The sequence below is a fragment of the Culex pipiens genome, chromosome 3, assembly GCF_016801865.2.
Source record: "Culex pipiens pallens isolate TS chromosome 3, TS_CPP_V2, whole genome shotgun sequence".
Classification (NCBI taxonomy): Eukaryota; Metazoa; Arthropoda; class Insecta; order Diptera; family Culicidae; genus Culex; species Culex pipiens.
This window is the reverse complement of record NC_068939.1, coordinates 157,461,308-157,605,486: the sequence shown is the minus strand read 5'-3', so window position 1 is coordinate 157,605,486 and position 144,179 is coordinate 157,461,308. Positions and strand designations below refer to the sequence as shown.

General features: G+C 35.0%; 3 protein-coding genes across 3 annotated transcripts; 2 read left to right on the top strand and 1 right to left on the bottom strand.

Annotated features, from left to right (window-relative positions):
- The first annotated feature begins 315 nt into the window (after positions 1-315).
- On the top strand, positions 316-7,754 carry LOC128093406 (uncharacterized). The gene is made up of 3 exons (XM_052710007.1): positions 316-622; positions 1,169-1,959; positions 7,695-7,754. Exons 1-3 carry the CDS (start codon positions 316-318, stop codon positions 7,752-7,754), a joined length of 1,158 nt encoding a protein of 385 aa, XP_052565967.1.
- Positions 7,755-26,750: 18,996 nt separating this feature from the next.
- LOC120413610 (uncharacterized) lies at positions 26,751-95,434 on the top strand. The gene is made up of 8 exons (XM_039574517.2): positions 26,751-27,026; positions 42,881-43,088; positions 43,738-43,919; positions 69,959-70,075; positions 70,207-70,653; positions 76,095-76,182; positions 88,289-88,377; positions 94,780-95,434. Exons 1-8 carry the CDS (start codon positions 27,015-27,017, stop codon positions 95,263-95,265), a joined length of 1,629 nt encoding a protein of 542 aa, XP_039430451.1. The 5' UTR covers positions 26,751-27,014; the 3' UTR covers positions 95,266-95,434.
- Positions 95,435-106,749: 11,315 nt separating this feature from the next.
- Positions 106,750-108,617, bottom strand: LOC120414877 (zinc finger protein DPF3). The gene is made up of 2 exons (XM_039576203.2): positions 107,172-108,617; positions 106,750-107,106 (listed from the first exon to the last, which is right to left on the bottom strand). Exon 1 carries the CDS (start codon positions 108,547-108,549, stop codon positions 107,197-107,199), a length of 1,353 nt encoding a protein of 450 aa, XP_039432137.1. The 5' UTR covers positions 108,550-108,617; the 3' UTR covers positions 106,750-107,106; positions 107,172-107,196.
- Positions 108,618-144,179: the final 35,562 nt, after the last annotated feature.

Here is a 144,179-nt window from a genome sequence, read left to right as displayed (position 1 = left end):
ACCGTCTGCCGGGGATGTTACGAGAATTATTGACTGACACGAGGATCTTGAAACTGTAACGGAATACCTTTAGAAAAAGTCATTTACATTATTTTATTTTTTTTCAAAAGCTAGAGCTGTTTTAATGTACTTTTCCCTTCATTACATTCCAACATTCTGACATCACCAGCTATGTTGATCTTATCCGATTCCAGCTCAAATCCGATTCCCTAGCTTCGTCAAATTTGATGGGCCCGATAATTTCATTTTTTTCAATTTTTTCGGAAATTAAAAGCAACACTCACGTGATTGCTTGCATTCACTTACCTCTCGACTATGGCGTTGTTCGGACCTACGCTTCTACTCGTGGCCATAGCTGGCTGTCTGGCAAGCGAACGCTACCTGGCAGAGCTGACCAGCTACACCATCGCGGTGATTCAACATCTTTCCCTTGGACAGCCGGGTGGGACATTCGAGTGTGTCGTTGTGGACCTGCAGCGAAGAAACCCCTTCGATACCGTGCTCGGTGATGTTCTACGCTCGCCCAAGCTTGATCACGTGGTGAAGTTTGTGATTGGAAGTAATTTTGAGGGAGATCCCGAGGAGTACCCGAGGGATCCGTCGCTGGTTTTGGTGCACGCAGGTGCTAGCTACGTCAATGTCAGACAGATACCGAACAATTTGGCGCACACTTTTTTTCAGTTTAGTGCCAAGACAAAAATGCTGGTTTTTGTAAATCTGGATTATCGTGGAACGCATTTCCACTGCATTAATGAATTGGTAGCAGGATTTCGGTTCAGCAAGGTAGCATTTTTGGGAACGAATCAAAAACTGATAGTTCGGACTTCAAATCAAGGCCAGATTCAGTATGTGTGGCAACACTTTCCAAGTTTCGAAAATCTTTTAAGAAGTAATGTGCAAAACATGCATGGATCGGCTATTAAATACACAACACTTGATCCTACGTTCAACACTGAACATATAGCTGAATTAATTGTCCATTTTCAATGGATTTCAGAAATGGCAAAACATTTGAATGCTACATTACGACGCATTTTGAATCCGTGCAAAGAAGATAAATTAGTAAATTTATGTTTCAAAAAGTTCATGTCTCATAATGACATTGACATTACGTTAGATAGACTTTTTGTAGCAGCAAACAACACTATGGATTTGATATACTTGAAAGATCCCGAGACCAATGTAATTCTGGTGCCAAGAGGTAGAACGCTGAATGTTTTTGAGCTGTTCAAAGCACCGTTTACAACCGAAGCATGGATTTTGCTACTGTTGATCATCATATCGCTAGAAGTGCTCAGTTTCATACTGCCTTCCCAGTTCAAGAATGATCCCGCGCTCTTTTTGATCTGTGGACTGGAACGCTACGATTTGCACAAGGCCAAGCGCTGGGAAAAAATGATTTTTTTTGCATTTATAATCTTCTTCTTTCTAATGACAAACGCGTACGAAACTAAAATCATTTCCATGATGGCCAGCAAGCCAACGCATAGATCCATCAAGACAATTGAGGAGCTGGTTAAAGCTGAAATTCCGACAAAAGCAAACTTCAATCATGTTATCAAATTAGATTTGGGTCAATTAAACAAAACCCTTCAGAATGCAACGGAAGATCTGTCCTCAATGGATGGAGTAAGCGCCTATCTAGCAACCAGAACCAAGTCGGAAATATTCCTTCCCATTTACCACTTTGACTACAGTCTGCAACGGACATCGTACCTGATCATGGCAGAAACGCTCGGACTGCTAATCGGAGCTCTGCAGACCAGTGATCGTAACCCATTGCAGGGCGTTCTGGAGGCCTCGCACGCAACTTTTGTCGAAGGTGGACTGTTGGACCATTACACCGAACGGATGAAAATGAAATATTTCTACCATCGTCGCAGAACCCAACCGCAGGCGGAAAATGGAAGGACATTGCTCGGAATTGATGATCTCGCGCCAGCGTGGATCGCATTAGGGGTTGGTTTTGTGGCAAGTGTTTTGCTGTTTTGCTGCGAGTTACCAGTTGGATTTTATAAGCAAAAACGGGCCGCAGTGAAGCGAATCGTACATGTTAACCCAGTTGGTAAAATAAATAAATAAATTGTCACAGATTCACTATAGGGGGTCCAATTTCTTTGGGTAACAAAAATCTCGGGAACGGGAACAATCGGGAATTCCTGAAAAAAATGATATTTCGTCTGCTGTGTGCTATCTTGTGACATAGACTATTTTGGTCGAAAATGAGTAAATGATGACGTTTTGCTATACTTAACAAAACACTAAAAGATGCTTTAACCCGATTTTGGGAACACGCTTCCGTTTCCCGGATATCACAATACATACTTGTGACATAGACCAATTTATCATCAAAATGATCGCGCACACTTGTGACACGTCATACATGTTGTTGGAAAATGTGGAAAATGTTACATATTTTTCACAAATTTGTGTTGATACTTTTTTATTAAGAGCAATTCCGCCTTTTGATTTTCAAAATTTACTGATTAAGTGGATTAAACCATTGATTTGAGCTTATTTTAGTTTGTATGGGAATTCTGTGCACACTTGTGACACGTAGTACAATTTTACTTTCAAAACACACTTGTGACACGTGCTTTTCAGATTTTTGATTACATAATTTACTGTATCTTTTAAAACCAAATTAGTTAAAACTTGGAGCGTTTGTTAAGCGATAGTATACAAACCGATTGCTTCAAAAAGTTTGGCTCTATAATTCATGGTTTTGGAAATATTTATCATCAAGCTTTAGAAATCGATTTTCTAGAAAAGTACTAAATTGTCGTTGTCACAAGATAGCACACAACAGACGATTTCTTGAAAATTATTCTGATCTTGGTTTAAATTTTAAAATTTGTTTTGTAATCTTGTGAGCTGTACTTTGTAAATCAAAATTGAAATAACAACCCGTAGTATTAACATTTGCATGAAAAATGTGTTTTGAAATGCATCTTACACCTGCCCAGTTGTTTTGCAATCATTAGTTTTCAAAATATCAAAGCATTGACAAAATTTTTATTTCGTCGAAAAAAAAAAGTTTGCGGTACTGTACATTGGAATTTCACAAACATTCAAAGTAGTTTTAATCGATCCCAGACATACTAAATATGATTTTAAACGAAGGGAAATGCATTTCAGATTGTTTTCAGTTGATGAGATTTTCATTAAAATTTTGGAGTTTCTTGAAAAAAAATGTCGCTCCTGATTTTTCGGACCGATTGAATTCTTAAAAAAAATATTTTGAATTCTGAGGTGACTTTAATAGCCATAGTTTTCTTGTTAAAATATGAGGTACAGATGTACCATTACTTGGATTGCTGCTATGAAATAAATCATTGTATTTTTTAAATTAATTAAGTTTGTAAGATTTCAAACAAAATACATATAAATTTAAGGTAAAATTGTTAAAACAAAGACAAATCCTTCAAACCAAGTTTTGTTTACGAAAATATAGATTCATATTGCATTTTTTTTTCGAAACAACTGTTCAACTGAAAATTTAGAGATTTTTTTTTAATGTGTTTCAAAAACAAATTAAATTTAATGTTTACAAACTAATGTTATCTTCTCCTAGTGGAAAATTGTCTGAAAAATCTTAAAAAACATTCCATTTTCCGATTGAAATTCATATTCGTTGAGAAAATCATGTGTTCCGCCCGTGTGGATCAAACGAACCGCGCACTGGACTCATAATCCAGAGGTCGCCGGTTCGAATCCCGCGGAGGGCGCCATACTTAGGACATACACTTAGGAGCCCAGGGCGGCAAAGCCCTTGTAGATAAAAGGAAGACACTAGTGGTTGGTACTAGCAATGGTGGCCGACAGCTATAAAGTCAACTTCGTTGAGAAAATCATGAAATTTTTTCATGACAGAATATTAAAATAATCCTATTCATCATATTTTTTAATAAATGTAAAGGGGTTACGTGCATGTCGAAAATCAAATAAAATCATAGTGTCGGGAATTTATTAAATCCTCTAAAAAATGATTTTTTTATCACTCCTGAAAGTTTTATGAAGATTTTTCATGATTAAACTGAGTAAAAGACGATTTAAGCTCAAAAGCTTTGCTATGCGTAAAGCAACCTGTCAAACTTTCTGTTCGTTTTTTCCTCTAAACACCGAGTTGATTTACGGGTGCCACGATAACTCGAGACGGGATGGACCAAATTGGCTGAAATGTGAGGTGAAGACTCTCAAGACACATCCCGTATGCAAGATGAAGCCTGATTTTGAAATTCTGCTTTTTTTTTAAAAAAATACCAAAATCAAAAACTAAGGTTTTTTTTAAATATGAAAAACATTAAAAATATTTTTATCTTTTTTAAAAATAAACTTTTGAAAATTGGCCTCGTCATGCACACAGAATTGGTTTAACGCAGTGGTGCCAAACCTTTTGGCCCTGGGGGCCAGATCTGATTTTTCTGAAGCAGTGGCGGGCCGGAACTAATATTTGATAAAAGTTGAAAAAGTAAACACATTTTTTTCATTTTTTTTAGTAAAAACATAAAAGAACTAGTGTTGCAAATATGATTCATATATCTTGATTTTAAGAATGAAAAACAAAGATAACACTCAAAAATGTGTTTATTTGACTTTTTTAATTTTTGTTTGTTTAAAATTGTATAGATATTGTTTTTGACGATTGCAATTAAATACCTTGATATATTTTTTAAATACTATTTCAATGATCGTTGCAATTTTTTGAAGTTATTGGTACATTTTTTTATATTTTTAAAATATTTGCAGCGATCTATTTTCAGTATGAGTTATTTGATTTTTTAAGCTTTTTTTTTAAACTTTATTACTAAAAAGTTGTTCTGGAAAAATACATAAGTTTTACTTACTTATTTATTTAAAAAAAGAAAATAGTAAAAAACTTCAATTTGAAGTAAACGCAGTTAAAACTGAAAGAAATAACATTTAGTCTCTTTTTTCTAAATTTTAAGACAACAATCCAAGTTTTTTCATAAATTTCACAATTTTACGAAATTGATAGTTTTGTTTTCCTGCACAATTTTTCAGTTAAAAAATATCAATATAAAAATTATAAGAATTAAATTCAAACATGAAGATTGTTTTTATAATATGTTGAAATTTGATCTCAAGCTTATTTTTTTAATTCAGACAATAAATTAATTTATTTAATACTTCATGAACTGCCTTAAGGGCCGGTCATAGAACTATTTTGAAAAGCCGTCGCGGGCCGGATAAAATGGCTTCACAAGCTGGATCCGGCCCGCGGGCCGGACGTTGGGCAGGCCTGGTTTAACGGGTTCACCAAAATTTTTAGCCGATTTGTTCGAAGAAATATTGAGATATTTTCTTTATTGGATTAGATATTGTGGCACCCGATTTTTTAAACTGCTAACATAAACACCTATATCTTGACAACGTTACAACCAAATGTCTTGAAATTTGTTCTGTTAATAGATGAAAATGTATATTATAATGTCCTGAAAACAGGTTTCAAAAAAGTTCAAGTGTGTGCTCATATCAACCCCTGACATTTTTGCTGATTTACATGTATGAAACCCCTTAACATTCCAACGCCCAAGGCTCCAAAAAAAGTTGGAACGGTAACTTCAACTCGCTGATTCTCGGGCATAACTCACCCAATCAAGACAATTCTTTTTTCCAGTGATTTGTTAGGATGTCTAGATGATCCTAGAACTTTGCAGAACTCAATTTGATCAAATCTGTTATTTCTGCGATCAAAAACATCGTTCCAACTTTTTTTTTCGCGTGTAAAAAAAACACCCAAAATTCCGCGGAGGCTGTTGTTTTTAAAAATAGGTGGAACGATGTTTTCAGTCGCAGAAATTGCAAATTTGTTCAAATCAAGTTCTGCAAAATTTTAGGATCATCTAGACATTCTTACAAATCCCTGGAAACAAGAATCGTCCCGATTGGTTGAGTTATGCCCGAGAACCAGCGAGTTGAAGTTACCGTTCCAACTTTTTTGGGAGGCTTAGGCGTCCGTGTTAGTTGGACATGCGTTGGGCGTTCCAGTGATAACTGATTTTTTAACCTTTTCAAAATTTTATGAAAACTTATTCTTAAAGTACTTTGAACACTTCTCACGGTCAGTATAATCCCAAACCATTAAGTACGTGTTTAATTTGTACTCTTTATTTGACGGAATAATCTTAAACCTTTTAAAGTCACCCCGGCTATCAATTCCCCCGAGGAGGGGTAAATAACACAGGAAAATCAAATTTTGGTATTACTTGGGCAAATAACAGAGTCCAAAATGTGCCCTTGGTTGCCTAGGTATAGATGTTAAAATACCCTGAAATCATACCAAAATGTAGTAGGTGGAAAAAAAATTCTTTATGTAAATGCCGAGGAAATTGAATTAAGTTAGGATTTTCTTTTTGTAGATTTCCAATTTCTATGTTTAAAATTCTGAAAGAATTGTAAGAGAAAGAGAGAGAGAGAGAGAGACAGAGAGAGAGAGAGAGAGAGAGAGAGAGATAGAGATAGTAACAAAACAAAATCTAGACTAACCCAGTTAAAACAAACAAATCAAAAAAACAACATTTGTGTGGTTTTGTCTAGAAAGACGCTACAATCTACAAAAAATCACGTTGTTTATGAACTGTCCTTTCAAGTAGGGGAAATATACCCTTTCTAATCAAACACCTATCTTCGTCATATGGAGAGTTTGATGTTCGATTAAAGCTCCAAAAATACTATTTAGGCTATAAACTTACCAGCAACAGCACCGCCTCGAGTAAGCACGCAAATTTATGCCATTTACTGGCCAAAAAGATCAAATTTAATGCACTTTTGATCATAATTTCTATTTTGCGAGACCATTTCTCATCATTTTGGAGGCACACACATCCACACGCAAGATCAGAGGTTAACTGCTTAACGAAAGTCGCCATCAATATCTTTTTACTTGCGCTAACGATTTCATAGCGCTTAAGATATAAAATTGCTTCCAACTACCGGCAACATGTTCTTTTGACCATTTCTTAGTCACCCACTTGAAAAATAATCCCGAAAAATGTAAATAAATGTAAGTAAGCAGCGCCATCAAAAAAACAAACGCGCTAAGTCATCTGACGTTTGAATTTTGACTACCCATTCCAATCGAAGGTTGAAGAAAACCGAGCGAGAAGCGAAGGCAAATAAAGAACAAAGGGTGGCCACCAACACCACCAGCAGCGCTCGTGGTGTTGCCAGGAAACTTTCTCCATAAATGCTATTTTTCGTGAGTGTTCGTTCAAAATTCAATCAATTTTGGCAGCACGAAGCAGACCCAAACGAGCGTTGGAAGAAAAAAAGAACTAAGCTGAAAATACAAAAATGGGCGTGGCCCAATGCACACGACTGATTAGAATGCGTTTTTGAAATATTTTTTTGAAGTGCTTGTAAAAGGAATAGCATAACTTTTAATAAAATTGAAAATAAACAGAAATGTTCACAAAAAGTTGCTCTACTCGTTGGTGTACTTGGTTTTACTGAATTTCAAGGAACACTCCAGATTATCCAGCATCATTCAAACAAGACCGCTTACTAGGCTTAAAATGGGTTTATTTCCCCTATATTGCTGTATCTGATTTTTTTCACTCCAATTAAATTAATTGTTTCATCAGCGATATTGCTTGATTTCATGATAAGAAATCATTTGTAATTTCTTGACGTAAATCTTTTCCATTACTAACTAAACATTTATTCGTTAGCATGACGTGCTCCAGGTCAGCGGTATTCCTCTTAGTGACAGCAGCTTTCACCCTGGCTAGTGGAAACTACTTCGCAGAGCTGACGAGCTACACAATTTCGGTGATTCAATATTTAACGCGTCGCCAAGTTGGAACATTCGAGTGTATTTTCTTCGACTTGCACCAGCGACCCGTGCTTAACAGTGCGTTCGATGAAGTGCTACGATCACCTCGCCTTGACCACGTGGTGAAACACGTGGTCGATGGAAATTTCCAAGGGGATCCTCACGCGTATCCGAAAAATCCCTCGCTGTTGATTATTCACGCTGGAAGTGTATTTTCCGATGCTAGAAAATTTTCTAAGAAATTTATGAATTTGATAATGGATTGTAGGGCGCATACGAAAATTTTGATTTTTGTAGACATGATTGATGGAAGATACTTTTACTTTATGAATGATATGATAGCGGCATTTCGATTCAGTAAGGTTGCATTTTTGGGTACTAATCGAAAGTTGGTAATAAAACCAACAAAGGAAGGCCAAATTCGGCAAATGTGGCAGTACTTTCCGCCTCCCAAAGATCTTTTAACGAGTAATTTTCGTGACTTGCGCGGATTTGCTATCACCTATACGACAATAGATCCCAGCTATAATCATATGCCAATGTTGGAACTAACAGTTAATCGTCGTTGGATTCAGGAAGTGGCAAAGCATTTGAACACAACTTCGCGAAGGGTTTTGAATCCGTGCATAAAATATCCACTGCTCAGTGAATGCTTCCTACTGTTCATGTCTAATAGCTTTATTGACGTGACGGTGGATGTACTGTTCCCGACCATAAAAAATTCAATGGATTTGATTTATTTGAAAATACCAGACACCCACGTTGTTCTGGTACCCAGAGGCCGCACCTTGACCGTATTTGAGCTGTTTGTGGCTCCATTCACAACAGAAGCATGGGCTGCACTTCTGGTGATTATCATCTCGCTGGAATTGGTCAGTTTCACGATGCCTTCCTTCTTCAGAAATGATCCCGCGCTGTTGTTGATCTGTGGACTGGAACGTTACGATTTGCACAAGGCCAATCGCTGGGAGAAGATGATTCTGCTGGCGTTCATCATCTTCTTCTTTCTGATTACAAACGCTTACGAAACGAAGATCATCTCGATGATGACCAGCAAGCCAACGCTCAGGACCGTCAAAACTATTGAGGAGCTGGTGGCGTCTGGCATGCCAACCAAAGCACCTTTCAAAAACCTTGGTAATTTAGATTTGAGCTTGTTAAAGGGTACCCTCATGAACAGCTCCGATACCCTGTTCGAAATGGACCACACCAGCGCATATCTTGCTACGAGAATCAAGTCGGAGTTGTACCTTCCCATATTTTACAGTGATGATCATTCGCAACAAGGCTCGTACGTTATTATGGATGAAACGTTGGGATTACTTGTTGGGGCGATGGCAACATCTGACCATAACCCGTTGCAGGAGTTTCTAGAGTGGTCAGAGAGTGCGTTTTTCGAGGCAGGGTTCTTTGACTATTTCAAAGAGTGTCACGTGGTGGAAAGTTTTTACCGTCGCTTACGATTCAAACCTATGACCGTTATAAAGACCATGCTTGCAATTGAAGATCTATCGCCGGCTTGGCTAGCACTGGGTATTGGTTCTGCCAGCAGTTGTTTGCTCTTGGTTGTAGAGCTCCTGATTGGATGTTATAAAAAGAAACGGGTCGGTTTCAAACGGGTTGTCCGTGTTAAACCGATTGAAAAATAATGTGGCTATGAGAGGCAGATTGAAGACGAATTCACTAAAAATTGGACGAAAAGACATCTCTAAGCACATAAATAATGGACGGTTTGTTTAATTCAGAGTCAATTATAAAATTATTTAAATATATTTACAGTAAAATCATTTCTCAACAGTTGTCAACAGTTAGCACTTGCCGTACGTCGTTTTTTGACGTTTCGAGAACACCACGTGTTCGGCCAGGGGCCGACTCCGCGGGGGCCAGAACCACCAACTCACCGATTCCTTCCAGCAGCAGACGAAGCGGACGACCAGTGGACCAGAGTTCGGGCGGTATAAATAAAACACCGGATTCAAGTGCTCCGAGAGGCGACTTGCCTGCTCGGATGCTTAAGCGTAAAGAGAACGATTTATTCACTTAAACTTAACTCGAAACATTTGTCCTAAAAGCTAATTACAAGTTCTTCAATCACAGATCGTAAATAAACAAATGTCAAATCTACCCTACGTTGTGTTTGTGTATCAGTGTGGTGACATTTAGTAATTCACCACATTGCTTTGGCGAGGGGTACTTCTTTACACAGTACTAAGGAGGAGTTAGGGTGGAGTGGCCAATGGTTGGCTGCAACACCACGTTTTAATGTTTGACCTTGAGTAAACAAAAATAGAGTACGCAATGTAAACAATAACAAACAAGTTTTATTTGATTGACAATTCTGTGCATTGTCTCAAAGTTTGGTTGAATTTGGTTGTCAGAGTCCTGAGTTATAACTAGAAACGTTTACGGTAGTCGGGCATGTACGTGTGCCAAATGCGTTCTGACCTTTGGGGTAATTCTCTACGAACTCACACGAAATCGGGAAAATTTGCCCCGACCCCTTTTCAATTTGCGTAAAACTTTGTCCTAAGGGGTAACATTTGTCCCTGATCACGAATCCGAGGCCCGTTTTTTGATATCTCGTGACGGAGGGACGGTACGACCCCTTCCATTTTTGAACATGCGAAAAAAGAGGTGTTTTTCAATAATTTGCAGCCTGAGACGGTGATGAGATAGAAATTTAGTGTTTTTTTTTTTTCGATGAAAAATACGTTTTTTAGGAATTCTGAGTAAGCCATCAAATTGAGCGTACAATTTTACACAAAAGTCCTTTTGACACCAGATTTCTATCTCATCACCGTTTCAGGCTGCAAATTATTGAAACCTCTTTTTTCGCATGTTCAAAAATGGAAGGGATCGTACCGTCCCTCCGTCACGCGATATAAAAAAACGGACCTCGGATTCGTGATCAGGGACAAAAGTTACCCCTTAGGGCAAAGTTTCACGCAAATCGAAGTGGGGTTGGGGCAACTGCTGTGTGAGTTGACGGAGAATTACCATTTGGCCAGTTGTCAAACTTACATTTTCGAGATGTGTCAAGACAGCACGACAAGATTGCTACTTCTTTCATATGAAAAGTGTCAAAAATTCACGGACTTTTTTCGGTTTTTATTGAAAATCTCAGGATTGAAATCGAATTTTGGGGATCTTTGATGGTCGAAAGGTGAGGCATCGAAAGCTGCACAAAATAGCGTTTTTCACTCAATTTGGACCAAATGCACGTGCCACAATTTGATGCATTCTTTGTCAATCATTAAAAAATAACTCATCTGAATTCGATTAAAAAAAAGTTATGCAAAACCCCTTTCATTTCACGCATCACAGTGGCGCATCAAAAAAAGAAGCATCTAATTTATTCCACTGCTTTAATCGTCTCTCTCGCGGTCGATACCTTTGACGGACGAGTTGGTCAGCTAATCCGGCGGCATTGGACAGGCCACCGCCCGTCCATATCCGCGTCGAAGCATCGCGCCGTCGGTTGCCATTATCATTTAATTAGATTTTTGCTCCCATCGCGATGAATCGCCCCGCTGCGCCAATTCCTTTCTCCGTTCCGTTTCCCATTATGGTGATTGCTGCTAACTAAAAAGTCGGGGGAATCCGTCCTTACCGAGGTTTTGTGTGCACTTCCGGCCGTGAACGTGAACGATCATCATCGGCTCGGTCGCGTCTATTGAATTTGCTGGGTTTTTTTTCGCCGTTATGAAAAACGGTTCTTCGCTGTATAGAATAGATAGACTGCTCTGGGTGCCACTGTTATTTTATGCTAAATGGGGAAGCAGGCCGAGGGGTCCAACAATGCATTAGAAAAAATGTAAGGAACACGATGGAGAGGGCAATTTTTTTGGATTTTTTTTTGTTTGTTAAAATATGCACTTAATTAGAAAAAAAAATAAGCAACAAGTTTTCATTTGCGCAACTACCATTGAAAAAATGCAAAAAAAAATAAAAACTATGAAAATAAAAATTAAAAACCTAGGTTTTAACATTTGGATGAGAAAAGAGTTAAAAAATGCATTTTACACGCCTCCAGTTGCTTTCCAATATCGTTGTATTGAAGGATTTTTTTTTCACGAAAAATACAAATTACAAATTACAAATTATAAATTACTAATTACAAATTTACAAATTACAAATTACAAATTACAAATTACAAATTACAAATTACAAATTACAAATTACAAATTACAAATTACAAATTACAAATTACAAATTACAAATTACAAATTACAAATTACAAATTACAAATTACAAATTACAAATTACAAATTACAAATTACAAATTACAAATTACAAATTACAAATTACAAATTACAAATTACAAATTACAAATTACAAATTACAAATTACAAATTACAAATTACAAATTACAAATTACAAATTACAAATTACAAATTACAAATTACAAATTACAAATTACAAATTACAAATTACAAATTACAAATTACAAATTACAAATTACAAATTACAAATTACAAATTACAAATTACAAATTACAAATTACAAATTACAAATTACAAATTACAAATTACAAATTACAAATTACAAATTACAAATTACAAATTACAAATTACAAATTACAAATTACAAATTACAAATTACAAATTACAAATTACAAATTACAAATTACAAATTACAAATTACAAATTACAAATTACAAATTACAAATTACAAATTACAAATTACAAATTACAAATTACAAATTACAAATTGCAAAATACAAATTACAAATTACAAATTACAAATTACAAATTACAAATTACAAATTACAAATTACAAATTACAAATTACAAATTACAAATTACAAATTACAAATTACAAATTACAAATTACAAATTACAAATTACAAATTACAAATTACAAATTGCAAATTACAAATAACAAATTACAAATTACAAATTACAAATTACAAATTATAAATTACAAATTGCAAATTACAAATTACAAATTACAAATTACAAATTACAAATTACAAATTACAAAATACAAATTACAAATTACAAATTACAAATTACAAATTACAAATTACAAATTACAAATTACAAATTACAAATTACAAATTACAAATTACAAATTACAAATTACAAATTACAAATTACAAATTACAAATTACAAATTACAAATTACAAATTACAAATTACAAATTACAAATTACAAATTACAAATTACAAATTACAAATTACAAATTACAAATTACAAATTACAAATTACAAATTACAAATTACAAATTACAAATTACAAATTACAAATTACAAATTACAAATTACAAATTACAAATTACAAATTACAAATTACAAATTACAAATTACAAATTACAAATTACAAATTACAAATTACAAATTACAAATTACAAATTACAAATTACAAATTACAAATTACAAATTACAAATTTCAAATTACAAATTACAAATTACAAATTACAAATTACAAATTACAAATTGCAAAATACAAATTACAAATTACAAATTACAAATTACAAATTACAAATTACAAATTACAAATTACAAATTACAAATTACAAATTACAAATTACAAATTACAAATTACAAATTACAAATTGCAAATTACAAATAACAAATTACAAATTACAAATTACAAATTACAAATTATAAATTACAAATTACAAATTACAAATTACAAATTACAAATTACAAATTACAAATTACAAATTACAAATTACAAATTACAAATTACAAATTACAAATTACAAATTACAAATTACAAATTACAAATTACAAATTACAAATTACAAATTACAAATTACAAATTACAAATTACAAATTACAAATTACAAATTACAAATTACATATTACAAATTACAAATTACAAATTACAAATTACAAATTACAAATTACAAATTACAAATTACAAATTACAAATTACAAATTACAAATTACAAATTACAAATTACAAATTACAAATTACAAATTACAAATTACAAATTACAAATTACAAATTACAAATTACAAATGTTCGCTTACATAAGTGCTGCACACTGAAAACAATAAAATACACCATTTGAACATCCTTTTAATTTTTTTGAATCAGAAATACATTTAGAAATAATCACAACGAATTCAACGTAATGAATAAACTAAGGAAATAATTTTATAAGTTCAGTTCAGATAAGATATTGTCTTTATATGAAAAGGTTTTTACAAAATATTAATGAAAATGCATCATTGAGAAATTAAATTTTTTTAATTGTAAAATTTACGTTTTCCTGATTTTTTCATGCAACTTGAATTCAGTCTTTTTATTTTTGAAACATTTCCTTTTTGGATTTTTTAACTGTCAATGTTTTCATATGCCGAGACTTAAGAGCAGTTCTCTACGGAATCGGTCTTTTTTCTTTAATTTTAATTTTTATATTTTTTAATCCGGCTGAAACTTTTTTGGTGCCTTTGGTATGCTCAAAGAAGCCATTTTGCATCATTAGTTCGTTCATATAATTTTCCATACAAAGTTTGCAGCTGTCCATACAAAAATGATATGTGAAAATTCAAAAATCTGTATCTTTTGAAAGATTTTTTTGATCGATTTGGTGCTTCGGCAAAGTTGTTTGTGATTTTTAATTTCACTTTTTGTCACTAAAACTTGGTTTGCAAAAAAACACTACTTTTATTTTTTTTTATTTTCTGATATGTTTTAGAGGACATCAAATGCCAATTTTTCTTTGACCGAGTTATGATTTTTTGAATCAATACAGATTTTTTCAAAAAATTTAAATATTTGTCGCTAAAATTTTTCAACTTCATTTTTCGATGTAAAATCGAATTTGCAATCAAAAAGTACATTAGTGAAATTTTGATAAAGTGCACCGTTTCATGTTATAGCCATTTTTAGGTAACTATTTTCAAAATAGTCGCTGTTATTCATTTTTTCAAATAAGTGCCCATGTCTGCAACTTTTGAAAAAAATATTTTTGATAAGCTGAAAAAAATCTCTATATTTTGCTTTTTGAACTTTGTTGATACGACCCTTAGTTGCTGAGATGTTGCCATGCAAAGGTTTAAAAACAGGAAAATTGATAATTTTTGATTCTCACCCAACCCACAATATTCTAATGTCGATATCTCAGCAATTTATGGTCCGATTTTCAATGTTAAAATATGAAACATTCGTGAAATTTTCCGATCTTTTCGAAAAAATATTTTCAAAAATTTAAAATCTAGACTAACATTTCAAAAGGGCGTAAGATTGAATGTTGGGCCATTTGAAATGTTAGTTTTTCATGTTTTTGACAAAATATTTAGGATATTTACTAGTTTACACGTTTTGTTACCAAGTTTTTTGCAAAAACAAACTACTGAATACTAATTTTGACTTAAAAGTACAGTGTTACATTAATACAGCCAAAGTTGTCATTAAAAAAACATTTTTTTATTTCTTGCAAAGTAAAACAAAACAAGACTAAAAACTAATTCCAGAAATTTCTTAAAATTCGAGATTTATTCACAATGCGTTTGTAGATTTATAATAAGTAGAAAAATGAAAATTTTGTGAATTCAAAAATTGAACCCGTTTAAAGGTTTTCTGAAGTCCAAAATAAAACGAACAAATTAATTTAAGAAAAACCTGGAAGTTAAAAATTGGGCAAACATTTTTAACCGCAATTGACTTACCCCTCGACATGCAACAACACCATTTCACACCCTGTTCTCATCATCTCGCTCAAATCGCGCGATGAGCTCTTCTCTCGTCTCTCGTCTATCAATTATCTGCCGGCATTGAAGCCAGTATCGGAAAATTGCCTCGCGAGAGAGATAAGTGCAGGCTGCGGTTGCACTCTGTTGCATCTCCGGTGTTCTGGACCCCGCATCGTACTCAATTTGTTCTGACTTTTTTTTTTGGTATACAGTACAATGTTGCACGAAACGGGGCAAGGTTGATGAGGTTGCAAAAAAAGAGTGCAGGATGCTACACTGCTTGTCGACGGGGGAGTCAATGGAAAACTGTTTTTTATTCTGTTTTCATTCCAGTGGTGAATTTGCATAGTAAAGCTCTCGATTGAGTTAGTTAAGTTCTCCGTTGAGCGTTTGAGAGTTATTCAATTTAGAGTTTGATGAAGCTGATTGCGTCATTGAAATTGAATTTGGTTTTTAAGGAATTTAGGCTTTTGCATTCAAAAATAATTAAATTATGTGTTACAAGTTTTGGACCTATGCAGATCTCTTTGGACACTTGTGAAAAAAACTTGGAGCTATTTTTCCCCAGAAATTACAACTCGTTCAAAGTTTCATGAAAGATAAATCAAACAGCAATATTTAAGCTGTAAAATAAGTTCATAAATTTTGCCACAATAGTTACCAAGAGTGCAAAAGTTACTTTTATCGAAGTTAGTCAGCTTTGGCTTAATTTATACCCTTTCCACAAAGGTACCCAAACAATTACCAAACATGACTGCTTCGCGTGTCGGCTCAGTCAGCTAGCAAATCGACGGAACTTTACGCCAAAGCAGGCAGGCAGGCAAGGGTTTTGAATCATAAATCACCGGAAACTTGCGCTGGCTCGCCCAACCGACCAAGTTAATTTAGCAATTTTTGCCACTTGATTTATGTGAGAAATGAATGAACGGACTCCCTTTCCAACCCCATCAATTTCAAAGGTAGCGGGAAAAACGATGAGCAATACCCACCCCGCAAACGGTCAAACTTTCCGTCGTCATTTTGGAAGGAAGACAGGGAGGCTTTGGGTGGGAGAATGTTTGACGAAGGGTTTTCCGAAAAAGTTTTGAATTGCTTTCTGATAATTATATTTATGCAAATTAAATTAGGCAAACCGGGCGGGGCTCACTTACCGAAACTTTCGAATCACGAACATAATTTGTGTCAGTTTGGAGTGAGCTGGCGTGACTCTGTTTGGCTTCTTTAAATTGATTTTTCCTGGAAAGGTTGTACCATCAGTTACTCTTCTAAAAGATTGACAAGAATGAAAAAAAGAAAAACAGCTGAGCAACTCTCCCAAGAATCCATTTGGTAAATATTTGTTTTTGTCTCTATTTGACCATTAGTTCGTCCAAACGCAACTTAATGTAGTTTTGGCGGACGTCCAACAAATTTGCCGTCAGAATTTAATAAAATATATCTTTAAAACTGTTTAATGGATCGATTCAGTCTATAATCTTCGATAAAGTTGTAAGTGTTGATAAGAGGAACTATTTAAAGTTGCCCTAGCACTTTAAATTAATGTTTTTTTTTATATAAAACATAATATTTACAACATCTTAGTTTAAGTGATCTTTCAAACGGTTGTCGATTCATGCATTGAGAATATCCATAACCTGAATTAAACATAATCAGCTCACTGAATTTTAGAAAGAATTTTCAAATTTATTGAGTGCAAATTGAATTTAATGTTTCAAATTGATTTCCTTCAATATTATCTTTTTCAACATTAAAAAAAGTATGAAAATCACTTCAAACTAAACTCAAAAATTACGGTCAAGAAATATTTTTTTTTGAAAATTTCCTATTTGTTTTTATAAGGATGAAAATTTATGTGTACTTTTTCTATGACCAAAGCAGTCATTTTGCATCGTTGGTTCGTCCATACAAGTCTCTATACAATTTTGGCATCCGTCCATATACAAAGACTATTAAATTATTCATAAATCTGGTTCTTGAGAACGGATTTTGTTATCGATTTGTTGTCTTCGGCTAAGTAGTAGATATTGCGCAAAACTTTTCAGGAAAATAACTACACTCTCAAATATATTTAACAAAATATTGAAAATTATCATTTTTGGATAAACTAATCTTCAAAAAAATTGGCAACACTGCAAAATAAATTTTGACTAACTTGAGCCACAGACCAAAAAATGCAATTTTTGTCATCTTGTACGTAACCTAAAATTAGAATTCCCAGAATTGTTTATTTTGTGCACATAATTTTTTTATGTCTAGTAAGCTTTCTATCCTATCGACACAACACAGCTGAAAAGAAATCCAAAACACTGTTTTGTACACTAATTTAACTTATTGAAACATGCTCATTCAAAAATGAAAACAGAATTTAATTGAATTTGATTTGTTAAGGGGAATAGTTCAATAAAAAAATTCAAAATTTAATCGTTGTTCGAAGTCTTAGAGAATTGCGCTTTGATATTTTGTATTATTTTGTAAAAGCATTTTAGATGTTGATTAATTACCATTTTTGAGCTCCGTCATTGATAGCAATTGCTCCAAGAGGTTATAACACCGTCTTAAAAAAAATGAAAACAAAAAAAAATAACAAAAAACCACACTTTTAACTTAAAATAATCGTACAGAAACTTAGATTTAGAGCAAAGCTTTCAAGTTTCATTTTTCATAGTAACTTTTAAGAAAAACATGTAATTTTTTCAATAATGTGCATAAGCATGATCCGTTCAAAAAAAAAATCACGAATCGTTCGTTTCTTTATGCAAATAATAGGTCGATGACCAAACTTTTTGCCAAATCTATGCAAAGTAACCTATGCTCCTAGGGGTTTTAAATTTTAGTTACTCTGCATGGATTTGGCTCAAATTCGGCCACCGTTTTATTATTTTCCTTTAGAATTGATCACCAAATATTGAGATCAATCAGTGAAACTATTCTCAAACCAAAAAAAAAAACGCCGAAAAATCACACTTTTTTGTGTATCCGGGACAAAACCTTAAACAAAATTTAAGTATCCTTTTGAATGAATTTCAGAATCTATTCCAAAAGCTCAAATTTCGTTGGATTTGTAAGTTTTGTAAAACTTTTTAGACAATTTATTGTGAGAGTATGTTTTTCGATAAAATCAAGTCATGTTTTTATGAAGTCTTTCAAAAGATTCTATGAAATTCTTGTAATATTGTCTAACATCGAAAAATTACGTTCAACATTTCATTCAGTTAAAAACATTCCCCTTAAAAAATATAGAGCCATCCAAAAAACTAAATCTCTATCTTTGTTTAGATTGATATTTTTCGGCGAATAATAACACAATTTTTAAACGTGCAGTCCGGGTAACCCAGCAGCAGGAGTAGCAGCTGGAAGAAGGGTTTTAAGATTCTGATGATGGCCGAAAGGAGAAAAGTAGGCCGAAACGTAAGAAAAAACGATTAAAATTTGTGTTATTATTCGCCGAAAAATATCAATCTAAACAAAGAAATTAAAAATACTCGGCGATCAAAAATAGAAAAATAAAAAAACTAAATCGGAGCGTTTGTTACGATATTTCCACGCATCTTTAAATACCTATAGATTCTAAGAAATTTGATCCGCACACAGATTCCTCTCTGTGGTAAACAGCACTCAGTAAGGCTGGCCACTTTTTTATAAAGACTGTTTCTGTGTTAGATAAGATTGGATTACATTAGATAAGATTTAGTTACATTAGATCAGATTAGATAATATCAGATAAGATTCGATAAAATTGGATTAGATTAGATTAGAATAGAATAGATGAGATTAAATAAAATAATACGCTGGTGGATAATCGACTTTGTTTTTCTTTTTCATTTGGCTCAGATTCAGCAAATTTTTAAACAATGCCAATGATTATTTTCATTAAAGATAAATTGTTTTTGGAATTTCATCTGACTAGTAGTAGAAGTAGTGTAACATTGAATTGGGAAAAAATGTATCATCAATTATTTTCAACATGTTTTGCATTAATTGAACCCTGTTCAAATTTAATCAGAGCTAAATATCCACTCATAACAACCCAAGTGATTTATGTTTCATTAACTCGCAAATTTTCCCAGGAAAAATGCACCCAGTTTATTACCTCGCACACAAATTAACCTCCTCGTTAGGCATACCCACATAGACATATCGGGTGGGGTGAAATGGGCCAGTAATTAGATTGGCACAGCACCACATCGCCTAACCCAGCCCCAACCTGTTCACCTCATTATGCAACACACATGCGTGCATTTCTCCATTGCACTAATTTGCCACCCAACATTCCAAACCCCTCCCCGTGCCATGATGCAATGATGTCATCTGGCTTTAGCTTACTTTTATTATGAAATAATTATCCTTGCGATAACATCGAGCTGGCCTAATTGCCGTGTTGTCGCCATTGCAAATTGGGTGCACCTGAGGCAGCAAAAAATAAAAAAATAAGCAGCATTTTTCCGCTTCCATGAATTCCATCCGATGTAACTTAATCTTCAGGGGAGACAAGACAGCTCAGAGAGATTGGGAGAGCAAATTTCTTAATAAATGCACTGCCAAGATGAATGAAAAGTTGCAAAAGTGAGAGTGATGAGAGGAAAATGTGTTTTTTTAAAGAGAGGGAGAGTAACATTCAATAATTTTAAATTATTTATGCATTTACTTATCTACTTTTCACTTTGTCAAAAGTAAGATATCTTAATAAATGTTTAGTTTTTTATAAACATACTGTGATTATAAAAATATTGAAGAAATTGGAATTAAAAAAAAACATCATCCTTTTTCAAAATTTTTCTAAACAAATGTATAATAATAAAAATTTCTTGATTTTTATAAATTTTATTAAAATACCTTATCAGAAAAGGAAAACTAAAGCTCAAAGTTAAAGCTCCTACCATCCTAGCCTGCAACCCGTTGCTTCTACAGTCTGTTGCAAGTGCAAGGTACTATTTTTGTTGCGTGCAACCGGTAGCAGCTGTCGAAGGAAGACGTGGGTTTGCCTCGTGGTCTTGCGATTATAGGCGTCGACGTCGTCGTCGCGGTGTACCGCAATCAAAATATCTCCCAGGCAGTCTTAAGCTTGCAATGCACGACACGGTGCTGCACACTTGATGCTATTTTAAGGCTCAATGCGGTTTTTGAGATTCAGTACCAGATGCTGAGGTGGAATCAATTTATTTGGTAACTTAGTTGTATTGATTGTAATCTGTAACTTTCTGAGTAATTAATACAGACTAATATTTAAATATTATTGTTCAATCAGTAGTTCATATCCAATTCCGCAAAACAAAAAACAAAAAAAAAAAACAAAAAACAAAAAACAAAAAACAAAAAACAAAAAACAAAAAACAAAAAACAAAAAACAAAAAACAAAAAACAAAAAACAAAAAACAAAAAACAAAAAACAAAAAACAAAAAACAAAAAACAAAAAACAAAAAACAAAAAACAAAAAACAAAAAACAAAAAACAAAAAACAAAAAACAAAAAACAAAAAACAAAAAACAAAAAACAAAAAACAAAAAACAAAAAACAAAAAACAAAAAACAAAAAACAAAAAACAAAAAACAAAAAACAAAAAACAAAAAACAAAAAACAAAAAACAAAAAACAAAAAACAAAAAACAAAAAACAAAAAACAAAAAACAAAAAACAAAAAACAAAAAACAAAAAACAAAAAACAAAAAACAAAAAACAAAAAACAAAAAACAAAAAACAAAAAACAAAAAACAAAAAACAAAAAACAAAAAACAAAAAACAAAAAACAAAAAACAAAAAACAAAAAACAAAAAACAAAAAACAAAAAACAAAAAACAAAAAACAAAAAACAAAAAACAAAAAACAAAAAACAAAAAACAAAAAACAAAAAACAAAAAACAAAAAACAAAAAACAAAAAACAAAAAACAAAAAACAAAAAACAAAAAACAAAAAACAAAAAACAAAAAACAAAAAAAAACAAAAAACAAAAAACAAAAAACAAAAAACAAAAAACAAAAAACAAAAAACAAAAAACAAAAAACAAAAAACAAAAAACAAAAAACAAAAAACAAAAAACAAAAAACAAAAAACAAAAAACAAAAAACAAAAAACAAAAAACAAAAAACAAAAAACAAAAAACAAAAAACAAAAAACAAAAAAAAACAAAAAACAAAAAACAAAAAACAAAAAACAAAAAACAAAAAACAAAAAACAAAAAACAGAATTTTCCGATCTTTTCGAAAACAATTTAAAAAAAATAATCAAAACTAACATTTCAAAAGGGCCATGCATTCAATATTATGCCCTTGTAAAATGTTTGTCCTGGTTTAAAAATTGAGCATGAGCATGAGAGACCACCCATGGTTGTCCTTCTCCGTTGCTGAACAGAACCGTAATATCCTTTCAGTACTACTAATCATAGGCTTCGACTATCAAGTGGTATATCCCTTATCAACAGCATGTATGAATGCGCTGAAAAGATAAAACACCATGATTTCCAAAACAAGATCAGTTGCGAATAGGTAACAGTCATTGGGCACCAACGGCGCCCGCCATGTCAGTTTGTAGATCTCGATTTTAAGGGACGGGAATGTTAGTTAGCGCAGGTTGCTACTAGGGCAGCTGATTTACTCTGTGCTTACACCCCACAAGCGCCAGGAACCTGAAAACTTGTTAGTAAGATAGGGTGTTTGGTCAGGATTCATCATAGAAGATGATGATGCGACCCAAAATCATAGTATTTGTTGAAAGGTTTTATATATTATTCTCAAGGCAAACAATCGGATGCTGCGGATGAGACATTTCCCGTTTAACTGTTGATAAATTTTAAATGAAATGGTTTAATCTTAGACAGCCGGCTGTGGAAAGATAAAACCAAATAATATTTATGTATAAAATGAGGTGTTAAACGCAATGCTGCAATGATAGCGTAGTCTGATTTTTAATTATATAATCATTTAGTTCATAAATTTGTTACGGAATAGACGCGACGAACTCAACCATCAAGTGCCTTCCGATCTTCTCTATGTTAGCTAGATAAGGTCTTGATTTTCGTTGCCTCTCGAGCTAAGATGCTATGGAGAGGGCTTAACACACAAACAACCGACGTCGAGCCCTCCGAGCTACGGGGCTATGGGAAGGTCTTTTCAACACAAAAAAGACTCGCGCACCACACGACGTTCTTGATGAATCAAAATAATTTTGTTACGCGATAAACCTATCGAACTCAATCGTCAACTTGCCATCCAATCAGCGATGATGAAGAAAGGGCTTAAAACACACAATAACTCACCGATTAATATGAATAATATTCAAGATCGATCTTGTTTTATAACTACAGCGCGACTCACTCCTGATTTTCACGATCCCGAATACAGCACAAAACGAACACCGCCAAAATCCATCTCACAATCCTGATTTGTTTTTTTCTTTTTTTTTTGCTTTTTCACTTTGCACACAAACACAACCATAATTGAATAATTTCCCCCAAGCAAAGCGTCCCTTCATTCACCATTCTTGCAGGCACAATCCTGATTTTTTTCTTCACTTTGCTCACAAACACAACCATCCGCTTGCACTGGTGGAACATAATCTGAACACAAACAGCGACACAAAAGAGACGAAAATTATCGCGAAAAAACTGGACTGCGCGTCCACAGAAGCATTGCACTTATCTCCGTTCTTCGCTGGGGGAAAATGGTGAACAAACCGCGCGCGTGTTTACGCTGGTGGCCACACACACACTTTTTCCGTCCTCTTTTCTGTTTGTCCTGGTTTAAAAATGTTGAAAATATTTTTTTCGAAATGATCGGAAAATTTCACGAGTGTTTCATATTTTAACATTGTAAATCGGACCATCAGTTGCTGAGATATCGACACTAGAAAACTGTGGGTTGTTTGAGTGAGACTAAGAAAACATCAATTTTCCTGTTTTTAAACACTTACATGGCAATATCGCAGCAACTAAGGGTCGTATCAACAAAGTTCAAAAAAGCAAAATTTAGAGAATTTTCTCAGCTCTTCAAAACTATATTTTTTCAAAAGTGAGAAAACATGTGCACTAATCTAATCTAATCTAATCTAATCTAACCCTAGCGCAGCCAGTCTTTCGAGGGCATCCTGGAAAATGCCTTAGGTTGATTAACGCCTAGCATCCTCTTGTCATTATTAACATTTGCAGTGCCCCAATGCAATAAATTGCTTTGAAACATCACAAAACGATAAAGCGGCCAGGCCAACTGCGTAAAGTTAACCGCAAAGATGATTCGTTGAACTGGATTGAGTTTGAACACGAATATTCAAACAGCAATACAGTTCTGAATCTACAGGGGAGGAAGAAACGTGGGGATCCCCCGCTCACGTTCCTGTTTTTTGGGCAATAAATTGTTGGAAGCCACCATGCTAAGAAATTTTGGTGCTTCGGGACCCTCGGGGATGGGACAATGTATTTCCACAAATGCCCTGGACACTATTTGCCGTGGTTATAGCGCCACAACTCGCTCACTGTTGGTGACTGAAAAAAGATAATTATAATTCTTATAAATACAACATTTTGATTAATGGGCTAACGAAATTCTTTATGACTATGACAACGACGGATTTGCTATTAATAATGGAAGCACGAGTAGCTCAAATGTCCGAAACGGGACTAATTTCTGACAAATATCTGGAAAGGAAATGCAAATATTTCATAAAGTCATAAGATAGTATGAAGAACAAATTCAAAGGATGTCGATTTGTCAAAAGCAATTTATCTTAGGCAGCCGGCTGCGGAAAGTTAACATGAGTCTAAATGGTATTTAATAACTCTTGACAAAAAGGTCTCATTAAGAAAATTGTCTAAACGAGAACATAATCATTGAGAAATTTCCAGAAGAATATTCCAAAACATTCAGTATTTTAGAAGTGTTGAAAATTTGACGTTACCTTGCCCTGGGAATTTGGTAAATATTGCCAAAATGTGGCAACGTAAAACTAAAATGCTATCACGAAAAAAATATTTGACTTACCTAAGCAATCATCTGAAAAAAATAAATAGAAACGCATTCACTCATCCTTTCACACTCCCTTTTTTATCATTACTAGTATGCAGTTGAATTTAAAATAATGGAATCATTAAAAAGTCTGTAGCAAATGTGAAAAGTCTGAAACCAATCATTTGATTTGGCAAACTGGCAATCTTGTCTTTACTCATTCACAGATACACGCTCATTCATACAAAGAAAACAAACCCTGGGCATTTTCAGCCCGCGTTCAGTTTTCACGGCTGCGACCTTCATCCACGTCCACTTTCGCATGCATTGGAATACACCAACACACTCTAAGCGCTTTGCAGCAGGAACGCCTCGCCAATGGCTGTTGACGACACACGACGAGCAGCAGCATAATTAGAGAGCAAAAAGCGCGACAGCTCGAGATCAACACACTGATCACAGCGCGGTCGACACCACCTCGTTGGCACTGCATATGTGTGCGTGAGCTCGTCAGATGTTTGGTGGCTCTCCTGTTCTGCTGAAGATTTCCTCCGGCTGCCCGATGCCAGAGTTTCTTACATGGGAAACCATGAAGCTCCTCACACTGAACATTTCACAAAACCACAAAAAGCACAAAACAATCTATATTGCTCGGTCACCGACACCGTGGCACCACCCCAGGCGACCGCGAACACCTCACCAATACTATTACACTCGTCCCTATCATCACGAGGCACGCATTGAAAAAGTGGTCAAGCGACCGAAATTAAATTTAAAGATTTTCTATCAAATTCGCCTGAAAAAGCCAATCCTTCACTATTCACCAACGGGAAACCAATATTTCCTTTCCATGTACACTTTTTCTTCTCGAAACTACCGATTTCAGGCGTAAAAACGTATTTTATTTAAGACCGCGACGTTTCAGCTTCCGCACCCGATGGCCGTGCTGCCAACCCTCCAAAGTGAGAAAACATGTGCACTAATTAAAAAAAATTAAAAACTGCGACTATTTTCAAAAAAGTCACCTAAAATGGATTTAACTTGAAAACGGTGTACTTTATCAAAATTTCACTAAAGCACTTTTTGATTGCAAATTTGATTTTACATCGAAAATTGAAGTTGAAAAATTTTTGCGGCCAATATTTCGTTTTTTTGAAAAATTAAGTATTGATTCAAAAAAAACTAATGATGCAAAATGGCTTCTTTGGGCATACCGAAGGCACCAAAAAAGATTCAGTCGCATTTAAAGATGCAAAAATTAAAATTCTAAAAAGAATGACCGATTTCGTAGAGTATTGCTCTTTATTTTTAATCTCGCTTTTTCTTGGAAACTATAGGTCGAAAAATTTTCTAAAAAGAATAAATGACTAAAAATTTTCCACACACATGATTAAATCAAATAAAGCCGTTCACAGAAAAAAAAAAATGAATTTTGGAAGGTTGAAAATTTGGTAGGTTGAATATTACCTCCTTTTTGAGTAATTTTACACAAAAAAATAGTAAACATTTGAACCTGATGAAAATTCACCAAAATCTGATGAAATATTCAGAAATATTCAGATATTTTTTTGACACAAAATCTGTCATCATTCCTTGATGTGTTTATGATTGCTTTTTATTGCATCTAGATTTTTGAATATTCACATTTCCATTTTGTATGACCAGCCAGCAAAATTTAATGAATCTTTTCAAAGAATCCTTCAAAAAAAGAAATTACATAATCCAATTTTCAGTCAGCTTTTTTGTTTAATAATCATGTTACAATTTGATAATTTTGCTCCTAATTGAGTTTTTTTTAGTAGGAAGGCGAAAAAGTCATGAATTTTCTCTAATATAAATTACATAATATAAAATTGTAGAAAAAAGTTGTGATATTTTAAAGAAATATTCCAAATAAAAAATAAATTCCACAAAGGAAACAGTTACCACTGTTTCCACCAAGCTTATCATTTCAGATTTTCACAAACAAACACAAACTTACTTAAACCATTCACTAACAGTTGAGCACACACACACATGCGTGCACGAGTCTTATCAAAGTTCGTCTCTTAAGCAGCTTGCTGCAGCCTCACCCTAAGTCGTGTTTCTCTTATCATTATGCAGCAACTCTGCTAACCACTGCTAAGAAAAACACACTACACTAGAGCGCAAATATTAATTTGCAACCCCTCGGCACTCACCCACCCTCCCAGGGGGGGTTGTTCCGCAGGTGGGGTGCACCAACTGAGAGTGAGAGTGTTCCAACTCCCCCCTGTGCTTCAGCAGCTGCACTCTCCACCGCAGCCACATTGCAAAATTGTTATTAAAATATATATAAAACTCAAACGCTTGGCGAAATTCAATTTTAGTCTCGAGCCAGTCCAAGCCGCTGCCGTCGCCGGAGTGAAGCGAAACAAAGTTTGTTGCACGTGGCACACGTGTGCACGAGGAAAAGCGCGCGAGCGGGAAAATTCCTTCTTTTTCCTAAAAAAATCGTGGAAAATTGAACTTCCGGTGGTGCGAGTTCGAGTGGGTGCGTGAAATTGGCTCAATAGTGGTGATTTGGGGGTGGAAAATCAAATATTTGGAAAATTCGGAAAATTTTACCCGGTGGAAAATCCAACCAGTGACCAGTGGCGGAAAATCGTATCATCAAAATGAAGCTTTTGGTATGTGTCAGCAGCAGCGTTAGTGAGAATCGGGTTTTGGAAAATCAAATCATCCCCAATCGGATGGAAATCAGTGTCGGAAATCACACCCACACACAAAAACCCACATGAAGAAGGAATTTTGCGGAGCGGGGGATGTGGAAAATGAAGTCGTGATTGGAATTGGAACTCGCTGGAGAAAAGTTGCTCCTTAGCTTTGCAGAAGGAGTCATTTGCGGGGAAGCGTCCCCTGCGAACAGTCGAGCCAAGTTGTCACCTTTGGAGAAAACGGACCGGGAAAATTGTGCTCTAAATTGTGTGCTGACGGGGTGGGATTTTGTGCGGGTGATCTAAAGGAATGAAGTGTCTCAATTAACATGTGTCAACAAGTCAAGTGTGTTGGTATAATGAGTGGGTTCTTGTTTGGCTGAGAGTGAGTAAGGACGTCGACTGCAGCAGCAGTAATCGTTGAACAGTTTTTGGCGAGAATTTTTTTTATTTTGTTGACAAAAAAAACTGTTGCTGTTTACTAACTCCAACATAGACAGTGGATAACAGTTTTATAGATTTATCAATATAGGCTTTAGTTCGCCCGCCCGTGTGGATCAATCGGATCGCGCACTGGACTCACAATCCAGAGGTCGCTGGTTTGAATCCCGTGGCGGGCGCTCTAAAATTCTTTGTGTAAATATGGGTATTCGGCGCTGTAGCTCCGTGCCATACTTTCATACACTTAGGAGCCCAGGGCAGCGAAGTCCTTGTAGAAAAAAAAGGAAAACACTAGTAATTGGTACTAGCAATGGTGGCCGACAGCTATAAAGTCAACTTCGCTCGTTTTAGTTACCAATAAAACATTGGAACATATTAAACAAATCATCCGTTGAAATAATGCTTAATTTCCAGAAAATCTGTTTAAATGTTTAGTTGTTAACATATTTAGCAATTTGATTTAAATTTTGTCATTTCCAATTTCTTAAATGATTTGATTTCTCCCTTTAACATTCTCTTAAAAAAAATTAAACTGAGTAGGGGGAGAGGGGGTAATATGCACCCCCTAAGGGAAAACTATGATTTCTCAACCATAACAGCATTTTTGTGGAATCGTTTTGTTAGTTGTTCTAAAACAACTATTATTCTTCAAAAAATCATGCGGTGCAATATGCACCACAACAAAGGGGCAAAAGACACCGGGTAAAAGCAGTTTTCACCAGTCACCGCTAGATGCCACCGCTGTTTTTACAGAGTCAAATAAAAATACATTTTTTAATGTTTTTGGACTCATCTATCTATAGAATAATGATGATTATGGCAAAAACTATGTAAATCAAGACTTACAATATCAATAAATGTGTTTTATATTGTCCAAAAATCATATTGAAAGTTCAATAAAAAGTAGATCAAAACACAACATTTTAAAGTTTTGCAAATAACTTTAGCTGAGAAATTCTCTGAGAGTCATTCGATTTTTTTTTGTATTTTTTAATCAGGCTGAAACTTTTTTGGTGCCTTTGGTATGCCCAAAGAAGCCATTTTGCATCATTAGTTCATTCGTTCAAGTTTGGCAGCTGTCCATACAAAAATCTGTATCTTTTGAAGGAATTTTTTGATCGATTTGGTGTCTTCGGCAAAGTTGTAGTTATAGATATGGACTACACTGAAAAAAAATGCAAATGGTAAAAAATTTGGTTATTTTTAATTTCACTTTTACTCTCTAAAATTTGCAAAAAAAAACACTATTTTTTTATATGTTTTAGAGGACATCAAATGCCAACTTTTCAGAAATTTCCAGAATGGGCAGAAAATCTTTGACCGAGTTATGATTTTTTGAATCAATACAGATTTAAAAAAAAAACGAAATATGGTCGCAACAATTTTTTAACTTCATTTTTAGATGTTAAATCGAATTTGAAATCAAAAAGTATTTTAGTGAATTTTTGAAAAAGTGCACCGTTTTCAAGTTATAGCCCTTTTTAGGTAACTTTTTTGAAAATAGTCGTAGTTTTTCATTTTTTTAAATAAGTGCCCATGTTTGCCCACCCTTGAAAAAAATATTTTTGAAAAGCTGAGAAAATTCTCTATATTTTGCTTTTTGAACTTTGTTTATACGACCCTTAGTTGCTGAGATATTGCAATGCAAAGGTTAAAAAACAGGAAAATTGATGTTTTCCAAGTCTCACCCAAACAACCCACCATTTTCTAATGTCGATATCTCAGCAACTAATTGTCCGATTTACAATGTTAAAATATGAAACATTCGTGAAATTTTCCGATATTTTCGAAAACAACAAAACATTTCAAAAGGGCGTAATATTGAATTTTTGGCCCGTTTGAAACATTAGTTCAAATTAAAGAAAAAAGACCGATTCCGTAGAGAACTGCTCAGCTGTATTTATCCTACGATGCTCAATTTTTTCCAGTAAACCATAGTGCCTTCCTCACAGTCATAAAGTGAATTTTCTACACTTGAGGCTGCGTGTAAATGTATAAATAATACTTAATTTTATCAAAATATCTGAAACCCGGCCTCAAAAAAGTGTCTTAAAAACATTAAAGTACAAATAACATTTGAAAGGGTTGTCAGATTTTCAATCTTTTGAACTCTTTGGAAAAATCTTTTGATTACCCATCCAACGATAGGTCGTATGATAGATCCGGACAACGTTTTCATCAAAATATCTGAGATCCGGCCCCTATAAAGTGTATAAATAACACCTAAGTGGTAATAACATTTGATAGGGTTGCCAGATCTCCAAGGTTTTGGGCTCGTTAGAAAGGTCTTTTGAATACCTTTCTAAAAATGTATAGCATGACGGGTTTTCATACAGAAACCACTCTTTTTACAATCTTCCGAAGTTTAGCAGAAACCGTTTTTAAGCATAACTTTTGAAGTACTCTTCTAAACTGCTTAATATTAACAAGGGTCTTGTGGGACCCCAAGACGGATCGAATGAGATCAAAATGGTCCAAATAGGTCCGGAGATAATCGTGTGCACATTTTTCGGCGCAAGGACTTAAAGACTTACACACGCACAGACATTTGCTCAGAATTTGATTCTGAGTCGATATGTATACGTGATGGTGGGTCTACAAGGTCAAATTACAAAGTTCAATTTTCGAGTGATTTTATATGCTTATATTGCTGTTTTACAGAGATTTATTCTTTTGTTCACTTCAACACTAAAGGTATTCTTTTCTAGTACAAAACAACTGTTCAACAAGCAAAGTTTATGCCAGACAAAATGTATAGAAACTGTTTGCTAATCCACCAACAAGCTAAATTTTCATTTCTGTTGGTACCTCTAGGAAGCTGGATTAAAAATGAACTCCATGCCATTCAGGAGAGTACAATTGTTCCAGGATTTGCAGCTTCTGGTAAGTGCCCATTTGAATGGCTTATCTGATGAGCTTGTAGTTCCGGAAGAGGTTTTTTTTTTTCAAGCCAACACCTTTTATTGAAGGGATTTCTGCAAAGTGGAGGATGAAATCTTGTATGCTAAGCTTTTAACATAGCTCCTAGATTTTGTTCAGGTTCCATTAAAACGAAAAATGTTTTCCCCCATGTCCTGTGTCAATTAAGATCGAAGAACCAACAAGTTCGTATGAAAACGGAGTATACGGCGAGTAATCAGACCGAGTGCAGTTCCATGCTTTTGCCAATAAATCTTCGTTTGAAGCTTTTACGGGCAACCAATGGAACGGATTAAAATGGAAAATGGATTCAAATTCCGACGGTAAACAGGTGCCTTGCCTCGGGGTGGTACATGATGATGGTTCTGTGTTCCTCCCTGCAAGTATGTAGCAATGAAAGTGCTGGCATTCTCTTTGTAAGAAATATTCTTCGATGATGGAATGATCCACCTTAAAACACGAATTTTGCATTCTTAAATAACTGAAGAATAATCGTATTCAAGTATGTCAAACGAAAAATTTTAATCAGAAATCCATTCCACATCAAATCTCTTGTAATTTGTCGTCATTTTCCGTGGATTCAATCACATATTTTCCATTGAAAATCAAACCTCACAAAACTGAGACACACACAACCCCTCCACCCCCCATCAATGGGAATGGGGAAAATGTTTGTTTTTGTTAGATGTCTCGGAGATTGTGTCATGTTTGCATGGAAAATGTTATTCCTTTGGCAAGGATTGGGTCTGGAAGACGTCTGCTTCTGTGCCGATATGAATGTAATGGACTTTGCTGTTTGTTCAAGGGGTCAGGCGAAGGCACTTAATTCGGTAGGAAAAGAAGGACTGCTTTCAGTGACGAGTTTACTTTAAGGTAAGGTAACAATGCTCTAGAAGGTTGATGTTTTTTTCATGAAAGTATTTTTGTTGGTAAGGTTTGCATCGTCGATGTTGGCAAATTTTAAATTCTCTGTTAGTTGTAAGCTAATAGCACTTTTACTTTTGAAAAGTGTTAAGAGCTTTTGAACGTTAGGTATGAACATAAATTTCTATCGAAATTAAAACCATTTATCTAATCATTTTTGACAAATTTTAACTTTAAACGAAAACAGATTTTTAAATAAATAAAAATCTGTACACACATTTATTTCTGATATCTTCAAATTTAGTATAATCAACTGAAAACATTGTTTGAAGACTTTTTCAATGAACAAATCAGTTTTCGCCAAATTTAGATTAAGGAAAAACTGTAAAAAAAACATTTCTTGGAGATTTTTCTATATTTTTTAAAAACATAATCAAATTAAAGTCAAATCAATCAAAAAATCCAAATAAATGTGTTTAATAAAATACAGGCAAGCAAGATGATTTTTTAACGATATTTTTATTGAAGAAAAACTTATAAGATATAACTTACAGAACAAAAGGACTTAATAAACTCTGTTGCTGACCGCAGAGATAATTGCGATAAATTCATTGAAATAAACTTAAAAAAAAAATTAAGCTTCCTGATGTTAAAAATGTAAAGTTCAATAGTTATGCAAACAAACAATTTTAATGCATGAAAAAAGCTGATTTTCTGAAAAAAAAATCAATGATTTTTTATTGAAACTATAAGTTAATGCTGTCCCAAAATGCTTATGCTGATTTTCAGTTACTTCCTTCAGGAAGGTTCAATTAGACATTCAATAAGAGGTACCGTAAACCGGGGTGACTTTGATAGGATTTCAATTTGTTTTTAGAATATTTTCCAACAGGAAAGGTTTTTCTCAAGATTATTATTTTTAATATATGTACTGGGGTAGGCCACACAAAGTCCATGCACTATTTTGGAAAAAAAGATTTTCAATAGCGTTTAGAAAAATAGTTACATTAAAAATTCTTAGTTTAAATTCCGGGGTGACTTTGATAGTCATAGTTTTTTTTTGCTAAAATCATATTTAAGAAGTTCAAACTTTATATGTACGTTAAATGTACCATCACTAAAGTAGCTGAAATAGTTTTTAAGAAAAAAAAAATCAATGTTTATATTTAGTTAACTAAGTGTATAAGCTTTTAAGCAAAATACATATAAATTTTAGGTAAAATTGTTAAAAAGTCGGAATTTTGCCTGAAATTTGTTAAACCTAGTTTTGTTTATAAAATTATCGATTTATATTGCATTTTATACTAAATTTGAAGCACGAATCACAAGTTTTCACATTTTACATGAAATTTGTTCAACTGAAATTGCCTATAAATTTAGAGTTTTTATAATTGTGTTTAAAAAACACATACTATTTATTTTTTACAAACTTTTTTAACCTTCTCCTAGTGGAAAATTGTCCAAAGAATCCGAAAATTCATTCCGTTTTCCGATTAAAAATCATTTTCATTGAGAAAATCATGACACTTTGAGAAGTTTAAAATAATGACTTTCATCAACATTTTTTTAACTATAGTTAACTAACTTTTTAACTTTGTCAACATTTTATGAAAAGTTCTTCTTGAGGTACTTTGAACACTTCTCTACCACGGTCAGTATGTTTCTAAACCATTCCTTACGTATTTTAATTGTACTCTTCATTTTGCGGAAAAATCGCAAACCTATCAAAGTCACCCCGGCTATCAAAGTCACCCCGTTTTACGGTATTGATTACAACATGTTCTCCCGTTTTTAAATAAGGCTTAAAGTTTCTCCTATTATTGTAGTTGTCTATAATCAATATTGAATCACTAACAAAATATTTGTTAAGCATTTACTGCTAGCTACTTCAAGCTCTATTTAAAAAAATTTGTACCTTCATGAAGTAAAAACAACCAGTGATACGGCGCTGTTTAAAAAAACTAGTTAAAAAAAACAAATTTGTAAATAAAATCTGCGATTTTAAAAGAATGGAAAAAAATTAAGCTAGCCTAAATTAGATTTTCATTGGCTCTATTTTTTTTTCGGCGAGAGTGAAATGCTAAAGAGTTATTTTCTATGATTCTCAAACCTTTCGAGATTTTTATTTGTATTTTTTTAAAAGAACTTACAAAATTGCTTGTAAATATTCGATAATCTGTATCTAGAGAAGGGATGTTCTGACCGATTTTTGTCCTCATTAAGCTAGGATAAGGATGATTAGGACTTTTCAGAAAAAAGATAAACGTGAAAAAATTCTAGATTTTTTCGTTTGAATTTGCGGTATTTTTTATATGTTTTAGTGGCCATTTTATGTGCAGGAGTTTAAGATGATATACAATCGGAGGCATGATTAAAAATAAAGCGGATTTTTATAAAACAGCCCTGCAAAAATACGTTCGAAAAGCTTTGAATATTTACTGATATTTTTTTATCAGCCCTAATTTATCAACTCGTGATATCTCGTAAACTATTGTTACGAATATCAATAAAAAAATCAAAGAAATTTTCTGCTCTATTCAGTACAATTATTTTTAAAATCAAAACCAAGCCTAACATTTTAAACTGTCCAATACGCCCTTTTTAAAGATTACAAGTGTCTAAATTGTAATTACAGAATAGAGCACAAAAATTCTGTAAAATTTCTTTGCTTAAATCAACCAATTGTTTCCGAGGTATTCTGAGTAGAAAATAGGGGCTTATTTTGGGCTTATATGAAGACATTTAGAAAAACTCGTTTTTCGCTAAATATATTTATTACACCAGATTTTGCATCATCCTCAACTCTAGCGCAAAAACGTTTCTACACCCAAAGTTAGAGAACGAGGGGATAGTCCTAACGAAAATAAACGTGAGGAAAGTGCTATTTTGCGAGAGTATAGTCCTCTCGCGTGTTCATTCGTTCATTGGAACAGTTCATCCTCCCGAGCAGGGGTAAATAACACGGGAATACCAAATTTTGGTATTACTTGGGCAAATAACAGCGACCAAAATGTGCCCTTGGTTGCCAAGTAATAGATGGTAAAATACCATGAAATCATACCAAAGCCTTGTATGTGGAAGGGCACAACAATACCAAACCGTGTTATTCCAAGGGTAAAATAATACCTCAAAATAAAACCATTTCAATACCAAGTTGAGGTCTTCTGGATTTTTGAACATTGCTTGAATACCAAAACTTGGTATTGCCATGGTTTAATTTTAGGTATTCCCGCGCCCTTGGAAAATCATATTTTGGTATTCCTGTGGTCTTCCACATACATGATTTTGGTATGATTTCATGGTATTTTACCATCTATTACTGGGCAACCAAGAGCACATTTTGGTCGTTGATATTTGCACAAGTAATACCAAAATTTGGTATTTTCATACCATTTTTAGTGCAGCAGTTGCAGTTAGTGAAAAAACGAAAATGATCCATATGCAATCGCCAAATCTACTCACCTCATGATTCCATGTTGTTCTTAGTGATATTCTTCACCACATCGAATGCATTTGTCATTGACGGCCTGTGCTTGAAGTTCTTGAAGATTCTGAAAAATAACAAGATTGAAAAATAAGTGTTATTAAAATGAAACTGGATTGAAATTCACCAAATTTCAATATTTTTTGTTTTTCAAAGTATTTGGTTATCCCGACTTAGAGAAATTTCAACGTTTTAAAAAAAATTAAAATCAGCTTTAACATTTTTGGGTTTCAAGTCATTTTAGCGCAAAATTAATTATCTCGTCAAAATTTATAAAAAAATTCCCATAGTTTCAGAGGAATTTGATGAAACCTTTCAATACCAAAATAATACCAAAATGTGCCATCCTGACTTAGAAAATTTTCCACAATTTCAAGTCATTTCTTTAGGGGGTATATCAAAAATGTTTAAAATCAAGTTTGAAATTTCCGGTTTTTAATGAAAGCATTCGCTTTGAGACATCATTTTAGCGCAAAATTAATTATTTTGTCATAATTGGTCAAAATTTTCCCATATTTTCAGAGGAATTTGATAAAACACTTTAATACCAAAATAATACCAAAATGTGCCATCCTGACTTACAAAATTTTCCACAATTTCAAGTCATTTCTGTAGGGGGTATATCAAAAATGTTTAAAATCAAGTTTGAAATTTCCGGTTTTTAATGAAAGCATTCGCTTTGAGACATCATTTTAGCGCAAAATTAATTATTTTATCAAAATTGGTCAAAATTTTCCCATAGTTTCAGAGGAATTTGATAAAACACTTTAATACCAAAATAATACCAAAATGTGCCATCCTGACTTACAACATTTTCCACAATTTCAAGTCATTTCTCTAGGGGGTATATCAAAAATGTTTAAAATCAAGTTTGAAATTTCCGGTTTTTAATGAAAGCATTCGCTTTGAGACATCATGTTAGCGCAAAATTAATTATTCTGTCAAAATTGGTCAAAATTTTCCCATAGTTTCAGAGGAATTTGAATACCAAAAGAATACCAATATGTGGTGTTCGACCATTGACAAATTCTGCAATTTTGCAATATCAAAACAATACCTTAAATTGGTATGATACCACATTTTGCTCTTGCATAATCCTTAAGACAAATTTTAAAGGGTCCAGGAATACCAAAATTTGGTATTGATACCAGAGAAAGGTATTATTACGCATTTCCCTTGTTATTTACCCATGCTCGGGCTATTGAGTGCCTTATATGGCCAAATGAACGCCACTTAGTTACCGAACCATGGTGGCCCAAACGGCAAAGGCACGGTTCAATATGCCGAAGGTCTTGGGTTCGAGTCTCGGTACCGGTACTTTTTTTTTTGATAGATGAACTTTTGTGAAGATGAACCATGAGTAAAGTACTCTCGGTAATTTCGGGATTTATCCTCTCCGTCCGCACACAGTACCATTTTACTACCGAATCGTGCTCTTTCTCCTCTCGTATGGCGATGCCCAGTTCTGGGTGTGTCGACACACAAAGCGAGCAAATAACACTGTAAAATATGATTTCAAAAAGCGATTTACTATCGTCTCCGGGGTAGTGCCACAAACATTCCCAGAACCGTGATGATCCCCCCCAACAAACAAACAGTGCTGCTGGCAGCTTAGCAGATCCGCTCCGTCTGCCAGTCTGTTGGACAGTGATATCGGAATAAAACGGGATTATGTTTTGATTGCAACTAATGGCTGATTTTGGACACAGTAAATCCGTTCCAAAGGAAATGGCCGGTCGTGAACGGAATTGATTAGCCGAGTCCGCCACCTCCACCTCGCGTGGACTTCCAGAACAGGCCATGATTGTCTTTTTTTTTGTTGCTATTTCCATCTCTATCGGGGGGCTGGCAACCATTCATTTCCCTGCTGATGCAGAAAAACTGCCCCGCGGGGCTTGGCAAACTAGAAATCCAATTAAACAAAGTTTTCTTCGGTTTCTTTTCGAACCTTGGGGAAAAGTGAAACGAGTGCAATTTGGGATTTTACACGGACTGTGCTGGTGGACGAGTGGGCTGGCCGGCAACACCCGGATGTGGGTGCCCGTCACCGGGAAATCCTTATTAGACACGTTTCGGGGGATGGAAATTAAAAGTGTAGCCCGGGGCCGGTGACCGGCGAAAAGTTCTTGAAATTTCTTCGAGTCAGCAAGTCAGAGATACGAAGTCTACTGTTGGAACCGGGTGAAGCATTTGGTGTCGTTTTTTGGTTTCGTCTCGTGGATGTTCCAGATAAACAGAATAATATTTTCAAAAATATCGATGGAATAAAATAGAGAAAAATAGATCTGTGAATGCGACATCGAAATTCCATTCTAGCAACTGGGCAACATAACTCTTCATCAGAATAAATATGAAAACACAACTATCTATCAGTAACAAAACATGACAGATCAACAGAAAGATTATTTCCGACCTCCAAACCTCCGAATATCCCTGTCACTTGACTCGAACTCTGAACGGTGTGCCACCGTTGACCGGACCACACCGTTCCCACTATTGTTCAGTATGGAAATCGAATTTTCTCCCCCTTTTCAGCACCAGGTGCAAGCAATTTCCACCCTTCTCTCACTTTCGGTTGTCGTGTTGTCCTTTCGCATCGCCACTTCACCGGCAGATGGTGCTGTTTTCCGGTGAGGAGAGGGAAAAAAGCTGCTTCTGCAAAAATTCTGTTGGTTTTTGTCCCACTAGCATTCGTACTGAAGTTCTGGTGGGGGGGTTTCCGGATCAGAATCTGTACAAAGGGAGCAAGTGTTCAATCGAACTACCACGTGTCACGAGTTCACCAGGGAAACCAAAGTCTCCATTGAATTTTTTTATCAATATCTGAGGAAACGGGTAGTTGGTGACGATTGTTGCACTTTTGTGTCATTTGAACTGGGCAGGGGGTTTCAAGCTGACGATGTGCTAACAGTCCTTTTTCAAGATCAATTTGATTTTTTCGACTTTTTTACGGTAACGAAGTTGCTGGGATTGCCTGTAAACATATTTAGTTAGGAATTAATTTTTTTGACTGAATTTTTAAGTGAATTGAATTGCAATCGAAATTTTCTTCAGGCCAAATTTCCCCAAATGCCCCAAAGTCCCACGACAAGGTAGCGACCCCGTTTTTGCATATTGCACAGTCATACGGAATCATGTAGTACCAGCAGGATCCAATCAAATAGCGTGACAAAGACAAAAAAAAGTCTCCACAGATGTCTGCCTAGCAGCAAAAGTGACCATGTAAATGAACCCGGTGAACCTTCTGGCAGACTTCGACTCGAAGGACTCGAACCACTAGACTGAACCAACTGAAGGACATGCACAATACTGGTGGACACGCCAGATTGACCGCTGGGAGGATTATTTTTTTTGTGGCCTCATACCTATGGTAGAGGGAAATTCGAAGAATCTCCATTGACTGGATTCAGATCGGACGTTGCTTAGAGGCCGAATTTTTGAACAATGACCAGTCTACTTGAACTTTGGCAATCTTTTAGGGTGGATTTGGTATACGTATTTCTCTATGTCAATATGTCTCAAAGGTCTAGGAACTTACAATTGCCATGATAATTATCAGTAAAGGGCAAAAAGTTGTCAGTTTAGAATATTTTTTGTTAGACTCTAACATAAATTAATTGATTAGCAGTTCTCTTAAATTTAGGCAAAAATTCTGATTTTGATCCTGAATTTTGAATTAAATATACTGTATTGAATCTTTCTTGTAGTAATTATATTTGACTTACACAACGTGTTTTTCCTCTCGTTCCATGATGTCCGTCCGCAACCTGAAAAGACCAAAACAAAAATTGTTATTGGTTTAAGGTATATCAATTATAGAAATATTTTTCACTTTATTAAAGTATTTTTGTGAATTACTGAAAAAATTACATAATACCGTATTTCTTCGAAAGTACTCAAAAAGGTCCTATTAACATATAAAACACAAAAGCTTATAGGACTTTTTCAAAAATAATCTCTAGATTTGCATTGTGGGCATCAAACAAATTGAAACTTTATATGCTTTTTCACATTGATACAGTTTTTTTAAATACAAAAAAAATCACAAAAACAGTATTTTATCGAAAATACTAAAATTTTATAAATTTGCAATATGGGTATCAAACGAAGCGCCATTTTACATACATAAAAAACGAAGTTGACTTTATAGCTGTCGGCCACCATTACTACACAGCTAAAAAAGTAGTAATCCAGCTGCGTGTAAAAGGCCTGGATGTAAAATAAATATTGCATTATTTTATGCAATTTCATGTGATTTTACACCCTGAAATATGTTGCCCACCAGTATGGGAAACCTACTTGACCGACATGTCAAGCTCATATATGCGTTTATCCTTACAGCTCTTCATTGGTCTGATGGAAGAGTTGGCTAAGGCGCCAGCCCTTACTGTTGGTACTGGGTTTGAATCCCGTCGATTGCAACTTTTTTTTGTGCTTGCAAAAATTGTACATGCGGTGTGTAATATTAAGTGTTTATTTTGACGAAGGTGATGTGCATGCTTTTGCATGCGATTTTACCATCGGATTTTTTGCTGTGTAGTACCAACCACGAGTGTCTCCCTTTTAAACTACAAATAGTTCGCCGCCCTGGGCTCCTAAGTGTTTATGTGCGGCACGGAGCGACGGCGCTGGATACCCATATTTACACAAAGAATTTTAGAGCGCCCGCCGTGGGATTCGAACCGGCGACCTCTGGATTGTGAGTCCAGTGCGCGGTCCGATTGATCCACACCAGCGGGCATTCAAATTGTGTTTTCGAAAAAATACGGTAATTTGTGAAAATTTTAGTATTTTCAAAAAAAAACTCTAATAAGGCCGTTGCAAATATTTTTCAAAGTTTATGTCGCCCCCCCTTCAAAATCAGTCCGAAAAATCAGGGGGCAAAAAAATATTTTTTTCAAAAAACTTCAAATTTTTACAGGAAATAGAAGTCTAACAAACTGAAAACAATTAGAAATGCACTTTCCTGCACTTAAAATCATATTTAGCATGTCTAGGATCGATCAAAAATATTTTTATTTTTTGTAAAAATTCTATGTACAGCACCGCAAAATGTTGAGACCTTGGCTTGTAATTTAAATTTTTATATTTTTTTATTTCCTTGCACCCCCCCCCCCCCTCGACCCGGACCAGATTCGAGGGACATAAACTTCAAAAAATATTTGCAACGGCCTAAATTAAAAAAAAAGATACGAATTTTCAATTCGTTTGATACCCATATTGCTTAATTTGAAAATTTGAATATTTGGTCAAAATACGGTATTTCGTGAAATTTTTAGTAATTTACAAAAAAAAAAGTGAAAAAATATACAAAATTTTGCTTTGTTTGATACCCATTTTGCAAATTATGAAAATTTGTGTGTTTTTAAAAAATAAGGTATTTTGTGACCAATTTTGAGCACATATTTATACTTGTAAACTTACTACATTTTCAAAAAATATATTCTTGGTGAAAGCATTGAAAATTTAACATGATATGGTTGAATAAATCGATCTTGGAAAGATTTAAAAAATGAGAACAATCGTTATCATTATCGAGCCTCGATAATTTTATCGTTAACAACCTTGGAAAAATGCTATTCTCTGCTACGTCGAAGCTGGCTGACGATTTGACGTTTAACATTTCTGACAAATGTGTAGCTGCTGATGTGCGTGAAATTGGGTTTTTTATTTGATATAAAATTACATCAAATTTGATGCTCCAGTTATGTGCAACATATATAACGTAAAATCAGGTTATTTGAGATGCAATTTTAGGTTACCCACGATGTTGATAAAAACAAAGAATTTTATCGATTTTCGCCAAAATAAACCTAACTTTACATCAAAAATACGCCTACAAGTTATCATCTTTGGTTTAATGAACGATTCCGTCTAATGAAAAATTCATATTTTTTTAGTGTGTTTATAATATGTAGTAAGCTTCTAACTTGCTTTTCGTGATTTTAACGCTGTTAATTTTTTAAACCATAAATGTATATGATTGAATAGTTTTGTAACAATTGTGCAAAGAAAAGAAATCCTGATTTTAATTCATGTTCCTAATCAAAATGTACCTTGTTTTGTAAAATTTCTGTAAAGTGCACCGTAATTTAACTTGAAAATTTTATTTCCTTATTGATTTTTTTTTTGCAAATTTTGTTCATCTGTTCAGGATATACCTCAGCAACCTAAGGTCGGCTCAACAATGTCCAGAAAAGCAAATTGTAGAGATATTTCTCAGCCTTTCGAATATATTTTTTTCAAGGATGGACAAGAATGTACAATAATTTAAAAAAAATTAAAGAGAATACTTTAACTTAAACTCAAAAACGGTGCAAATTATAAAAAAATACGAAATACTCTTCTTTTTAGAGCCAAATCTAACATTTTTAAATGATATTTGATTGCATTTGATTTAAAAAAAAAATTTACTCAAAAAATTACTTGGCCAAAACAATACTCTGTAGCTCAAAAGTTGGCAATTTTTGTCTATCAAACTTGAAAAAAAAACACAGGTAGTTAATTTGACAAAATCGTGTTTTTTTGCCTTTCTTACAAAAAAGAGGTTTAAGGTTTGCTTTTGGAAAAACGCTTTACTCAGAAATCTTTAAAAAAAATCGTGCACGGGTTGGGATTTGTCCCAGAAAAAAATCCTATTGCTAATTTGAAAGTTTTGATTCGCTGTTTCGATTGAATTATGGCCCCAAACCTGGAAATCAAAGCCTGATTTTTGAGAGCTCTTTAGTTGAAATACTTGTGCAATGTCCGTATCCGCTGTAAAAATGTTGTACCTTTGTTAATAATTGGAAAACCAATAGTAAAACCCACAATTTGTATATTTTCGATTTGTAGCCGTGGGGTCGGACACGAGAATTCTTGTTTCGATTCACAATTAAGGACCGGCAAAAGTGGTCAAAACTAGATTTTAGAGGTACACAGAAAAAAAAAATGTGAATTAACTCGACACGTAAAAAATTAATCACATATAAACTCAGTTGATGTAAACTTGAGAATCAACGTAAACGGTTGAATCACATGTAAAATCATATTTTTACGTATAAATTGCAGCAAATTTACATCAAACTGCATTTAAATTTAAATGTTTAATGACGTGCAAAAATGTTACTTCATAAGTGATGTAACATTCGTAAATATTTTTTTGTGCATTTTTTGGACTATTTTACAGATAACACTTTCAAGTCAAATTATATAATTTGAACGCCATAAACTGCTTGTGCCCAAAATTTAAACCATTTCCAAAATTTATTTCCAGAGATATTGCCATATTAGTGTTTACTTCTTAATATTTTTTCTTATTTTTACCCTATTTTCTCTTATTAAATTTTTGGTTTTAAACAGAATCATATACTGAACATCAATTTCAAGTTCCCAGCCTATTCTCGTTCGGAAGATCGACAAGTCGTCAAGTCGAAGCTACGCCAGCGCATTTATGCTTGCGCGTTTACCTCATAGTAATATTACATCGGAGTTTTTTTTTTATGAAAAGTTAATTTAAATTGGTAAAAAAAATTACAGAGTGTATTTTATTTGAATTTTCCTAATAATAATCAAAAAGCTTTTCATAAAACTTTTCTATGAACAGTCCCCACATTTGTATGTAGACATGTCTAATCTAATCTGATCTATTCTAATCAAACCCTAGCGCAGCCAATCTGACATTTTTGGCCTTGGTTGTAACAGTGTTCCTAATTCCAGTCTAAACTTACCAAGTCGCATTGGCCTAGTGGTTAGCATTTTTGCTTTCCAACCCTTTGATTTTTCGTTCATATTCAGCATTTCAAGTTTCTATTTCCTTAATTTCATCATTCGGAGCCGATGGGAATCGTGCCCAAAACCGTTCACTTTCAAAGCCTGTACCGTAACCAGCCAGTCACGGATTTGTATGCAAAATTGCTTATTCGGACATAAGAAATCAATGGACATCGTTTCATACAAATACAAAAAAACAATGCAAAGCCGATTTGCAAAGTTCTACACAATTGCTCAACAGTTGTGTTAACAAAATCCTTCCTCATAGACCGTGATTTCCAACACTGAAAATACGTAATCCGCAGATTAATCTTCAACTAACAACAATGTTCAAAATTTTCCCATTCTCCCAACAATCATCCTTTAGGGAAGGGCGCTGGTGTTAACCCTGCTGGCAGTGATTGTCAGCTGCGATGGTCAGCAAAAGCAGCAGCAGCAACAACAAATCACAGATAACGCCGGTGGCAGTGCTGCCAGCTCGGATGGTAAGGCAGCGGCAGGTGGTAGCAGTGGGGCAGCCGGTGACAGACCCCAGTACAACAAGCGGGGTGCACCGGAAATTCAAACCATTGTGGGTAAGTTTGAGCAGAATAGTGGTTTTGAATACGTAGAAATTTTGAGTGAATTGCATTTTAAGTTTGGTTTTTTTTTCTAGTTTACAGTAGGGTAAATTCTGAAGCGTTCATTTGATATGATAATTGTTTGAAAATTCTCGTTTTACCTTAATTAAATTTCCCATAAGGCTACAAACCAAGCGGAAAGCTATGTTTCGGCTTTCCGAACAACAAGTTCTCGGACAACTTCCCAGAATGCAATCTCGTCCATTAAATCAACTCGTTCTGGCAGCTTGGCAAACTATGCAGAGAACATACTGTTTCCGAGCTTTGGCTGCTGCTTCACTGCGGCAGGAATGCTGGCTGGAGCACTTTTCGGAACAAAATTAAAATGTAGCATAACTATTCTAGAGTTGATTGCGGATTCCCTCCGACCCTCCAGGCGTAAACCATGCATACAAATTATCCACCACTTTTGGCTTCATGATGTATGCGAGTTCGGGGTTTGTGAAGCTCAACTGAATTCCTAGCCGGGTCGAGAGAACATTTGCATCGGGGTGCTCGTAATTTAGAATACAGATTTGATCATCAATATACAAAAGTGTTCTTCAACAACTTACCTAAAATAAAAACTCGAATTTTCAAACACTTTTCCCCCCTTCTTCCCCAGGAACTCCCCAGCATGCCTACATAAATCAGCCGGGGGTTGCCGGTGGGGCAGCTGCCACCGGAACACCCTCGATTGCCGCCTTGGGACCGGCTGCCGCGGTAGCATACGCGACCTATGCCCATCCCCAGCACCAGCAGCAGCACCAGCAGCTAGTGCAAGCTTCCAGCATAAGCTCACCTCAGGTATGTACCAGGTACTTGATGTAAGCAGAAGTTTGTTGAGCGTGAATTTGTTGATTTTTCGGGAATTTATTTGTGTTGGATTTGAGCTGAGTTGTGAATATTTATATTTAAAATCAATTCTTTTTTCAAACTCAATTTTCGTTTGATACTTCAACCTTATTCGAAACTCTTTGCAAAATCATTAAACAGCAAACTGCCAAAGTTTGCCTGAACTGTGAGGGGTAAACTCAGTTAATATACAGTAATTATCATTAACCATGTTTTTAACGTGCGAACCCTTTTACCCCTTGCCGGTTATGATACTGCAGTGTTGCATGTTGCATTTTTTAAGTAAAGCGTGTAACTTCTGCTCCTCTTTACTTTTATGGTCTCGTTTTGCGTGTTGGCAGCTCGATGAACTTGGCTCTTGGGAAGTCATTATAGTTAAATGTATTTAGCAAATGTTGCCGTTAATGTTGATGAATAAATAACCCGCACAAGCCAGATAAATGTCGAATGTATGTCAGCGAAAAAGAAAAAAAAAATTGAGCCATTTGCATGATTTAGATAAAATTAAGAAAGTAAAGATGTGAAAAATGATAACGGATAAAGATAACGTTTTCTATATCGTGTCAACAAGAATTAAGATTTTTTTATTATTGGCAAAAAAATGGAGCAAAATGTTGTAATGATTTTTACGACAATAGAGTTATGCATAATATTGAAATTTTCACGAAATACCAATTATCTGAGATTACGGTCAAAAATTTTTTTTTTGGTGCCTTCGGTATGCCCAAAGAAGCCATTTTACAACATTAGTTTGTCCATATAATTTTCCTTACAAATTTGGCAGCTGTCCATACAAAAATGACATATGAAAATTCGAAATCTGTATCTTTTGAAGGATTTTTTTGAACGATTCAATGTCTTCGGCAAAGTTGTAGGTATGGATAAGGACTACACTGAAAAAAAATATACTCGGTAACATTTATTTTGGTAATTTTTAATTTAACTTTTTGTCACTGAAGCTTGATTTGCAAAAAATGCTGTTTTTTTTTATTTTTTGATATGTTTTAGAGGACATCAAATGCCAACTTTTCAGAAATTTCCAGAATGTGCAAAAAATCTTTGACCGAGTTATGAATGTTTGAATCAATATTGATTTTTTCAAAAAATGTTTTTCGATGTAAAATCGAACTTGCAATCAAAAAGTACTTGAATGAAATTTTAATAAAGTGCACCGTTATCAAGTTAAAGCCATTTTTAGTTAACAACGTCGTTAACATTTGAAAATCTGTAACTTTTGAAGGAATTTTCTAATCGATTTAGTGCCTTTGGCAAAGTTGTAGGTGATGCGAACTATCCAGAAAAAGGCACACGGAAAAAAATTGCCAATTTTTAAATAAGCCTTGTTTTACAGAAAATCAGTTCCCAAAAATTTGAAAAATGACGCAAAGATCAAAAAAAAAAAAATTAAAAACCGTGTTTATGCAACAAATAGATGTTTTTTTTATAGAAACAAACTTCAGTTTTAATGTAAAATCAAATTTGCAATCGAAATGTACTTACGTACAGATTTTTTGATAAAGTGCTCCGTTTTGAAGATATAGTCACTTAAAGTTTAATTTCAACTGAAAAAAATCTGTTTTTAGATTTACAAAAAGGGCATCATTTTCTATTCTTAAAAATATGTTTTTGCGAAAGGTTAGAAAATTTCCAATGAAATTACTTAAGAGATATTCAAGGTGGGACCCCCGGTAGCTGAAATACAGCAAATGAAAGAAAAAGAAACAAGGAAATTGAAGTTTTTTCGGTCTCATCCAAACAATTCCACATTTTCTGATGCAAATATCTCAGAACCTAATGGTTCAATTTTTAATGGTTTAAAATTAAACAAATATTATTTCATAGTGCGTCCATCCCGGGAATTCCCGGGACAAAAATCCCGGGATTTTTCCAAAACCGGGAATTCCCGAATCCCGGGATTTTTCATAATTTGTCCCGGGAATTCCCGAAATTGAAAAAAAAACAAATTTTGGTCTGGAAATTCTGATTTGGTTGTAGAAATAGATGAACAGTTTAATACATAGTAATCAATACGAATTTTAAATTTGGATTCTGAATATATCAGCTTTAATTAGACTTATTAGGGAAAATTGTTTGAAATTTAGTTCACAGATCCGCAAAATGCCTGGCGCTCTAAATATTTTCTATTTAATTTTATGTTTTTTTAAATACTGGGTATTAAATTTATATTTAGGATTGTAAATTTGAAAAAAATCTAATCTTAAAATATTTTTCATCAAACACCGGAATCTGGGGCAAGTAACGAATTAAGACTGCTATTTAACACTGGAACGCCCAACGCATGTCCAACTTACACGGACGCCCAAGCCTCCCAAAAAAGGTGGAACGGTAACTTCAACTCGCTGGTTCTCGGGCATTACTCAACCAATCGGGACGGTTCTTGTTTCCAGTGATTTGTAAGAATGTCTAGATGATCCTAAAATTTTGCAGAACTTGATTTGAACAAATCTGTAGTTTTTGCGACCGAAAACATCGTTCCAACTTTTTTAAAACGACTGCCTCCGGGGAATTTTTCGCGAATTTTTTTTTTACACGCAAAAAAAAAGTTGGAACGATGTTTTTGATCGCAAAAATTACAGATTAGGTTCTTCAAAGTTCTAGAATCATCTAGACATCCTAACAAATCACTGGAAAGAAGAATCGTCCCGATTGATTGAGTTATGCCCGAGAACCAGCGAGTTGAAGTTACCGTTCCAACTTTTTTGGAGCCTTGGGCGTTGGAATGTTAAGAAACAAAAAATGCATCGTGTTTTGAATAACTTCGGTTAAAACAGGAACAGAAAAAAACAATTAGTACACCAATTTCCAAATCTAGATTTTTTTTTGAAAAGGTCCAATAAACTATTGTGTTTCATATGTTTAAAGAACCTAATAAAAAAAAGTCTAGAAATGTATTGCTCTGAAATCTCCTGTACCTTTCAGCCTGTAGTCCTGATTTTCCCCAGTTGACGGTACTAACTTAAAGAGAATTAGTAAAATATGTATTATATAAAATAAGACATTGAAAACTTATCTAAAATTTTGCATTGACTGGTATCATTTTATTTCCAGATTTTTTTTTAAAGGTCCTATAAACAATGTTATTAAACATTTTTTTTTTTCATAAAATTATTTTTATTAGGTCCTTTTCGGTACTGGGACCTGGTTAGGACCGAGTCGGCTTTTGTAATTACATTTGACTTAATAATTACAGAGGATCTTGTGTGTAAATGTTAGTGGGAGGGGAGCCGATTACCCGCGGCCTACTCGGGGTTAGTAGGGAAGGGATTGATGTTAAAGACAAGGCGTGGGATGGGAAGGGGGATTGTGTAGGGGTCTTGGTTGGCTCTGCTGGCCTTTGCTTGTGTCCTCAGCCGCAACTCGGTGTCCAGCTGCTGGGGCGTTCTTGCTTTGCTTCCGGTGCAATCCAGAAACGACGGCTTTGTGTGAAGGCGAGTTATACTAACTGAAGGAAAACTAACTGAAGGAAAACTAACTGGAAGAAAACTAAATGGATATTTTGGAATCTACGAGGAACTGATAGATTGTTATTAAACATATGAAGGACAATAGCTAATAGGACATTTAAAAAAAAAACTCTGGTTTTGTTGTCGCTTCTCGTTTTTGTAGATATTTTTAATGAAATTTTTCAAGCTTTTCTAGTTATGGCATTTATAAAAATATATAAAAGAAATATATTCATAAAACACTTATTTAATTTGAATGACATTGAAATTGATATTTGTACTTTTTTAAATATTTTTTTTTGATTTCTTTTAAGTTATTTCAAAACTGTCGTCCTTGTCTAGATTGAAGTGTAGATGGTCACCAATTATTATTATTAAGCTTATTCAATGAATTTAAGCTTGAAAGCATATCAAATATTATGAAAACATAGATTTTTTGACTGCTTCAAAAATTTCCCGGGATCCCGGGAATTCCCGGGATTTCAAAAATATTTTTCCCGTTTCCCGGGAAATTCAAAACCCGGGAAAATTGGACGCCCTATTATTTCAAAAGGTCTAATCATTCAATATAACGCCCATTTGAAATGTTATTCTTGATTTCAAAATTTGTTTTTCTGCTGTATGAGTTGGCGTAGAATTTTCCATTAACCCGTACAAGCTAAACGTCTGAATGGAAGAATCGAAAAATCTTTAAAACTGCCGTATTTTTGACCTGTTTGACCAAATCCTTGACATCCGGTAGTCAAAAGAACGGGAAAGATCTCTAGTTTTCGATTCCGGGGAGAAATCCGAGTTTGGACCATTTTCACCGGAGTTATTCCGGATCGTAGTGGGGTACCTTTTTGACTGGCCGGCCGCATCCATACAGAAAATTTATTAAAATTGACAAAACTTACTGTAAATAAACAGAACATGCCCCAAAACATATTTGGATCAATGTTGGACCATCCTAGCAAGTGTGGCAACCGGTTCCGGTTCTGGCCACCCTCGGAACCGGTTCCACGAGTGGGTAAGACTATAACACATTACAAGTCACATTTTGCCTTCGTTGTGTTCGTAAAAATATACAAAAAAAAAAATATTCGGATACAGATCCCAAATAATAAACAGGCCTTGTATGGCCACTATGGCTTGACCCCCGGAACATCCGGAACACGGTTCCAGAGAACCATTTATACGAAACTTGCACATATAGCTTGCGACATGTCAAAAATCATGGTTTTGTATCGTAAAAGTCAACCAACCCACTGAAATAAAGTTTGGACACAATGTGGTTACTATGGCTTGACCCCCGGAACATCCGGAACACGGTTCCAGAGAACCATTTATACGAAACTTGCACACATAGCTTGCGACATGTCAAAAATCATGGTTTTGTATCGTAAAAGTCAACCAACCCACTGAAATAAAGTTTGGACATAATGTGGCCACTATGGCTTGACTCCCGGAACATCCGGAACACGGTTCCAGTGGACCATTTTTTGTAAACTGGCACATATAACTTGCGACATGTCAAAAATCATGGTTTTGCATCGCCAAATTCAACCAACCCACTGAAATAAAGTTTGGACACAATGTGGCCACTATGGCTTGACTCCCGGAACATCCGGAACACGGTTCCAGTGGACCATTTTTTGTAAACTGGCACATATAACTTGCGACATGTCAAAAATCATGGTTTTGCATCGCCAAATTCAACCAACCCACTGAAATAAAGTTTGGACACAATGTGGCCACTATGGCTTGACCCCTGGAACATCCGGAACACGGTTCCAGTGGACCATTTTTTGTAAACTGGCACATATAACTTGCGACATGTCAAAAATCATGGCATGACATGTCACAAGCTATATGATCTAATTTTGTATAAATGGTCCACTGGAACCGTGTTCCGGATGTTCCGGGAGTCAAGCCATAGTAGCTACATTGTGTCTAAACTTTATTTGAGTGTGTTGATTGAATTTGGCGATGCAAAACCATGATTTTTGACATGTCGCAAGTTATATGTGCCAGTTTACAAAAAATGGTCCACTGGAACCGTGTTCCGGATGTTCCGGGAGTCAAGCCATAGTGGCCACATTGTGTCCAAACTTTATTTCAGTGGGTTGGTTGAATTTGGCGATGCAAAACCATGATTTTTGACATGTCGCAAGTTATATGTGCCAGTTTACAAAAAATGGTCCACTGGAACCGTGTTCCGGATGTTCCGGGAGTCAAGCCATAGTGGCCACATTATGTCCAAACTTTATTTCAGTGGGTTGGTTGACTTTTACGATACAAAACCATGATTTTTGACATGTCGCAAGCTATGTGTGCAAGTTTCGTATAAATGGTTCTCTGGAACCGTGTTCCGGATGTTCCGGGGGTCAAGCCATAGTGGCCACATTGTGTCCAAACTTTATTTCAGTGTTTTGGTTGACTTTTACGACACAAAACCATGATTTTTGACATGTCACAAGCTATGTGTGCAAGTTTCGTATATATGGTTCTCTGGAACCGTGTTCCGGATGTTCCGGGGGTCAAGCCATAGTGGCCACATTGTGTCCAAACTTTATTTCAGTGGGTTGGTTGACTTTTACGATACAAAACCATGATTTTTGACATGTCGCAAGCTATGTGTGCAAGTTTCGTATAAATGGTTCTCTGGAACCGTGTTCCGGATGTTCCGGGGGTCAAGCCATAGTAACCACATTGTGTCCAAACTTTATTTCAGTGGGTTGGTTGACTTTTACGATACAAAACCATGATTTTTGACATGTCGCAAGCTATATGTGCAAGTTTCGTATAAATGGTTCTCTGGAACCGTGTTCCGGATGTTCCGGGGGTCAAGCCATAGTGGCCATACAAGGCCTGTTTATTATTTGGGATCTGTATCTGAATATTTTTTTTTTTTGTATATTTTTACGAACACAACGAAGGCAAAATGTGACTTGTAATGTGTTATAGTCTTACCCACTCGTGGAACCGGTTCCGAGGGTGGCCAGAACCGAAACCGGTTGCCACACTTGCTAGGATGGTCCAACATTGATCCAAATATGTTTTGGGGCATGTTCTGTTTATTTACAGTAAGTTTTGTCAATTTTAATAAATTTTCTGTATGGATGCGGCCGGCCAGTCAAAAAGGTACCCCACTACGATCCGGAATAACTCCGGTGAAAATGGTCCAAACTCGGATTTCTCCCCGGAATCGAAAACTAGAGATCTTTCCCGTTCTTTTGACTACCGGATGTCAAGGATTTGGTCAAACAGGTCAAAAATACGGCAGTTTTAAAGATTTTTCGATTCTTCCATTCAGACGTTTAGCTTGTACGGGTTAAAAACTTAAATTTAAATTTTATGTTGTCTAAAATTAATTTATTTTTTCCAAAAAATCATTTTTTTTTTAAATCATAACTCAGCGGCAGCATTTTTGTTCATACTTCTCTATGACTTGAAAGTTGAAGTTTTTTGTCTTCTAAAGCATACAGTCGTGCCTCGGTTAAACACCGCATATGGGGGATGCAAAACCGAGGCGTGCATAACTGAAGCACAGAGCTTATGGGATTATGGCTATATGGGATACATTGGCTATAATCGTATGAAAAATCATGCAAACATCAAAAAATTATAGTGTTTTGGAATCGGGATGATGTCAGCTATCCCTTGAAATTATAATTTCATGAAAAGTTTCACAAAAATACGTTTTTTGCCTTTCTTACTAAAGAAAGGTAAAGGTTTTGCTTTAAGGCAGGACGTCATTTCCAACTTCGTAAATATGTCGATTCAGCATCAATTTTAATCGGAAAAATCGTCAAAAAATCACACTGCATCGATTTTCGACGCTCTATCGATTCACCTTGACAGAACTCGTCTATCTCCAACCCTCGAATTTTGAGAAAATAAATTCCGTGGAGGTCGAGTGATGTTCGTATGAGGTAAAATTTTGCAAAATTTTGTGTCGCGCCGTTCTCAGCTCCCATATATTCGATTTCGATTCTTCTAAATGCAGATGAAAGCTAGTATGCTGAACCTGGGCGAGTTGCCGCGCAAATTTCGAAATATCCATCTGTTTTCGGATGCGGCCAGACTTTTCAACAAAATACATAGTTTTCAAATGAAAATATGGTAAATTTTTTTCATTTTCATATCTTTTATTTATCTCAAAAATTGCATTTTTCGAGCCCTACAACCTCCCAAATTTTCATCCAGATTCATAATATGGTTCTGGAGTTGATTGACCTACCATAAGAAAAAAAAATCCCTAAAAAAAGGTAAAAGCCCACCTGGTGACCTTCGCCAACATTTTTCATTTCTGATTTTATTCGAAATTTCTTGCTACATTCATAGTACAGACCATGAGTGAGCATCTGAAACAAATTCGACATCGATCGGCAATCCCGATCAATTTTTAGAACGATTTACTTTTTGCCTTTCTTACTAAAGAAAGGTATAGGTTTTACTTTAAGGCAGGACGTCATTTCCATCTTCGTAAATATGTCGATTCAGCATCAATTTTAATCGAAAAAATCGTCAAAAAATCACACTGCATCGATTTTTGACGCTTCGTCGCCAAGTCGACAAGTTGTCAAGTTGAGCTTCGAATACTAGCTCGAGAATGCTGGCGCATATATTTTGTGGCTCGACTTATACTCATTTTGTAGTAGCTTGTCTACTAATGTTTCTTTTAATATGTAAGATATCGTAGCTTTTCGGTTTCTTTTGCCCTGTCCGTTTTTGCATAACTGTCCAATGTTTATGCGAAAACCTTTGTGACATAGGACATTCATCCGGATACAATCATTTTGTTTCCCGTGCGCTCCTAAAATCGCCTAAATGTAGACTTCATTTATTCGTCTTTTCGTAAGTTTATTTAACAGGGTTCATTGGATAAGATAATAGGAGCTTTCTAAGCTTTTCATCGTTTATTTCGTTTTCAAAGTGTTCAATGCTGGCGACTCCAAGGGCTTTCTTCCTAAGGTTCTCGCGATTGAGTGTGTAGTGGTGCGGTTGTTAAAAATAGCTATCTCTGACTCTGTCACTCTCGTAGAAGCTGAATGGCTAGCTTCCCTGCACCGTGCGGCACACGCGTTTCACTTGTAACTTGTCTTGGTGCGCTGGTACGATGAACCAAAACACCAACACAGTCACACAAGAGGGCTCGTACCGAAACTAGAAAACCAAAACCGCGGTGTGCGTTGTTGGGAAGCTTGCTATGATCGCGTTTGTCATAATCGCTTGTTTGATTAGAAACGCACAAACATATTGTACGATTAAAAATATTCTTTTGGTGAAAATTGCGTTTTAATTTCTTTTGGAAATCATATCATTCATAATACTCATAATATCATCATAATACATTGCTTTCATCATAAGACTTTCTTTTGAGCTGACGTTATAAATAAACAAAGTCGATGTTATTAATTGAAAGAAGTTCTACCATTGTTATATTCTTTAGTAAGAAAGGCTCTTTCTCACCCAGGTGGGATTAAATCGGGTTTTTTCCTGTATTTTGAAAATGCATTTTTTTTCTCTAAAGAAACCAAAAAAAAAGTATATTGTTATTGCAATATGGGTATCATAATAATGATCAGATTTTTTTTCAGACATTTCGAATGTTAAATCATTTTTTTTTTTGAAAATGCTCAAACTTTTTAACAAAATTACGTATTCTCGAAAAAAAAATACTCAAAATTTCAGTTTTTACAATATGGGTATCAAACGATTGGGATTTTTTTTAAACATTTCGAATATAATAAGAACAGTTTTTGAAAATACTCAAAATTTTCATAAAAAACGTATTTTTGAAAAAAATACTTAAAATTTAAGTTTTTACAATATGGGTATCAAACGTTCAGGATTTTTTCATAAATTTCGAATGTAATAACATCATTTTTTTTGAAATACTAAAATTTTTCACAAAACTACGTATTTTCGAAAAAAATACTCCAAATTTCAGTATTATAAATGTGGGTATCAAACGATCGGGATTTTTTCATACATTTCGAATGTAGTAACAACATATTTTGAATACATTCAAAATTTTCACAAAACTACGTTTTTCGAAATATACTCAAAATTTCAGTTTTTACAATATAGTTATTAAACGATCAGGATTTTTTCGATTTCGATTTCGAATGTAATAAGAACATTTTTTGTAAATACTCAACATTTTAACAAAACTACGTATTTTCGAAAAAAATACCAAATTTTTCTGTTTTTACAATATTGCTATCAAATGATAGGGGTTTTTTAATACATTTCGAATGTAATAACAACATTTTTTGAAAATACTCAGAATTTTCACGTATTTTCGAAAAACTACTCAAAACTACAGTTTTTACAGTAAAGTTTCAAATGATCGGGTTTTTTTCACACATTTGAGAAAATACTCCAAATTTTCACCATACTACGTTTTTTTGAAAAAATACTCAAACTTTTGTTTAGTATATTCAAAAAATATTGTTATTTTATTCGAAATGTATGAAAAATCTCGATCGTTTGATACCCATATTGTTAAAACGGAAATTTTTAGTATTTTTCGAAAATACGAAGTTTTGTGAAAATTTTGAGTATTTTCAAAAAATATTTTTAATTACATTCCAAATGTATGAAAAATCCTGATCGTTTGATACCCATATTGTAAAAACAGAAATTTTGAGATTTTTTCGAAAAATCGTGGTTTTGTGAAAATTTTGAGTGTTTTCAAAATATGTTGTTATCACACTTGAAATGTATGAACAAATCCCGATCGTTTGATACCCATATTGTAAAAAAACTTAAACTTGGAGTATTTTTTCGAAAATTCGTAGTTTTGTGAAAATTTTGATAATTTAAAAAAAAAATGTTATTACATTCTAAATGTATGAAAAAATCCTGATCGTTTGATACCCATATTGTAAACACTGAAATTTTGAGTATTTTTTCAAAAATATTTGTTATAAACAGCAAAAATATTTGTTTAAAACAGCATTTTTTTAAATGCCAACATTATTATAATTTGATGAGCAAAATGCAAACCATCCAAAGAAGTACTCGATTCTACAAAAGCATAAATTGTACACCTTTTAGTTCATGAACAATTATCCGTGCCCTCCAGCCAGCAATCAAAAAGTTATTTTTCTCAAAAAAAAAAATCTAAGCTGGCTCTACAAACCCGATCTAAACTTTGCTCAACAACTCTCATAACATTCATTAGCGCATCGCGATAATAAGCTCTTGACACGTGCATAACTTTGCCCACGTACGTACTCACTCACAAACACACGCAAGATCTAAACAGGCGCCAAGCTCGAGAAATTTGACTCCCCAAATTTCCATGCTTGATGGAAGGTTCAAAAACTTTGGCCGAATTCTCAAACACACTTTGCACAAGAATTTGTCAAGTGATTTATACTTTTCCCTAGAAAAAGTTGTACTCGTACGTCTGTTTATTTAATTTTTGTCTGGTGACATTTCCGTGAACTTGAACTGTGCTAAATAAAAAAATAAATAACGTACACTGAAATAAAAAAAAGTACCAAATTCCTAAATTCTAGGAATTTTGCCTCCTTTTCTTATTAAGTAATCCAAAAACCCCGATTGCTAAATAAGGAAAGGAGCCAAAATTCCTAGAATTTAGGAATTTGGTACTTTTTTTATTTCAGTGTAGAAAGCTGCCATTAGTGAGTTTCTTCGAAAAAGCTCTCCTAAAAAACTTCCTCCTATATGGGTGGGCAAACTTTTTCGTTAAATTGCACACGGCCAATTAAATTATCATCTCACAAGTTTAAGGCAAGTGCCAACGGATATAAATTCCCCCTCTTTTTCTCGTCGCAATTGAAACGTCTTGTTTGACAGCATCAGTCAAACACTCTCTTCCTCCCCCTCCCGTTCCTCGTTTTTTCGTTGGCACTGTGCTGCAAAATGCAATTAAATTAAATTATAAAAAGGCACACACAAGTGCTTGCGCATAATTTTAGACAAGAAAAGCTGCTGCTGCTGCTCGTCCTGAAGAGCTTTCATTATCCTTACACTCTGTTCTGCGCTGGTTAGTGCCAGGGCGAGCCTTTTGGAGGAAACTTTCATCGCTCGTAATTTTGCAGCCTGCCGGTAATTAATGGTAATTTTTCTTTCAGTGCCTGCGGAATGCAGAGGAACTTTTCAACTTGCACTTACTGGAAAACTTCTTTAAAACAGGCGTGTTTAACTTAAGTGGTTGTTGATTGTCACAAAAAGTTTTTTTTTTCGAAAAAAATCATTGACTTTATTACATAATCTTTTCCAGAATCGATTAATTAACAATAATTAAAATTTAATAAGAATCTTTTGTTAAGAACAAACTGACACCTGAAATCCTCCAAAATTAAGGAACAAAACATATGTGAAAACATTAAACAGCCATGATCGACAACGACCAACCTTTTCGAAACATTATTGTTGAAAGTGACAGATTTAGACCTAAAGAATCGATGAACAAAGTTTTATCCTCAATAAAATAATACAGTAGAAGTTGGCAGAGAATGACCTATCTCTTATATTTGGCTTATAAAAATACATAAAATTCTCATCACTTTCTTCTTTTTGTTTAATGAATATTTGGTAACAGAGGTATAGGATTGCAAAGTGTGATTAGTCTGTTCTAAAAAAATGGAGCTTACGCCATCGCAAATTTTATTTCAAGCATCCTTAAAATGGCTTTAATTACAAAATGGGGGAACATTAAAAATATCCCTTTTTATTATTTAATTTGTTTAATTTATGCTCTCAAGGAATCTGTGATCGAAATTATTTTTAATTGCAGAAAAAAACATCTTTTTAAAACTCTAATTTGTCAAAAGTGATGATACTAAAAAAATTAATAAATTCTTTTAGCTGATTATCTTTAAAAATAATTGATAATTTGAAGAAATTTGATGTTAAAAAAATTTACCCCCTAATTTTTCCTACAGTTTTTGTAGCAACCTTAGGGGAAATTCTCGTATGTTTGGCAAATTAAGCACTCGCTCCTAACTCCATCCAATTCGCTGATTTTCACTATTTAAACAACTAATTTTGGAAAACATTTGATAGAAACTTGCTTGCTCACTTTTCATTGAGCTATTTATCACTCGATTTCAGTTGAAAACTCTTTTAATTAGATTTAATTGAATGTCAAAGTTCTGACCTGCCAACATTAGAGGCACGCTAGAATTAGATGCTGTTCCCCTATATGGTTTTGTATGGTAAATTGTTAATAAATTCAAACTTTTACCAAACATCGATATTTTGAAACTGTGGCAATATTTTGATGTCAAAACTACATAGAAAAACAAATATTTGGAAAATTTTAAAATTTCGTTAATTTGGTCTCATACACTCTTGCCTTGAAAATAAAACATTTCCAGAGTTTTTTTTTATTTGATAAGGTCCCATAAGCTATTGTGTTTCATATGTTTATAGGTCCTGATAAAAAAACTCTAGATTTTGAAATAAAATGTCTGGAACTAAAAAACAAAATCCCCTGCAATTTTTAATTTTTTTTCAATTTTTTATTTAAATTTGAATGGTTTTTTTTGTTTACACTTACATCCTAAATTATTTTTTCAAATATTAATATGTTTATCAGTGCTGTTAAAAGTGCTCAAACCATAATTTTGGCCTCAAGCATATAATAAAAAACCCGATATAATATCACCAGAGGTGAAATAGAGCCTTTCTTACAAAATGATGGAACTCCGAAAAATATATTGGTGCAATTAATTTTTCAGAAATATAATGATACCAAGCAAAGCAATCCACTTTAACGACCCCCGGGTCTTTTGTGGGCTCTGTTGCAAGTTTCTGCTCATTTCTAGGCGTCCGAAGGTTATGAGTGGTGAGTCACCCAAAACCTCTTTTACGCAAATGGACCGACGTTTTACGTCCCCATCCGATAGAAGGCGTGATCAGGCAAATCTCGTCTCAAAAAATGCCACCGGGTCCGTCTGGAATTGAACCCAGACCATACTGGGATTTAGAGGCTACCACGCTAACCACTAAACCACCGGACCCGGCTACCACACAGTAAGAATTTGGCTAAACCTCAAATGCATTTTTTTTTAAATTTCAGATGTACATTATGGGTCGCAAAATAATTATATTTAATTAAGAAAAACTTATTTGATTGACATTATTAGAAAAAAATAAATAAATAAAGGGTACTCAGTCTTTAATGTTAGTCTATGACTAACTTATAAAAATATATGTATCGATATTGCACTTTGTCGATCTATTATGAAAAGCTAGAAAGTGTTAGGATCTAGCAAGCTGTGGAGTTGGACCGATCGTAGTTAACCTTATTTGTAAACATAGTTGAATAAACCATTCTGTATCTGAACTTCTTAGAAACCAGTCGCCTAGTTATTTCGCTCTCCGACAGAAAGAACACTTTCACGCGCAAGTCTAAATGTGCTGGCGTTTATGCTTCGACTTGACGACTTGTTGATCTTTCGAGCGAGAACGAGCCGGGACTTCGAATTTGATGTTCAGTATATGATTCTGTATGAAACCAAAAATTTAATAGGAAAAATAGGGTAAAAATAAGACGAAAAACACTAATATGGCTATATCTCTGGAAATACATTTTGGAAAAGCTTCAAATTTTGGGCCCAAGCAGTTTATGGCGCATGTTTTCGAATGAATTTTTGTTTGAAACTGAATTCTTTTAATTTGATAGTGTTATCTGTAAAATAGATCCAAAAAATACCTCTAAAAATGGCTTTGACCAAATTTACTGGTCGAAAATTGTGAATCGAAAAATAAAATGTTCGTCTCCGACCCCACGGCTACAAATCTGGAACATAAAAATTGTTGGTTTTACGAGTGGTTTTCCAATGATGGAAGACACACATTTTTAAGAGCGGATACAGACATTGCTCAAGTATTAAAAAAAAAGAGCTCTCAAAAATCAGACTTTGAGTTCCGGGTTTCGGGCGAAAATTCAATCGAAAGAGCGCATCTAGACCATCAATTTAGTAATAGGATTTTTTCCTGGGACGAATCCTCGCCTTGCACGAATTTTTTTAAGTTTTCTGAGAAAAGCGTTTTTTTCCAAAAGCAAACCTTAAACCATTCTTTTGTAAGAAATGCAAAAAACTTCGAAGGATAACTCGTAATATTTGAAAAAGAACTTTACCAACAATTTTTTCGAAAGTCATTAAAAAATTTAAAAAAATAGAGCAGCCCCCTAAATATTCACAAACAAAGCTTCCATCAATCAACTGTCAACAAAGTTTGCTCAAACATGTTAGCCTCAATTACGGCAGTGGCAAACACGCATCAAAACCATCGAAAATATTTAAACAAACCAAAAATTTTACCGGGTTTAAATAAAGTCGGGCGGGGAAACAACAATTTTCCTCGGAACTTCACAATTAAACCGAACAAAGCAGAACTGACAAACTCCAGCCGGTTGTTGGTGCCATCACAGTGGAGAGTTCGGTAATTAAGTTAATGATTCCGTGAACAATTTTCACACATGAAATCACTCCAACTTGCTTTAACGTGTGGGTGGTGTGGGAGGTTTGGCCTCCTCGGCTCAAAGTTTTTGCCACAATGAGTGATGTTTTCGTGCGTGGGAGGTGAAGGGAAGGGGCTTTGAATTGTAGCTTGTTTGTTTGTGAAAGAGTTTTTTTTTTTTGGTGTGCCATTGTTTTACGTTCTTCCGCTCAAATAATTTTTTGGGTATTTTTCGTACGTAGTATTTACATTGACTGGTTGTTATGTGCTTATATATTTTAAATGGAATTGGCTGTTCATAGGTGTGCAGATACTTCTTGATAAAATAAGAAAAAATGAACTTATCGTTAAAAAATGTTTTTAAGTGATTATTTTCTAAAGGTTAATGTGACTGAAAAAAATCTGTTGAAATAAGAAAAAAATATTAAACTGCTACACATGTGGAACTGTTACCAGCGGTAGTCAGCTGTCAGCAGTAGAGAAAATTAAACAGACGAGAGCCTATGTTTAATTTCGATTCACTCAACCGTTCTCACTTGTTTATGGTATCAGCAAAAAGATATGATTTGTACGGATGGTGAAAGAAGTGATGGCACTCACTACCTCACAATTTAAACGTACCTTTAATTGGATGAATGTGATACCTTTGCTTTGAAGCAATACTGTTTAAACGTATACCACTTGAAAGTATTACTTTGTAGGAGAAACAAATAACCATAATTTTGACTTTTTCACTTTCAATTTAAGAAATGATATCATTTTGAAAAAAGCTTTTTAAACCAATGGTTCAACGACATGATTATTAAAGAGTTAAAATTATAAAATTAAACAGAAGCTCAAAAACTCGTTTAAAAGCATGCAGAACCTTTATTCTTGAAAACATTGTACAACATTGTTAAACCCAAAAACCTCGCATGAAATCTCTTCCTGGCACATGAAACAAGAGAGGAGGAGCAAGTGTACTACGGGAGAACTTTTTTATGAAGTTTAATTACTCTAGTGCCTTTCTTTTGGCGAGGAACAACTTTTGGCAAAAATGGTTCGTCTTTTTCATTCTTTTTATTTTGCTTGCTGCACAAGAGCCGAAACTGAGTATTCTCTCAATGGATGCATCTGCCGGGTAAATTAATGATTCCAGTTTGTTTTTAAGTTTGGGGTAAGAAGTTGGTAGGAAAAAGTGGTCGAGAACTGCAAGTTATACTTACACAATTTGATTTTACCATTTCTTGTATCTTTTGAGGCAATTTTCTTTGTTTTATGTTATTTTTGTTATAAATCACGTTTTTATTTAGGATTTCTTTTCACGCTTTGAAAACAACAAGTTGACCAAATAAAGAACACAGAACATTTTTAATACTTTTTGATTTAATTTAAAAATAACTTCTTCAAAATCCAGATTTTTGTTAGATCTCTAAATTTGGATCTCTTGAGATGTTATTTTTTATACAACAACGTAAGCTGACAAATTAGAAAATTTCATAAATGTTTAAATTTTGAATTTATTGAAATTGGTATAAAAGTAACAAACAAAGCATTGTATGAAAATAATAAAAATGTTTTTAAGCAAAATAAGCAAAATATTTTTAAAACAAATAATTAATCATTGACTCAAAACAAAAATTGCCCTTAGAATTGAAATGATTTAACCATTAATTAGTTTTTTCGAGGTAATTCAGCCTGCAAAAGGAATGTCAATTTGGAATCGTCGAATTGGTATTTTTTAAAGATAAATAAAAATAGAAGAATTTCCCAAAAATCAATCATCGATAAAGAAAGATTTGTAAAATACCTGGTTAATATTGATACGATTGTTATTTGTGTAATTACAACTCTTTTTTACAACTCCTTTGATATGTCCTCAATTTCATTTTATTTTAAAACTTTTATGCTTCAATTTTTACACTATTATCAATTTATTAAAAAATGGCATGGAAAATCCAATTTTCAAACTATCACATCTTCAAATCTTCAAATCTTCAAATCTTCAAATCTTCAAATCTTCAAATCCTCAAATCTTCAAATCTTCAAATCTTCAAATCTTCAAATCTTCAAATCTTCAAATCTTCAAATCTTCAAATCTTCAAATCTTCAAATCTTCAAATCTTCAAATCTTCAAATCTTGAAATCTTGAAATCTTCAAATCTTCAAATCTTCAAATCTTCAAATCTTCAAATCTTCAAATCTTCAAATCTTCAAATCTTCAAATCTTCAAATCTTCCGGCCGCTCCCGCATCTCCACCGCGCACCTGGGACAAGGAAAGGGATTTGGAAGACGGGAAGTGTTGATGCTCCACTTTTTTAAGGGGACAAGGGAAAATCTCCACTGTATTATTTTGGATTTTTATTTCATTTTATTTTGAATTTACGAATTATCAAATTAAAAATGCTTTATATGCTCTGTTCTAAAAAATAATGAAAAATACAAAGTACTACATTTTTTTTGGTAAAGTGCACCGTTTTTGTTATCCATGATTGCTAATTCCTGAAAATATTTTCTTTTTGAAAAGTTTAGAAAATTTCCAATAATTTTTTTAAAGACATTAAAGATTGGACCTCTAGTTACTAAAATATAGGGCATAAAAGAAAATGAAACAAGAAAATTGAAGTTTTAAAGTTGATTATTAATTCTAATACAAACATCCTTTAATTTTCCAGTTTCGATATCTCAGAAACTAATGGTCTCATTTTAAAAAAATGAACCATTTCGAAAATTTCCTGATTGATTTCCTTTTTAAGCAAATTGTTTTTTTTTATTATTTTGGAAGCAAGACATACAGTTTAAAAGGGCGTAATATTGAATATTTGACCTTTTTGAAAAGTTAGTCTTGATTCCAAAATTAAAAAAAAACACACGTGTTCTTACAAAAAGATCATAAAATTTCACAAATGTTTGATTTTTTGACTTAGTTCCTGAAAAATTGGTACTGGAATATAAAAAGCTGATTGGATGAGTCTTAAAAAATGGATTTTCTGGTTTAATTTTCTTTCATTCGCTGTATTTCAACAACCTGAGGTCCAATCTGCAATGTCTCTTAGGCAATATAATTGGAGATTTCCTCAACTTATTGGAAAAAAACATATTTTTAGGAAAGGGCAATCATGAGCACTATTTTGAAAAATCGAAAAAATGATTTACTGGTAAAATTTAATTTTTTTAAGTTCTTTTATTTTGATCAATTCTCTGAGATTTCGGTCATTCGATTTTTTTTTGTATTTTTTAATCCGGCTGGAACATTTTTGGTGCCTTTGGTATGTCCAAAGAAGCCATTTTGCATCATTTGTTCGTTCATATAATTTTCCATACAAATTTGGCAGCTGTCCATACAAAAATGATATGTGAAAATTAAAAAATCTGTATCTTTTGAAGGAATTTTTTGATCGATTTGGTGTCTTCGGCAAAGTTGTAGGTATGGATAAGGACTACACTGAAAAAAAATAGTACACGGTAAAAAAATTTTTTGGTGATTTTTAATTTCACTTTTTGTCACTAAAACTTGATTTGCAAAAAAAACACTATTTTTAATTTTTTTTTATTTTCTAATATGTTTTAGAGGACATTAAATGCCAACTTTTTAGAAATTTCCAGAATGGGCAAAAAATCTTTGACCGAGTTATGATTTTTTGAATCAATACAGATTTTTTCAAAAAATCGAAATATTGGCCGCAAAAATTTTTCAACTTCATTTTTCGATGTAAAATCGAATTTGCAATCAAAAAGTAGTTGACTTTTTTCAAAATAGTCGCAGTTTTTCATTATTTTAAATTAATGCCCATGTTTGCTCATCTCTGAAAAAAATATTTTTGAAAAGCTTAGAAAATTCTCTATATTTTGCTTTATTGAACTTTGTTAATTCGAGCCTTAGCTGCTGAGATATTGCCATGCAAATGTTAAAAAACAGGAAAATTGATGTTTTCTAAGTCTCACCCAAACAACCCACAATTTTCTAATGTCGATATCTCAGCAACTAATGGTCCGATTTATAATGTTAAAATATGAAACATTCGTGAAATTTTTCGATCTTTTCGAAAATAATATTTTCAAAAATTTATAATCAAGACTAACATTTTAAACGGGCCAAACATTCAATATTACGCCCTTAATCGATCAAAAAATTCCTTCAAAAGATACAGATTTTTGAATTTTCACATATCATTTTTGTATGGTCAGCTGCCAAATTTGTATGGAAAATTATATGAACGAACTAATGATGCAAAATGGCTTCTTTGGGCATACCAAAGGCACCAAAAAAGTTTCAGCCGGATTAAAAAATACAAAAATTAAAATTAAAGAAAAAAAGTCAAAGTAGTTATGTCACAGACATAACCGGAATGGCGTAGACTACGTAAAGTTTAGATATGTGGACACAGAGTTTTCCATTTCTTAATTTTGATGAATTAGCTAGACACTTGAAATACATTAACGGAATAAGATCGTGAATGCGAGATGGACCCCCCCGACACCTAGTAAATTCAATCGGACCGTGTACGTTCCGGTTGTTGAAACGGAATTTATATACGAAATTTATGGCAAATCTAATGCGAACAAAACCGCAGCTACCATGTAAACATACTTTGAATGTGTTGATAAATCTTTGACTAGACAACATCGAATGAAGGAAGGAAAGAGAAGAACGAAAAACGATTTTTTCGCGAACCGAATGAATGTTTAGTAGCAGAATGAGGGGGAGGGAGAGGGGTTGGGGGCGAGAGCAACCTCAGAAAGCTGTGCAGTCCGTCGCCCCCGAAAACCAAAATTTGTTCCTGAAATTTAAACTGTAATCATTCAATGCGCTTCTTCGCCCCGGGTGGGACGAGGGACGGGGAGTGAGGCAACTCTGAAGATTTGGGAAGTTTAACAACTAGAATTGGGAAGTTTCACAACCACGGCTTGACCCACGAGAAGCAACTTTTCGGCGAGAAGGCAGCAGGCGCGCGCCTCATTTGGTTGCTGCATCGTCCCGGGTGGGACGATCCAAACGGTCCGGCCATCGAGAGGCAACTGGCTGACGGTGACGACGAGAAGGCGATGCGCACTTCTTTTGCAGTTCTGGTCCCTCTCTCTTCTGCTGCTGCTGCTCTGGGCTGAGCTTTCCTGCTGCTGCTGCCGGTCCGACGTCTGAGACGTGAATGATTTTCTGAAAACTGGCGCGCGTTCTTATATATGATTTCGGCCCGCTACTTCCCCTCCTTTTTCGCGACCGACACTCGGTCGCGTTGCTCGGGTGATTTTCCCCTCAAAATAGGTACTTGACATTCCCGTCCGTGAGTGGGAAGCGCTCATTTTGCTTGCAAAATCTCTGCATTTTGAAAACATTTTAAAACATTGAATTGTTTCAATAGTAAAACTATTTTGCCAACAATGAAAGTTTTATAGCAAATTGCTGAATAATTTTTGAATCGAATGGAACATAAATCGTGTCGATTCGATTAGAGGGAAGGAAGATATAAGCGTTTGACGGATGACGCAGTATTCCAGGGCCTTCGGCCCGGGTTTTTTGAAATGGCACCCCAGTACCTTCGACAAAACGTAAGTCTACGTCAAAAGACCGATTCCGTAGAGAACTGCTCTTTGCAAATTTGATTTTACATTAAAAAACATCCAAGGCAAAGAAAAATCGATAAAAATTCATTTTTTTTTTCTTTTAGAAGTTATATTTTTTATTCTAAATTGAATCTTAATGAAACGTATTTTTTCTGAGTAGTTCTCATCAATAACTACAACTTACCGATCAGAAAATTCCTTCAATAGAAATAGATCGAATGTTTACGTACCATTTTTATATGGACAGCTGCGAAAATTGTATGGAATCTTGTATGGGCACAAAATGGCTTCTGTGGTAATTGAGAAGACCCCTAGAAAGTTGGAGCCAATCCGCTGAAGCAACGAAAAAGTCCAATTTTCAACTCGTTCACGAAACCTCGAAAAACAAAAATATCCTTGGGCTTGGAATGCAGGAAAAGTACCATCTCGCGCGCGCGTCTAAGGTCCCCTTCCCATTAGGCTTGACGAGGTGTGAACGTTCTACCGAACGTTCCATAACGTACGTAACTTCACGTTCACCTGCCGCAGCAAATGATACCCAGTGTTCCATGGATGGGCTTTACCTTACACCTCTTACACGAGAAGAAGTAGTACAATTCTCGTTTTCAGGTGCCATCGAAACGCTTAATGCACGTCTCATATGGACCGGTTAGCGTAACTTTGGGATACTTTGGACATTCTTTTTAATTATTTTTTATTTTGTTAATTTATCTTTGTAATTTCAGCTTAATTTGTTCAATGATTCCAAATTATGTAATTTTTAAATTTTAACATTTCACCAATTTCCAAAGCTCCCCCTTCGAAGTAAGGCTTCAATTGAAGTGTGCACCTTTTACCTACCTCAACCCCCTTCCACTCCATCACCAAACCTCCCCCTTCTTTATATGGGTGGTGTGTGTGTGTTCGCTGCGCCCAGATTTGCGCATCATTTGAATAATTTCCAAGGGTGAGAAATTACGTGCTCAAGTACGCGCGAAAATAATTGAACAGGCGCGAAAGCTTTTGCCCACCCTTCTTCATGTCACAGCTTCCACACCTGCCGTGGCAAAAAGCTGCAAGCCGGAAAAGTTTACTGAAGCTTGCCGTAAGCTGGGAACTGTACAATCAGAGTGCGGAGGTGTGGGAAAGCCCGGAAAACACGCGAGGAAGGTCGGCATCATTTCGTAATTCGCGTGACTTGGAGCAGGCAAGCGACCTCTTTCTGGGAGGGGAAAAATGGAAAGTGATTTTTTAAGAAAGCGATGTGTGATTTGTTGGGATTTGATGCGTTCAGTTTTGTTTAGCGTTTTGATTGTAGGTATGTGATTTAGCTGAAAGATTGTTACGGAAAACTTGATTGATTTGAATGTATTTAATGACAAAAATCAATATTTTTTTTTCTTGTGACATTGATCGCATGACAATGAAAAACAACCTACAATAATTGCAGGCTTTACTTAGTTTTTACATCCAACTTTTAAATAAATAAATAAATAATTTATTCAATGTTTTTATAAAAGGCAAAACAAATTGACTGTTCTGCAAATTCTCTTGCCATAACAACACAACATTATGCAGTTCTCTAGCATCTTTTCGCCAAATTAATTGTTTAATTTTAATGAAACTTTGTCAAAAAATTTACAAAGTTCAATCCCTTTTATTTATTTTATTAATTTTTGTTGTATTTATTTCAGTTGACAGCAAACGCTACAGAAGTTCTTGTCGGTTAGATTGTTTTAAGCAAAGTTATGAAATCTAAATGAACTTTTGTGATGTTTTGATAAAGTGCAACGTTTACATGTTATGGCATTTTGAAGGCCACATTTTTCGAAATTTTGTCTTCTCAATTTTTTTTAGAAATGGTGCTGCTGATATTAGTTCATCTCTCTCTACAAAATATATTTTCTTCAAGTTAAAAACTCTCTAGAATTTCGGTAGCTAAAAATTTACCTTAAAATGGTAATTTATTGAAAATGGTGCATTTTGTAAAAAAAAATTACTCGTTTCCGATTTACTTCTTAAAATATTTATGGTGAAAATTAAGTAAATTTTAAAACTGTTCAATTAAATTTGATTAGAAAAATTCTCTACCAACTCACACGAAATCGGGAAAAGTTGCCCCGACCCATCTTCGATTTGCGTGAAACTTTATCCTATGGGGTAATTTTTGTCCCTGATCACGAATTCGAGGTCCGTTTTTTTGAAATCTCGTGGCGAAAGGGCGGTACGACCCCTTTCATTTTTGAACATGCGAAAAAAGAGATGTTTTCAATAATTTGCAGCCTGAAACGGTGATGAGATAGAAATTTGGTGTCAAAGGGACTTTTATGTAAAATTAGACGCGCGATTTGATGGCGTACTAAGAATTCCGAAAAAACGTATTTTTCATCGAAAAAAACACTAAAAAAGTTTTAAAAACTCTGCCATTTTCCGTTTCTTGACTGTACAAAATTTTGGAACATGTCATTTTATGGGAAATTTAATGTACTTTTCGAATCTACAATGACCCAGATTGGTAATTTTTTTCATTTAGAACAAAATTTTTCATTTTAAAATTTCGTGTTTTTTCTAACTTTGCAGGGTTATTTTTTAGAGTGTAAAAATGTTCTACAAAGTTGTAGAGCAGACAATTACAAAAATTTTGATATATAGACCTAAGAAGTTTGCTCATAAACATCACGAGTTATCGCGATTTTACAAAAAAAAAGTTTTGAAAAAGTTACTTTTTGCGTTTCTCTTTGTTTCGTCGTCCGTGTCTGTTGCGGGTGACGATGAACGGCCATGATCGACGACGATCAACTGTTTTCAAAACTTTTTTTTCGTAAAATCACGATAACTCGTGATGTTTATGAGCAAACCCCTTATGTCTATATATCAAAATTTTTGTAATTGTCTGCTCTACAACTTTGTAGAACATTGTTACACTCTAAAAAATAACCCTGCAAAGTTAGAAAAGACACGAAATTTTAAAATGAAAAATTTTGTTGTAAATGAAAAAATGACCCTTCTGGGACAATGTAGATTCGAAAAGAACATTAAATTTCCCATAAAATGACATGTTCCAAATTTTGTTACAGTCGAGTAACGGAAAATTGGAGAATTTTTAAAACTTTTTTAGTGTTTTTTTAGATAAAAAATACGTTTTTTCGGAATTCTGAGTACGTCATCAAATCGGGCGTCTAATTTTACATAAAAGTCCCTTTGACACCAAATTTCTATCTCATCACCACCTGCAAATTATTGAAAAACACCTCTTTTTTCGCATGTTCAAAAATGAAAGGGGTCGTACCGCCCCTCCGTCACGAGATATCAAAAAATGGACCTCGGATTCGTGATCAGGGACAAAAGTTATCCCTTAGGACAAAGTTTCACGCAAATCGAAGAGGGGTCGGGGCAACTGCTGTGTGAGATGGCGGAGAATTACCCATATATTTTCTTCAAGTTAAAAATTCTTTGAAATGTTTTATTAGAGAAATGGTAATCCGACCTTAGGTAGCTAAAAAACTTGGCTTGATGTCCACTCTCCATACAAAAAAGATTTAGTTTTGTATGAATATTGTCCATGAAAAATCTTGTTTTGGAGAAAAATTAAATTTACTACCTAAAAACAAATTTGGTTTGAAAAATAAATCGTTTTAAAAATACAATTTCTCCAGAAAAATGTATTTTTTTGTTCTTCAGCAAATGAATAAAAAAATCAATAGTTATTTCTTCTAAGAAATTAAAAACCGGAAAAATAGTTGCATCTTCGAATACAAATAATTTAGAAATTCATGATAATGCAATTTTTTCAAAAGGACTGAAAACATTACTATTTATATAAATCAAAACAAAAGGTTGCCAGGATTTCTCAATTTTGAACAATAATCGCTTACTGGATAACAATTTGAAATATTAAATGTTCTTGATTCTAAAAAAAGCAAACTTGTCAAGAATTTTCTCAGCTACCATAGAAAAAAATCTGAAATGGACAAACATGGACTCTATTTTAAATACTAAAATAAATAATGTATTTGTTTTTCGGGAAATTTTCATATTTTTGAGAAGTTTCACAAAACAAAAACAACTTGTTCAGCAATAGTGTGTTTTCAGTCGAAAACGTCTCTTAGAAGCTGTAATTGAACGTCAAAGTGCTAGTATGCCAACAGTAGGTGCTGTTCTCAAATTTTTTGATTGTTTATTTGATTTGCTTTAAAAAAATGATTTTTAGATATTTTTATGAAGTTCATTTGTAATATATTTCAAATATCAATAAATGCTTTTCTGTGACTCAAAAATTGCTTTTTTTTGTCCACTCAAACAAACAAAAAATACGGTTTCGAGAATTGCTCTTTTAGTAGAAAAAAGGTAATAAAAAGTGGCTTAGCTGAAGACCACAAATCGTTAAAAAAAAATCTTCCAGAGATACAGGTTTCGAAATATTTACATTTTTGTTTTATATGGATAGCTGCCAACATTGTGTGGAGACATGTGTGTAAGAACTTTTGATGCAAAAAACGTTCTTTGGTTGAGAAGAAGCCCCCCAAAAATGTCAGCTAAATAAAAAAAATAAGATAAATTAAAATTTCATCAAATTTGTCGAATTGCCCTACGATATTATAAGCCATTAACGGTGCACATTAACCAGAGATTTTGTTTCAACTCCCAAAGTACTGTCTATAGAATTTGAATTATTTCATAATTATTTAGAACAAACTTTTACTATTTTGGCAATCAGATCAATGGAGAATTGGGTCCATAAATTCGACAATTTTTGAATAAGAAGAAAACAACTTCCTTGGCTGCTGTGCACCCTCAAATATTAAATTTGTTCAACATTGACGAAGGATGACATTTTAAACATTCTTGTTGATTTGTTTTTTAATTTGTGTCGTGTGAAACTATTTATTGGTGCTGCATGAAGTTTACTGGAAATTTAAAAAAAATCATCACCCAGGAATCAAAAATCATTTTTTGTTTTCATCCAATTCATCCACAATGGCATCGATACGTTTCAAGTCTTATTATCTAGAATTTGCAACACAAAGGTACGAAAAAAAAAATGCAGAACCAATCCAAATAGGTATCATCATTCCCTCCACAACAAACAAACAAGCTTACGCTGCAGCTGCCGGTTTTTTTTTGTGCGATGATAATATCAAAATTCAGCAGAAATCTGCCGGGCAGCCTGTTTCAGATCGATTCGTTTGAAAACATTTGAAATCGGAGTCCTCAAGCACACTTTACCCGGTTTGTGATGTTTTGCTACAACAAAAACAAAATAGCAACCAACTGGTGATTCTGTACGGTGCTTGTTGTTTTATTCATCGAAAATCGTATTTTGTTCTGTCCGCTGCCTCCGGTGTGAATCTGAAATCGAAATCCTGTCTGAGAGTGTCATTTTGCGTTCAAATCAGAATGTTTTTTTTCTGGTACACGTGAGGATTGGGTTTTATTTTGGCTAAAACTTAAAGTTTTTATGATTGAAAAAGAAATATCTTGCAAATTTTCTACCGAATCAAAAGCATCAAAGTTGATCCCAAATTCCAGTGAAATCGACTCACCTTCTTATTGACTTTTACTCTCATTCGCAGACCATCTACCACAAAATCAACTACGTGGCCCCGGGAAGCACCCTGAAGGTGGCCACTTATGCCGCGGCGGCCCCAGCTCATTACGAGTACGCAGCGGCCGTCCCGGGACTGACCAAGGTAATGAAATTGCGTTGTTGAGTCGGAACGATTGATGTTCCCGCAGGGAAGCTTAGTAGGGTGGTCCAGACTGATCAATCACCGCTTACCATATCGTTGACTTCTCAAATCGGCTTTTGCTACTTTTGCAGTACCAATACGCCGCGGCCGCAGCCTACCCCCAGTACCAGTACGCGGCCTATCCGCAGCAACATCAAATCCAACACCAACAACAGCAGCAGCAGCAACCCCAGTACCAGGTGTACCAGCACCACCAAACGGTGCAGTTGCCGGCGGCCTCCGCAATCATCAGTACGGCGCCCCACCCCCACCAGACCGTGGCCACGCTGCCTGCCCACCAGATCCAACCCGGAACGACGATTTATGCGGCCCATCAACCGGCGGCCTTCCACTACACCCTGACGCAACCTGCCCAGCAGCAGCATAATTATCAGCAGCAGCAATCTGCTGGACATGCGGGGACCTTCACGTACCACCAGGCCGTCCCGGTTGTTCATCAGGCGCCGATTGCGGCCATCGGACAGGTGCACCATCACCAACAGCAGCAGCAGCAGCAGCAGCAGGTCGTGGCTAATCAGGTGATTGCTCGTTGGGACCAGGGATTTATCAAACGGTTTTCGTGGTTAATTCCTCCACCAGGGGGGACTCTGCGTGGCCAAAGCTGCGTAAACTGTTTTTGGTGGAGGATAAATTGATAAATTTCAGTTTAATTTAAATAATTGTGATTAAGAGGCAGTATTTGTAAATATTGCTCGGTTTGTTCTAGAGGTCGTATCGAGGTGCTCCGATTTGGATGAAACTTTCAGCGTTTGTTTGTCTATGCATGAGATGAACTCATGCCAAATATGAGCCCTCTACGACAAAGGGAAGTGGGGTAAAACGGGCTTTGAAGTTTGAGGTCGAAAAAACATAAAAAAAACTTAAAAAAATAAAACTTAAAACATAAAACTTCATCAATTCCAACTCTCTTAGATGCATTCGAAAGGTCTTTTGAAGCACTTCAAAATGTGCCATAGACAACCAGGATTGGTTTGACTTTTTCTCTTAGCTTTTGTAAATTACTGTCAAAAATTGATTTTTTTAAAACCTTAATATCTTTTTCCAACAGCCTCCAACACCCATACTCCTATAGGTCAAAAGATAGGTAATTTCATGCACTATAAGCCTATGGTATTAACTTTTTGGCCAATCGCAGTTTTTCTCATAGTTTTTCAATTTTTCTAGAACAAACAATTTACAACGTTAGTTTTTGCCCTGTAGGCCTAGAAGACGGCACTTTTTGGTCTCAATTTACTCATATTCGGAATCCTCGGACAATTTCACGCAAGTTAGAAGTATTGGAGTTGTAATTTTGATTTAAAAAATAATTAAATAAAACATTTTTGAAAAAAGAAATAGATTTTATTTACCCTATGGTCAACACGTCAAATGCTGTATCAAGTAGGCGAATACCTGTTTTACCCCTTATCCAACAAATTGTTAAAAAATATTTTAATTCATTCTAAATGGCAATTTTCCCAATCAAAATTACAACTCCAATACTTCTAACTTGGATGTCTATGGCACATTTTGAAGTGCTTTAAAAGACCTTTCGAATGCATCTAAGAGAGCTGAAATTGATGAAGTTTTACGGAAATGCGAGCAATTTTAAGATTTTTTATGTTTTTTTGACCTCAAACTTCAAAGCCCGTTTTACCCCACTTCCCTTTGTCGTAGAGGGCTCATATTTGGCATGAGTTCATCTCATGCATAGACAAACAAACGCTGAAAGTTTCATCCAAATCGGAGCACCTCGAAACGACCTGTTACACAGTGGTGAAAAACTCGCTCTTAATGGAATTAACCAACAAAGAAAAATTAATTTCGTTAAAATTTCATCATTGCATTTTGACAGTTTTTTATGCCAGAAATAAAGTTAATTTACATATTTTTAGGTTTAGGCTTTTTTCACATAAACTGAGGAAAACTAACACCGAAACTTTGGAAAATGGAAACCAAGAAAGTTGTCTTATTTTAAGTACCTAGTTAAGCGGGAATTTTTGCCGTAGCTGATAACAAATTTTATGTTAACAAATATTATTATTGATGAAAATAGAACAAAACGTGATTCAATTATTCGAGGCTTCGACTTCTAGTGTGGATTTAATGAAAGCTTTGATAAATTCTTTCTTTCTTAACTATTTAAATTAACAGTCAGTGTGATATTTACGGTTTTTAATATTTTTCCAGTTGCTATTCAATAAAATTTATTCTGTTTTAAAGGTTGTTTTGGGACATTTCATGAAAATCACGTTTTTGACCCAAAATGACTTCTCCAAAAATGAACTTTTTAAATTATTGTTTGTTGAACTTGAAATTTAAAATTAACTGTTTTGACCCATTTTTAGAACAAGAGTTGGACAAAAAAAGAGCTAACCGCTCAAAGAGTCGGTTCACTAAAAAAAGCGAATGAACCATGGCAAACAAAAAAAAACAGCCGCGCCCCTTTTTGAAACTCCGGTCTTTTAGAAGAACCATTCCAAGGCTGAATATTTTTTTAAAATATAATATTAAATTTGTTTTTGAAAATTTAACGTGAAATTTCAAATTTTGAAATGCAAATAAAATAATGCCGAATTTTCTAAATTTTGCTTAAGAATACTTTTTTAGAAACCTTAGAATAAAAAAAGGCAGGTTGAAGTGGTGTTATTTTCCAACATTTGGAGAGCTGAATCGACATATTTCGTTTGGGTTCTAATGGAATTTTCTCATTGAGAGACTCTTGATAGCATTTATGCCAATATTTTAGCACCATATAAATATGTTCAACCCCATATATTCAGTTTCCTAGTATGAAATTACTTTAAAAGTAAAACTGAATTATTTTCTAAACTTAATTAAAAACTTTCCATGGCAAAATCGCAAAGATACAAATTCGAGTATTTCAAAACGAATAACTTGAAAAATTTTACCAAAAAACTACTAAATATCCCGTGAGATCTTTGAAAAATAAAAATCAATCCCTAAACCTGATTAAAATTGCATTTATTTAATTGATGGAATCAGAATGAAAGTATTTTTGCTCAAAATAAAATATCATTAAGTATACGCAATTTTCTCCAAATTCCAAGATTAAAGTTTGAGTGCTCCTCATTCAACTATTCCAACGTTTAGGTTCGAAAGAAATCTTGACAGTGGTGTTGCCCATCTTTACTGAGAACCATTAAATTCACCCTTTCTATTCGTGAGCAATATTTTTCTTATCCATCTAAACAATTGTTTATAGCAATTTCACACATAACCAATGGTTGTTTTAAAAAATGAGCAAGGTTTATATGAAACATATTTAAAAACATATAATATTCATATTTCGGCTTAAATTGAACATGTTTACAAAAGTTGACAATTCATGTTAACAGAAAACAATGATTTCTAGATTAAATTTTCAAAACAACCTATCCCTCATGGGTTTCCTATGCAGATAGGACCTTTTGAAAATTTAATCTAGATTTAAGCTGTAGTAAGTCAATTTCAACTTTCCCGATTGAATGTTTTGTTTATTTTGTTCATTTTAGTTTATATGAAACTTTCTCCGTCGAGAAGGACCGAAAAAGAAGATCCATTATAAAATAAATATCCCATTAGGCCGATGCTAATATATTTAAAAGTTTGTATCTCTCGGCTCTGGACGGAGTCGAGGGGGGGGGGGGGCAAAAAAAATATAAATATAAAGGGGGGGGGGAGACAAAAACTTTAAATAAAATTTGTACCAGCCTTATAACTTTGCATCACAAAAAAAGATGTTTTTTAAAGTATCAAAAATGCAAACAAAAAATTGTTAAAATCTGGAACTATTTTTTTCTTTAAAAAAATCAGAGAATATCTTCATAAAACTTCATTCTTCATAAAATTTAACAAAAGTTTCACTTTTGAAAAACTGAAAATATGATCAATGGTTTCCAAGATATCATCGATTGAAGATTGAGGGTCAATTGAGTAGAACTTTGGAATATCTGATTTTTTTTTTTTGTATCTTCATTCTTCGCTGAGCCATGTCTCAGCAACCAAAGGTCAGATCCACAATGTCCAAAAAGCAAATCGTTAAGAAATTTTCTAGAATTTTGAACATACTTTATCAAAGATACACAGAAAAAAAAATGATGGTAATATTCATCAGGAAATGATGACAGATTTTGTGCCAAAAATAATGTGTAATATTACATCAGAAAATGATGAATTTTCATCAGTTTCTGATGAATATTCCTCAGGTTCACATTTTTACATGTAATATTACTCAAAAAGGAGGTAATATTCAAGCAACCAAATTTTCAACATTTCAAAATTACACTTTTTTTTTGCTGTGTAGACAAGGATGAACACTACTTTCAAAAATTAGAAAACATACAATTTTGTTAAGATGAAGATGTCTAAGGTTGATCACACATTTAAACTTCCCTCAAAAATCTATTTTAATACATTTAAAAAAACATATTCAACTATTAAGAAAATAAATTTGAAGACATTTGGTTGTAATATTGCTGAGATATTTGAAGTTAGCAGTTTCAAAAAACGGGTACAACTATATCTCAACACTAATTTCACCACATCGGCTAAAAATGTTGATGAAGACTCATTTAACCAATCCTGTGTGCCTGACAATGGCTGATTTTCGAAAAATATGATTTAACAAAAGATAAAATTATTTTCGCGTGTTTTTCATACATTCGTCAGTTTTTGATTTTTGTTTTTTGTTTTTTTATTTGTAGCAAAAATTCAAACCCAATGATTGCAAACAACTGGGCTGGTGTAAGATGCATTTTAATAGTAGTTTATGCAACAAGTTGCGAAAAGAGGATTTGTTTTGAAAAGGGCTACTATTCGATTCTGTTATTTTTGGTACAGAAAAGTAGGCTTTTTCTTCGTTTAAGAATGACAGGAAAAGAAAATAGCTTCACGACGGAATTGCGAAAAACTTTTTTTTTTCATCCACATGTCAGTATTATACCATGAAGTTTAAGGGGTTACATACATGTAGAAAACTACAAAATTTCATTTTACAGAAAATTTATTAAATCCACTTAAAAGAAAATTTACAATAACTTCTGAATTTTTCATCCAGATATTTTATAATAAAACTAAGTAAAACCCGATTTAAATTTGAAATTTTACCATGCGCAAAGTGAACTGTCAAACATTGTGAGCATTTTTCTCTAAACACAGAGGTGCTTTACGGGTGCCACGATATCTCGAGATGAGATTAACCAAATTGGATGAAACTTGAGGTGAAAACTCTCAAGACATATCCCGTGTGAACGACTAGGCCCGATTTTTAATTTAGCTTTCTAAAAATAAAAAAATTTAAAACTGACGATTTAAAAAAAAATTAAAAATATTTTTATCTTCAAAATAAAAAAATTAAAGTCGGCCTTCGTCATGCACACGGAACCAGTTTAACAAGTCTTTACCATTTTTTTTTTGAAACTGCTCAATTTAAATAGCTATATCTCGGCAATTAATTTTTTATTCAAATTTGTTTCGTTTATAGTTGGAAATGTATTTTTTGAATACACTCAAACCACGATGGTTTGACACCAACTGTTGTCAAACGAACGGGGTCACGATTTAGTTTGACACCCCTTTTACACGGAGTTCACACACACTACCATACGTTTGTTTTGATAGTGTGCGTAAGCGCCGTGTAAAAAGTGACAGTTCGTCACTTTTTAGTTTGACTTTGACCAACCAACGGGGTACAAACTAAAAAAGTGTCAAACGAAAAAGTGACCAACCACCGGGGGTTGAGTGTACCCTGAAAACAGATTAAAAAGAACTTTAATTTTGTGCTCATATCAACCCTTTAGTTTTGATATTTTTTTTGTATTTTTTTTTTATTTTGGTCTGTATTTTTCTTTAGAAAAAGAATTCAACAGTAAATGTCTAAACTATTTTTTTTTTGAAGATCTAGAGAGCAACAAAAAGGACCTTTCTTAGCAAGTACGTGTTGAACAACTCTTCATAATTTCAACTCTACTCTTTCCAGTATCCTGTGGTACCGACGGCCGCATCTCCCCTCTACGCCACCGCATCGACGTCCCCGAACCAATTCTACCACCAGCCAACCAATTATGGTGAGTGTTTTAGAGCTCTGCAATTTTTCCTGTTCAATATGTTACAGTAGAAAGCATGTTGGTTGTTTTTTCATTTTGTTTTTTGTTGTTTGTTTTATTTTACTAACGCATTGTTTTTTCATATTTATGGAAAGAAAATCCTACTTTGAAAAACAAATCGGTGCAAATTTGTAACATTCACATTTGACTGAAACTGTGTGTAAAAAGCTGCTACAAATTTTCCGTCTGTTTCCCTCCGGTTTGCGCAATATCACTGAACGACAAACCGCACCATTCATCGACCACGGAATCGCTCGCGGATTGTATAGCAGCAAATCGATGCTGTATTTGCGGTTGCACAAAACATGATTGCGGGACGATAGTTTTGAATGGGTTTTTCATTAAACTGCATCATGGCTTCCGATTGTCGGCCTTGTGGCTGACAAAACGACATTTATTTGTTTCATAGTTTGTATATGTTCTATGTTGCAGGTTTCACAAATATAAGGGATTTTGAAATTATGCTTCAACTTTTCGCCTGATTTAATAGTCACTAAGTTTTGGAGATTTTTTTTTAAACTCACTTCACCCACCGTTTCATTTAAAACATAGGTAAATTGGTAGAGTACACTTCGAAACATCCAGCACCAAGAGCACCCTCATGACGGAGTATAGAACGAAAACAAGCCACAGCTGGGGTCAAAAAGCACCTCATCGATCGACCCATGTGTCTACGTGCCAATAAAAAAAAGGAATATTAAGCGACCTCCTCCTCTCAGGTGACCCGGACACGCTGACCAACTTCAACACCAGTCCCCAACCGACCGGTTCCGGCTTCAAGCCGTACAACCGAAAAACGCACATCAAACCGGTCATCGAGTACGATTACGACCGGGATCGGTTCACCAGCGGGGAAGAACCGTGCGAGGACGACATTTACGCCTACAACCCACCTTCAGTGGACAAGAAGAAGAAGAACGGAACATCGTCCTTCGATCGAAACCTGCAAACGCTGATCCGGACGTACGGAGTGGCCACCGCTCTGCTGAGGGCGTCCAATCAGGCTGGGGATAAGCAGAAGAAAAAGAAGCCCAAGCAAAACGGGGCCAATGGGGACAACACGGATCGGATTCAGTTGATTCATCCGCCCTCGGATGGGGATAAAAAGTTGAAGCCCGGGAAGGGCGGGAGTTCAAATGGGCGGAAGTACTACCACTACCATTACGATCATGACCACGATGACTATCACCATGGAGGGGATGGGTATGGGTATGGACGGCGGGGGTACGACAAGCACTCGTACCGGAGGACTTTGGACCAATAGAGGTATGGTTCAAGTTTGATGAATGGGACCAATCGGCTAAATTAACCCATCGATACTCGTGGATGAAATTAAATGCAATTTAAGGTTTTGCAAATAATGGACTTTTTTGATCCAAAAAACCTGGGTGCAGAATAGTTGTTCGCAAAGCGGCCTCAATTTAGAAATGTCAAAGTGGAACCAATTTACTGTTCGCAAAATGATACCAAGAAGTGGCAAGTATTGTAATCGATCTATAATTTATTATGTCGCTGGTGTCGAGCTTTTGCGGTATTCGAAGTAAACAAATCTTAAAAAGAGGGTAGAAATCGGGATTGGGTAAATTCGTCGCTAGCATTTCAATAAGCGCTATGTCTTACGCAAAACCTACGTTTATGACGCTTTGTGAAATATTAGCGGCGAATTATCAATGAATGGCTAGGGTGGGTCAAAATGGCAAAAGTTGAGCTATTCCGGATAGGCGGGCAAAAAACCATAGTTTGGCATCCACAGAAGCTCTCCTGAAAGTTTCAGCCAATTTGGTTAAGAATTCGAGGTGCCCAATCGATTTGAAATTTGTATAGAATTTCGAACCCAAATGTATGGGGAAAACGACTATTTTTACCTTTTGTTCTCCCACTGGTTCAAAATTCAACCAAAAAAATTTCTGTGCTGCACATGCATAGATTTGTATATTTGGAACAACTTTGTAGAACATTGCAGATTGATTTGATCAAAATTGACTTAGTTATAAGCGGATTAAGTGATATAAACGTAATTTCAATTATCCATTCGGTCATGACAAAAAGTCTGTACAAAAAGACTTTTGGATGGTCACTTTGATCAGAAATAATTTGACAACTGGTCTGTTTTGGTGCTTGAGAAATGACCGACCGGTGGGAATCGGCATCTTTTCTGCGCCAGATTTTTAGGATTCCTGCCGTGTTTGCGGTTAATAGTAACTCGTGAGTTAGGTGGTCGATTCGGCAGTTCTTGCCGTTGGTAATCGACAAGCCAAAAATGGACACGGAAACCAACCAATCGGTATGTCGGCCTAATTTTTTGAAATTTACAAGATGGTTTTCAACAACATTAATAACTTTGATTTAACAGGTACACAACACATGCTTATGAATAACCTGGCGGTCGATCGTGACGAGGCCTGGCCGCTCAGGACGTCGCCGAAAAGTGCAAGTCGCTGGGAATCACCGCGCTGCACATTAAGCTGCGTGCCACCGGCGGAAACCGCACCAAAACCCCGGTACCGGGTGCCCAGTCAGCGCTCCGTGCCCAGGCCCGTTCACCGATGAAGATTGGCCGCATCGAGGACGTGCCGCGGATCCCGTCCAATTCGACCCGTCGAGAGGGAGGTCACCGCGGTCATCGTCTGTAAAGAGTGGGAGTGCTCGGGCTGGTATTTTTGCGTCGCGCTGTGCGAGTTTCCAATTCTAATTCGCTAGCAGAGTTCTTAAAAGAGGAACTGTATCGTGGTGATGATACAGAGTGCATTACGTATCATCAACGCGCTTTCGACCCATAGGCCATCGCTGTATACTTCTTGTTGCCGCAGAGTAATGACGGCGACGGCAACGAAGACATTTATAGAGGGTTGATACATAACTAAGAAAAGAACTTAATTTTAAGTGTTTTTAATGTAATAAATTCTTGCAATAAAAATCAATTTACAAACGGTCGTTTTGAAAACATTTTTTTTTAATTGTTTAAAACTCTTGAATCATTGATCGAGAAATACACCATCACGAGGTGCACATAGACTAGGCCACTTCAGTGAACCCTGAAAACCATACTCTCCCCTTTGAAACCTTTAGCCTCATATCGTGGAAACATAACCTTCAGTGCCTATAATTATCAATACCATGCCAAAGAACGACTTGTAGAAAGCCATTGGCGAACAGCGACCGTTGGACCTTTTCCCGCAATATGTGGAGAGAAGAGAGATACATTGAGCACACACTAATGCCTGAGGCCAGAAAGTCTGGCGCAAAAAAAGAAGCTAATTCCCACCCCGATCGGTCATTCCTCAAACTCTAACTTGACAAAAACAGACCAGTTGTCAAATTATTTCTGATCAAAGTGACCGTCCAAAAGTCATTTTGTACAGACTTTTTGTCATGACCGAATGGATAATTGAAATTACGTTCATATCACTTAATCCGCTTATAACTAAGTCAATTTTGATCAAATCAATCTGCAATGTTCTACAAAGTTGTTCCTCATATACAAATCTATGCATGTGCAGCACAGAATTTTATTTTTGTTGAATTTTGAACTTTTGGGTCAACAAAAGATGAAAATTGTCGTTTTCCCCATACACTTGGGTTCGAATTCCAATACAAATTTCAAATCGATTGGGCACCTCGAATTCTTAACCAAATTGGTTGAAACTTTCAGGAGAGCTTCTGTGGATGCCAAACTATGGTTTTTTGCCCGCCTATCCGGAATAGCTCAACTTTTGTCATTTTGGCGCACCCTAATGAATGGCACATGCCAAATAATATTGAATAATCTTACTCCAACATTATTACTGCGCTTCAAAGATACACAATCTCGGAACTTCGATTCGGTTTTTCTTCTGATTCACAAAATTCCACCCTCTTCTGACGCAATATTTCGTGGAAATCACGTGGAAATCAAAAAAGGCCTCTTTTGGCCGCCCATCGATTAGTCTACGAACATAAAAAGTGCGAAGCCCTTAATTTTTCAACGAAAATTTAAACATGAACAGATTAAAAAAAAACCAAAACAAGTCATTTCCGCAGCAAAAAATATGTCACGCTTGAGCTTGAACATAGCCTTCCACTTTGTTTATGTTTACAGCTGTAGTGCAGATGTATTAGTGAGGAGCAGTGGGGAGCATTCGAAAATCACGTTACACATTCTGTCTTTTCAGCACCCAGCAAAAAACATAAAAAAAAACAATTTTGAACGGTTAAATATTTGGTTGGTCGAATAAAACAAAACAACTTTTTGAATAATTTCACTTGAAATAATATGTAAAAATGGGAAATACAGAACAGAACAGAAGAACAGAAACTGAAGAAAACTTCCCTTGTTCCTGATGTTTTTTTTTTGGCAAAATAAAAATAAGATATTTTCAAATTGCTGTTATTAAAAAAACTAAGCTAATCGGGTTGATACTTCATCAATCATTGGACAATCAAATAATAACAACGAATTGTTATGTTTGTCAAAAATAATCGATGAAAATCGATGATTTTAAGCTAATCTGGTGCAATACTTTAAAAAGTACATTTTTTTCACTTTTATATCAAATTAAAGGTTTTCTGTGAAGTTTCCATGAACGTACAATTTTACCAAGCTTTGCCAAAAAATCACTAATAACTGTCTTGTGATAACCTGATCAGCCTGATCAGTTTCACATTAAAAAGTAACAGATATTTGGAAATTTGTGTCAAATTTGCTTCTTTTCTACTCAAAAGCAATTGACTTAGTCTCAAGTTACCAAACTTTTTAGATAGTATCTTAACAAAAAAATAATGTAAATCAAAATAAAATATTTTAAATTTTCTGGCTTTCATTTATCTGGATGTACAACAACATTAATCTTTTTAAAGTGCTTTTAAGGTAATGTAATAATTAAATTACAATTTTTTTTTCAGCGGTACTTCCCAAATATTTATTGAATACAACATTAACTAAGCAGTTTTGTCAAATTATTATTTTTTCTTATTTTCTTGCTAATAAATGATTGAGTTCCACATCGTTGATATGAAACATTACAGATTTTAAATATTGATAAAACCTTTTATTTCTAGTAAAATGAGGCCATAAAATAGGACATACAATTAGTTTTATTTCGTTCTGAATATGTAATTCGGATGAATTGTTCATAATTATTCCAGAATATGCTTTGGTTATGAAATTATTTGATTTAATAAAAATGTAAATGTAGTTATTGCAAATGAATGTACTCCCGGATAAAAAATTACCATTTGATTACCATATTGGATCATACAATGACACTTTGAGAAATGGTAACTATTTGTGAAATCGTTTTTTCAATTTCCCAAAATAAAAATTTAACTATATTAAACTATTTGTGAACTGTTTGATTTAAGGTTACTTTTTGCCAAATAGTACTTAAACCATTTATTTACCATACAACAAACAGTTTTTTGACGAAAATAGTACTGAGTTTTTTAAGGTTACCATTGCTAACCACCCTTATGCCAGATGGTTAAACCATTTGTGAGATAGTAAAAATTCATGCCAACCATATAAATACCATTTTTAAAATAGTAGTCAAACATTTTTGGAAATGGTAGTAACAATATAGTTTAAAGTTCAATTACCATATGAAAAAAAGTTTTTATATGGTACTTTTTTATGCGGGCTATTTATAAAAACCATCTGGAATTAGATCTAGTGTAATGAAAATAAACTTTAACAAAAGCGTGATTTTTTACGTTTTTGTTTACTATGATCAAATGAGATGAAAATTGAATTATGCAGTATCATTAAATATTTCAAATAGGTTTCTGCAAGAAGAATTACTTCAATTCGTTTAATACCTTCTATTCAAGAAATAACAATTTGAAGTTAAATACTTATGGAGCACTGGTGCAACAATAGGCAACAATAGGAGGGTTAAATTTGAAAAATGGAAGACTGCTTGTGGGGTACTGTTAATTTACCGTACATATAATTAAAATCACGTAAAAATTGAGCTAAAATCAATCATAAACCCAAAAACCATGTGGTACAATTAATCATAAAATAAATGATCGATAAACTAATTTTTATCGTATGAGAAATGCCAAAAAAATATTTAAAAACTTGCTCCAAATATTTGATAAATTGTTTGAAGTATAACGAGAAGTTATATTTTGCAGGAAAAACTTAAAAGTTTTACTATTTTATTCATGAGCGGGAACCAGTATGACATGTTAAAAAAAAATCAGATCATTTTTTAATTTATTTTACGATTTAATCTTATAAAATAAGAAAAAAATCTACAATTGTAGTTGTATGATTTTTTACATGCAGTCAAGCTATTAATTGACCTTTAAACTTATTTTAACCATTAGAGTCACTGTTATTAACAATTTTGATGCAAAATATTAATCAAAGCCAAGATCATAACGATTTTCAACAAATTTTCGGACTATTTAGAAAAAAATTGGTACGCGGTAAAAAATTAGATTTTTTAATTAACTTTTTTCACAAAAAATCAACTTTCCAAAATCCGTTTCTTTGATTTTTTGCATTATTTTTTTATATTTTAGAGGACAAAACACGCATTTTTTGCCATTCAGAAGTATGGACCAAAATTTAACCGTTTTATATAAATACTGATTTTTATTAAAAAATGAAATCTTGTCTTGTACTTATTTGAGTTGCTTTGGAGGATTTGAACAGTGCGCGTCGCGGTTATCACGCAGGATTTTCGTTGCCGTTTCCGTCTTTGTTTTCCCCCCGATTGTGTGTGTATTTCGACCCGGGTGATTTCGCGATTGTTTGACAGTTGCTTTGGAGGATTTGAACAGTGCGCGTCGCGGTTATCACGCAGGATTTTCGTTGCCGTTTCCGTCTTTGTTTTCCCCCCGATTGTGTGTGTATTTCGACCCGGGTGATTTCGCGATTGTTTGACAGTTGCTTTGGAGGATTTGAACAGTGCGCGTCGCGGTTATCACGCAGGATTTTCGCTGCCGTTTCCGTCTTTGTTTTCCCCCCGATTGTGTGTGTATTTCGACCCGGGTGATTTCGCGATTGTTTGACAGTTGCTTTGGAGGATTTGAACAGTGCGCGTCGCGGTTATCACGCAGGATTTTCGTTGCCGTTTCCGTCTTTGTTTTCCCCCCGATTGTGTGTGTATTTCGACCCGGGTGATTTCGCGATTGTTTGACAGTTGCTTTGGAGGATTTGAACAGTGCGCGTCGCGGTTATCACGCAGGATTTTCGCTGCCGTTTCCGTCTTTGTTTTTCCCCCGATTGTGTGTGTATTTCGACCCGGGTGATTTCGCGATTGTTTGACAGTTGCTTTGGAGGATTTGAACAGTGCGCGTCGCGGTTATCACGCAGGATTTTCGTTGCCGTTTCCGTCTTTGTTTTCCCCCCGATTGTGTGTGTATTTCGACCCGGGTGATTTCGCGATTGTTTGACAGTTGCTTTGGAGGATTTGAACAGTGCGCGTCGCGGTTATCACGCAGGATTTTCGCTGCCGTTTCCGTCTTTGTTTTTCCCCCGATTGTGTGTGTATTTCGACCCGGGTGATTTCGCGATTGTTTGACAGTTGCTTTGGAGGATTTGAACAGTGCGCGTCGCGGTTATCACGCAGGATTTTCGCTGCCGTTTCCGTCTTTGTTTTCCCCCCGATTGTGTGTGTATTTCGACCCGGGTGATTTCGCGATTGTTTGACAGTTGCTTTGGAGGATTTGAACAGTGCGCGTCGCGGTTATCACGCAGGATTTTCGCTGCCGTTTCCTTCTTTGTTTTCCCCCCGATTGTGTGTGTATTTCGACCCGGGTGATTTCGCGATTGTTTGACAGTTGCTTTGGAGGATTTGAACGGTGCGCGTCGCGGTCATCACGCAGGATTTTCGTTGCCGTTTTCGATTGTGTGTGTTTTTCGGTCCGGGCGGTTTCGCGTTTTCGCTTTTTATTTGGTTTTATCTTTCCACAGCCGGCTGTCTAAGATTGAATCATTTATGCTAAACTCAACACCAAATAACCGGGAATAATCTCATCCGCAAACTCCGACTGTTTGCCTTGAGAATGCATAATACATCACACTATTAAACAAAATTTATTGATTATTGGGTCGCATCATCATCCTCTATGTTGAATCCTGGCCATTACCCTTACCCACTAACAAAATCCCAAGTAGAAGTAGTTTTCCGGCACACGTGGGGGTGTGGATATCGTATAGAACCCACCCTTGGTAGCAACCTGTGCTAACTAACATTCCCGTCCCAATCCCCCGAGATCTACAAACTGACATGGCGGGCGCCGTTGGTGGCCAATGACTGTTACCTATTTGCTTCAGATCTAGTTTTAATGATCTTGATGTTTTATCTTTTCAACGCATTCATACATGCTGTTGATAAGGGAAACACCATTAGATTGTTCAAGCGTATGGTCGGTTGTATTGATAGGATATTACGGTCCTGTTCAGCAACGGAGAAGGACAACCATGGGTGGTCTCTCATGCTCATGCTCATGCTCAAAATGAAATCTTGTACTTATTTTTTTTAACCTCATTTTTTAATGTAAAATCGAATTTTAAATCCAAAAGTACTTCAAAATTTTATTGATTAATTGCACCGTTTTCAAAACATAGCAATTCAATGTTAAATTTTGTCCGATGAATACCGGTTTTATTATCTTTTGAAAATAGTGTCCATGAAAGTCCATTCGTGAAAATATTTTGTTCGAAAAGTTCGGAAAATTTGCTGTAAAATTGTCTAAGAGACATTGAAAATTAGACCTCTGGTTGCTGAGATACAGCGACTTGAGAAAAAAATCGTCGGAAAAATTTTGGTCCATACTTCTGAATGCCTTGAAAAATGCTGGGGTTTGTCCCCTAACACATATAAACAGAATAAAAAAAATGGGAGATTGATTTGTTGTGAAAAAAGGTTAATTAATAAATCACCAAATATTTTTTTCCGTGTACTTATTCTGAAAACAACAAAAATCAACAAAATATGTTTAACCTAACCCAAATATGATAAGTATGATTTTAATAATCCAGAAAAATGCAAAATGCAGACTTTTTATTCTGTAAAAATTTTGAGGCTTTTGAAAAAAAATATTGGTATGCCCCCTGATTTTTTGGGCCAACTTTGAAGGGGGCGGGAGGGGGGTACATGATCCTTGAACAATATTTGCAACGGCCTTATTGTTTTTATAATTATAACAGATCTTATTAAGATGAACCAATAATTGAATAATAATTATAATTGTTTTTGAGAATAATTTAAAAAAGGTGCAGGTGGTTATGTTACACATGACCAGTATGACAAAGAGCTTAGCAGAAAAGCTTCTAAAATTAAGCCATTTTGTTGAATTATGCGTCAGATAAAATCAAAACATTATTGGATTTATGTAATCGCTAAATATCTATTCATGCTCCGTATCAAAAACCATGATATCTGTATGGTTCGATGTTTTTCCCCTAATCGGAACAATCGTGAGGTAGCGGCCTCTCCAGATTGTGGCCACCTTTTTCGAAATGTCCAGTATTGATAACCATGAGTTGTGATACCCATATTGCCAAAACTCGTTGGTTCAGTAAATGTCTCCCCGGGAAAACTTTCCTTTAGAGCACCGGCCGAAATTACCATTTTCATTACCAATATCAAAAACCATGAATATTGATACCCATATTGCCCAAAATCGTATGGTTCGGTAAATGTCCACCCTGGACAACCTCCTTGAGGGCACCGGCCACTCCAGGTTGTGGCCAATACTGTCAAAATGACCATTTTCATCACCAGTATCAAAATCCAAGAAGTTTGATACCCATATTGTCCAGTCTCGTATGGCCTTCCATTGGAACACCCCTGAGGGTTCTGGCCACTCCGGGTCTTGTGGCCAGAATATTCCGGCTGGCATGCCTCCGCTTGGGCTGCTTCTTGCTCCAGGCCAGCTGCTTTTTGGCCAACTGCTTCTGGGCCTCCAGGCCATCTGCTTCCAGGTCCAGGTTGTTGTTCACTTCTCTGCGTCCAGCGATAGAATGATTTCCCTGGGCTGATCAAGCGGGGTTTATATTGGCTCAAAATGGTGACGGATGCCCCGCCTCTTTGCGCCGGTTATCCCAAACCTCATCATTCGCTTTTTGTTGCAACTTTGTGGAAAATTCCACGCAACAGTGCCTTGTTGCGTTGCGGACCCCTTCCCCAGTACCAAGCATGCAACATTTTCGTAACGCGCGACCTTTTTCGTTTTTCTGGATTGACACCTTACCAAAATAGAGCCCTTAGGACAAAGTTCTTTGTCAAAATTTTATTTGATAGGCATATGTACCTAAGATTGGTGACATAATTTGTTTTTAACAGATAGAACAAAATTTTGGTCATAGAATCATTTTCACATTTCTTGTATGTTTAACTCAAAAAAAATGCGGATATTAGAGAAGTTGTTGAGATTTTGTTAATTTTGAAGATACAAGTAAGTTGTATTGAGTCATCATTGTTCTTAACAGAACTGATTTAAATTTTTATCGTTTTACACGTTTTACTAAATATCTAAACCAAATTGAACATATTAAAAAAGTGTTTCTTATACTTTTCCATTAACAAACTCCAACACAATTTGAGTTCGCGAAACAAAAGCCAACCCAGAAAACTTCAGTCCAAAGAATTGCTTCTCTTTTCCTCCTCGATGCAAAGATGTTTGCTTAATTAAAGCTGCCACCCAAATCCAGGAGCTGCTAAGCAAACAAAAAGAAACCGAATAACGTTGAGGCTTTCTGGGAGCTTCCTGAATGGAATTGTTTCACCTTGAAGGTATCTGCGGGCGAAGGTCGTAATCAAGATTTATGCATCTCAATTAAACAAAAACACTCACACACACCCACAAACAATAAGTGGAAAAGTGAGAGAACAATACGAACAATACCGGGCGAAAATGGAAAGAAATCGAAAAATAGAAAAGCCGGAAAACTCTTTCGCGGTGGCGAGCTTGGTTCTTTTTCGCGCGCGGCGCCCTCCAGATGGAGACAATAGCCCACAAAAGAGGGTGAAAAGTCCGTAGTCTTCCCGCCCTCCCCCCGGGTGGGGTTCATCCTGCTGCTGCCTATTTGTTTGGGATTTTCCGCCGGTGAATTTTCCAACAAACGAGCGAGGTGAATGGTACAACTTTTGCCAGCGAAGCAAAAAGTCGAAGACAAAAGGATGGGAAAATCTGTTCTTGCAGAGCGGTTGTTTTTTTGTTTGTTTTTTTTGGCGTTTAGTACAGAGAGAGAGAGAGAGAGAGAGAGAGAGAGAGAGAGAGAGAGAGAGAGAGAGAGAGAGAGAGAGAGAGAGAGAGAGTTGGCAGGGAAAAGGTGGAAATTGGGAAATGGGAGTCGCGGCGATGACACGGTCGAAGGGGGAACATGTTGCTCGGCATGCAACACTCGAACAAAACGGGGTTGCAATCGATTGAAACCATTTGAGAACAATAATGATTATCTGGATGAGATTGCAGCAGCTTCGCTGGAATTTGGTTGGATTATAGTTAGAGTTTTTTTAATACTAATTCGAAATAAGAAAAAAAAAGCATAATACAAAAAAAATCACTGAAAAGTATAAATTAACCAGTTTTTTCTGTTGTTTTCAGTTTTTTTTTACAATATTAAATATAATATAAAAACTAGCCAATATATTATTAACAAATCAACTTGTTTGCTCAATTGGATAATATATATTGACTTTGCTAATGAGAATCCGCAAACATGATATCATCTGGCAAATTGGTAATCAAAATTGCCTCTTTCTGCAGTAATAATGTTCTGCATCCAAATTCAAACACGTTCACGTTGATTTGATTATTTGAATGATATAAAAATAAACATTTAATAATGCAATCATCAAACGTAATCAGATTATTTGATTAAGCTGCGGCGCTGATAATCCACCGTCCAAAGTAAACAAAACTGGGTTTCCCTCGGTTATCACCCACGCTTCTGACTTTTGCAACCCGGTTAATTGCGAATATTGTTGCAGATTTTTTCCTCTTCTATTTACCTACTGTTAACCCCGACTGGAGTCGCAATTAATTTTATTAATTTACATACGCCACGGGATATTTTCCCCTGTTTTTAAATAACTTTGTTTTGCTCTTCACACACACACACACACAGCTGCCTATCCGGTTCCGCTGGCGGCCAAACAGATTGTGTCCACCGTTCCGGCACCGACCATCCCCACCCCCGCCCATCACCAGCATCATGTGAGTATCAGCCTTGTTGAATGTGTTGTATTTTCAGCCCAACAAAAAAAAAATATATGTTTTATAATGTTGAAATTTAAATTTATGATTAGTTGATATCCTACAAAAAATTAATTCTTCAATTCAACGAGTATTTATTTTTATTTCCTTTTTCATTCTGCTCAACTTCTAAACGATACGTTTTAGATTTGTTTTCATTAATATTAGGTATTTTTATATGCATTTATCTTACTTGTTTTTTTTGTAGTTTCAAGCGTATTTTTCCATTTCCCCTTTTACCCGTTTGCTGTGCTTCATAATTTTTTAGTAACTTTTTCGATCTTCAAAGTTTTTTTTTTTCATTTAATCAACCTCATTGCCCAATTTTCGAACATTTTGAGAATCATCAGTTTTTTTTAAACTTTATTTCTCTAGTGTTATGTTTTTGCTTCATTCATTTTTAGTATTTAATTTGCATTTATCTTGTGTAGCTTATATTTTTTCTGATAGTATTTGGCTTATTCTACAACCACCAATCATTATATTTTGCATATTTATTTTTTTCTCATATTTTCACAGTCACATTGCATGTGACTGTGAATCCATTTTTTTTTAAGTTTAGAGTGATACCATTATCATTGAAATTTTAAAAAAATGCTAAGAGTATGCTCTCTGGGATATTATACAAATTATTGCAATCTATTTTTTAACATAAAATATAGTACTTTAAATATATGATTTTTTTTTGTAATTTGTTCTGAACTATGAAAATAGGAAAATTAGCTTCTTGTAGATCTTAACAAAAACAAACCTGGATTTTAAAATTATAAAATTATTTTTATTGAAAAGTTCAGAAAATATTGCAAAAGTTTCATTTTTCAGCATTTCAAATCGGACTAATAGTTTCCGAGATATCGTCAGTTGAAAATTACTGAGGTTATAAGGTGACACTGTTTGTCCCGCCCGTGTGGATCAATCGGACCGCGCACTGGACTCACAATCCAGAGGTCGCCGGTTCGAATCCCGCGGCGGGCGCTCTAAAATTCTTTGTGTAAATATGGGTATTCGGCGCCGTCGCTCCGTGCCATACTTTCATACACTTAGGAGCCCAGGGCGGCGAAGTCCTTGTAGATAAAAGGAAGACACTAGTGGTTGGTACTAGCAATGGTGGCCGACAGCTATAAAGTCAACTTCGTAAAAAAGGGAATTTTATACCTAACAATAGTTATAACATGAAAACAGTAGATTTTATCAAATAATATTAAAGTACTTTTCGATTCCCGGGCAGACGGTAATAACAAAATTCATGCCATTTCAATAACAAATACTGTTAAAATAACAAAAAGTGTTATGGAATATTCTTGCAAAATCAATGTTTGCATAAGAGTTTAATAACAGTTTATGTTATCATAACAAAATTTGTCATTAGTCTGATTTTGGTTAAAAGCCAAAACAACTTTGGAATAACATTTTTGTTATGGAAAAATAACTGCAACTGTTATTGGGATGTTCGGATTAGTTGTTAAAATAACAAAAAAATAATAACAAAGATTTGTTCGAAGAATAACTAAAACTGTTATAAGTCTGTTATTACAATAACAATCCAATAACAAAAAAATGATAACGGCGAATAACAAATCTTGTTATAAATAACATAAAATGTTATTGACCTAGTATTTTCAAATATCAGAAAATGTTATTCCCACGTTATTTCCGTCTGCTCGGGTTGTCAATACGATTTTGTTTTAAAACATGATTTTACTTTTATTTTGCCAGATTTTCGATTTAAAGAAAAACGCAATTATTTCAAAAATGTACATCTCTTAAACCAGATTTTCCACCATTCCGCACTATGGCTCAGAATATGTCCCCTTAGACATATAAAAAAATTACTAAAATTAAAAAATATGAATTTTGTGAAATTTTCTATTACTGATAAAATCTTATTTTTCTGCATAGTCCTTCAACCTTAAGGAGGGATTTTCTGATTGTTGGTGCCTTCGTTAAAGATGTCATTACCTACAACTTTGCCGAAGAAACAAAAACGTTCAGAAAATCCCTCCTTTAAGATACAGAATTTGTATTTAAAATACATAATACACCTGCCATATTGTTATGCAATCATTATTTTTGGAAATGTCTAAGCATGGACGATTTTTTTTTTTCGTCAAAAAAAAAACCTTTGTGCAGCGCTGTACAACGGAATTTCACAAAAAAATATTAAAAATATTTTCAAGCAAACTTGAATATGCGACATAAACTTTGAAAAATATTTGCAAAGGCCTAGTAGAAGGGGAAATTTCTTAGAAAAAAAAAAAAAACTTTATCGCATAATATTTTGACAGGGAAAAACTATAGGGGAGCTGGGGGTAAGACGGCCAGGCGGGGTAAGACGGCCACCCCACTGTTTTACTAAGTATACTAATGAATATTACTAAAATGTTTAGCAATACTGTTCCTCATGCTAAATAATGCATATGGAGTCACCTTTGCCAAAAATATTGTTTGAAATAGTATAAAAATAGCTCAAAATAAACAAATAATTTTTGAACTTGAAACTGGATGTAATTTTCATGAATTACAACTTAGGCATTTTTGTTAGATAACAATATGTTTTCCTGTCTTCAAATATTTTTTCATGTTAAATTGAAGTTTTCCCTAGATTATGTCCCTCGAAAAAGTTTAGAAAATGCGATGAGCTATTTACAAAAATTGTTTAAAAAAATAATTTATTTGGGGGCAAGACGGCCACCTCCTCCGGGGGTAAGACGGCCACCCGCAATTTGTAGATTTTAATTGATATAGGTTATATTTTTGACGGTTTTTGACTATTAAGACATATTTGTAGATAAGGAAAAGCATTTTCAATGGTTTGATCGCAGCAACCGGTGCGCGAGGTTGAACTTTTTTCCGCTCTGCGTCATTTTTCCCAACTTTGGAATTATTCGTCTTGGAGAAAAAGTGAATTTTGTGTTAAAGTCGTCGGGAAGTGAAGCGGTTTTCTAACATCCGGCCTGGATGGATCGCGGTGCTGGAGGAGGACGGTTCAATCAAGGACGTGTGCTCGTTCCAGGGTGGCCGTCGAAACTTTCCGGAAGAGCAGGGTGGTGATGGGTTCGACAGGGAAATAGGCAACAACCGGAAGCATGCGGGAACTGGCCCGAATTGGGAAGGTGGCGAGCGCAGAGAGCGAGGCGGTCCTCGGTCACAGCGTGAACGGTCCCCGTCAAGGTAGAAATCTCGCGAGCGAAAGAGAATCGGAGCCGTGGGGCACGGATTACTGCGCCGGCACCGTTTCACGTGGCAAGTTCCCTTAGAGGTGGAAAAGGAGGACGACGGAGGCAAGTGGAAGCAGCCCAAGCGGTAACCGGCATACTTCGCCTCGTGCTTTCCATAGCAAATCTGGTGTCCGCTGTTGTTATAAGCCTCCCGAAGACGTTTGTAGAGAAGCTAACTGGTGAGCTCGTTCTTTTTATGAGACAATAATTCTTTCATATATTCTGACATACACACACATCATTCAAGACAACCACGCCAAATCATTACTATAAAGGAGCGGCCGTAGCTGAATGGTTACGTTGTTCGCATTTTAAGCGAATGGTCCTGGGTTCGATTCCCATCTGCTCCCAACGAGAAAGTTTTAGGAAATATAAATTGAAGCTTTGAATATGAACGAAAAAACGAAGTTGCTCGAGTCGGGGTTCGATTCCCCGTCCTTTGGATTGTTAAGCAAAAATACAAAACACTAAGCCATAACGGCTTGGTGAGCTACGACTGGAATTAAGAACACTGTTACCACTAAAACTATATACGTGCTGGGTCTTTGTCCACTTGACAAGGGCTCGGAAGTTCTAAATAACGTTTGAATCCGATTGATGCAAACGTTCTTTAGGGCGGGGCTTGTCGATTCAAGCTGAGGTACCTCGCGCACGGCTAGCCTGCGTAGAAATGGGTCACCGAAGCTCGGCAGAGCTAACACCATCCAAATGCCTATGCGAGTTATTTGCATGTATAGAATGTAAACTAACTTAAATACATGGAAACAACTCAATTTGTAAGAAGCGACCGCGTGGTCCCGTTTGATTGGTTGCACACACACACACACATAAGGAAAAGCATTTTCAATAAAACTATCCATTTTTAATCAAAATGCTGTTAACTACCGTTTCGACAACATTCTTTACTGTGATATAGCAAAACTCATTGAATAGTATGAAATCCTATCAAACTTTTCATAAAAATCGCTAATTTAATATTGTTTACATAATTTTGATTTACTTATTCTAATCAAAATACACAAACTAATTATTTTGCATCAAATTGTGTTTGTTTTGTAGTAAAAATTCACAGTTTTTCATAAAATGTGGTCGCAATAATATGAAATTCACTGAGCCAAAATATGAAAATTTTTAAACAGCATTTTTCTTCACATTTGAAACCTGATTTTTTCAACCAAAATAGTTATGATGTTCAGAGAAGTCTGTTCAACCAACCTTGTAGGAATTTGGCTGGATTTAGCAAAGTTATTAAGTTAATTTAAAGCACTGGCCGTCTTACCCCGCGTATTTCATATATATACGATTTCAATTATTTTTTTAAAATTCCTGAAAAGTATGGAAAATTGGTTTTTAGACTAACTAATTTATGTCATTTCTATAATGGACTAGTAGTAGAACAATGTACGTAATTTGAGATCAAAATAATCTGTTGTGTAAATTTTATTAGACTTCTCCCTTAGGGTGGCCGTCTTACCCCCATCTCCCCTACAGATATCATGAAATTTTCGGTTCTTAAAATAAAATTTCTAATAAAAGTATCAAAAATTGCATTAAAATGCATTCTTGTGAAAAATAAAAAAATATTGGGGAAAAATGACTTGATGTTTCGAATAAATCACAATCGCTAAAAGTATTATTTTCTGTTTGAAAAAAAATCTAATTAAAAAAAGAAAAAATCAATAAATTATTATTATTATTACTTATTGAATAAATCAAAATTATCTAGTACTTATCATGCCAAACGTCCATTTTGTCACATTTTGTATAACCAGCTCCAAAATTGATTGGGGACTTGTATGGAAAAACTAATGATGCAATATGATTTTTTTTTAACATAGCCAATGCAAAGCTCATGTTTCATCTAAATAAAAAAAACACAAAGAATAGTTTGATTTGAAATCGCAGGGAAATTTGAAAATAAATGCAGGCAATGTTTAAGTGGTTAACATGGGCTGTGTTTTTAAGGTTGATTATTTTTTTTTATTTGTCCTTTAAATTAAAACATTACCTAAGTCTCATAAAACAATTCAAAAACACGAGAAAATTGATTTAAAAATTGGTTGAAAAATCATTTTTTAATTCTTAAGAAGCTAAAAAGAATGTCAAAGCATAATCTGCGACAAAATATTAATTATTTCATACTGGTTTTGACATAAAAGATATTACAGTCCAGACTCGATTATCCGAAGCCTCGATTGTCCGAAGTTTTGACTATCAGAAGTTTGATTATCCGAAGGTTTGTATGGGACTTCGAATAATCGAATCACGAACAAAAAAATTGTTTTCGTTTTTTTTTCTTTCTCTTGTTTTAAACGTCAAATTCGAGCTCTGCGACCTCATTTTAGTCAAATTTGAATAGTTGATTGCTTACTAAATAATAAAATGCATTTTTTCAATATTTCGTCACCGCCATATTGGCCGCCATCTTGGATTAAAAAAATGTAAATCACTTTAGTTTAGGAGTCATACTTAAGCTCGACAATCAAAAACAAGACAGCGAAAAAAATTTTTTTTTCGTGATTCGATTATCCGAAGTGAAATTTTTCCGAGGCCTTCGGATAATCGAGTCTGGACTGAACTTTTTTTACGCTTGAGATGTTTATAAAACGGACTTTTTAAATTGTTATTAGCTAACAATGTTTATTGTAAGTGGGGTCATGTCTATAATTTAGTGTTTCACTTAGCTTTTTTTTAAAAAAAATAATTTCGGATAGGACAAGACTGATCAATTTTCGTATTCTTTTTATCAGTGTTAAACTGAGTAACTGAACTGAAAACATCGTAAAGGTGTTTGCGTGATTTTTTAAAGTAATCTTTCGAAATATAATTTTTCAAGCACTTTTTTACCTAATCGCTTTAAACTTAAACAAAAATAGGACACTTCTATAAGATAACTGCAGATATCCTCTTGATTACATGAATCCCTACCAAACAAAAGTTAGTCAAGCAGCAATTAAAAAAAACATTCTTCTGTCCACAATATGGTACGGAACGGCATTTTTTCAGAGCGTTATTCGATTCAATTGCCACACAAAAGCGTATTAATTAATTAAATCTGCAAACAAAGCCAGCCATTCCGGGGATAAAATTCCACCACCTTTTTTTCAATTCAACTTCCATTCCGTTTTTTCTTCCTCCCTCCCAGCTCAAGCAGTTAATCCCGGTGACGACCGCCACGACCACCCACCACCACGGCAAAGGGATCAGCTATGCCACCTTCACCCAGCAGGCGAATCCAGCCAGCTTGGGCCACCTCCAGCAGCACTACCTTCAACAGCAGCAACACCAGCAACAACAACAACAACAACAGCCACGCTACCAGGTCTACTCGACGGTGGCCACGCCGCAGAAACAGACCCTGGTGTACGGTCCAGCTGGCCAGTCTTCGATCCCGGCGGCCATTTACGCGACGGCACCGACGCACCTGCAGCTGGCGGCCTTTCAGCAACATCAACAGCAGCAGCAGCAACAACAGTCTGTTCACTACGGAACGCACCTCTTCCAGCAACAGTTGGCTCAGTATCAACAGCAACAGCCAGCGTACGTGGCGCCCCTGGCCAAGATCAATTATGGTCAGGCCCAGGCGGTGGCACTGCAGAAGGGTGGTGGCTACTACCACCAGGTGCAGTAGAAGGTGTAGGTTTCGATCCATGTTAAAAGTTCTTTGAAAAAAGCTCCTTGTTTGGTGGTTTTTACCCTTTGTTCATTCATTTCAACCCTGTCCTCTGTTGTTTCATATTTATTAGTTTTTATTTAAAGTTAAGTTTTAATGTGATGGATTGGAGAAGTTGTTGAAAGTAATAAAAAATATAATAAAAAAATAGTTTTTGTTTTTGATTTCATGAGTTGTGAACAATTCATTCGTCCATACAAGCCTCCACAATAATTTTAAGGGTGGTCTTGGTCATACAAAAATGCCTTGTAAATGTTCAAAATATTTGTCTAGAGAAGAGATTTTCAGATTGTTTTAGTGTCTTCGGCAAAGTTGTGGGCAAAGGTAAGGATAATTTAGGAAAAATATAGTTACACCCTTTATAAAATACCCACTGTTCAACGCAAAAAAAAAAATCAAAAAACATTTTTGAAAATTTCTAGTTTTTGTTAAGTTTTAGATGACAAAAAGCTATGGCATAGAGTAATGAAAATTAGTTTGCCCAAGATATGGTTTTTTGAACAAATAGTGATTTTTTTTTTCAAATCTCTAAATCACGGTCGAAACCATTTCTGAATTCATTTTAAAATGTAAAATCAGATTAGCAATCGAAAAACCCATCACAACATGTTTGAAAAAGTGCATTGCTTTCAAGTTCTAGTCACTCTTTCAGAAATTTTCAAAAAAAAAAAACAAAAAGCATTCACAGCTGTTTTTTTACAAGGCCATAATTATTCACCATTCATTTTTTTGTTGTAAGGGTCATAAAATTCCCTTAAATTTTACTTCGACCCTCTTCTGCCAATTTTTTTGAAATTTTTTCCGTGTTCAGGACGTCATTTAGAGAAACATTTGCTCTACAAAAAACTTTACTTCTCTTGTTTTATGTTTTTTTTTTTTATTTTTTGTATTTTTATTTGTTTGTTTAATTTAATTTATTTCTACCACCTGCTATCATTACATTTTGCCTATCTTATTTTTTTTTCATATTTTTATAGTCACTTTTTCAATTTTTTGCTTGTTTTCCACATTTTCTTCTATAAAGAGGCGCACGGTACATTTGTTTACTTTACGGTTGTATAACACCTCCCAAATGCTTTTAAATGCAATGGATACTGATCAAAGGGGTCGTCCATGAAATATTTCACAATATCACAATATTTAAGCAAGAAAGAAAAATATAGAGAATTTTCTCAGCTTTTCAAAAATATTTTTTTCAAAAGTGGGCAAACGGGCACTAATTTAAAAAAATTAATAACTGCGACTATTTTGAAAAAAGTTACCTCAAAATTGCTATAACTTGAAAATGGTGCACTTTATCAAAATTTCACTAAAGTACTTTTTGATTGCAAATTTGATTTTAAATCGAAAAAATGAAGTTGGGTAATTCTCCGCCAACTCACACAGCAGTTGCCCCGACCCCTCTTCGATTTGCGTGAAACTTTGTCCTAAGGGGTAACTTTTGTCCCTGATCACGAATCCGAGGTCCGTTTTTTGATATCTCGTGACGGAGGGGCAGTACGACAGCAGACAATTACAATTTTTTTGATATGTAGACATAAGGGGTTTGCTTATAAACATCACGAGTTATCGCGATTTTACGAAATTTTTTTTTTGAAAAAGTTGGTCGTCATCGATCATGGCCGTTCATGGTCTCTCGCGACAGACACGGACGACGAAACAAAGAGAAATGCAAAAAGTAACTTTTTCAAAACTTTTTTTCTTAAAATCGTGATAATTTCGCTGCCGGCCAGCGGGTATTGGATTGGACCACACACATTTAAAAATATTTTTGGGCATACATCAGCATTACCTTGACTCTTAAGGTTTTTTTTTTTTAAATATTATTGGTACGAAAAAAAAAACCGTTTAAATATTTTCTGTATTGTTTTAAATATCTATATATATAAAAAATTTCGACGGTTTTGTTCGAACGCGAATCAGTTCAATACGGAGCGTCGGATCGAGACGCTTTTTGTTGCGTTGAGTTCGTATAAGCCCAAGGAAGGTTTTTACGCTAATAAGTTGGCACTTTGGCCACTCTGGAACCGATTCCGGAAAATCTGCAGATTGTATGGGAAAAGGTACGTAAAATCAAATGTTGATCACAGGAGGCTGCATCAGCAAAAAAATTAAAAACGTCAACAAACGAAAAAAGGCAGAACGAAGTTTGTCGGGTAAGGCTTGTTTCATATAGATTAGGTATTATGTCACGTACCGTCATCAGGGGTGACATTGGGTCTGGGGGGTGAAATTGGGTCATACAAAAATGCTGAAATTTGTATGACCCAATCTCACCCCCCAGACCCAATGTCACCCCTGATGACGGTACATTATTATTTTAAATTAAAAATATTTTTTTCTTTATTAATCTTTTTTATGTTCACCTTGGGCGAAAAACAGTCAAATTGGGACAGTTTTTGAAGCCATATTTTTTCAAAATGTTTTGATATTTTTGATTGATTTCGGTTTAAACAGGAACAGAAAATAAAAATTTGTGCAAAGATTTTAAAATTAAATGCTTTTAAATTAACTGTCTCCGTTCAGACTGCAGTCTCGATTAGCCCCAGTAGCCTTTATTATAAAAAAAAACGAATTTCTTAATTTAATCTCAAATATTACATTATTGTTGTTCATTTCATTCATTTATTTCTGGCAGCTTCAACCTTCTTGGTCATTCAACACCCTTATTCAAAATTGACTGGATGTCTTCTTCTTTGTTTTCGTTTCTTTTTTATTTTTGTGTTTTTTAGACATTATCAAATACATCAATTTTGTATATTTTCTTAAGTCACAAAAAAACACTAAAATCGAAACATATCAAAGAACATAACAATTTAACAATTTGAAGTTGCTCTGTTCGGAATGCAGTCTGGAGCCCTTATTTTATTAATTTTCGATTGATTTGATTTCTACGGTTTTGTTTCGATAAAATGGTCATTTTCAGTTTGTTGTGTGATTTCATTTAATTAAATCTATCAAATTTTAGAAAAAAATACGTTTAGATAAACAAATTTAGTCATGATCATTTTCTAGAATCGCTTTTTTATCTCAAAAACAAAAAAAAACATGCTTTCATTATTAAATTTGGAGCAACAGTCGAAAAGGGCCTATAAGTATTTTTGCAAAACAGCAGCTCCCAGGCAATAAGTAACTACTTGACTAAACTCGTCGTGTTTAGTGGTACCGTAAACCGGGGTGACTTTGATAGGATTTCAATTTATTTTTTGAATATTTTCCAACTGGTAAGGTTTTTCTCAAGATTATCATTTTTAAAACTATTTTTGAAAAAACAATCTTTTTATAATGTTTAAAAAATAGTTACGTTTAAAATTCTCATTTTAAATTCCGGGGTGACTTTGATAGTCATAGTTTTTCTTGTTTAAATCGGATTAAAGGTGTTCAAACTTTATTTTTAAGTTAAATGTACCACCACTAAAGTTGCTGAAATAGTTTAAAAAAAATAATGTTTATATTTAGTTAACTAAGTTTATAAGCTTTTTAACAAAATACATGGGTAATTCTCCGCCAACTCACACAGCAGTTGCCCCGACCCCTCTTCGATTTGCGTGAAACTTGTCCTAAGGGGTAACTTTTGTCCCTGATCACGAATCCGAGGTCCGTTTTTTGATATCTCGTGGCGGAGGGGCGGTACGACCCCTTCAATTTTTGAACATGCGAAAAAAGAGGTGTTTTTCAATAATTTGCAGCCTGAAACGGTGATGAGATAGAAATTTGGTGTCAAAGGGACATTTATGTAAAATTAGACGCCCGATTTGATGGCGTACTCAGAATTCCGAAAAAACGTATTTTTCATCAAAAAAACACTAAAAAAGTTTTTAAAATTCTCCCATTTTCCGTTACTCGACTGTAAAAAAAATTGGAACATGTCATATTATGGGAAATTTAATGTACTTTTTGAATCTACATTGACCCAGAAGGGTCATTTTATCATTTAAAACAAAAATTTTCATTTTAAAATTTCGTGTTTTTTCTAACTTTGCAGGGTTATTTTTAAGAGTGTAACAATGTTGTACAAAATTGTAGAACAGACAATTACAAAAAATTTGATATATAGACATAAGGAGTTTGCTTATAAACATCACGAGTTATCGCGATTTTACGAAAAAAAGTTTTGAAAAAGTTGGTCGTCATCGATCATGGCCGTTCATCGTCACCCGCGACAGACACGGACGACGAAACAAAGAGAAACGCAAAAAGTAACTTTTTCAAAACTTTTTTTTCGTAAAATCGTGATAACTCGTGATGTTTATAAGTAAACCCCTTATGTCTTTATATTAAAATTTTTGTAATTGTCTGCTCTACAGCTTTGTAGAACATTGTTACACTCTTAAAAAATAACCCTGCAAAGTTAGAAAAAAACACGAAAATTAAAAATGAAAGATTTTGTTCTAAATGAAAAAATGACCCTTCTTGGTCAATGTATATTCGAAAAGTACATTTAATTTCCCATAAAATGACATGTTCTAAAATTTTTTAACAGTCGAGTAACGGAAAATGAGAGAATTTTTAAAACTTTTTTAGTGTTTTTTTCGATGAAAAATACGTTTTTTTCAGAATTCTGAGTACGCCATCAAATTGGGCGTCTAATTTTACATAAAAGTCCCTTTGACACCAAATTTCTATCTCATCACCGTTTCAGGCTGCAAATTATTGAAAAACACCTCTTTTTTCGCATGTTCAAAAATGGAAGGGGTCGTACCGCCCCTCCGTCACGAGATATCAAAAAACAGACCTCGGATTCGTGATCAGGGACAAAAGTTACCCTTTAGGACAAAGTTTCACGCAAATCGAAAAGGGGTCGGGGCAACTTTTCCCGATTTCGTGTGAGTTGGTAAAGAATTACCCACATATAAATTTTAAGTAAAATTGTTAAAAAGTCGGAATTTTACCTGAAATTCGTTAAATATAGTATTGTTCATAAAATTATCGATTTATATTGCATTTTAAATTTGATTCGAAGCACGAATAACAAGTTTTCACATTTTATATGAAATTTGTTCAAATGAAATTGCCTATAAATTTGAAGATCTTTCTGAACAATGTTTCAACAACACATATTATTTAATGTTTACAAACTTATTTTACCTTCTCCTAGTGGAAAATTGTCCAAAGAATCCGAAAATGTATTCCGTTTTCCGATTTAAAATTATGTTCATTGAGAAAATCACGACATTCTGAGAAGTTTAAAATAATGACTTTCATCAAAATTTTCCTAATAATAGTTAACTAACTTTTTAAACTTTTCAAAATGTTATGAAAAGTTCTTCTTGAGGTACTTTGAGCACTTCTCTAAAACGGTCAGTATGATTCCAACCCATTCCGTACATACTTATTTAATTTGTACTCTTTATTTTGTGGAAAAATTTCAAACCTATCAAAGTCACCCCGGCTATCAAATTCACCCCGTTTTACGGTAGCTGGAAAGATGAGCTGTTGTTTTGCACCAACATTTTGGTGAAATATTATATCCGGAGAATTTTCTAAATAGTTTCAGCTGTAAAAAGGCTTAACCGCCCTGTTCTGATGTTGGTCCAGAAAAAAATCTGAGAAATCATGAAATCTGTTATAACATTAAGCTTTATCGAATAAAATTGCACATTATTGTTAAAAAAAATTACTTCTTAATTTTAGAGTAAATTTTCAAACTTATTAAAATGCATGTTAGAAATAATGGCCTCGCCAATTTTTTCTTGACTTTGTTAATTCGTTTCTGGTGAAAAATTCTTGTACAACAATAATATAATTAAACTTATTTTCTACTAAAGGCTCTCATATATTCGTTTACAGAAGCGACGAACGAGATAATTGGATTAGTTACAAAAAAACAAATCCCAGAAAACTAGCGTCGGTCCCAGTTTTCATCATCAACATCTCGCCAAGTCAATCACGTTCGATTCGGAGATGTGGTTTGGCTTTTCCACGAAATTTCTTCATCCGTTCTGCGGTTCTTTGCAGATGCAGATAGACTATTTTTTTGAGGTTTCTAGTGGACTTGAAGAAGGCAGTCTTGCAATTTGTTAACTAGAACCCATTTCATTATTTCATCTAGTGAGTTTTTTTTGTGGTTAAATTCAATTCGCATTCAAAAATGTCAAACTCTAGCAGAAGTTTCCAAGCACAATTGATAAGATCACTTGCGTCCTTGAGCTGATTGAAAATCCGCGGTCCAACTTTGATTGACTCAACAGAGCGAATGAAGGAAAAAGAAAAAAGTGCCGCTTTTCTTTCATCTCACCGCCGACTTCTTAGCCTAATGAAAGTCAACATCATTCGATTTATTCAAAGCGAGGCAAGGAAAAAACAACAAATCTTTCCATCTCCGGCAAAACTGAAGAGGACTCCTCTTCCACTTCGATTCGAAAAATACGGGGCCGAGCACTGATTGCCGTTCCGATCTGAAACAGATATCCCCTCTCTCGCCCATGTTCATCATCTTCCCACAAGAAATCGCTTTTCCGAGGCACACACAACACTTCAAACAGCTTATGTTGGGCCTCAAAAAGTGCCAACAAGCGGAAATATCATTTCCTTCCTCGAGCCGAGAAGGGAAATTGGATCTAATTGATACGAGAAATGATCAAAGCCCTCGTCGTCGTCGACAGCAACTATGGGAGGGATCAGGGCAGGGACTGCTGGAGGTCTCCATTTCTGGTTCCGGAATCCTGCCGATTCTTATTTCTTGAGGTTGACCCGGGTAGAAGTTGTTTTAACTTTATTCAAAAAATATTAACCATAAAGAAAATTCTGAGCTGGAATAAAGTTATGATTCAAGGAGCAAGGATGAATAACACAAATATTGTTTCAAAACCAAGTTCAAAACCTTTTTTCAGCACCACTTGCAAAATTCACTTTTTTGCAACGCAAATTTTACTCGGGTCGTCCAAACTTTCCCAGCTTTCAGGCTTTCAAGAAAGCTGATGATGATCGAACGAACGATGGGCTGCATTACATCACGGCCATTCAATCATCACCACCCACCCTCCCAGAATAAGGAACAGAAGCTTCTTCTTTGAGAATGGTACTGGCAGACACACACACACACACACAAACCACACGACCACATCCTTCCCTCCGACAATGGGCTTACTATCATCGACACCACCACCTCCGGCAAAAACAGCACCAACAACAGCAACAGCAACATGGATAAATAGCAACGTGAGGTGAGGGCAGAATTCGATTCGATTTGATAGAGTTTGTGAGCAGAAGAAAAAATGGCAGTTACGTGACGAGTTGACGGATATGTTAGGAAAAAAAATACCTAAAAACTATTCAAACTAGGAGAAATATACTTTCTCAAATTAATACCGAACATCGACAAGAAGACGTAAACCGCTTTCATAAGGCATAAATCAACAATTTAACGGTCATTTTGAGTGATCTGAAATTCACCACAGGCCTTTCTAACTCACCTCAGCTCATTTACACACGTTTGATAGTTGCTCGAAATGTATGCACACTAGGATGCCCAGAATATGGGACTTTTTCTCAAAACCTCGCTCCACAAGCTGAATATTGTTCCATGAGCCATTTTAGGACTCTGAGCTTGGTCAACATTTACCCATTGATACTCGGGGGTGAAGTTTGTATGGGGAAAAAAAAGTCATTTCTGTATGAAAAACATTTTTTTCACCAACTTTAGGCTCGGGTATCAATGGGTTAATCCCATCCAATTTCGCTCAAAATTTACACAGATGCTTAAAATAACCCAAAAACCCGATTTCCGCTTGTGGAGCAAGGGGTCATTTTTTCTGGGCTCCCTAATGCATACACACACTTTCTCAATTTTGTGCATTGCTCGCGTTCTCTACTCGATGTAGAGCCAGAGGAGAGATTGATGAATTTACAAAAAAATTCTGTCATTTTTTCGATCTTTTTGAAAAAAATATATTATTTTTTTAATCAAGACTAACATTTCAAAAGGGCCAAACATTCAATATTACGCCCTTTTTAAACGTTAGAATTGATTCTTTTTGAAAATATTATTTTCAAAAAGATCGGAAAATTTCACGAATGTTCCATATTTTAACATTGAAAAGCGGACCATTAGTTGCTGAGATATCGACATTTGAAATTTGAGGGTATTTTTTGTAAGACTTAGAAAACTTAAATTTTCCTGTTTATTTTTCTTTACGCCGTTGTATCTCAGCAATCTAAGGTCCAATCTTCAATGTTTCCATGAGGAAATTGTAGGAAATTTTCTGAAATCTTCTGAAAAATATTTTTAGGAATGGACTATCATGAACACTTTGCTTTTAAGAACAATTTTTGACAAGATTTCATTTTTTTACAAAAATCACTTTTAAAAAAAAATCATAGTTCGTCGGCAAAATTTTGGTCCATACTTCTTAATGGTTAAACAGATGCGGGTTTTTGGCCCCTACACATATAAAAAAATCAAAAATACGGATTTTGAAAATTGAGTTTTTGTGAATAAGAGTTAGTAGAAAAAATCTCTATTTTTTTCGTGTACTTTTTTTCTGAATAGTCCTCATCAATACCTACAACTTTGCCGAATACACATTTTTTTTCAAAAGTTCCTCGAATATTTACATTTAATTTTTGTATGAACTGCTGCCAACATTGTAGGGAGTCTTTATGGGTGAACCAAATGACACAAAATTACATCTTTGGTCATAGGGAGGGTTTGAGCAAAATCGAAAAATATAAGTAATATCTATTTCGGGTTTTGTGGAGAATTGCTCTTCTGTGATATTTTGATTAAGTGCAACGTTTTCAAATTATAATCTTTGAAAGTTATTTTTTTTTTCGATTTTTGCCTTCCTCACTGAGGTAAGGCTATAATCCTGCTCTAAAAATGATTTTTTTATAAAAACGTCGTAGACCCACCTTCATGTATACATATCGACTCAGAATCGAAAACTGAACAAATGTCTGTGTGTATGTGTGTGTGTATGTGTGTGTGTATGTATGTATGTGACCAACAAACTAGCTCATGTTTCTCGGCACTGGCTGAACCGATTTGACCCGAACCTGTTGCATTCGACTTGGTTTAGGGTCCCATAGATCGAGTTTTATACAGATTGAAGTTTCGATAAGTAGTTCAAAAGTTATGCATAAAAATGTGTTTTCACATATATCCGGATCTCACTTAAATGTATGTAAACTATGTCTGGATCCACCATCCGACCCATCGTTGGTTAGGTTATCAAAAGACCTTTCCAACGAGCCTAAAACATTGAAGATCAGGCAACCCTGTCTCGAGATATGGCCACTTAAGTGATATTGATGTACTTTTTGGAAGCCGGATCTCACTTAAATGTATGTAAACTCTGTCCGGATCCACCATCCGACCCATCGTTGGTTAGGTTATCAAAAGATCTTTCCAACGAGTCTAAAACATTGAAGATCTGGCAACCCTGTCTCGAGATATGGCCACTTAAGTGATATTGATGTACTTTTTTATTCCGGATCTAAAAAATAGATGAAATTTGTGTACAGCCATTGTCGGTAATGAGTGAGGAAGGCTCCAACCACATAGGTGGATTAAGTTAGTTTTTTTAAAGGCGTCATTCGTAAAGTATGTTACGCTAAAATCGGCAAAAAAATTCTACAATTTACTTTTTTGAAGTCGTTGATCTGTTTTTTGGTAACTGAGATCAACCTTTCAAGGAATGAAAACCAGGAAAAAAATATATTTCTAAGTGCTACTCAATTAACCCTCATTTTACGATCGACGAAATCTTGTTCTGATTTTTATGTCATTAAAACCTTAATCTCAAAACTCGAGAAAAAATGGGAAATTTATATGGAAATTCCACCTTTTTCTTGAGCTTCGGAGTTTTGGTGTTAAAGAAATCATTGTAAATTTTCACCCCTTAGAAAACATTATTTCCAGATTTCTAAAATCACGACTATCATTTCAAAAGAGCTTGAAACTTATTATTGGAACTTTTGGTTCAAAACGTAAAAAACATAAATCGAGTTTGTTTAAAAATGCATTATATACTTATACACCTGTCCAGTTGCTTTGCAATCATAAGTTTCCAAAATTTCTAAGGCTGGTACAAATTTTATTTAAAGTTTTTGTCACCAACCCAATTTATTTTCTTAGATTTTTAAGCATATTGATATTCAATTTGTATTTGTGTTAATTTATCAAGTTATCAATACTTTTACACTAACATTTTTTTTAATCAAAAGCCATTTTAATTGGAATGAATGCTTAACCCCCCATTTTATGCGAATTTAATGAAGTGGCAAATTGAATAAACATATTTGGTGAGGCCGTAATGAAAATTGCCTGACGCAGCACAGCAAAAAATCCGATGGTAAAATCGCATGCACATTACCCTCGTCAAAATAAACACTTAATGTTACACACTGCATGTACAATTTTTGTAAACATAAAAAAAATTGCAGCCGACGGGAATCAAACCCAGCACCAACAGTAAGGACTGGCGCCTTAGCCCGCTCGGCCAACAGACCGATGAAGAATGAAAAGGATAAACGCATATATGAGCATGACATTTCGATCAAGTATGTTTCCCATAGTGATGAGCTACACATTTCAGGATGTAATATTACATAGAATTTCATAAAATAATGCAACATTCATTTTACACCTGGGCCTTTTACATGCAACTGGATTACTACATTCTTTGCTGTGTGGGAATATTGGCTGAAATGAAGCTGTATTAAAATTTCCTAAATCTCATAATTGATTCTTAAAAATAATTGTGAAAATATGTGTCCATTATCGTAATCCAATATGTGTTGGGAATTTCATGTATTAAATAGCCTTTTCATTCTGAAATAGGTGATATAAATGAAATGAACCATGAATGATTTTTTTTTGTGGATTTTGGCAAATTTCCGACTTTTTTTTCGATTTGCAACAACAGGAATCTGGAAATATGTTAAAATGTAATAGCTAACTGCTTACTTCTAATTTTTCGTCAGGGGCTTTGAATGTGGGGAAGTCTGATTTAAGAGAAGCGATTGGTTTAAAAATGGTTTCATTTTTTCAAATAAAGAAAATGTTAGCTTTTCAGAGCGCTGAAAGTGTTCCGAACATTTTCTATAGAACTGAACCCTGAAAGCTGCTTGGATTGATATGACCAACAACTTTCCAGAAGAGAAAAACAAAATCCAAAAAAAAACTGAAACATCATAAATGTGAACCACCCTAATTTAGCAGAACCACAACTTGCCATAAAAAAATCTCTCAATGACACAAAAGTTCCAAGAGACGACCTATGGAATGTTACCATTAAAGTTAAACATGTTAACATTTGTTCGGCAATAAATTGTCTCCGAATCTTCTTTGTAAATGACGGACCCGATTCTCTTCAAAGATGTTTCCCTCAGAAATAGGAAAAATAAATCTTTGCTAGATAGAGAGTTGATTTGAACGCTTATTTGAAAATTTACGAAGAAGGACAGTGTGATATTACGATTCATAAAACGTTACTCCTGTTCTAGTTTCGGCAAACAAGTTTCGAGTAGTGCGAGCCCTTTAGGGTGGGCCTTTTATTTACATTTGCCACTGGATTTTTATAGTATTATTTATTCCTTGTTTAATATATATAGAGTTTTTTTTTTGCGTGTAATACATTGTCACGAGATCAATAAATGTTACATTGAAATACAGTACAGCATCACACACACAGTATCAATCAGATTTTTAAAAAGTCATGCGTTAAGTGTTGTGTCATATCATATCTTACTCATTGGGGAGCAGCGCGCGGGGGCAGGTTGTCACGTATAAAGTGTTTCGTCCTCTTGCAGAACGAACACTACTATCTGGCTAGCTGTCAAGCGAATTGGGAGATTCTGTAACAAAAGTGAAGATTGTTGGTTGGTTGACTCTTTTAACCGAGAAATCATCAAGTAATTACCTTATGTTGGGTATTGCATGCGGAATTACTTCCGGTGGAACTCGGCGGTGCACAGAGCGCAGCTCCAGGAACCTTCCGGCGGAGAAATGAGCGGCGGTGACAGACAGTACATGTGATAGCCACGGTCACAGTCGTCGCAGAACAGCAGCTGGTCGTCGTTGTCCGAGGTTCCGCACATGGTGCAGTACTTGCACTCGATGCACTGCCAGCGGTACTTGCGCACCGAGATGATCATGTTGGCCGTAAACTGCAGACAGGTCGGGTGTCCCGAGCGGCCACAGTCCGAGCAGGAGACCAGCTCTTCGGCTTCGAAAGTTTTCTTGTTTTCACGAGCGTCTCCCAGGCAAAAGTCACAGTACGGAGACGGGACGGCGCGTCCCTTTTCCGGAGGAGGACCTGCGGTAGCGGGAGCAGCAGCGTTGGAAGCAGATCCAGCAGCGGAAGGTGCGTGCATGTGAGCGGAAGCTGATGGTCCGGGCTTGACCGGGTTCGGTCTCTCCTCGGGTTCTTCGAAGGGCTTGTGTTCCGGAACAAGCACCGGCATCGGGGGTTCTTCCGGCGGAACGGTCAACGGAGACGATGGGATTGCTGCTGGTGCAGCTGGAACGTGCTGTGGAGGAGGTGGCGGCGGTGGTTGTTGACGAACTTTCTTGCTTGAACTTGCCTCCGGCACTTCCTTGGTGCTGGGGCTGTCACCAACACCTTGAGATTTCCTGCCGCGACCTCTACCAGAACCGCGCCCACGTTTGGGTGTATTCGGTTCGGCTACGCTAGCTTTGCCCTTGCTTGAACTCGACCCACCCTTGCCGCCCTTGCTCCGTTTCTTCCGGCTGCTGTAACTCTCGTCAAAGTCACAGTCCGAGTCCGGCAACTCGTGATCGTCGTACGTCTCCATTTCATGCATGTCCATCTCGTCGTAGTACCAATCCTGGCCCGGATCTTCCTTCATGTCTTTCCCACCCTCGGCGTCAACACTGGAAGTGGCAGAATCCAAGTTCGAGCCCTCTGCATCGTAGCTGCTCGTTAAATGTCCAAACGGTCGGTTTGTGTACGCCGGAAAGGCCGGATGCTGCTTCTGGAGCAGGTACTGCCGCCGGGATTTGCGCCAACGAGCCGCCGGATAGCTGTAAATCTGGCCAACCTTCAGCCCCGGCATCCGCTGCCTCGCCTTCATAAACAAAGCCGAGTGATACTGGGCGACTCCGGTTTGCGGGTCCAAAAACGGCATCCGCTGGCGCCGTTCGATGCACAGCCGCGTATTAAACGTTTCACTGTTCTCGATGCCCTCCTTGTACGCGGAATCATTGATGAGCGCTTCAATTTTCGACACATTTTGCAGTTTTATCTCGCGAAACTCAACCGGACCGACGGACGCCATCGTGTTTTGTTTGCAACTACGAGACAAGGAACGAACTGTCACCCCGAGGCCCGCACAGTTGGTAGCAGAAATTTGTGTTTGCGTCGTCACGTTGGTAGCAGAAACGAGAAGCAGAAGGCAGCAGAGAAAGGACCGAAAACACCGAAGCAGGCGCAGACGCTGTAGCGTGACTTGCTCGTTGTTGAGTTTTGGTTGTAGGATGATGGAATTATAATACCAGAGTGCAGTTGGAAGCTGCGGTGTGATTCTCATACCTAAACGTCCAACAAACTAACCGGTTTTATGTTATTTAAAATTTATTTTTTTGCATAGCTTTCAAACCATTTCATTGAAATTAAGAGATTGATTTTTTACAATGTTTTCATTGTTACTTAATGTTTAAAGCCATCTTACTGTTTGATAAGACTTATAAACTTTTAAACTATAATACAATCTGGGTAATTCTCTACCAACTCACACGAAATCGGGAAAAGTTGCCCCGACCCCTCTTCGATTTGCGTGAAACTTTGTCTTAAGGGGTAACTTTAGTCCCTGATCACGAATCCGAGGTCCGTTTTTTTTTATATCTCGTGACGGAGGGGCGGTATGACCCCTTCAATTTTTGAACATGCGAAAAAAGATGTTTTTTTTTTCAATAATTTTCAGCCTGAAACGGTGATGAGCTAGAAATTTGGTGTCAAAGAGACTTTTATGTAAAATTAGACGCCCGATTTGATGGCGTACTCAGAATTCCGAAAAAAACGTATTTTACATCGAAAAAGACACTAAAAAAGTGTTAAAAAACTCTGCCATTTTCCGTTACTCGACTGTTAAAAAATTTTGGAAGGTGTATTTTTATGGGAAATTTAATTTACTTTTCGAATCTACATTGACCCAGAAGGGTCATTTTTTCATTTAGAACAATGAACAATGATCTACAAAAATGTAGAGCAAACTATAACAAAAAAATGTATAAACAAAAGTTTTGAAAAAGTTGGTCGTCGTTGATCATGGCCGTTCATGGTCACCCACGACAGACACGGACGACGAAACAAAGAGAAACGCAAAAAGTAACTTTTTCAAAACTTTTTTTTCGTAAAATCACGATATCTCGTGATGTTTTTAAGCAAACCCCTTATGTTTACATATCAAAATTTTGTAATTGTCTGTTCTACATTGTTAAACTCTAAAAATAACCCTGCAAAGTTACAAAAAAACACGAAATTTTAAAATGAAAAATTTTGTTCTAAATCAAATAATGACCCTTCTGAGTCAATGTGGATTCGAAAAGATCATTAAATTTCCCATAAAATGACATGTTCCAAAACAAAATTACAGTCGAGTAAAGGAAAATGGCAGAGTTTTAAAATTTTTTTAGTGTTTTTATCGATGAAAAATACGTTTTTTTTCGGAATTTTGAGTGCGCCATCAAGTCGGGCGTCTAATTTTACATAAAAGTCCCTTTGACACCATATATCTATCGAAATTTCACTTCGGATAATCGAAACTTCGGATAATCGAATAACGAAAAAAAAATCGTTGTCTTATTTTTGATGGTTGAGCTTAAGTTTGACCCCTAAACTACTCGTCATAGAACTCGATTTTGATGTTTAAAATATGAAAATAAAAAATGCAAAAAAAAATATCGTTTTTTTATCGTTGTAATCGTTTAGGACCCTATTTTCCGAAAAAAATATTTTCAGGAATGGAAACTATAAAGAAATCCTGAAACTGGAATCATTCAGTAAAAAATAAACTTTAAATGGCTTTATCTTGAAAACGATGTACTTTATCTAAAAATCTGTATAGAACTTTTCGATTGAAAATTTAAATTTACATTAAAAACAGAATTTAAAAGATCCAGTCAAATTTCTATTTTAAAAAAAAACTAAATTTTTATCTAACATGGTGGCAACAAATGTGTCCATACTTTTCTATGGCCCAATTTTTTTATTTTAAAAGGTATTGATTTTGGAAAATTCCACTTTTGTAAAAAAAGAAAATTATAAAATGAGCATTTTTTGCGGATCTATTTTTTCTGAACAGTCCTCATTGATACACACAACTTTGTCGAAGACACCAAACCGATAAAAAAATTCTTAAGAAGATACAGATAATTGAATATTTACTTGGGTAATTCTCTACCAACTCACACGAAATCGGGAAAAGTTGCCCCGACCCCTCTTCGATTTGCGTGAAACTTTGTCCTAAGGGGTAACTTTTGTCCCTGATCACGAATCCGAGGTCCGTTTTTTGATATCTCGTGACGGAGGGGCGGTACGACCCCTTCCATTTTTGAACATGTGCAAAAAGAGGTGTTTTTCAATAATTTGCAGCCTGAAACGGTGATGAGATAGAAATTTGGTGTCAAAGGGACTTTTATGTAAAATTAGACGCCCGATTTGATGGCATACTCAGAATTCCGAAAAAACGTATTTTTCATCGAAAAAAACACTAAAAAAGTTTAAAAAATTCTCCCATTTTCCGTTACTCGACTGTAAAAAATCTTGGAACATGTCATTTTATGGGAAATTTAATGTACTTTTCGAATCTTCATTGACCCAGAAGGGTCATTTTTTCATTTAGAACAAAATTTTTCATTTTAAAATTTCGTGTTTTTTCTAACTTTGCAGGGTTATTTTTTAGAGTGTAACAATGCTCTACAAAGTTGTAGAACAGACAATTACAAAAATTTTGATATATAGACATAAGGGGTTTGCTTATAAACATCACGAGTTATCGCGATTTTACGAAAAAAAGTTTTGAAAAAGTTACTTTTTGGGTTTCTCTTTGTTTCGTCGTCCGTGTCTGTCGCGGGTGACCATGAATGGCCATGATCGATGACGACCAACTTTTTCAAAACTTTTTTTCGTAAAATCGCGATAACTCGTGATGTTTATAAGCAAACCCCTTATGTCTGCATATCAAAATTTTTGTAATTGTCTGCTCTACAACTTTGTAGAACATTGTTACACTCTAAAAAATAACCCTGCAAAGTTAGAAAAAACACGAAATTTTAAAATGAAAAATTTTGTTCTAAATGAAAAAATGACCCTTCTGGGTCAATGTAGATTCGAAAAGTACATTAAATTTCCCATAAAATGACATGTTTCAAGATTTTTTACAGTCGAGTAACGGAAAATGGGAGAATTTTTAAAACTTTTTTAGTGTTTTTTTCGATGAAAAATACGTTTTTTTCGGAATTCTGAGTACGCCAACAAATCGGGCGTCTAATTTTACACAAAAGTCCCTTTGACACCAAATTTCTATCTCATCACCGTTTCAGGCTGCAAATTATTGAAAAACACCTCTTTTTTCACATGTTCAAAAATGGAAGGGGTCGTACCGCCCCTCCGTCACGAGATATCAAAAAACGGACCTCGGATTCGTGATCAGGGACAAAAGTTACCCCTTAGGACAAAGTTTCACGCAAATCGAAGAGGGGTCGGGGCAACTGCTGTGTGAGTTGGCGGAGAATTACCCACTTACCATTTTTGTATGGACATTAGGATGCCCAGAAAAATTAACCCCCTTCTCCACAAGCGGAAAACGGGTTTTTGGATTATTTTAAGCATCTGTGTAAATTTGAGCGAATTTGGTTAAGATTTACCCATTGATACTCGAGCCTTAAGTTGGCAAAAAAAATGATTTTCATACAAAATTGACTTCTTTAAATCGCTAATAACTTTTTAGGATGCAGTTTTATAGCTTTGGCATGTTCTTCAAAGTAGTAGAGCATGAAATTTCCAATAAGAATCTCACTTTTGAGAATATTTGGATGGAAGTAGCAAATGGAGTTTTTGATACATTTTTTTCGATTTTCCCATACAAACTTCACCTTCGAATGCGTAAATGTTGACCGATTTTGCTCATATTTGGCCCAGAGTCCTAAAATAGCTCTAGGAACAATATTCAGCTTGTGGAGCGAGGTTTTGAAAAAAAAATCCGTACTCTGGGCACCCTAAAGGACAGCTGACAACATTCAATGGAACCTTGTGTGGGTCAATTAATTACACAAAATGGCTTGTATACACAGAGAAAAATGGTAAAAATATTCATCAGGATATGGTTACAAATTTTGTGTCGATAAAATGTGTAATATTACATCAGGAATTGATGTATATTCCCCAGTTTCTGATAAATTTTCATCAGGTTCACATTTTAACTCATTTTTTCTGCAATATTACTCAAAGTGGTAGGGGAGAAGGGGAGACTTGATCCCCGGGGACACTTGATCCCAAGCCTGTATCTCGTCAGCATGTGGGTAAAACAATTAGCTTTGTACTAGAAAGTTGTGCGAAATTAACTAAAACTCATTGTAGAAAACAAAGAAAAAAATTAAAAAATTTTTAGATTGAGTTACACACATTTTTCTATAACAAGCTGCAAAAAACTTCCAAGAGATCCTTTTTTCTTTGTTTTGATACGTATAGAAAACACTCAAAAATTATTCAAAAAAATATTTTTTATACATGAATTGCTTGATAAACTTATCAACTCCAAAACCCTTACGCATTTCATGTTAAATTTATCGTCATACTATTTTTACAATCAATTGTTGAAAAAAGTGCGTTTAGGGAGACTTGATCCCTGCATTTTTACAGTCACTGGAATCAGCCTCAAGATTAATTAATTGGGTTGGGCTTTCATACATAGTTTCCTTTAGTATAGTTTACATAACTTACTGCAGTTTGAACTTTTTTTCAAAAGTTTTGTAAACAAAAATTTCCAGCTTTTGTAAACATGCTTAATTTTGTTCTAAAAAATAATATTTTAAGTTTTCAAATATTTTACATACTAAACTTGTTATATTTTGAACACAAACGTACAGGTTTTATGTCAAATTGCTGTAACTTATAGAAAATTAAAAGTTTAGATGAAAAAGAAACATTTTGCTTAAGATTTCTTCAAAATGTTGAAAGGGGGATCAAGTTACCCCTAACATTTTTAAAATGCCGGTTTAAAATATTTTTTAAAAACGCTTGGCATGATTCGAAGAGTTCCTCTGATGAAATATCCTTATTAACTAAACATAGTTAAATGTTTAAGCTTTCAATTCATGCAAAAAGTTTGTAGCTTTGTGAGAAATTGACAGAGTTATGTGCGATACAAAAAAGGGGATCAAGTCTCCCCACTCTCCCCTAATATTCAACCAACCAAAATTTAAACCAGAAAAAATATTTTTTTTCAGTTTTTTTTTTCAAAAAAAAATAAATATGACGAATTCCAGTTTTGGTGGAGAATTCTATAATGAAGACAATCATAGGTACCGTCAACTGGGGTGAATTGGGACTACAGTCTTAATAGAGACAGCAGTTTTGAAGCACTTAAAAGCTTGAATTTTGGAAAACTCAACCATTTTTGTTGTTCTGTGTCTGTTCTACCTGAAACTATCCAAATATTGAGCAGTAACAAGGCTTAAATTGCTATCCCGTTTTTCCTCTGATGACGGTAGAGACAAAAAATGTTTAGGATAAAAACAAAAATTAGAAGATAAATTCTTTGCAATTTTTTACACCCACTTTTGTACATGGTGCAGTTCGAACTTTCAATTGATATTTCCAATACTTGACCCACTGCTCAAAAACTTTAAACACCTCTGCCCAATTTCAACTAACAACTCAAAACACAAGAATTGAAATCCCCCCCAAAGCCACATCGATGACAAGGAGTTCATAGCGAGTGAAAATGTTGCAGGCACACCGAAAAGTAGGGTGCATGAAAGCTCCGTTTCCACTCTTTTTCGCTATCCAGCAGCAGACTGGAAACGTTCGCGATCCATGTTTTGATTGCCCTAACTCGAAACAAATTGTGTTTTCGGTGGTGATATATGGGTCTGTTTTTCGTTCGATTTTGTTTATCAAATTTTTTTTCACAATCGTTGTCGTTGGTAGAAGCACATTCATGTGATTGGTAGCAAAAATGTCTCAAGTGAGATTCGAATTCTTTTTTTCTAAAATACATACGCCACAATTGCCATCACAAACAGCAAGCACATATGAAGACACGATAATGCTCTAGGCAGATTCGGGTTCGTTCAAAAAATAAGCATAAAAACATCGAAATATGCTCAAAATGATTTTGTTATTTCTTCGAACTGCCTGCCGGTGCCACCGGTTGTTGTTGGATGCCAAAGTTGGGCAAATCCAAATCGATACTTATGCAAATCTAATTGAGATGGATTTCAACCAGACACTTTCTACGGGGCCTTTCGCGTCGAAATGTTGACTGTCGCAATGGCTCGGGGTAGATTTTATGGGCTTTCGAAAGTAAACCAGTTTATGACCAAATGGGGAAACTTTATCTCAACATTATAATTCCACACCATCAAAGCAGATATGATTGGTCTTTTCGTAACATTACAAACTTTTCCAAAAGGTCCCGACACAGTTTTGGCAACATACTTCACACAATTAGCAATTTAATTTCTCTCCGGGCAAGTAAACTTGTTATCTCCAGTAAAACTTAAAAGTGCACCCAACAAGGTGTCTGCACATTGCCGTAATGTTAATTACACAACAGTAAACTTTTCAAAGTAGTTTCGGTGGCACCTTGCAGCTTGACGCGGTGTGTTTTTAGTGTTAATTTGCTCCAGAACTATTTTCTAAAGAAAAACTGAAATCTTTTAGTTTAAGATAGATTTTATTTAAAATATTTTTCCAAAGAAATCACTCCACCGTGACATCATTTCGAGCGCAAAATGTTAACCGAGAAAAAGTTTTTCTCCCCGGAGGTTTGTGCATCTTGGCCAGCTCAAACTGTTGCATTCGAGTTGCACGTGCACAACCACCACCAGGTGAGCAAAAGCTTCTGCTCGCTCTACGGGGAGGGCTTCCACCAGGAAGGTATGGTAATGTTTAAAGTTTCGCCGGAGACGGCGCGCACTCAGGTGCGTTTTATTATTTGAAAATATGGTTCTGGCTTTTCTTGATTTGTGTAACAAAGGGATAGAAATTTGCATGTGCAAAAAATGTTACTTCGACGCCGTCGTGCTATCTTGTCGCACCCGCCGTTTCGACGCTCCGAGAAAAACGCGTTTTCATGTTTGACCTTGAATCAACAAATACAAGAGCACGCAACGTAAACAATAACAAACACGTTTTGTTTGACTGGCCATTTTGAGCATTGTCCTGAATTTTGGTTAAATTTGGTTAACAAAGTTTTAAGTTATAATTGCAAATGTTTAGGGGTAGTCGGGCATGTACTTATGTCAAACGCGTTCTTAGCTGAAATTTCTTTGGCAAAATGTCGCAGTAAAATCAATTTTCAGGGTGTGTCAGGATAGCATGACAAGATTGAAACTTCTTTCTTTCTTCTTTTCTTCTTTTTGCCTTCCTCACATAACTGAGGATAGGCTATAAAATCACTAGAAAAATGAACTTCCTTATTTGACCTCCTAGACTCACCTTCACGTATACATATCGACTCAGAATCAAATCCTGAGCATATGTCTGTGTGTGTAGGGATGTTGGTCTGTGCATCAAAAATATGTACTCGACTATCTCAGCACTGGCTGAACCGATTTTTACCGTTTTGGTCTCATTCGATTCGTCTTGGGGTCCCATAAGTCCCTATTGAAAATTATGAAGTTTAGTAAAGTACTTCAAAAGTTATGCTAAAAAAAGGATTTTGACTTAAATCCGGAAGATTGTAAAAAGAGTGGTTTCTGTAAGAAACCCCGTCACATTTTTCGAGAGTATTAAAAAAAACCTTTCCAACGCGTTCAAAAGATTGAAGATCTGACAACCCTATCAAAAGTTATGAGCACTTAAGTGTTTATTATAAACCTTTTTTGAAGCCGAATCTCAGATATTTTTATGAAAATGATGTCTTTATCAATCATGCCACCCAGCGTTGGATGGGTAATCAAAAGGCCTTTCCAATGAGTGCAATAGGATGAAGATCTGACAACCCTATCAATAGTATATTGATGTGAGGAAGGCACCAGCCACCTTAAGGTGGATTAAGCAACGTTTTTTTCTCATTTAAATTTATGAAAAGTGACAACAATGCACGGTGTTTTTTGGTCTATATTGAATATCTCAGCATTGAAATCGAACATCCCGGGCAGACGGTAATAACAAAATTCATGCCATTCCAATAACAAATACAGTTGAAATAACAAAAAGTGTAATGGAATATTTTTGCAAAATCCATTTTTGCCTGAGAGTTTAATAACAGTTTCCCGAGAAGACGGAAATAACTTGGGAATAACATTTTTTGATATTTGATAATACTAGGTCAATAACATTTTATGTTATTTATAACAAGTTTTGTTATTCGTCGTTATGAATTTTTTAATATTGGATTGTTATTGTAATAACAGACTAATAACATTTTTATTTATTCTTCGAACAAATCTTTGTTATTATTTTTTGTTATTTTAACAACTAATCCGATCATTCCAATAACATTTGGCGGTATTCTTTCATAACAAAAATAACATAAATTGTTACTAAACCCTTATGCAAAAATTGATTTTTTTAGGAAGATTCCATAACCCTTTCTGTTATTTTAACAGTATTTGTTATTGAAATGGCAAGAATTTTGTTATTACCGTCTGTCCGGGTTATGTTATAATAAAAAAAAATTATTGGTCCGATATTGGTTTAAAGCCAAAACAACTTTGGAATAACATTTTTTGTTATGGAAGAATACCTCCAACTGTTATTGGGATGATCGGATTAGTTGTTAAAATAACAAAAAAGAATAACAAAGTTTTTCGAAGAAAAACTCAAAATGCTATTGATCTGTTATTAAAATAACAGTCCAATAACAAAAAAATCAAAACGGCGAATAACAAAACTTGTTATAAGTGACATAAAATGTTATTGGCCTAGTATTTTCAAACAACAAAAAATGTTATTCCCACGTTTTTTCCGTCTGCTCGGGATGTAAGTAAATAAGAGAAGTTTTATTGTTTTTGCATGAAATGATGATGATACAAGTTTAGTGGCTACACAGAAAAATACAAAAGAAAAATGTTTAATTTTGGAAGGTTGAAATTTTGTCTCTTTATGATAAATTTTTCTTAAAAAATGTGTAAAATTTGAACCTGATGAAAAATCATCATAAACTGATTCTATTTCTGATGTAATATTACACTTTTTTTCACGCAAAATCTGTCACCATTTGCTTATGAATATTACCATAATTTTTTTTCTGTGCATTCATTCAAAAATGGTACGTAAAAATTTTAAAATTTGTATCTCTTGAAGGAATTTTCGGAGCAACTTGTTTTCCTTGGCAAAGTTGCAGCTATTGATAAGGGCTGTTCAGAAAAAAAGAAACACGGAAAAAAAAATTTTGATAATTTTATAAATTTTGTTCACACAAATTCAATTTCCAAAAATCTATCTTCGTTAATTAAAAAAAAAATTGATATTTTTTAAGGAAAAAAACCGCAACTTTTGAGACATAGGAAAGTGGTCAAAATTTTGCCGCCAGTTAATGATTTTTGAAAAATATAATTTTTTAAGAGATTACAAACTGCTAGATATTTTTTTTTGACTTTTGGTTTCAATGTTAAAATCAAATTTGCAATCGAAAAGAACTCAACATATTTATTGATAAAGTGCACCGTTGTCAGGATAGAGTCACTTGAAGTTTAATTAGAACGGTAAAATTCCCGTTTTATGATTTTTTTTAAATGTCCATGATTTTCAACTCTAGAAAATATTTTTTTCGAAAAGTTTTAAAAATTTCCAAAAACATTTTATTGAGGCAGAATCTCAAACTAATGATCCAATTTTCATTGTTAAAAAATGAATCATTTGTGAAATTTTATGATCTTTTCGAAAAAAAATATTTTGAACGGCATTTCAAAAGGGCGTAATATTGAACGTTTGGCCCTTTTGAATGATTATGGTGGATAATTAATCCTTTACAAAAATAATATTTTTCAAGAAATAATATTTATATAAAAATAAATTATAAAATTTTATGAATTTATTCATTTAAATCAAAACAACAAAAAAAAACATTAAAAAGATGTTTCTTTTGTTTACAAATGTGACAAATGAATATTTATCTAATGATAATTAAATATTTCGTCCTGATTTTTAATAGGCACTTTTATTCGCAATGTTCAAAAAAGTAAACAAATATTTTTGTTCAAATTTTGATTTTCGCGACCACTGATTGAAAAAAAAAGATCACAGACTGAATTCGTCAAAAGTACATTCAACATTTTCTTAATATGTCCTCCTTCTACTTGGACCATAGCTGAAGGACAGAAAAACTTAACTTAAAATGTGTACTGGAGTTGTTCGTTTGTCGAATTTGTAATGTTTTTTATTTGGATGAAACTTTTTCATACATTTTTTTACTGTTCAGAAAAGAAAGTTAAACTTGTCAACTTGTCAAACTATTTTTCTTTACAATTTGTGTTCCCCAAGCAAGGATTTTTTTTATTTTTGATTTTTTTTAATGTGTTCACTGGAACTATAAAAGCCATCTTTTCAGTCATAGTGCACGATGGTGCAAATTCTTGTTCCAGAGATATGTATTTTTGAAAAAAAAGCTAAATTAAATTTGCAAATGAAAAGTACTTTAATATTTTTTTAATTAAATGCAAGTGTTTCGAAGCTATAATTACGTTGAAGTTACAATTTCGGAAAATTAAAAAAAAAATCGGGTTAAAAAAATACTTTATGAAGGTTAGCTACCCCTGAAAAAATACCTGACCTCAAAGTGTTTGGAAAAAATAATTGTTTCAAAATGATGAAAATTAGGCTTGGTATTTGAATTCTGAGATAACATCAAAATGCGCAGTGGTTTAGAGCCAATTTTAAACATTGATAGCAATAAAGATATTGACAATGCATGCTTTTCAGTTAATTGGAGCTCAAAATTGTGTTGAGATTGAAATTATGTGTCAACTGACCTTTGAAGAAAAATTGGGCGCAAGATTCGATAAAAATATTCAAAAATAGTACAAAAATAATCTTTCGTTTTGTGAGTTCATGTTCTCTGTACTGCTGCTGATAACGAATAATTATTTTGAGTTTATGCATTCCACATGTGGCAACGAAAACTGCAATGGAATTTCCTGAATAATTAGTTAAAAGAGGGGTTTCAGATACATTTAAAAAAAAGCAGGTCACAATCATCAGTTTCTGCTTTAAATAAACTAATGAGATTAGATATATTATCAACAAAATAAACGTTTCATTTGTATAATATTTGCTGATGCAACCGACGGTGCTAAATTTAAATGGAATTACCAATATAATAAATGTTATCTCAACAAACACAAATATTTCTAGGGATTTCGAACAATGAAACCAAACATTCGTTTATTGTTGTTGAACGATTATGCATTGTTATTTCATTACGTTTGGATAAGCTGGCAAAACATGGTTTTCTAAATTGCGTTTACCCATTTCCTGGATGCATTTATTTATTAATCAAACAAATATTGAAAAGCCTATTTCCATTCCGAACGCAAAACCAAACATTGCTTTGAACTAGTTAATTGCAGTTTAATTTGCCGAAACACCTTTGGGGGAGAGGAGAAACTTTCCCTTTTTCCCTCGAATAAATTACAGCCATGTTCGTGGTAAAGTCACTTGAATGGAACATGCGGAGGGAGGTAATCAAATAACACACACTTTAGTGTGAGCACACTTTGTTAGAAGACATCGTCGGTCAGGTGTTGCTGAGTCTTTTGTGATTCAAAAGGGGGAAAAGCCAAGCCGAGGTTGCATTTTATGATCGGTTTTAAGCGTTGGCCAACATTGAAGTCGGTGTAGCCATGGCTTAAAAAGGAGGAGTATTATATGCATATCACATTAGCATCAGCACCACCCAGAAAATTGTTCCTCACCCTGCTTAACTCTTCAATTCTGCCTCCCAAGATCCTTCGTGACCGCAACGAGGATAACATTTGCATTCAAAGTGGCTGCTGGCTGCTCTTACGCTTGCTTCTGATCCTTTGTGGTTATCCATGTGAAGTGGCACAGAGAAAACAAATTTCTGAATTTTCGTATTTTTTATTTATCTCTGGAAAAACCAGAATACTTTTAAAACTAATTTTCAATAATTTAGTTAAATTTTTTGAACAAATAATTTCTTGGTGTACTTTTAGCCAAGTGTTTGTGTTGCCCGGAAAAGGATGGAGAATATCCTGAAGTGTAGAAGATTGCTGTTGGCTTGCTGGCTTGCTTGCTAGTCAGAGTCCTGAATAGAAGTGGTAATTTCAGGAACGTCTTTGAGATAAAAGAAGAAACGGGACAGGCACGCAAGCCAGCTTCTTAAAGGGGTTGTGGCCACATGGAACGAGCTCTTCAAGAAGGGAGGGAAGGAAAAATCTGCCAGGGAAAATGTTGTGTTTCAGGGTTCAGGGCTTTGCTTTGCCGAGGGAGTGGCTTTTCCTTTGGTGAGGATGTAAATTTTGGTTTTCTTGGCTTTGGGTTTGTTGATTTTTTTGCTGCTGACATTGTTTTAATTTGAAGCAAGATTGTGTGCTATGAAGATGTAGTTTGTGAGAAATTCATTACGAGCCGAAAATATTAATATCTTAAACATTTGACCCATGAGCAATACCTCATTATTGATTTATAATGCAAAAAATTTAGGCTATTTACAGTTTATGAAAAAGTGACATTTTCAAAATATTTTTTTCCAGGTTAGGCCGATGCAAATATTTTTTGAGGTTTATGTCCCTCAACTCTGACCTAAGTCGAGGGGGGACAAAAAAAAAGTATAAAAATTGGAACTACGAGCCATGGTTTCAACATTTTAATGAAAAAAGTGTTTTGAAATGCATTATACACCTGTCCAGTTGTTTTGCCATCATTAGTTTCCAAAATATCTAAGTATTCACAAAAATTTTATTTTTTGCGAAAAATAAATTTTTTGCGGTGCTTTACATTGTAATTTCATAAAAATTCAAAACATTTTTTAACAAGCTCAAACATGATAAATATGATTATCAATGCAGAAAAATGCATTTTAGATTGTTTTCTGGTGATAAGACTTCTATTTTCATGGAATTTTTTGGATTTTTTTTTGTTCCTGATTGTTCAGACCAATTTTGAAGGGGGGGGGGGGCGACATAAAATTTGAAAAATATTTGCAACGGCCTTAAATAATGAAAAAAAATGAAAGAATGAAATGAAAGATGAAATATGTAAAAAAAAATACAAAAAACAAAAAAAAACAAAAAAAAAAAACAAAAAACAAAAAACAAAAAACAAAAAACAAAAAACAAAAAACAAAAAAAAAAAACAAAAAACAAAAAACAAAAAACCAAAACAAAAAACAAAAAACAAAAAACAAAAAACAAAAAACAAGAAACAAAAAACAAAAAACAAAAAACAAAAAACAAAAAACAAAAAACAAAAAACAAAAAACAAAAAACAAAAAACAAAACACAAAAAACAAAAAACAAAAAACAAAAAACAAAAAACAAAAAACAAAAAACAAAAAACAAAAAACAAAAAAAAACAAAAATCAAAAAACAAAAAACAAAAAAAAAACAAAAAACAAAAAAACAAAAAACAAAAAACAAAAAAAAAACAAAAAACAAAAAACAAAAAACAAAAAACAAAAAACAAAAAACTAAAAACAAAAAACAAAAAACAAAAAAGACGAAAGATGAAAGACGAAAGACGAAAGACGAAAGACGAAAGACGAAAGACGAAAGACGAAAGACGAAAGACGAAAGACGCAAGACGAAAGACGAAAGACGAAAGACGAAAGACGAAAGACGAAAGACGAAAGACGAAAGACGAAAGACGAAAGACGAAAGACGAAAGACGAAAGACGAAAGACGAAAGACGAAAGAAGAAAGACGAAAGACGAAAGACGAAAGATGAAAGAAAGGGTTAATTCAGGTCGCAAATCTCGGACCCGAGGTCCATCTTTTGATATCACTTTATTTTGAAAATGATTTGCTACAGCTTTATCAAAAATAAGACAGATTTTTGATGAAACTCAAACTTTATCAAAACTCCATGCTCAACCAAGAAATTGTTAATCACAAGCTGCTGACAGACATTGGCTTGTTTTTGCCAGTCATGGATTTTCCCAGCTGCCACTGCCAAGGTACCGTAAACCGGGGTGACTTTGATAGGATTTCAATTTATTTTTGGAATATTTTCCAACAGGTAAGGTTTTTCTCAAGATTGTTATTTTTAAAACATGTAGGTACTGGGGTAGGCCACACAAAGTCCAGGCACTATTTTTGAAAAAAAGTTTTTTCAATAATTTTCAGAAAAATAGTTACGTTGAAAATTCTTAGTTTAAATTCCGGGGTGCCTTTGATAGTCTTAGTTTTTATTCTTGTCAAAATCAGATTTGAGGTGTTCAAACATTATTTACGTCAAATGTACTAGTGATGGTTGCTGATATAATTTTTAAGAAAAACAATCAATTTTCATACTTAGTTAACTAAGTATTTAAGCTTTTTAACAAAATACATATAGATTTTAGGTAAAATAGTTTAAAAGTTGGAATTTTGCCTAAAATTTGTTAAATGTAGTAATGTTCATGAAAATATCGATTTATATTGCATTTTATACTTGATTATAAGCACGAATCACAATTTTTCACAATTTATATGAAATTTGTTCAACTGAAATTGCCTGAAAATTTGTAGATTTTTTTAAAATTATGTTTCAAAAACGCACATTATTAATTATTTACAAACTTATTTTACCTTCTACTAGTGGAAAATTGTCCAAAGAATCCGAAAATGCATTCCGTTTTCCGATTCAAAATCATGTTCATTGAGAAAATCATGACACTTTGAGAAGTTTGAAATATTGCCTTTCATCAACATTTTCTTTTTTATAGTTAACTAACTATTTAAACTTTTCAAAATTTTATGAAAGGTTCTTCTTGAGGTACTTTGAGCACATCTCTACCAAGGTCAGTATGATCCCATACCATTCCGTACGTATTAAATTTGTACTCTTCATTTTGCGGAAAAATCTCAAACCTATCAAAGTCACCCCGGCTATCAAAGTCACCCCGTTTTACGGTAGTTGAATCTCAATTTTCGCTGATGCCATCGTCTCGATTTTGCAAAACAACACAATACAATTCAAAAGGGGGGAGGGTTATTGAATGTGACAGCAACTTTTCCAAAGTTTTGATTTGATTTCCAATTATTGAAACAAAAAATAAGAAGAAATATGATGAAATTTAAACACAAAATTTCACCAAAACTTATTGCAAATTAAATAGGTCACAAATTCACACCCTTCGCTGTGCCTCAACAGGCCAACTTCCTGAAGTATACGCCTCTATCATTTTGTTGGTGGAAAACTTTTGGAATTTATAGACATCACACCGTCTTTTCAGACTGAATTTACGAACTAACGGGACAAACACAAAACACCCAGAGGAGATGGGCGGGAATCGAACCCGAGCCCCTTAGCACACATAAGGGATCGGCAGCCGAAGCCGCTAACCACTGCACCACGGGGTCCTCCCTCCTTTTGGCTACATTATTCAATGACTTATCGCATTTTGGTTGATGGGATCTGTTTGATTATTCCGAGAAAGTTTGTCTTGCACGGCGGCGGTGCTGTCCCCGTCAACTTGACGACGACGACGACGGGCAGTTTGGGCTTTGTATTATTGATTTGTTTTCGTTTCATCAGGAGAGAGAAAAAAAGTTTCCAATCGATGAATGTTTGTATTTGGTCAAAGTTTTTTTGGCCACCCACAAGAAGTAATTGCAATTTGGGGGGAGAAATAAAGTCGTCAAAGTGACACTCAAGTTTCTTGAGGAAACAAGGTGTGATAAAATTTCTTGGAAATGGCTAAATTTGTTGTATAGAAACATGTTTGAAGCTGAATTCGACTGCCTAATGATACTAATTGAAATAAGAAACTCTCATCAAAGGATACATTTATCCTTATAAGCTTTTAGTAATGAGCCCCCACATAATCAGATCTAATTTCATTAGACAAATCTCACAAAAAGGCCTGGAAAACACCACCAACGCTCGAAGTCGGAAAGATATTCATTGATTCCCTAATTCATACCCAAATCCATTCATTCACAGCCAATAGAAGCCAAAGCCGACCTACTTAATTTCCATGGAGCGTCATCTTCTGTATCAGCGCTTGGTGGCAGCACCAAATCATTCCCACCCACGTCTCTAATCTGGCTATTTACTTTTCACTTATCGAATCGAATCACGAAAAACATGCGCTTGATTTATATGCTGCAGAGACACACTCATTTTCAGCGTGCGCGCGATTTATGAGAAGACATTTATGAACCACCATCCTCAAAAGATTTATCTAAATTTTGCGGCGAAATTTACCATTGCAGCACCAGTTTATGTTTGTTCAATTTCATATTCGAAGCAATTTTCGCGATTTACTACCTTGCGCTGGGGAGCTGGAGCTACAATTGGGGGGACAAAATCAAATCTCGCGGATTTTACCCCACAGACACGTAAAGCTGCGTGCAGTGAACTTTTCGCTTCGAATTGGTGATAGTGCAGCTGCTACTGTGAATTTACCAAGTAATCATTCATTTTGTGGTGTTTGTGGAACAAGCAAACAGTTTAGGGTTACTTGATTTTTAAGAATTTGACTATAAGTCACATAAGTCGCTGACAGTAAGCCAGCACATCAACCATGACGACTTGACGACTTGAAGACTTGACGGCTTGGTGATTGCCGTGGATGCCGCCTTATTGGATTTATTTCATGGACCTCTTTCTTTATCAAACGAATTCTCACAGAAAGTAAACCACTATTAACACACAAGAATAGAAATCAGGAATCTTGTTGTTTTCGAACTCTTTTCTCTTTTGGTTGAATTTGATCCCTTTTGGCGACATTTTCTCAAAATGGTTGTATACATTACATTTACCTGTATAGATTTACAAAACAGCTGATAACTTTGTTTTGCTGATCAGCTTTTCTAATTGAGCTAATTTTTTTTTTCGTCAAAACCTTTGTTTTAGAGCAATTCTCTGAGATTTCGGTCATTCAATTCTTTTTGTATTTTTTAATCCGACTGAAATTTTTTTGGTGCCTTCGATATGCCCAAAGAAGCCATTTAGCATCATTAGTTTGTCCATATAATTTTCCATACAAATTTGGCAGCTGTCCATACAAAAATGATGTATGAAAATTCAAAAATCTGTATCTTTTGAAGGAAATTTTTGATCGATTTGGTGTCTTCGGCAAAGTTGTAGGTATGGATATGGACTACAATGAAAAAAAATTATACACGATAAAAAAAATTTGGTAATTTTTAATTTCACTTTTCGTCACTAAAAATTGGTTTAGCAAAAAACACTATTTTTAATTTTTTGTTTATTTTCTAATATGTTTTAGAGGACATCAAATACCTACTATCCAGAAATTTCCAGAATGGGCAAAACATTGTTGACCGAGTTATGATTTTTTGAATCAATACAGATTTTTTAAAAAATCGAAAGATCGGTCGCAAAAATATTTCAACTTCATTTTTCGATGTAAAATCGGACTTGCAATCAAAAAGTACTTTAATGAAATTTTGATAAAGTGCACCGTTTTCAAGTTATAGCCATTTTGAAGTAACTTTATTCAAAACAAGCCTTACCCGACAAACTTCGTTCTGCCTTTTTTCGTTTGTTGACGTTTTTAACGTTTTTCCCTTACTATCTGCAGATTTTCTGGAATCGGTTCCAAAATGGACAAAGTTGTAACTTTTTGGCATAAGAACCTTACTTGGACTTATACGAACCCAACGCAACAAAGAGCACCTCGATCCGACGCTCCGTATTGAACTGATTCGCGTTCGAACAAATCCGTCGAAATTATTTATATATATAGATAGTCGCATTTATTCATTTTTCAACAAGTGCCCATGTTTGCCTACTTTTGAAAAAAAAAAAATTGAAAAGCTGAGAAAATTCTCTATATTTTGCTTTTTTGAACATTGTTGATACGACCCTTAGTTGCTGAGATGTTGCCATGCAAAGGTTTAAAAACAGGAAAATTGATGTTTTCTAAGTCTCACCCAAACAACCCACCATTTTCCAATGTCGATATCTCAGCAACTAATGGTCCGATTCACTTATTAAAATATGAAACATTCGTAAAATTTTCCGATCTTTTCGAAAACAGTATTTTCAAAAATTAAAAATCAAAACTAACCTTTCAAAATGGCCAAACATTCAATAGTACGCCCTTTTCTCCCCCTTTTCTCAGCCTTTCAAAAATATTTTTTTCAAAAGTGGGCAAACAAGGGCAATAATTTAAAAAAAATGAATAACAGTGATTTTTTTGAAAAAAGTTACCTGAAAATGGCTTTAACGTGAAAACGATGCACTTTATCAAAATTTCACTAGTGTATTTTTTAATTGAAAATTCGATTTTACTTCGGAAAATGAAGTTAAAATTTTTTGTGACCAATATTTCGATTTTTTTTAAATCTGTATTGATTAAAAAAATTATAACTCGGTCAAAGATTTTTTGCCCATTCTGGAAATTTCTGAAAAGTTGGCATTTGATGTCCTCTAAAACATATCAGAAAAAAAAAATTAAAAATAGTCTTTTTTTTTCAAATCAAGTTTTAGAGACAAAAAGTGACCACCAAATTTTTTTTACCGTGTATAATTTTTTTTTCAGTGTGGTCCATATCCATACCTACAATTTTGGCGAAGACACCAAATCGATCAAAAAATTCCTTCAAAAGATACAGATTTTTGAATTTTTACATATCATTTTTGTATGGACAGCTGCCAAATTTGTATGGAACATTATATGGACAAACTAATGATGCAAAATGGCTTCTTTGAGCATACCGCAAGAACCAAAAAAGTTTCAGCCGGATTAAAAAATACAAAAATTAAAATTAAAGAAAAACTACCGATTCCGTAGAGAACTGCTCTTAAGGCAATTTTTGGAAATTTAATATAAAGAGCTTTCATTTTTTTAGTAATCCATTCCATCCAATTTGCTGACGATACATACAATAAGAAATATATTTTTGAATGCAAGTGCACCACTTTATTGGAAACTTCACGAAAGCAGAGACAACTATACATAATGAGCTAAAAAAATCAAGTGTTTGTGAATTCTGTGTTTTTTTTTGTCAAATTTACAAAACGAATAAGCCAAATGAAATTTTTCATTGAAGTTTATGTCTGGGTTATGCTATAAATATGATTCTTATATTTTATCCTACCTCCAATCTTGACCAGGGCCGAGGAACAAAAAATAAAAAATATAAAAATGCTTAAAAGCCTTATTTAAAAGAAGTTATGTTATGTTTCTTCGGAAATAGCTATTCTTTTTCAATAAAGGTTAACGTATTTTTATAATGAATTTTAATAAAAAGATGATCGAAATGCTATCATCAATTGAAATTTTTTGCTATAAAAAGTAAATATTATTTTAAAGAATTTATTTTTCTAAAGTTTTAAAGTCAGTTTCAGCGGTAAAACATAAAAAAATAAATATTCCAACTGTGTACTGTCCAACGCTCTTATAAAAGAACTTTGTGCATCGGCTTGCAAAATGCAGTTTTCTGCAATAAGTCATTAGTTTTTTTAACCGAACATGTGAAAATAAACAAATATAAGTGAAAATTTATCAAAAAACAGTTTAACAAAATAAAGCCATTTATTGATGTTTGATAAAATATATTTAAATAATCTAAGAAAAAATCAAATGGACTTTAAGTTATAAGTGACACAGTTGAACGGATGGATAGACCGACGATGACGACGAATAAAATTTTGCTATGAAATTCTACTGAATATTTTTAATTTTCTCAATTAAAAATCACCGCTTAGGAAAAAAATTCTCCAAAATTTAGAAATGAAACTCAAGAAATTTGTATGAATTCGATCGGGAATATTTCGCCGAATGTCGATTCGTTGACTAAAAATTTTATTGGAGATTACTTACAGACCGTAATGTTTTGTAAAATGCTCGCTTGAAGTTCATACAAACTATTATTATATGTATTCAAAAGTTTAAAACTCACCGTTTCTTTTTTGAAAGTAAAATAGTTCTAAACAATGTTATGAGATAGACATTCAAAGCATCTTATTGTCATACCCAAAAACATTTAAAAAAAATCTACATGTTTGATAGAATTTGGAAAGTATCAGAAATTAATCTTTTAAACATTTAAATTTTTAGAGAAATTAAATTACATTGAAGACAATTATTTCATGTTTAAAAAAAAAAGAAACGATTGAGGACATGTTTTTTTTTCATTCGGCCACCCTATGTTGGTATGTTGGTACATTGGCGTTTGATTACAGTTTGGTAAATGCGTTTTCAACCAATATCAAGTAATAAATAGCTTAATGGGAATTTAGCATGCTTGTTGCTGTCAAAATTAATGCAAAACATTTTTTTTAAAGAGAAAATTTCAAATCGGACGTAAACAGGATTAAGTCCTTAATCAAAAATTCGAGGGGGGGGGGGGAATATTTTGCACTAGTCGGCGTTGTAGAATGTTTTTTTTGAAGATTTTGAGTAGATTTTTTTACATCATTTTAATTATATTATTCAGATTTCAATGCAAACTTGAGAAATTTTGTTGTTTGTTTTACTTTTTAATTGTTACATTATTTATGTTTAAATATGTTACACAAAAAAGTTTAACAACATAATTAATATTTTTTTGAGATTTTCTAAAGCCAAATTATTTCCAGTTATCAAATTAATCTTGAAAAAATATCATGTATTAAATCTTTTTTTTTTCATAAGTTGAAAAAATTTCCCAGTATGAAAAAAGGGGGAGGGAGGCCCCTTTTTCAGGGCAAATTTGGTTACCCTATCTTTGGAGAGAAGTTTTGTTTGATGTCCGACACCGTTGAACCCCGATGTGGTTGGCAAGCACCATAATATCGACAAAGAGAATCCCCCACCGTGCGTCCATTCATCAAAAAGCGATGGACAAAAGGGGATAAATTTTCACATTCTCACATAAATGACATAAAATTCGCCGTACGTGGCCCCGTGGCTGCCGAGAGCTCGATAAATCTGCCCGTTGGTCACGTCACGTTTTTGGCCCCTAGTTTGTCGCAGTAAAGCTCGACCTGAAGTCAGAGGTCACAGCATTGTGGCCATTATCACCATTATCATTATCAACGGCGACAACATCGTGTCGAACAACACAGTCAGCGTCAATAAACCACGTGGCGTAATCTCATTGGGTGAAATATTTATGGAAGCAATTGGATATGGCTGTCAATGGATGATCGGATAACCCAGGGAAAGGGGCTGACCTTTTTTGGGAGACAATTGTACACCATTATATTATATAAATCAAGCGATGAAAATAGCATGAAAATCGCATAGAATTCTAATCTAATAAGTCTAATAAGAGTTGAGAAGAATTTGAAAAGCTTTCACACTCAAAATAACAGTGATCAATTCCATATCAAATCATTTTCTAACAATGTCTTCAAATCTTCACCATCAGGTGATGACAGCGAAAATTCCTACATCACCCCCGCTTTCAGCAAGGCTCCCCGCAGAACAAATCGAATCAATTTGTCTGAACAATCGAATGCTTAATAGACATGGCTCGATTGCTTCCGATTCTACTGGGCGAGCCGACGTCCTTTTTTCTTGAAAATCGTTTATCGAAACCGGCATTCTTCCCTTCCAAGAAAAACAAAATCCCGCTGAGTAACGCCCAAATTGATTGATGGCTTTGTGTTTGGGTGGACGTGTGGAAGTGTGTGTGTGTGTGCTGTGCTTAGTGTGGCAATATAGCTCATGCAACAAGACCAACAGTTTATAAGCATTAAGTATATCAATTTCAATCAATCTCTTTGCCACGTCACGGTTTTTATTGTGTGTTGAAAAGGACGACAGGAATATGTTCTGCCCGGGCTAATGATTTTCTTATTAATTTAGCTGGGTTCAATTAGTTATAACTTAACCGAGAATTCAATTTAAAATTCAATTAACGCTTTGTTAATTCAATTTTTTAAAAATGTGAAAAAGCTGAAATCAAACAACCGAAAAATGATAAAATTAGATCAAATTATATTCAGCGAGAAAGTGCTTCCTAGAATCATCAATTATGGTAAACAAGGGCTCATTTGGATCATCAATTGGCATCGCTTGTATACACTCAAAAAAAATCAAATCAAATTAACGCATTGCCTTGGCGTTCTCGATTGCGAGATTTCTACTCGAAACTAGGTGTCCGAAGGCTTGATTGTTGAGGCAATTGCAAACCTCTTTTTACACCTTAGCTTCCATCCACCCCGGGATTCGACCTTTGGATTGTGAGTCCAACTGCCTACCAGCGACTCCACCGAGGCAGGACCTAGGAAGACGACTCCTACACCTGGACTGAGCTAACGACCTAACCTCTAGGTTAGACCGGGGCCAACATTTACTTCCCCGTCCGGACGCTTGTATACACTGTATGGCGTTAATTAAAAAAAAGCAATACTCAATTTTTGGACATGGGTATGAACCCAAACACGCCTCAAAATACACGGAGAAAAATGAGTTCCCAAAATCATGAACAAGCGTTCATGAAATACGGAACCACGAAAAAAGTGTTCAAATTACATGGTACGTTTTTCAAAAACGTACCATGGAGTTTTAACACTTTGTTCGAGTTTCGGAATTTCATGAACGCTTGTTCACGATTTTGGGAACTCATTTTTCTCCGTGTCGCTCGATAAAAAAAATCGAAAAAAATATTTTATAGACTAATTAAGAAACTTTAGAAACCAGAATTTTATTTTTTTAGAAGATTTTGAGTATGATGATTTTACTTGTTTCATGTGACTTTGCCAATTAAAACAAAAAGTATTTTTCTATGTTCAACTTTGGCCTTGTTTTTAACTAATTTTTCTACTGTTTGGCCACTCTGGGAGAGTTTTTGCATTCGTGGAAACTTGAGTATTTAGATTTGTCAGACTTCAGAAGTGTTTAAAGCAATAAAACATTTGTTTTGTTTAAATTTTTGTGTAAATGTTTTTAAACATGCATTTATCATTAAAAATCCTAAACAAAAAATTCGAATTTATTAATATGAGCAGTTCATATTTATGATATAAGATTTTAATGTTGTTATTAGGTTTGGTCACATCCCCGTATTTATATGTTTTGTATTATTTCAAACCCCGCATAACATTCATCAAACAATAAAAAAATCGAGAATTTTAAGAAACGCTTTCCAAGAAAACTCTAAATTTATGAAAACAATATTGGGCAGGATAGGAAAGTCTAAAAAAGGATTTTAATAATCCTGAGGTTCGCTTTGTTAAAATGTAAAATATTATCTGAAAATTCAAAATTTTATTCTCAAAAAAACTAAACATACCACTTTCGATTTAAAAATTCGCCAAACATCAATTTTTCAATCAATGTTTGATCTTTAAAAAGCATTGGCAAGAAAAACTCGCAATTTTTTAGAAAATATTGGTGTTGGAAGTTTGACACGATTTATACAACATTTCTAACATTTTATTTAAAAAAAGTATGCAGATTTTTTTTGTCCCAGGCGATAACAATTTAAATGATAATCGTATCATTCTGTAGCATTAAATGTTAAAAACAAGCAAAAATGGGAAAAGTGACTGTAAAAACACGAAAAAACTTAAAAGGCAAAAGGTTAACGATAGAAGGTGATTATCAGAAAAAAAAACATTAACTAAGCACGATAATTGAAAACTAAAATACTAAAAAAGATACCAGAAATACATAAAACAAGAGTAGTTGAAATTTTCGTAAAACAAAAGTTGCTAGAACTGACACGGGGAAAATAGAAACTTCAGGAAAAAAATGTGGAGTTTATGGACCATCATAAATCACGTAGAGACATTTTTGAAAAAATCTCATACCTCTTCTCACCTCCCATCATGCAAAATTTTCCATAAAAAAACTTATTTGCATGGAGCGAGGACAATCATGGACAAAATTAGACTAAAGTTACAAAACTCTCGGGAAACGGGAAATTTAAATAAAAAATCCCGGAAATCCCGAGATTTCCCGGGAAGATTTAAATTTATTAAAAAATATTTTGTATCAAACTTTATTCTTTAAAATAAGTGTAAAAATCAATGATGAGAATGATAACATTAACTGCATTTTAAAAATCCTACAACATTAAGAAAATATGTTTATTTTTTCTAATTTTATATGCATTCATCCAAATTGCTTCCAAATCCAAATTGTTCATTGCTTCCAAATCCAAATTGTTCAAGTAATTTTTGATAGGTGCTTCAAAACCATAAAATGTCTTATAAAATTGGTTCTTTTATCAGTTTGAGAGAATGTGGTTAAGTTAAATAAAATAAATAAATTAAAAACATGCAGAAATTATGTTTTTAGTGAGAAATATCTTTTCTAGGACACGTCATACTGAGCAATTCTCTACGAAATCGGTCTTTTTTTATTTATTTATTTTATCTGGCTTGAATTTTTATGGTGCATTCGGTATGCCCAAAGAAGCCATTTTGCATCATTAGTTTGTCCATATAATTTTCCATACAAATTTGGCAGCTGTCCCTACAAAAATGATGTATGAAAATTCATAAAATCTGTATCTTTTGAAGGAATTTTTTGATCGATTTGGTGTCTTCGGCAAAGTTGTAGGTATGGATAAGGACTACACTTAAAAAAAATAATAACAGGAAAATTGATTTTTTCTAAGTCTCACCCAAACAACCCACCATTTTCCAATGTCGATATCTCAGCAATTAATGGTCCGATTTACAAAGTTAAAATATGAAACATTCATGAAATTTTCCGATCCTTTCGAAAAAAATATTTTCAAATTATTGAAACCAAGACTAACATTTTAAAAGGGCGTTATATTGAATGTTTTGCACAACCTGGAAATTTCTGAAAAGTTGGCATTTGATGTCCCCTAAAACATATCAAAAATTAAAAAAAAGTGTTTTTTTGCAAGTTGAATAAAAAATCACCAAAATTTGTTTACCGTGTATCATTTTTTTACAACTTTGCCCAAGACACCAAATCGATCAAAAAATTCATTCAAAAGATAAAGATTTTTGAATTTTCATTCATCATTTTTGTATGGACAGCTGCCAAATTTGTATGAAAAATTATATGGACAAACTAATGATGCAAAATGGCTTCTTTTGGCATACCGAAGGCACCAAAAAAGTTTCAGTAGGATTAAAAAATTACAAAAAAAAGATCGAATGACTGAAATTTGAGAGAACTGCTCTACTGGTTTCTGCTCTTAAACAAAATTGTTATGCTTTTTAGTTCTTCCTTAAAAATCTAAATCCTCGTGTTATTTATTTGAAACAACTAAATGTTTTCCAATTTTTATTGATTTTTTAGGTTTTATTTTGTGTTTATTACGATCAAAAAACATCGTTCCACAATCAGTCTTTACTTTTTTTATATTAAACCTTCTAAAACCAATGCTCCATAATTTTTTTTTACTGTCATTTCTTGTGTGTTTTTCAAACGCTGCTTTTTCAATGATTAATATTTTTTTACGGGAAACCCCTGGAATTCCCGGGACGGGAAATTGGACGATCTAGAGTAGATGCTTAAAAATTAACAAAATTGCACCTTTCATTTGTTTTAAAAATTATTCGTAAAATTAATATAAAATTCAATTAACTTTTGAAAAAGATAGAATAGTACACAATTATATTCTATGACTCTTACATGTTTTTGTAACGTTTTTTTTAAAAGATAAATAATGAGTATTTTCACTTATTATGTCACGTTTTTTAAACTTTTTTTTCTTACGAAAAAAAATTAATTGTTTTTGAAATAAATGATCTTCTATGTTCAGCGCTCACCAGCAGACGAACGAGAACGGCCTACGACTCATCGATTTCGCTTCCTCCCGAAACATGGCCATACGTAGTACCTTCTTCCAGCACACCTCCCTATACAAGTACACCTGGAGATCACCAAACGACACGGAGACGCAAATCGACCATGTTCTCATCGATGGTCGGCACTTCTCGGACATAATCGACGTCAGAACCTATCGTGGCGCGGACATCGACTCGGACCACTACCTGGTGGTGGCCAAGCTGCGCCAACGCCTGTCTGAGGTCAACAAGATCCGGTACCGTCGCCCGCAGCGGTATAATCTGGAGCGGCTCAAGGATCCTGAGGTCGCTACCCAGTACGCGCGGGAACTCGAAGCTGCGTTGCCTGACGAGGGTGAGCTTGCTGAAGCCCCTCTGGAGGCCTGCTGAAGCCATATGGAAGCAGCCATCAACGCAGCAGCATCGAGCGCCATCGGGTACGTGGACCGAGTTCGACGGAACGGCTGGTTCGACGAGGAATGTCAGGCGATTTGGGACGAGAAGAAAGCAGCGCGGGACAAGTGGCTGCTGCGCAACACCCGTGGGAACAAGGAGTCGTACAAACAGTTGCGAAGACAGCAAACCCATCTCTTCCGGGATAAGAAGCGCCGCCTGGAAGAGTTGGAGTTCGCTCCAACGAAACGCGTAAGTTCTACAAGAAACTCAGTCAATCCCGGACTGGCTTCATGCCGCGAGCCGAAATGTGCCGGGATAAGGACGGAGGAATCTTGACGGACGAGCGTGAGGTGATCGAAAGGTGGAAGCAGCACTTCGACGAGCACCTGAACGGCCCAGAGGCGGAGTACCAGGGCGACGGGAGAAACGACGTCAGCGGTATGGTGGACGGCGAGGACGAGCCAGCACCCACGATGAGGGAAGTTAAGGATGCCATCAAGAAGCTGAAGAACAACAAAGCAGCGGGTAAGGATGGTATCGGTGCTGAACTCATCAAGATGGGCCCGGACAAGCTGGCGGCCTGTCTACACCGGCTGATAGTCAAGGTCTGGGACACAGAACAGCTACCGGAGGAGTGGAAAGAGGGAGTAATATGCCCGATCTACAAGAAGGGGGACAAGTTGGAATGTGAGAACTATCGAGCCATCACTATTCTCAACGCGGCCTACAAAGTGCTGTCTCAGATCATCTTCTGTCGTCTGTCGGAGCGAGCAAAGGATTTCGTTGGGCCGTACCAAGCCGGTTTTGTGGAGGGGAAATCGACGACGGACCAAATCTTTTTGCTACGCCAAATCCTCCAAAAATGTCGCGAGTACCAGATCCCGACGCACCACCTGTTCATCGATTTCAAAGCCGCGTACGACTCGGTCAATCGCGAAGAGCTATGGAAGATCATGTACGAGAACGGCTTTCCCGGGAAGCTGATCAGACTGGTGAAATCGACGATGGACGGGGCACGGTGCAGCGTGAAGATTTCGGGGGCGATGTCCGACCCGATCGAATCGCGCAAGGGACTGCGACAAGGCGACGGTATCTCCGGCCTCTGTTTCAACATTGGGCTTGAAGGTGTTATGAGGCGGGCGGGCTTCAACATGCGGGGCACGATTATCAACCGATCCAACCAGTTCATCTGCTATGCCGACGACATGGACATTGTCGGCAGAACGTTCGAGGAGGTGGCCAGGCGGTACACCGAATTGAAGCGGGAAGTGGATAAGGTTGGATTGAAGGTGAATGTGGCGAAGACAAAGTATCTGCTGGCAGGAGGAACCGAGTCCCTCAGGACTCGCATAGGACCGAGCGTGACGATCGACGGCGACGAGTTCGAGGTTGTGGAGGAGTTTGTTTACCTCGGATTGTTGGTGACGTCGGACAACAACTGCAGCAGGGAAATTCGGAGGCGCATCATCACCGGTAGTCGTGCCTACTATGGACTCCACAAGACCCTACGGTCTGGTCATCTTTCCCGGCGTACAAAGTGCACCATGTACGAAACGCTGATAAGACCCGTCGTCCTCTACGGGCACGAGACGTGGACGATGCTCGAGGAGGACCTGCAAGCGCTTGAAGTTTTCGAACGGCGAGTGCTTAGGACGATCTTTGGCGGCGTGGGTGAGAACACTGTATGGAGGAGAAGGATGAACCACGAGCTGGCGCAACTCTACGGCAAGCCAAACATTCGGAAAGTCGCCAAGGCTGGCCGGATCAGGTGGGCCGGACACGTCGCGAGAATGCCGGACGCGCTGGATGCGCGCCAACCGAACCAGACTATCAATCCGGTGAAGTTGGTGTTCAATTCGGAGCCGTCTGGAACGCGGCGGAGGGGGGCGCAACGTGCAAGGTGGTTAGACCAAGTGGAGGAAGATCTTCGAAGTGTGGGAGTCCCGAGTCGGAATTGGAGAGTAGCAGCCCAAGACCGAGTTCAGTGGCAGCGCATCTGGAGACAGCTCATGACCCGGGGGTTGTCTGAGCAGTAAAAGTAAGTAAAGTAAGATCTTCTATGTTTACATAATTTTGAAAACACAGGATTTTTTTACGTTCAATAAGTTTTGAGAGTTTTTTTTACACAATTAACTAGACTTTTTGAGCATGAGCATGAGCATGAGCATGAGCATGAGAGACCACCCATGGTTGTCCTTCTCCGTTGCTGAACAGGACCGTAATAACCTATCAGAACAACCGATCATACGCCCCAACGATCTGGTGATGTTTCTCTTATCAACAGCATGCATGAATGCGATGAAAAGATAAAACATCAAGATCATCAAAACTAGAACTGCTGCAGATAGGTCACAGTCGTTGGCCACCAACGGCGCCCGCCATGTCAGTTTGTAGATCTCGAGGGAATGGGACGGGAATGTTAGTTAGCACAGGCTGCTACCAAGGGTGGGTTCTATACGATATCCACACCCCCGCGTGTGCCGGAAAACTACTTCTACTTGGGATTTTGTTAGTAGGGAAGGGTGATGGTCAGGATTCATCATAGAAGATGATGATGTGACCCAAATAATCGATAAGTTTTGTTTAATGGGGTGATGTATTATTCCCAAGGCAAGCAATCGGATGCTGCTGTTGAGACTATTCCCGTTTATTTGTGATTCATTTACGATCAGATGGATTATCTTAGACAGCCGGCTGTGGAAAGATAAAACCACAAAGAATGTATTTAACATGTAAGATATTAAACTCCTCGTAAAGTGTTTTGTTCGAGTGGATCATAGACGATTTCAAGTTGTGAATAGTTATAAGAATAACGACCGATTACTGATGAGTTACGAAGCTACAAGAAGGGCTTGGCAATCGCGTAGGTGAAATACTCGTTATCGTGCTCTCCGGGCTATGATGCTGAGAGTTTTTTCACGCGTTTTACGGGAAACGTCTTTTTGAATTTTAAATTTATACCTCGCAAGCGTATAGCGCACCTACAAAGCACATATTTTCAAATCGTAGTAATAATTCTAGGAAAAACGGCTGTATCATTTATAAACACGGCGACGAACGCGAATAACAAAACTGACCCGACGCGTGGCTCGGACTTAACTATCGGACTAAATTTGTTTATTCATGAACATTAATATAAAAATCGATTACACGACTACCGAAAAACGCTACCCGCTCGTATTTATATCAGCAGTAAGCTTGCCCTGAAACCAAATATTTCATTAGTAATTTTCATACTCTTTCATTCATTCATTCACTCAGCCAATCACACAAAAAACTAATTAATTAGAATTGCTGATTTAGATACTTAAAATGTTCAGTGGAGAATTTGTCTAACGTTACGTAGTTTTGATGTATTTAAATTATGTTTTAAACGAGAATCATGTTATTTATAACAAAGATAAGACCTACGTAGATTTACATGCTGCTGTTAAGAGCACTTATGTTTATTAATTTTTTATGTTTTATATTATTTGAAATGGTTAATCTTAGGCAGCCGGCTGCGGAAAGATAGGTCCAAAATTTAATGTCTTTAGGTTATTTTTTATTATTTTCCTGTTTTTCCACATAATTTATATTTTTTATTTCGGAAAAAGAAAGTATCGATCACAAAATTCGAAAGTATCGATCACAAAATAGCAAAAACCCGAAACAAATTGAAATCAATGCTACTTATTGGAAAAATATTTCACACCGTACAGAAAACCGCGCGCGATTTAATGTGAATAACTACAAACTTTAGCCTTCTTTAATACAAAAATTTATGTTTAATTCTAAAAAGTCTGCAGAAGGTTTGTATTTGCTCCATATGGCAACACTTCTGTGGAGCGTTTACGATCCACATGATCCACAAATGTCAAACTTCTCCCGTTCATCCCAATCTCACTCACACACTCGTAAAGCAATCAACATGAAACGAACTCACCAAATTCAGATTCAGTTGATTCTGGTGATATGCTGGCCTTCTCGTTGGCCTCGGCATCGGGCAATAAGCAAGACAGCAAATCCAGTCCTCCGGCCGTCCAGTGACAACAAAAACAAAAACCTCCACTGCACAACTCCCAGCCCAAACATTCACTTGAAAACTCTGATCCACGAGGACCTACGCACACGCACACAGGTCATCTCTTAGCCAAAGCTTTGAGCACGGGTCAAACACACAGAAGCGACATTAGGTCTATTCCCGTACTCTGTTGCCATTTTCCTTCACACCAATTCAACACTAATTTGAATTAAAACAGGCCAGTCTTCAAAGCAGATCGAATTAAAGATGCTTTACACTTCTGCACTTTCAACCTAAAATATCATCTGCTTTATTCTTATTTAACCTCCACCCCACCACACTTTACTACGCCACCACAAAAAATGCCCGACGCTTTGCTCGACCGATCGCAAAACTTGCATGCAAGCTCCTCCAAAACCGTACGAATACACTATCTATTAGAAATTTTATATTTACACAAAGGGTTATTTTGAGTCTGTCATGACCTTTCGTAAATTCTAACACACTCTCACAAAGCAAGCCGTATTCGCCACAGCGCAAAACGGCTCGCATCTCTTTTCTTATTGGGACAAACGTCAAGCCCCAATAAAGAGAAAAAAACACTAATACAAACACATCTCTCAAACTCGCTCACTCTCACGAACATGCATTCACGCAAACAAAGCATTTCCCCATACCAAGTCGGAACAAACTCACCGGATGTCTGCCACTCCGTAAGAGCGGTCGGAGGTGACCCGTTGTCCGCAAATCATCCGACACTCCCACACATTTCGCTGAGGAGAGCGTTTTTTTCGCCTGCGCAAACCAGCACACGCAGGAGCACACACTTGCAGATTTTTCTCCTCTCTTCCTCTTGCCACCCTTCCTGCTCTTGCTGATCGCAGTAGGCCGAGAGCACACACACAACATTCGCAAAAAAAAAGCTATTCAAACTTCGTCCGACGATTTAACTTAACTAAGCCAATCCAAGCCTTTTTTTCCTTACTCGAACTTTTCCATTTCCTCCGTAAAATTCACTTGTGACGCACATTCCTTTTTCGTCGATTGAATCGCCAAATTAAATCTTTCAAATTCAATTTAAAGATCTCAAACATCCCAAACATAAACTTCACACAGCCCGCACGCATACAAAAGTAGAGTGCGCACGCCAAGCCCTTCCGCCGCCTTGGCGTTCTCACTAATACAATCAAAATGTTGAAAAATGTTTTCGGGCTTGGCGACGCCATTGAAAAAACTCAAACAAAATTGCTCGAAAATGCACTTATATTATGTATTTTTTTCACAAACTCCATCTTTCCCGAATGGACGAAACACTTCTACAGCAAATGATACACTTTCAGAATCGAAAATCCAGTTTTAAACATGAAAAAAATCGAAAATAATCAAGCGCGACTTCTAGGCAAGACCACGTCTGGATAGTGTTGCCAGACTCCCTCTACACAATTAACTAGACTTTTTTTAAACAATTTCGACTAAAATATAAATCTTTATTTTTATCTAAACGTAATTTGAAAATGGTTGTTGTGACAATTATATTTTATTTGATTTTGTTTAAATTTTATTATAATATTTATGCCTGCAGTCAACTCTATTAATTTAAACAACTAATAAAAATTGAATCATTTTCAACTTATTAAAGTTTATTTTGAATAGACAGAATGAAATAGAGATAAAAAGAGGCAATCGCAGGTGCGTGTGCAGCATATGAAATGAAACCTAATTAAAATCCACAAACAAGTGATTCCAAGAATCAACGATTAAACTGAATAAGGTCTCGTTTGGCTCGCTAATTGGCATCATGAGTACATTTGTGGTTGAAAATGGCTATGATTTTTGTTTATTTCCAGGTTAATTAGAACCCCTCTATTGATCAAACAGTTGTTGATGCATAATTTGATGTGGTGCTCTACAACTCAATGAATATGATTGATTACGATTTAAAAAAAAATGAAATCGTTCCTTACTCAACACAAGTTATTAGTGAAATTTTCACATTAATAAGTCATAATTAGCTTATTTCTTTTATGTTGACAAAACTCACAAAAGCAGCAAACCACTTTCAAAATGTTGCTCTTCAAAAATAACAGCACTGCAAAATTCGCTCAAATTCCAACTCAGCTAGAAAAACAGATTTAATTAGAGGCAAAATTCGCTGCTGTTTATTTGCGGCAGAGCCAAAGCAAACAGCAAATCAGCACTCTGTCATCTGAATCCTTTAACCAGAGAGAGAGTCAGACAGACAGAAAGAGAGAAAGAGGGTAAATTAACGAGTCGAGCTGCTGGGTTTCCCCGGAAAACAAGTGAAATGAGATTGTGGTGTTTTTCTTTACATTCTAGTGCAAAAGAAGCTTTGCTTCGACAGAGGTTTTTACGCTACAAATGGATCATTTTGCTTCAACTAGATAAGCCTCGTTAATTAGAACCTTTTATTCTTTGGTCTTTCTAATAAAATATTTATGATTACATAACATAAAAGCGTCAAGAAAAAATAGGACATTTCCTGTCAAAAAGTATCATATTTGAATAAGCATTCCAAATTTCATTTGAAATGTCTTTAAATTTTCACCACATCCACATCGGACTACACAGCCAGCCTAGCTCTATCCCCCAGGGGAAATCTTTTCTCCGTTCCAGGTATTTCAATGCCGGGCCTAGGATGTGTGGTCAACCAGCAGCCTTGATGGTTTTGAAGAAGCTTCCAGCGGAAGATAGTTTGGCTTGGATGTATGCACATGGAAAACACTGGTTGTGTTGACGACAGAAGTTGATGACAGCAGCAACAGCAGCAAGATTAAGCTAGACAAGATATGGGAGATGTGTGTGTGGTTGTGGTCTGTAAGGCTCAGCACATCACCCACACCACCACCATGACCACCGGCGTTTGGGGTTTTGGGAATACGACTGTGGCATGTGGCTTGAATGGCTTTTGAATTAATTATGTTTTATTACATTTTTTTTGTGACATTTGTGATGAAAGGAGAAACTAGGGATTCCAACACATTCAGCTCATTCATTCTCATTAATTTTCTTGGCAGATTATATTTTAAGTAAAATTTAGAAAACTTTAAGGCTAACCTTTACTTAGGCTTACAACTTTTCCTGTCCCAGGACGGCCACATAATATTTTTCTTTCTTATTACAAAATGCACAAGACAAGATAACAGTTAGGGTAGAGTAGTCATCAATGAGACACGGCGAACAATGATAAAATGGCTCTCACAAGTCGTAGTTTCATCCGATCAGGATCATATTTGGAGGAAAGGTGTATCTACTGGATACACGTCCGCCATAATAGTGGCTTTGGTTACGGACGCTCCCTTGTAAAGTTATTCATAAATGTTTGATTCTGGGGTGTAAAAGTAAATAATGGACAGAAATTACTTTTTCGCTCGTAGGCTGCCATTAACACCAAAACTAATATTTCTTCAGATTTCTTTCGACGTCCAATAAGGAATGAGTTGGGCTACAATGTCCTTTCATTAGGTTTGACCAAAATTAAGAATATACCCAGAATCCAGGGCTGTCTCATTGTTCCCTACTTCTTTAAGCCCATGGGTAACAATGAGACACTTTGATTTTTCTTCATTAAACTTTTCAAATTATACGTAAATCTTTCAAAACATGAATTGAAACTGATTTCTGGCATATTTATTTAGTTTTAACTCTATTTTACCGTAAATATAAAGTTATTTGGTAAATATATGGATTTTACAAAATTTAAATACTTTTAAGTATAACTTTTTTAATTAAAGTTTTAAGTAGGTATAACTGCTTAAATATGTTCAAGGCTTTGATTTTCGTGGAGTGTCTCATTGTTGCTGCCAAGTGCGTCTACAATGAGACAGTTGAATAACTCTGGCTGTAGACGTCAGATCGATCTCATATTTTGGTCAATGTTAGAACACATTAAAAGAAAGTAAATGCAACAAAAAGCTCATTAAAACATGCTGGTAAAAAAATACAAAAATCGTTGGAAGTTAAAAACCAAAAGTGTCTCATTCATAACTACCCTACCCTACGCTATTGTTTAAGGAATTGCTGCATGAGAAATTTTAATTACTTAGAACTCTTTAAAATGTTTACTTTTTTCCTTAAGTTCATCGTCTTGTCCCGATATGTGTCCCATTTTTTTGTCGGCTAACAATGTTTCAAATAAGTTTGAAAAAAAAAACAAGTGTAATTTCGAATATTTGTCTGATTTTGTTCCCCCCTAGTTTTTTATGAACATTTTGTAAGGGTACTTTGTACTTGAAATACAATATTCACTTACTCAACATTACTTATAACTTCATCAGAAAAATGGAAGGTACCTTTAGATTAAAAATATAACTTGAATCTGATGATTGTTTTAAAAATTTTACTATTTTGTTTACCTAATATTAACTCATTGTTTTTACCTTAGTTTAAAATTTAAATTCAAATTTGGAATCGAAAAGTACTAAACAGCAATTTTCAAGTGCTTAAATTTCGAGATTATATCTTAAAAAATAGTTTTTCGATTTTCTTGGAATAGTATCAATGAGGCTCCTTTTCTTAAAATATTTTTTTTCAGAAAGTTCAGAAAATTTCCTATAAATTTTGTCTGAGAAACATTCAAGATTAGATATCTGGTTGCTGAGATACAGCGAACAAAAAAAATGATGTCTTACCCAAACAGCCTCCATTTTCTAATGCCAATATCTCATCATTTAATAGTCCATTTCTTATGTTTTAAGGAAGGATGTTAATCGGTAAAATTATCGTCGAAAATATTAAATTAGCATCTAACGATAACGGTTAGTTATCGTTATCTAAGTATAAATACTTAACAATAATTAACTAAATACCGTGTATTTTGGAAACTCTAAAATTTTCATCATTTGCACTACAGGTGTCAAATGAAACGACATTTTGTATGCTTTTTCACTTTATTAAAAGTTTTTGTAAAATGCTCAATTTTTCACAAAATACTAAAATTTGTATGCCGTTTTTTTTCGAAAATACTGAAATTTTTGTAATTCGCAATGTGGGTTTCAAACAAAGCGAAATGTTGCATGTATTTCCATTTGATTACAGTTTTTTTTAGTAAAATGCTCAAACATTCACCAAATACCATATTTTTCATATAACTTTTTTTGAGTGTTTTTGAAATAATCCGGTATTTTGTGAAATTTTTTAGTATATTACAGAAAAAACTGCAATAAACAGCAAATTCATACACAACGTTTGGTATCCATTTTGCAAATCATGAAAAATATCATCAAAAAATACGGTTTTTTATAACATTTTAGTATTTTACAAACAAAACTCTAATAAAAGGCAAATTAATACAAAATTTGGCTTCGTGTGATACCTATAATGCACATTTTGAAAATCTGAGTATTTTCATAACAATTCGGTATTTTGTAAAAATTAGAGAATTTTACAAAAAAAAAAAACTTTAACAAAGTGAAAATCAAGAACTTTTTTTGTTGAAAGGGTCCACTAATCAAAAATTATTATTTTTTTTGCATTCAGGA

Coding starts and splice junctions, on each gene's coding strand:
- LOC120414877 (XM_039576203.2), bottom strand. CDS start 108,549: ATGGCGTCCGTCGGTCCGGTTGAGTTTCGCGAGATAAAACTGCAAAAT.
- LOC128093406 (XM_052710007.1), top strand. CDS start 316: ATGGCGTTGTTCGGACCTACGCTTCTACTCGTGGCCATAGCTGGCTGT. Junction 623..1,168: donor GCTGGTTTTGGTGCACGCAG/GTGCTAGCTACG, acceptor TATACTTGAAAG/ATCCCGAGACCAATGTAATT. Junction 1,960..7,694: donor CAGCGTGGATCGCATTAGGG/GTTGGTTTTGTG, acceptor TTTATTCGTTAG/CATGACGTGCTCCAGGTCAG.
- LOC120413610 (XM_039574517.2), top strand. Junction 70,076..70,206: donor CCGTCCCGGGACTGACCAAG/GTAATGAAATTG, acceptor CTACTTTTGCAG/TACCAATACGCCGCGGCCGC. Junction 70,654..76,094: donor AGCAGGTCGTGGCTAATCAG/GTGATTGCTCGT, acceptor TACTCTTTCCAG/TATCCTGTGGTACCGACGGC.